The sequence below is a fragment of the Xenopus laevis genome, chromosome 4S (assembly GCF_017654675.1).
Source record: "Xenopus laevis strain J_2021 chromosome 4S, Xenopus_laevis_v10.1, whole genome shotgun sequence".
Classification (NCBI taxonomy): Eukaryota; Metazoa; Chordata; class Amphibia; order Anura; family Pipidae; genus Xenopus; species Xenopus laevis.
In genome coordinates, this window is record NC_054378.1 from 103,530,962 (window position 1) to 103,675,140 (window position 144,179).

At 39.6% G+C, this 144,179-nt stretch overlaps 1 protein-coding gene and 1 non-coding gene across 3 annotated transcripts; both read left to right on the plus strand.

Moving 5' to 3' along the window:
- The first annotated feature begins 42,708 nt into the window (after positions 1-42,708).
- iars1.S (isoleucyl-tRNA synthetase 1 S homeolog) lies at positions 42,709-105,607 on the plus strand. Of its 2 annotated transcripts, none has more exons than XM_041591272.1 (34): positions 42,709-42,727; positions 44,266-44,397; positions 51,941-52,097; positions 53,168-53,287; positions 53,587-53,669; positions 56,016-56,133; positions 58,035-58,182; positions 58,293-58,380; positions 61,144-61,204; positions 61,696-61,791; positions 66,432-66,554; positions 67,459-67,550; positions 68,244-68,342; positions 74,456-74,582; positions 76,258-76,331; positions 79,642-79,836; positions 81,371-81,457; positions 82,699-82,782; positions 86,561-86,705; positions 89,802-89,922; positions 90,441-90,532; positions 92,084-92,161; positions 92,269-92,390; positions 92,488-92,590; positions 92,701-92,784; positions 93,806-93,980; positions 94,150-94,262; positions 95,085-95,180; positions 96,682-96,858; positions 97,996-98,116; positions 99,121-99,243; positions 99,382-99,525; positions 99,608-99,739; positions 104,439-105,607. In XM_041591272.1, exons 2-34 carry the CDS (start codon positions 44,279-44,281, stop codon positions 104,519-104,521), a joined length of 3,780 nt encoding a protein of 1,259 aa, XP_041447206.1. In that variant the 5' UTR covers positions 42,709-42,727; positions 44,266-44,278; the 3' UTR covers positions 104,522-105,607.
- On the plus strand, positions 47,841-47,972 carry LOC121393465. Its single transcript, XR_005961085.1, has one exon. It is a non-coding gene; the product is annotated as a small nucleolar RNA SNORA84 (small nucleolar RNA).
- Positions 105,608-144,179: the final 38,572 nt, after the last annotated feature.

Genomic DNA, 144,179 nt, shown 5'->3' on the forward strand with positions numbered 1-144,179 from the left:
CCCTCATAGTTGTGGGATAGTCCAAAGAAGCTGCCTTATGAAAATAGATAGCTATATTTTACACATTATTTATTAAAGTCTGAATGCAAAAAAATTCAAAAAAAAAATAGAGGTTTTTTTGCTATAAAATCTGAATATTTAGTGGGAAAAAAACCTCGAATTTTTTGAGATTTATTATACCCCGAGGATGGAAAAAGTCTGAATCTGAAAATCTTCCATCTCAGACCTCCCGAGGTTGTACATAAGTGAATGCGAGAGGTCCCTTGATTATTTTGGGCTTTTCAGGCAAAAATCAGAAAAATTCTGACTTTTCAGGGGAAAGCCCAAAAAAATGTGGAGCGTTTCAGGAAAAAAAATCTGTAAAAATCTCAAATTGTATTTTCCACGATTTTATCAAGTTTATCCCGGATCCCATTAAATCTTGCTTTTTTTAATAATAAATAAGGTCCAATCATGGATTCTAGTTTGGTCAGACTTTTTTTTTTTAAATAGAGTATTTTGATAAATAAGGCCCTAAATGTACTTAATACGGTTGCCTAAAAGCTCTTCCAGGAGTTTGGCCAGCATGAACCCCTGGCACCTGTTCACCATTGCTGATCTCCATTTTTTTAATGCATAGCCCTACTTGCATTCCTATACAGGCACAGATAGACAGTATGATATATGTCATTACAGGTTATGAGATAATGTAGGGAAAGCTGAACAAAAAAAAACTGGATTTTTTTTACTTCCTTTTACAGGTATGAAACTCTTATAAAGAATGCTCAGGACCAGGGGTTTCCAGATAATGTAAAGGTATAAGTTTAAAACCAATTTAAATATTAAATAAACCCTATAGGTTTTCCAGGTGAGGTTAAAAAATAAGCTTAAGAATTTATGTGAATATTAAATAAACCCAATAGAATTGTTTTCCCTGTAATAGGAATTACAGTATATCTTAGTTAGGAGGCAGTACAAGGTACAGTTGTATTATTACAGAGAAAAAGGAAATATTTTTTTTAATTTGAGTTATTTGATTATAATGGAGTCTATGGGAGATGGTCTTCCAGTAAATCGATGCTTTCTGGATAACACGTTTCTGGATAATGGATCTCATACCTGCATTTACATAGCACCAACTAGTGATGGGCCAATTTATTTGCCAGGCATGGACTCGCTGTTTCACGAAACTGCAGCAAAAATTTGCCAGCAAAAAATTCACAGCGATAAAAATTGTTACGTGTCAAAATAGTCGCGCGTATAAAAATCTTCGCTCGTGTAAAAATTGTCATGCGTCAAAATAATTTTGATGCCCATTGACATGTGTTTTACGAATTTTTCTCCCATCACTAGCACCAACCTGTTTTCAAAGTCCTTTACAGAGATGATACATCAGTCACTGCCCCAGTGGTGCATTCAGTCTAAGGTTCCTATCACATATCGTAGGGCCACTTTTATCGAGGCAATTAACTCGCCTGTATATTTTTGTAGGAAACTGGAATACTCAGAGAAAACCCACACAGACACAGGGAGCGCATCTGAATCCTTGAAAATATTGGCCAGACTGCAAATTGAGCTCAGGACCCCAGGACTGCAAGACTACAGTACTACCCTTCTAGCCACCATGCTGCTACACATCACTACTGCAGCACCAAGTTGTCAGACCATTGCATATGTCATGCCACATAAATAAGCAGTTACAATGTACTGCATCAAAAAAGGACAGAAATAATGTTGAATGCAGAACTGGTAGGGGATGCCCAAAGCACAATGGCCACCACTCTAAAGGTGGCCATACATGGGCAGATCACCAAAGGAGTAGTTCTTCCCCCAATGTGCCCACCTTGAGTGGGCAATATTGGGCTGATTCAATTGTGGGCCCTAGGGCCAAACAATCAAATCACAACGCTGGTAATTCAGGTGGTCGAAGCAAGGACCACATTAACAAACCAATGCAACCCTCGTTCAGACTGAATTTTTAAACTTGCCCAAACATATCTGGTTGAGGCCTGTCAGAGGGCCCCATACACTGGCCAATAATCTGCCAACTGTTTATCAGCAGCTTTTATTGGTCCGTATGTCCACCTAATAAACCCAAGTATTTCAGTGTTTAAAACCAGATGTTAAGGTGGCCATAGACTCAAAGATCCGCTCGTTTGGCGACATCGCCAAACGAGCAGATCTTTCCCCGATATGCCACTAACGGCATGGCTATATCGGGGGTAATTCGAACGTTCGGCCGTATCGATCGATATCGTGGCCAGATATTGATCGGGAAGACCCGTCGGAAGACCCCATACACGGGCAGATAAGCTGTAAAATCGGTCCAAACTACCGATATTGGCAGCTTTATCTGCCCGTGTATGGCCACCTTTAGTGTAGGGATGATGATCATTTTCCAGTCAATATGTCTTTCGGGCAGTTAGGCTAGACCAATCCAATCACAAATATTAAACAATTAAAAAAAAGAAAGCCTAAGAATTAATAACATATAAATAGATATGTAGAAAAAATCCTCCTTTGTCCCATAAGACACAAATTCTTTACAGCAATTAAGGCAGGCATATTTAGCTGCAGGAGATTAAATAAATTGCCCAAGGTGACAAGGTGCTGACCCTGGGATTATACAGACATATAAACAAGTAGGCAACAAACCGAACTTTTAACGAGGAATCAGCCAGGTGATATTAACTGAGATTTGCAGGTCTGTAGTTGATTTTAGGCTTCCTCTGTGATTTCCCTTCTCCCAGCAATGGTTGGTCTTGCACAACCACATACAGCTAAATACAATAAAATAAATCTTTCCCCCTGCCAGGCTTTACCTTGCTATTGTATCACTTATATTCAGTGTCTGGGCAGTGGGCACTTTTTTGCTGGGTAAATGGGGGTTTCATTTTCTAAGAGACAGGACACAACCTCATATCAATTTAGGTATTTGTGAAAACAACCATTGTACATTATATTATGTTTCCATTAAGCTTTGTTTAATTTTCCACTATTTCTCCTGCAACACTGGTCCTGTGTGTTTCAGAACAGTGCATGCCACTAAAGAGTAAATTGTAGTTAATTTGAAATTAAAAAGAACAAAGAACATATATGACTTTATTACACATATACATTTTAGTCCTTGGCAGGTAAATATACTGTATGGCTGCTGAGCCAGTGGTCAACAAAGGGACTCAAAGCAGAAAGAAATGAATCAGTTGGATCACTGTGATAAGTGACTGCAAAACTTTTATTTGTACAATTAAGCTCACCACTACGTGTTCCAGGCAAATACGGCACACATAAAAGGTTGGCAGTCGCTTAGCACTGCAGTGACTCATTTCTTTCACCTTTGAATCTGTGTATATGTGTGGCCTAATACATAGTCAGACTACAACACACTATCTTATTAAGCTACTCAGTTGCCGGTGCCTGGACATTCTAGAATGCAAATGTGAAGTTCTTCAGGGGAACTTTAGCTCTAGTAACCGCACTAAGGGCTCATTTTTTCCAATGAGGCTGTACTCACACAGGCGCATGTAGGCGCCGAACGCAGGTTGAGACGCAACATGCTGCATTTTTCCTGCGTTCGGCGCCTACATGCGCCTGTGTGAGTACAGCCTCATTGGAAAAAATGTAATGCGTCTATTCCTGTGCTCCCCTGCGGCTGAACGCAGAAAAACGGAACGCAGGGGAGCGCAGGGAAAAACGCTCGTCTGTAAGAGCCCTAACTTACCTTGCTTTGTACAAGGCTTTCAGCAGCTATCTCTCCACTATCTACTTAAATGTATTTTTATATGATGTATAATGACTGAATCTTTTCACATCCACATTAAACTGCCCTCCCAGTTATTCAGCCTGAGTGTCCCTCTTCACAGATATAAACACCCAAACACAGGGCATTGTGTTCCTTCCCGTGCAAGCAATGTTAAAGGCAAGCACTAAACTATATTCAGTCGGATGAATCTTTGAGACCACCTCTTGGCCTTGACCATATAGGGGGCTTGTAATGTTTTTGTCAGTTTCTAAATTATACCAAATGAGGTACATGCTAAGCAATATTGTAACTGGTAAGAATTTAATTTCATGGTACCAGGCATGTTATGTTTTTCAGTTGAGTAGACGCGCCTGTTTTTGCCGACTATAAACACATTTTGCACTGTCATTTGTAATATGACCACAAAATGTATTGGACACTTACAGATCTCAGTATGTGCTCACAAGTGAGAGTAGCATTCCTCATGTGACCAGGCTTGCAATATACACCGGTGCCAGGACAGTTGAATTGGAGTGTAGTCAGTCACTAGGGTTCATTTGCCCCTTAATGCTCATTCTGGAAGCCCTCAATGCCTGCTTTGCTATGCACTGAACTTAACATTGTAAGTAGGAACCTGCCATCTTCTGATGCCATTAGGACATATTTCTCATATTTCGCTCTGGGCTGCTGTTAACAAGTTAAGCCTAGGAAATTACAGCACTGCGAAATATGCTGGTGCTATATAAATAAATGAATAAATGTTAATGGTATTAATAAATACAGTATATATTTAGAAGAGACCCAAAAACAGTGATGCAGTAGCCAAAATAATTATGAAAAGTAAAAAATCCTTTATTAGGACATATATAGCCTAACGCGTTTCGTGGCAACTGGGCATTTACTCACAGGCTAAGGTTCCACCCCTGTACAAACTCTTTGGGGGGGGGGGGTTGACCAATGCTTTATTTTCCCTTTATACATTTTTATTGGTTGCTGTTTACTCACTGAAATTGTAATTGGTCTAGGATTGGTTAGATGTGTTCTCTTTCCTGATTGGATAATGTTATGTGTGATGTACTCTGTGTTGATTGGCCAACCCCCCTTAGAAAGAGTTTGTACAGGGTTGGAACCGTAGCCTATGAGTACGTGCCCAGTTTGCACAAATCATGTTAGGCTATACTGTATATTTCCTAATAAAAGTTTTTTTACAATTACTTGAATTAATAGTAACGTTCCCCGCACTACCTCAGCTGTATAGTCGAATGCATCAAATCCTCCACGGGTACACCGCTATCCCGATATACACTTAGCAATTTCCAAGAATGAAGAGAGCACTCATAAGTAGCAATTTATGCTGTGATTATATTTATTCAAGGCTACTACACGACATGTTTCGGATCCATGTTGACCCTTTATCAAGTGTTGACACTGGGCTTTCTGAGTTCATCCAAGTGGCTCCTTTAGTTCAACTGAGTGATAAGCAGTTCCAGGCATTTAACAGCAAGAAATGAAAGCGTTTTAAATAATAAAAATATAATGCAGTGTTGCCCTGCACTGGTAAAACTGAGGTGTTTGCTTTATAAACACTACTATTGTTTATATAAATAAGATGCTGTGTAGCTATGGGGGCAGCCATTCAAAAGAGAAAAGGCTCTGGTTACACAGCAGATAACAGATAAGCTTTGTACAACATAATGATGTTATCTATTATCCACTATGTAACCTGTGCCATATAGCCTTATTTCAATTTCCACCATTGCTACACAGTAACTTATTTATATGAACTATAGTAGTGTTTCTGAAGCAAACACATCAGTTTTACCAGTGCAAGGTAACACTACATGATACTTTCATTACTTTAAAAATTTTTTTGGCGTCACTGTTCCTTTAAGGGTAATAGTCACCAACATCCAATCACAATTATTACATTCAGGGTCGGACTGAAGCATTGGGGGCCCACTGGGGCTACAACATGAAGGGCTCCCCTGGCAGTCACTGGGGGCCCCTCCCGACTTCCAAACTCCGAACCCAAACCCCGCTTCCCCCGCGCACATTTTAGGGGGCAGACAATTGGGGGGAGTGGGTCTGGGCCGGGTGTTGATTCTTATGTTGTGTAAACACTGGGGTAAGGATGTATGTATGTATGTTGCTGTGGGGATGGTTGTTTGGCATAAATTAACTCCTTCACTCTTTTTAAACCATCTGTCTTCTCTGTCCAAAATATGCATATCGTTGTCCTCAAAAAAAATTGTCAATTTTTCTTCAGATATAGATTGCTGAATGTTGTCCTGAGGAGTTAGCCCTCCTAGATGTTGCTATGTGTGTGTTCTTTAAGGCGTCAGATAAACGGTAATCTGTATTATGTTTACTTAAGGGAGCAGGACAATGGCAGGAGCGTTAATTTAGTAACAGGTATAAAGTTATTTAGTACAGGGGCAAGTTTTGCCCAGACCTGATAACCCATAGCATGCTGCCAGATGTTTTTTATTATTTTACCTGTTCCAGATCTGCTGATAAAATGAAATAGAGATAACGTATAGAATCACACATTGTGATCTACATCTTGTTACACTTTTAGAAGCATGTGTGATTAAACTGATTTTAAAGGGAAACAATCATTTGGCAAAGTGAATAAGTACCCCACTTACATGGAGCTGCTGTGCTAGCCCACCATATACAGCAGCCATATTGCTCTGCTATCTGATCAGCTTCTTTACTGGTGGGTAGTTGGAATTCTGCAGCGGCCAAGAAGATTCAACACATGAACTGTGCTTAATTGACATATAATTAGTATTATGTTTGTTTTAATTATGCAAAATGTTATATATGGGTTTACAATGTAATAATACAATTTAATAAGGGGCAGTGTCAGGACTTGGATGTATTGAGGTACTTGTGAGTACAATACAAAATTTTCCAGTCATTAAAGGACAAGGAAATTCATCCTGCATTTGAGGGTGCCAAATGTTAGGCACCTCCAAGTGATTGTATTGACTTACCTGAAACCCCGGGCCGGTGCTCCTATCAGCAGAAAACTGCACCGGCCTGGGGTTATACCAGTGAGCACCACGGAGCGATCCTCTTCCGGCTTTTTCTTGCTTCAAATTTCCCAGGCAAATGCATGCGTAGTTGAACAAAATAGCTGACTTTTTAGATAAAGTTCAACTTTTCTTTCTACTTCCACGTGAAGAAAACGGAAGAAGGAAGAGAAGCGTTCCGGGGAGCTCGCTGGAATAACCCCGGGTAGGGTTGCCACCTGGCCAGTATTTTACCGGCCTGGCCTGTAAAAATTATGGTTGATCCCAATGTTATCAACAGGGAAAAAAGATAAATAAAAAAGAAGGCCGGTATTTTTTTTCTGGAAAAGTTGGCAACCCTCACCCGGGGTCGGTGCAGTTTTCCACTGATAGGAGCACTGGCCTAGGGGTTCCAGGTACTATCATTTGGCACCCCCAAGCAGGCCCGGACTGGTAATCTGTGGGTTCTGGCAAATTCCAGGGGGGCTGCTATAAGGTGCCATAGATAGTCAGATTTTGTGGGCTGGTGTGGGCTGATTGGGCCTCTGTGCTTATTTTAATTCTCAGTCCTGACCTGCCCCAAGTGCAGGATGACTTTCCTTCTCCTTTAAAGGGGTTGTTCACCTTCCAAACACTTTTTTTCAATTCAGTTGTTTTCAGATTGTACCCTAGAAATAAAGATTTTTTCAATTATTTTCCATTATTTATTTTTTTACTGTTTTTCTTAAAATCTCAAAAGTTAAAAGTTGAATGTTGGTGTCTCTGGTGTTAGAGTCTGACAGCTCAGTAATTCAGGTGCAGACTCTGAACTGTTACAATTTTGCAACATTTAGTTGATACATTTCTCAGCAGCATCTCTGGAGTATTAGTAACTATTGTATCAAGTCTAACAGGTGCCTGTAATGAAACCCATAGATTCTGCTCAGCAGGGACAAAGATAAAAAATGGATCAACTAAGGTAAATGTATCCATTTAAAAGAGTTTACAGGGTCGGCAACTCCCCTCCCAGAGCTGCTTGAAACGGTGAAAAACGACACTTTGCACTTTAATATTAGAAAGAATGGTCACACATAAAAAATAGAAAGTCATTGGAAAAAGTCGTTATTTCTGGTGATCTATCTGAAAACAACTAGTTGTTTGAAGGTGAACCACCCCTTTAAATAGTAAAATCTTAAAGGAATTGTTCAGTGTAAAAATAAAAACTGGGTAAATACATTGGCTGTGAAAAATAAAAAATGTTTCTAATATAGTTAGGCAAAAATGTAATGTATAAAGGCTGGAATGATTTGATGTATAACAAGTCAGTCAGAACACTACTTCCTGCTTTTCAGCTCTCTTGGTTTACACTGACTGGTTACCCTGGTTACCAGGCAGTAACCAATCAGAGACTTGAGGGGGGGCACATGGGTCATAACTGTTGTGTTTGAATCTGAGCTGAATGCTGAGGATCAATTGCAAACTCACTGAATAGATATGTACCATGTGGCTCCCCTTCAAGTCACTGACTAGCTCAGAGTTATAGAGCTGAAAAGCAGGAAGTTACACATCCAGTCACTCCAGCCTTTATACATTACATTTTTGGCTAACTGACTATATTAGAAACGTATTTTTATTTTGCACAGCCTATCTATTTACCCAGTTTTTATCTTCACACTGAACTGTTCCTTTAAATGGCAGGTAATCAAGGGCAATGTCTTAACTTTTGAAGAATAGTGTTGTCAGGATAAAGTATGTTTACATTCACCAGAATTCATTGTGCAGTATTGTATAAAGTACTGTAGTATGAGGGGGTGTGGGGTAGAAAGTTTATTTCTTGATACTCACGTGACTGTACTTCCTTTCTGGCCAACAACGGCAGAGATTCTAGAAATACATGAGGAATCAGCCACTGCCCCACAAGACCAATGAATATCATTTATTCTGCGATTGATGAGCAAGATTAGCTGAGGCAAAGTGAGCGGAAGCATTCAGCATGTAAAACATATAAACATGTGAAAGGTGAACTGCAACTATGACAACAAATAAATATACTTTTACTTGTAGAAAAATCTGTTCAAATTTCTGACCCTTTCCCACACAAATTTGTGATACATTGCTATGTCTTATATCACAAATCTACAGGTGCTCTCCAAAGCCAAAACTGCTGCGATGATCTTAGATATCCCTTCTCCCTATTAACATCCCCACTTCTATTGGACTTAAAGGAATTGCTCGGTGTAAAAATAAAAACTAGGTTAACTGGCTGTGCAAAATCAAAAACATTTCTAATATAGTTAGTTAGGCAAAAATGTAATGTATAAAGGCTGGAGTGACTGGATTTGTAACATAATAGCCAGAACACTACTTTCTGTTTTGAAGCTCTCTTGCTTTCCACTGATTGGTTACCAGGCAGAAGCCAATCGGTAACTTGAGGAGGGGCCACATGGCTCATACCTGTTGCTTTTGAATCTGAGCTGCATCCTAAGGATGAATTGCAAACTCACTGAACAGTTATGTCCCATGTGGTCCCCCTTCAAGTTGCTGACTAAAGATGGCAATACATGGGCAGATTAAAGCTGCCGATATCGGTCATTTAGCAGGCCCGGATTTGTGGAAAGGCCACCTAGGCCCTGGCCTAGGGCAGCAGGATTTTAGGGGAGCGGCATGCTGCCCAACCACGCCCACATTGGTTCAAAAACACTAGGGATGCACTAATGCACAAATTTCATGTGCGCCAATCCCCATTGCTCCTGTCGCTCTGGAGGGGACAGGGGCGACGAACGGCAGTGGGCCTAGGGGCGACCACTATGTAAATCCGGCCCTGTCCTTTAGACTGATTCGTCAGCTTATCTGCTAGTGTATTGGGGCTTCCGATGGGTCTACCCAATATCAGGCCATTCACTTAGTTGTAATGTGATCATTCGGCCCTAGGGCAGAACGATTAGCATACCTCCCAACTGTCCCGTTTTAAGAGGGACAAGTCCCTCTTTTGACAGCTCAACCTGCAGTCCCTCATTTGTACTGGAAAGTCCTGTTTTTCTCTGCACTGAACAGCCAGAAAAAGAAACAAAGTTGTTAACTTAACTGGCTTTTGGCAGAGAGCCCAGAACAGCCACCAGGTGCACTTGGAAACTTTCATAACAATTTCAGATAAGCAAATATTGTAACAATATAAGATAACAGGTCCCTTGGGAAAAGTTAGACTCACAGCTTAAAGGGCAATTCACCTTCATTAGCAAAACTGTAATAACTGAAAAAATTCACAGAAATGTGTTCAAACTTTCATAACCTGCCACATTTTGTAAAATGAACATGGTAATTAGGGGGTGTGGCCACAAAAATGGGCATGGTCAAAAAATTGCCACGCTACGCATGCCAACTTCTTTGTCCCTCTTTTTTTGTTTCCAAAATGTTGGAAGGCATAGATTAACCTGATATCACCCTGCCATTGGTGGGCATAACAGGGAGAGATACTCCTTAGAGAGAGCAACCTTACCAAACGAGCGGATCTTATTGTGTTAGACCACCTGAGCTGCAAATCAGGAAGTTCTGTTCTGTTGTGTTAGACATCAGCTCACTCCAGCCTTTAAAGATGACATTTTTGGCTAACTAATTACATTTTTTATTTTGCAAAGCCTGTCTAATTACCCCGTTTTTATTTTTACACTGAACTGTTCCTTTAAGCAGAGCAGCTCCCTCCCTACCAGTACAATTCATTGTCACACAACCTCATCCATTTCCCTACCCTGCACAGTTTCAAATGTTCGCTCAGTAGAATTATATATATTCTGACACAAAACTTACCCAACATATATCCCAATAAATGGCCTATCAAAAAATCTTATCAGATATACATCAGTAGATATTGTCCTTTTACATTGACCTTGAACGCCATTTTGTGATTTTCTGTGTGTCACTCACTGATCACCTGACAGAAAAAACATACAGGTTCTTACTATAACAGGAAGAGGAGTTAAAGACACCGGTCTTCATGGGCTGATATAACCTAACATGTATATGTGTCCTTGCAACAAAAACACCTACATTTTGCCCCCTTTACACTGTACTCTGCTGTTGCAGAATGGTAGCAGGCCGTTTTGCTCTGTTTCAGAGCACAACCCCCTACCTGTCCTTTATGTGTCATTCAAGTTAAAGGAGAAGTAAACCCTAAAATTAATATTCCATATTTTCTGTATTGCACTTATTGCACCAGTCTAAAGCTTGAGCTTCTCAATAGCAGCAATGATCCAGGTCTTCAAACTTGTCACAGGGAGTCACTATCTTGGAAAGTGTCTGCAATACTTACATGCTCAGTGGGCTCATTGGGATACCCGTTGTCCAGAAAGCTCCAAATTACAGTAATGCCATCTCTCATAAAGTGCATTTTAATAAGAAATTACATTTCTAAAATTTCTCTGTAATAAGACAGTACCTTGTACTTCATCCCACTTAAGGTTTATTCATTAATAGGACGCAAACTGATACTATTGGATTTTATTAATGTTTAAATTATTTTTTAGCAGCCAAAGTATGGAGACCCAATTACAGAAAGACCCCCTTGTCCAAGTCCCAATCATTTTGGTTAACAGGTTCCATAACGGTTCTAAATTTAGCCATCATCATTTACAACCCCTCCTCCCCCTTCACCAGAGTTTACAGAACTAATGATACTGAATCATCATCCTTCATGAGTTCTACCTGAAGACATGGTCTCTGTTGCACAAGTGTCCCACACCAGGCCAAAAGGACAGCATGAGCGGGTGGGTCCACCTTCGCTGAAGCTAGTGTGAGCCCCACCATCCCCGCCCCACAAGGGGGTTTAGGGACGTTTGGACTCCCCTTCGCCTTGCGGCTAGGGGGAGTCCCGTCTACCCTGGGTTCTGCCGAAGCTTCCCAGAGCATAAGTCTTGGCCTGGTGTCAATCCCAGAGGACTTTGACACCCATCGAGTGAAGCAAGATTAAAGGAAATCTATACCCCCAAAATAATTACTTAAGCAACAGATAGTTTATATCATATTAAAGTGGACCTGTCACCCAGACACATAAATCTGTATAATAAAAGTCCTTTTCAAATTAAACATGAAATCCAATTTATATTTTTTAATAAAGCATTCATACCTGTTGTAAGCTCATTTAAAAATCTCAGCTGTCAATCAAATATTGTCTGCCCCTCCTCTATGCCCTGGGCATAGAGGCAGGGCAGACAATTACTTTCACTTTCCATTCAGCACTTCCTGGAAATCGCTGATCTCCCCACATTCACCCGTTCTCTTTACCATTTAATTGTGTAGCCAGGGCATGGGGATGGACATCAGGTCCCCCATTCTGGTGCACAAACAAGATTCTGAGATGATGCAAGGCTTGTCTTAATAACAGTGTCCACAAAATGGCTCTTGCCTGCTTGCTATAATTATGAATTCCCAGACTGAAGGAAACAAGATTCAAATAATTTTTATAGTGTAATTAAAGTTCATTTTGCTTGACTAACGTGATAAAGTAGGATTTTGAATAATTTTTTTGGGTTAAGTGGCATATTAAAGAATGTTACCAAACTGGAATATATATTTAAGTAAATATTGCCCTTTTACGTCTCTTGCCTTGAAACCCCATTTTTTGCTGGTCTGTGTGCTGCCTCAGAGATCACCTGACCAGAAATACTGCAACTGCAACTGGAACAGGAAGGAGTGTGGAAGCAAAAGACAGAACTCTGTCTGTTAATTGGCTCATGTGACCTAACATGTATCATAGTAACATAGTAAGTAAAGTTGAAAAAAGACACATGTCCATCGAGTTCAACCTTTTTTTTTTCTTTTTTTTCTTTTTTTTTTTTTTTTATTAACTACCTATCTGCCAGTTGATCCAGAGGAAGGCAAAAAACCCATCTGAAGCCTCTCCAATTTGCCTTAGAGGGGGAAAAATTCCTTCCTGACTCCAAAATGGCAATCGGACTAGTCCCTGGATCAACTTGGACTATGAGCTATTTCCTATAACCCTGTATTCCCTTACTTGCTAAAAAGCCATCCAACCCCTTCTTAAAGCTATCTAATGTATCAGCCTGTACAACTGATTCAGGGAGAGAATTCCACATCTTCACAGCTCTCACTGTAAAAAACCCCTTCCGAATATTTAGGCGGAACCTCTTTTCTTCTAATCGGAATGGGTGACCTCGTGTCAGCTGGAAAGACCTACTGGTAAATAAAGCATTAGAGAGATTGTTATATGATCCCCTTATATATTTATACATAGTCATCATATCACCCCTTAAGCGCCTCTTCTCCAGTGTGAACATCCCCAATTTGGCCAGTCTTTCCTTATAGCTAAGATTTTCAATACCTTTTACCAGCTTCGTTGCCCTTCTCTGTACCCTCTCTAATACAATAATGTCCTGTTTGAGTGATGGAGACCAAAACTGTACGGCATATTCTAGATGGGGCCTTACAAGTGCTCTATACAGTGGAAGAATGACCCCCACCTCCCTTGACTCTATGCCCCTTTTAATACAGCTCAAGACCTTATTTGCCCTTGATGCTGCTGACTGGCATTGCTTGCTACAGCCAAGTTTATCATCTACAAGGACTCCAAGGTCCTTTTCCATAATGGATTTGCCTAGTGCAGTCCCATTAAGGGTATAAGTGGCTTGGATATTTTTACATCCCAGGTGCATGACTTTACATTTATCAACATTGAATCTCATTTGCCACTTAGCTGCCCAGATTGCCAGTTTGTCAAGATCATGTTGCAAGGATGTCACATCCTGGATGGTATTAATTGGGCTGGATAATTTTGTGTCATCTGCAAACACTGATACATTACTTACAACACCCTCCCCTAAGTCATTAATGAACAAGTTAAATAAAAGTGGACCCAATACTGAGCCCTGGGGGACCCCACTAAGAACCTTACTCCAAGTAGAGAATGTCCCATTAACAACCACCCTCTGTACCCGATCCTGTAGCCAGTTTCCTATCCACTTGCAAACGACTTCATAAGGGCTATTCCACACCGGGAGATAGCGACGCGTTTGCGGTCGCGGCGACAAAGCGCCGCGACAGTCGCCGCGACCGGTGCAGGCGACAGTTTTGTATGGGCGCCTATGTAAAAACGCCTGTGCTAACCACACGAGGCGATGCGCTTTTCAACAGTCGCCTGAAAATGCCTCGCCAGGCTTTTTCAGGCGACTGTTGAAAAGCGCATCGCCTCGTGTGGTTAGCACAGGCGTTTTTACATAGGCGCCCATACAAAACTGTCGCCTGCACCGGTCGCGGCGACTGTCGCGGCGCTTTGTCGCCGCGACCGCAAACGCGTCGCTATCTCCCCGTGTGGACTAGCCCTTAAGCCCAACAGACCTTAGTTTAGAAAGCAGTCGTTTGTGGGGCACAGTATCAAACAGCTCATATGTATGGTTTGTTTGTTTGTGTGCACCGTGAATCATACAATCCCAGGGGGCGACCCTTATTTTTTAAAATGGCAATTTTCTATTTATGATTACCCAATGGCACATACTACTAGAAAAGTTTATTATTATGAAAATGGTTTGTTTACACAAAGCAGGGTTTTACATATGAGCTGTTTTATGCAATATCTTTTTAGAGACACCTACATTGTTTTGGGGGTATAGTTTTCCTTTAAGCAAGAAGTGCATGTGCATTTGCACTGACTGAAGCAAGTGCCACGTAACTCTGCAGTGTATATTGTTTTAGTGTTACAGAATCTAATCTCTTGCAGACCTTGAACAGTTCAGAGACTTGTAAGAATTCATCTTTTTGCATTCCCTCCTCCCCTTGTGTTTACACTGGGACACAGTAAATACATAACTAGTTTAAAGGGTGACTATAGCTTCATTATCAATGGTGCTGTATGTTTGCTAAGCTGCTGTAACCTCTGGCTAATGTATACTTCAAACTGGAAATATATCCAGCAAATGTCACACATTGTTGGTAAAATATGTATATTATGTATGATAAATATGCAGTTAACCGGTGCTTCAATTACTTTGAACTGGTTCAGTGGGAATAGTCTTTTTTGCACTAGTAACTTGATGATTTCTCAAAACAAAAACATATTATCTCTATCATTATCTTTACAATGCATGCAAAAAAGGTGGCTGATAAGTGTGTGTTCCCTGGACACATGCTTTACCACTTCTTAATTGTCTGTAAGTGCATACACTTGCACACAAAAGTGTTTTTAGTTTTGAGAACAAAATAACTGCCTTTTGCACAAATACTGCATGTAGAGAGACATGATGTCTGGTGATTTTAATAGAGTGATCTCTAATGCTGGCCTCCTGACTACTTACTACTGGGCTGGACCCTGCTGACTGCCACCCCCTGCTGGGCCCCTATGTACACCATTGCTACCCCTTTGCTGGGCCCCAACTAATTCTCATTTATCTCTGTGGAGCCCATTGAAAACAAAGGGCGATATTGTTTTCAGTTAAAGCAGCTATTTTGTTATTATCTTTGTTGAAAATGGTATCCCTCTAAAATGCATCAAAACTACATGTAACTGTCTGGTTTCAGTTGTACTTAAGGGCAATGTCACATGGGGAGATTTCTCAAATGCATTAAAAACTTTTCCAGAAAATGCCTTAAAAACTTTGTATTTATGTGACAATACTTGCTGAGATGTGGCTTAATTTTACATTTTACAGACAAGCATTTTTAGCTGCGCACCCCTGCGTTCCGGTTCATGCGTTCAGCAGCAGGGGAGCGCAGGAGTAGACACACTAAATACTTTTCAATGGGGCTGTACTGACACAGACGCATGTAAGCGCCGAACACAGGTTGGGACGCAGCATGTTGCATTTTTCTGTGTGAGTACAGCCCCATTGACAAGAATTCAGTGTGTCTACTCCTGCGCTCCCCTGAGGCTGAACACATGAAACCGGAACGCAGGGGAGCGCAGCTAAAAAACGTTCGTCTGTAAGAGCCCTTAAAAATGCAAAATTAAGTCACATCTCAGCAAGTATTGTCACATAGATACAGCGTTTTTAAGGCATTTTCGGGAAGATTTGTCACCCACAAAAAGTAAAAACGCTCGTCTGTAAGAGCCCTAATGTGGGCGGCAAAATCTCCCTGTGTGTCACCCTACAGCTGGGGCCACAACATATGCATCTTGGCCTGCGAAGAAAAACGAACTGAGAATCTGCTCCACCGCTGCTGCTTTACCTGCACCTGGAAACATTACCTTTGCTCGAGTGCAATTACCTCTGCTCGCTGAAATCCACCGCAAAATGTAAAACCTACTGACAGTTCCTGAGACACACACTCAGATAATGTCTGTAGTGTATAAGGTGGCCATAGACTGATCAGACAGATATTAACCTATTGGACAATTTTTTAAAATCCGGTCAGACAAGCACATCAGCATGTTAATGTAGTTCTTGTCCAAAGGGTTGTAACACCATGATTTGGCCCAACACATAGGTGCCAAATCCAAGATTTGCCTGTTTGAGAACCTTCTGACTGTGTATAACTACTTTTACAGCCAGTTGTTATTCTTCTACAATCTACATGCTTTAAAAGTCTCCAGTGGTTTCAGCAATCTCTTTATTAATGCAGAAATTATACCAGATCCCTTTCCCATGCTCAAAAGAACAAGGGCTTTCAACCAGGGTTTTTAATTTATTTTTGAAATAATAACAGGCCTGAGGCTGTATATAAGTTGATGTTTTGTGGAAAGGGCTTTCATTTGTTATTTGGTACGGGAAGGCCAAACTGTTACATTGTTACCCCCCTCACCGCCCTGTTAATTAAGGATAAGTAGTGATAGGTTATTGAGTAGTTAGTTTGTTCTAGCAAACAAAAAAGGGGCTGATTATTAGTTAGTACGCCTTTTACCTAGTATGCACCCTTAGGAGACTCCCTGCCAGGTCTTCTCTCTGGCCAAAGCAGAGGAGACAGGCAACAACAAATGAACCCTGAAAGTAAATGGGGGAGGGAGCTGTGAACTAAATATTTAACTGAATAGAGATGCTGGGCATGGTAAGCGCCTTTTATTGGGGCTTTTGTTTGCATTTATTGTGTCAATTGTTTGTATCACGGCAGGAAGCCTTTACAAAACTGGTCAACAGCTAACTAGATACATATAATAAGCCTGGTATATATACACAGATAAGCCTGGTCCATGACTAAGATAAGCAATACTTTGCATTTTTTTGCAGAACTACAAGTCCCAGCATCCCCTGCTCTGCTGAATGGGCTCTAGGGGATGCTGGAACTTGGGACAAGGAGCTGCAGTAACAGCAATAGCTCACAAGGTATACTTCACTATTAGTAACTGTCTGTGGTATTCATAACATTCTGTGATCCCATCATAATTAATTTCTAAGCTACCATGAGTTATTCCCATGCTTACCACTTGAGAATGCACCTCATAAACTTACCAATGGGACATGTATTATAGAGAACAGTACCTTTTTTCTCTAATAGGAAAAAGTCAGTACACAAAAAAGTTCATTACCAGTTAAATATGAAATAATGCCTTTAAATTAGCATTGCAGCAAAAGCTTTCTCCTTAACATAATAAAGCTGATTGTGTTAATTTCAGGGACAATGTGATGGAAACTGGCACCATGTTAAGGAAGACAGAGGCTCCTTGGAGCAAGATATAGGATGTCCTGTTCCTGTGTTGAGTTTTTCTCCATTGCCGTTTAAGTCAGCAATTCTAGCGGGGCGTCCTATACACTTCCATTGCCTAAGTTGCTGACAAAATGATAGCTGATTTCTCAAGCAGGCCAATGCCACCTGCCTATTACTTTGGGATTAAACATGACAATGTACTGCTCTGCTACATTGGTTCAAGGGGATTGTGGGAGTTGTAGTTCTGCAAACAGATGCAAACAAATGTCAGTCAAGGGCCAAGCTTATATAGATGTATGGCATTTACCTGTTTTTTTCATGGATGTACATTGAATGCATATATAAAGAGATTGGCCATTCCCTTCCTTACAGCAAGAATTTGTACATTTTAGGTATAACTGTGTTCCAGATCCATGCAGCCCAAAGATTGACCCATATAATATCTGAATGACTGGACACAGAGTCCACAAAGTATCTGACTGGCCAAAAGGCAAAGTGGAAGCAAACTGTCCAAAGTATATACATACGTGGCCATCTTTGCATTATTTCTTTCAGGCTGCCTCCTCCTTAATGATTGGAACAGCAGAAATTAAAGAGTATATGCTGCTGCTCCACAAACTTCAATATGCAAGATCCTACTGGCTTAGTGTTGGACTGGGGTGTCTGGGGCCCCCTTTTCCTACTTACTGGCACCACTGCGGTTAACTGCCCTCAATCCATTTTATACAGTGACCATGACCATGTCTGCTATTATCAGCACCACCAACAGACAGGACTGTGCTTAAAGGGGTTGTTCACCTTTGAGTTAACTTTTAGTATGATGTAGAGCAGGGATCCCCAACCTTTTTTACTGTGAGCCACATTCAAATGTAAGAACGGTTGGGGAGCAACATAAGCATGAAAATAGTTCCTGAGTATGCCAATAAAGGGCTGTGATTAGCTGTTTGGTAGCCCCTATGTGGACTGACAGCCTACGTAAAGCATATTTGGCAATATAACAGTTTTTTTATGCAACCAAAAGTTTCTTCCAAGCCAGGAATTAAAAAATAAGCAACTTTGAGGCCACTGGGAGCAACATCCAAGCAACATGTTGCTCACGAGCTACTGGTAGGGGATCACTGATGTAGAGAGTGATATTCTGAGACAATTTGGTTTTCATTTTTTATTATTTGTGGTTTTTGAGTTATTTAGCTGTTTATTCAGCAGTTCTCCAGTTTTCAGTTTCGGCAATCTGGTTGCTAGGGTCCAAATTACCCTAGCAACCGTGCACTGGAATAAGAGACTGGAATATGAATAGAAGAGGGACTGAAAAGAAAGGAGTAATACAAGGTAGCAATAACAAGGCATTTGTAGCTTTACAGAGCATTTGTTTTTAGATGGGGTCAGAAGAAGACGGTAAATAACTCAAAAACTATAAAAAATAAATGATCAATTAAAAGGTTGCTTAGAATTGGCGATTCTATAACATACTAAAATGTAACTAAAAGGTGAACCACCCCTTTAATGGTAGCAGGGCCCTCCCTGCTGATCTTGAAATACAAGTCCGGGCTGTGAATGGACACAGACAGCTATAGACCAGTAACAACTGGAACAGACAGGTTGGTCATTCCCATTCTGCATATTACTTCTGCTCTTGGGGCCCCATACAGACAGGGCCCCGTGGCAGTCACTCCTTCTTGCACAAAAGACAATGGCCAGTAGGAGGTTCTGAATCTTAAATATTAATAGCAAATGGAAGGTTGCAGACTAATCATTTGAAGACACAGAGATACTGGTTGTGTCTGCTGCCTACATATCACCCCCATGTGTCTGGACCTGCTTAGTAAAAGTATATTGGAATAGCTCAACAGCCAGGTCCTAACTAGGCTACTGGACTCTCAAGCAGCTGCAGTATCAGGTTCTTGTATCTGGATGCTTCTGGCTGGGGCTGTGTTTCTAAGTATAGAGAGAGACTGTAAGCTATATTGACTAGAATCTCTTCTCTTTAAATGTACCCTATTGCCAAATACTATACAGGTATGGGATCCGTTATTCAGAAACCCGTTATCCACAAAGCTCCAAATTACGGAAAGGCCATTTTATTAAAATAATCCACATTTTTAAAAATGATTTCCCTTTTCTCTGTAATAATAAAACAGTAGCATGTACTTGATCCCAACTAAGATATAATTCATACTTAGTGGAAGCAAAACCAGCCTATTGGGTTTATTTTGTGTTTAAATTATTTTCTAGTAGAATTAAGGTAAGAAGACCCAAATTACAGAAAGATCCATTATGCAGGAAAAACCCCCTGGTCCCGAGCAGTCTGGATAACAGGTCCCATACCTGTATATGGTAAAGAACGTAAAGGATTGTACATGCCGTCAAATGCCTTTTATTAGCGAACCACGTGAGCTTAATTGAAATCTATTGTATGTGAATAGAAGTGCTTGTTCATCAGCTTTGCTAACGAGCCTCCTGCTTCACACTCATGGGGGGGGAAATACTGCCTAGGTACAGTGGGGGAGTGAGACTGAGGGAAACCTACTTTATATATACTATTGCTACTGTATATATTTCTAGTCCAAAAGTAGCTTTCTGAGGAAAATATCTTAATATAATCTCCCTTGCATACTGATAAACATTCACTGTGGAAAGTTTATATTATATTATTATAAAATGTACATACATGTATCAAAACCAAGCAGCAAGAAGATATTTCCACGCATGCAGTCACTATGTAATACTGTGTATCAGCTTACAGTCCAACCTTGCCCTTACCCTGATCCACATAGAAGCTGTGGGCAGTAAAATAAGTGTCAGGTAACGCGCTTGTTGCTATAGAATGCAGCAGGCTGCTCTCTCAGAGTGTCACTCGCTAGCTGCCACAAAAGGTGGTGGGGGTGCTGAAGTCTATTGCTGGACCATATGAAGAACGAGGTGCTGCCGTGCATTCCTTTGTTGGGTTATTGGGCATCTACCGTGATCTTTGGGGATGGAGCAAACCTTACTGTGACAGCAACATCAGAGAGGCACGCCTACCAACATGACCCCTTCCCATGCCCTCCAGCCAAAATCTGAGCTTGTCCAATAGAGTAGCTACCTCCCTGCCAAAGCTAGCTACATTGGGTAGGAAGGGATACATAAAGTAATTGACAAGGTCATCGCTTAAATGAAAATGACAAATATATAGAATGTAAAATCCACTCAATAAACATTAAGGTGTAACTACATATCTTCTTCTAGCACAGGACATCCTTTGTATATTCATAAGACTTACCTCCATTAAAGGGCATCTGAAAATCCTTCCCACACTATACACTGCAATATATTTTTCACCACTAGGGTTGCAGATCTTCTGCTCATGAAAAAAGCCTGTGACAAGGCAATATGGCAGGCCTCACTCCTAACCAAATGCACTTAAATGTCATGCACTCTGTAAGCTTTTCTGCTTTGCAAGAAGGAATAGAACTCCTATTTGAATATATCTTCAGTTTAACTCTGTATATACTAAGAAATTCACCCCTGTCCCCAAGCTAGGTTCCACGTCCACACTGCAACTTAATCGATATGGCGGACAAGGCTAACAAGAAAACTACAAAGATATTAGTTTAAGGGTTGGGCAAAAGAGCAGAAATTTGCTCTAGGCCCTCAGCCTCTCTTTAGTAAAATATGTACATAAAGGATTATTGTTAGATTTTTCCTGAAAAAACATGAGAGATTTCCAACCAGCAGCCCTCCAGCTGCTGTTAACCTGCAACTCTAAGCATTTTGGATGTTGTAGTTCAACAACATTCAGTTGCACATTGCCCCTCCCCTAATAAATATAGCAATCCCCTCCGGGTTACCACTCTCACAGTAAACATTAATATTTCAGCTTTGTTCTTTGTGAAAAGCCAAGACACCAAAAGGTTAATATTATAATATACAAATTTATTTACAGAAATCTGTGGAAAAAGGACCGTAACAAACCCAGAAAACATGACAATAAAAAAAAGATTCGCTTTTGGCACCCCCCCAACCCCAGAGTAGTTTTTATACATTTTCTTTAAAAAAATCCACATTTTACAGTTAGGTTTAGAAAGCAAGGCAATAGACTTAGACAAAGAAAGAAAAAGAGTTTATATACAGAAAAAAAATTTCAGATACCACCCCCCTCCAAAATGGACTCCAACACCCCTATAAACATATTATGTCTTTCTGCTACTAGTGATAATGTTTAAATCAAGGATGGAAATGTGCCAGTGCTCTAGATGTCATAGATCTATACACTCCCAGCAACCCCAACAGCTGTTGGCTGTGAGATGCTGAGAGTTATAGATCTAGAACACCAAGAAGGCAACTGACTGCTTAACATATACTGAAGGCTTCTGAAAATAAGATATGTTAAGGTTCCTTTTGTCTGCCATGACAAAGGTACTTTGGTCTGCATTTTTTCCTCAGTCACCCTCCCTCTTTAAGAGAAAACACATCTTACATTTAGTCTGGTGCAAGGATCAACAACCTGAGGCTTGTCGGCTATTGCTGAACTACAACTGTAACAATCCTCCAAAAAAAGTGGGGGAAGTTGTAGTTGCAATTCAACTACAATAGAAGAATCCAGGTTTAGTAGCTGCGCTATTGTTCGCTACAAAATATGTAGCGGCTGTTTGACTTTCAGATACTGAGATTACATAACACTTTGCAGTTGGCCCTCTAGGTCAGTGATAAGGTCAAGAAAAATACAGTCAAGCAATCCTACTGCAGAATTCCTGAAAATCCTTTTCCATAAAGTTCTCACTCTCAATGACATCATCCTCGGATGGATAATATTGCTCGCTGCACTCCCCCCGCAGCTCCAGCAGGGGCCCCACTCCGCGGAAAGGGGAATGGGTGGGAGGAGTCAGCTTGCCACACCTCCGCGGAGCTCTGGTCTCCCCATCTTCTTGGAAAGGGTTCCAGCAGGAATTGGATGTGGAGGAAGAAGGAGAACAAAAGATCCCGATAACACCGGATTCTGGGTGCTCCAAAAGAGCCCCGTGGGCATTTTCCAACACGCCCATGTAGGAGTCCATGTCTAAAGGGTCCATTTCACTGTCTGATCCTCCACTGCACTCTGTGCCAACAGAGTCAGAGCGGAGCTTAAGCATCTGGTACTTCTCACTCATCAGGAACTGGTTGGTGTTGCGGGGAGCCCTCATCCCAGGGGCCCTGTTGCCCATCATATTCACTGGTCTCAGACTACGAGCTCTGGGGCGGGTGTAGGGTGGGTGCCCGTGCTTCCATCTGTGGCCCCTGCCAGCCCCCCTTCTCTGCCAGCGGGTTCTGCAACTCGACTTTCCTTCCTGTTCCCAGTCAAGCACTGGTGGCCCCCAAGGACACAGCACCCCCCTGCCACACATCATGAGCCCCCCTCTCCGTAACATGGGCTGGCTCAGGCTATCATTCTCCCCCTCACAATGGGGGACTGCTCCAGGTGACTGGGGGGGGGAGAAGCCTGCTTAGTGATATATATATCGATGTGATAATATATACACACACTGCTAGGTACTGTAGTGACTCTTCCCCTGTTGCACTCTGCTCTACCTTTTCACGATCCTCACCGACTTTTTCTTTACCAAGGCCCCTGGGCAGTTCATACCCCGGGGGGCCAGACTGGGGGACAGCAAGGACAGGTAGGTCGCCTTGTGGGGTTGAATCTTCCTGGCTGCTGGGATCAGATAAAGTGTAAGAGCTGTAGTAATATGCTGTGGGAGGTGTGTCAGGCAGCTTAGTGTCAGTGCACAGAACCTGATATGCGCCTCAAAGCTGCACACTGCTTGCGCTCCTCCTTTAAAGTGCCTCCCCTCTGTTAAACCCTCTTTATATATACACATTGGAACAGACCAAGTGCCTCGACTGGATGGGGGTGTGCATTCAATTTCCCAATTCAAATATTGGCGCATTACTGCCACGGTTGTACTTTAAAATAATCCTTTGTGATGAGAAAACATGTTAAAATTACTTTGCTGCATCAGAACGTGTATCCGACTGGTAAACCTTTTTGTTGAAGCCATTTGAAGGGCTCCGGCTTCCCCTTTCGCATCGGCAATCGAGATGACTTGTTGTGATTCTCTTTTCGGAAGCGCTGTATTCTCAGCCTGAGAAGCGACAATTGTGGAGCGGAATGCGTATAGTGTTTCATTCAGTTACGGAAACGGAGCAACCGCGTTCAATAACCAGCGCCAGACTGCTCCCATTATTTGCACTTGGAAACTTCGTTTCCTTTCCAGGATCCTAGGAAGGAGAGATCTGTTTTGGGGCTGCAAATATTGTGGTGTTTTCACTGTGTTTTGTGAAGCAGAAGGAAAGAATTCTGCAGCCATATGGCTATCTGTCTGTTTGGTTTCCCTCGGCCACTTTGTGATTAGTCAACAAATTGTCTACCCTCCCTCCCCCACGGGTGTGTGAGGCAGAACAGTCGGCAGAAAAGCTGATGAACAAGCACTTGTAAATATATACATTTCAGTTGACACCCACTTGATCTACTAATAAAATATATTACCTACACACAAAGCCTTACATTCTCTACTGTTTAATTCGTTTGGCGAAGGGGAACATTTAACTGGCCAGAAGAGCTTACAATCACTCTGCACCTCCCCAGCCCGTTGACAATGGTATCATACCCTGCGGCCTAACAGATGAGAAATCGTAATATTGATTTACTAAACAGTCATCTACTGCCCCAGAATGTTCTGTGTGTACCAGGTACTGGCCAGATACAAACAAATACAAGTTTCGGTGAATATTCAAATCCCACAAACTTGTTTGTCATTAATGTTCAACTACCAAAACCTCCGACTGACTATTTGCAGTTGTGCGGCAAAGTGTGCGTGCTCTGGGCCCAATCCTCAATGTTGCACAATTGGCTTGTGGGAGGTGTCGGTGTCTGGGTGTGTATAACAAGTAGCAATCGAAGAAGCGTCAAAGTGAAGTGCAGGCCGACCTGTTGCTTCCATCTGTCGTTCTACAATTATGTGCATTCACTCACAGCCAAAATCTCGAGGGGATATTGGAACTTGGGCTTAAAGGAATGGTTCACTGTTAACTTTTATTATATTATGCAATGGCCATTTCTAAGTAACTTTTCAACTGGCCCTCATTTTTCCTTTTTTATAGTTTTTTAATTATTTGCCTTCTTCTGACTCTTTACAGCTTTGAAATGGTGGTCGCTGACACCATGTAAAAGACAAATGCTCTGTAAGGCTACACATTTATTACATTTATTATTATTGTTACTTTTTATTACTCATATTTCTATTCAGTCCCTCTTCTATTCATATTCCAGTCTCTTATTCAAATCAATATATGGTTGCTAGGGAAATTGGAACTCTAACAACCAGATTGCTAAAAATTGCAGACTAGAGAGCTGGTGAATCAACAGCTAAATAACTCAATAACCATAAACAATAAAAAACGAAATGCAATTTGTCTCAGAATATCACTGTCTACAGCATAGTAAAAAATAACTGAAAGGTGAACAACTGGAGGGCTGTATGTCAGACATGCCTGCTTAATAATGGGCCACCGCCACCACTAAGGACTGTCTTGTTTGTTGATGGTGCTGAAAGTTGTAGTACAACAGCAGTTGGATTTCCAACATTTGGATACCCCTAGACATATTAACTCCAGGACTTTTCAGGAGTCTGCCAGTCTCCCACAATAGCAGACTAGTTCCCTGCTTCCCATAACTGCACCTGAATTAATTTGAACTCCACAGTAGAAAAGGTTATAAATACTTGTGCACCACTTAGTAAGCTAGCTAACGACCAGCATTGAGATACCAGTAGGCCCAGAATTGTGGGCAGACCACAAAGGCCTGGGCCTAGGGCAGCATAAATTGGGTTGCAGCAAGCCACCCGATGGCTGCATCACTACTCAGGACTAGATGTGAGATTTTGACAGAAGTTTGACTCTCCCACCCAGTCCCTAGTGGAAGAAATCTCAATGGACCAACCCCTCCCTATATTTCATCTCTAATCTCCAAATACACTCCTTCACGAAACCTACGCTCTGCTTCTGATCTTCGCCTCACTTCTCCTCTGGTCACTTCTGCCCATTCTCGTCTACAAGACTTCTCTCGGGCTTCTGCTTTTCTCTGGAACTCTCTGCCACAAGCTGTCAGACTTTCTCCTTCCTTCCAAACTTTCAAGCGCTCCTTAAAGACCCATCTGTTTAAAGAGGCCTATTCGATGTACCTTAATTAATCATTGCTGTATCAAAAATGACAAAGTGTTTATACAATCCTAATGTCTCAATTGTACCTGTTAAATATTGGGTATTGGAAAAATGGTTATATTCCAGTATTGATTAAGTTTGAATATGTTTCATTTGTGCACTCATGACTTGTCATTCACACATCCTTCACACATTGGTTACCATATTCTATTTATTCCCTAAGTCAAATGGATTAGGTTACAGGAAATGTATGGAATGTCTTATGGGTAGGCTGGGGGAGGTGTATCTCACAGATTTTGAATAAATTCCTGAACAAAGAGAAGTTCGCTCTGACACTGGACACAGACACACACACAGACACACACTGACTCTCACATAATACAGACATATACAAAACTTTTATACAACATATTGATACATACATATTATTTTGGTAGGCTGTCAATAGAGCATTTGACTGGCTAGGTATCTGTTAATTTGTATGTATTTTCTGTAACACATTTTCTACACATTAAATATATTTAAATATCACCTTGGTGAGTTGTGTTTATCGACCATAGAACTTATACAAATTATTAATAAGACAATAGTTTCTAACAGATGGCGAGCCTAGTCAGATTATAGACCTGGACATTAGACATATACACATTCTGTCAGCTTCAAAGGGGGACAGGAGGGTGTAGCTGAACTAAAGCTTCCAGATGTCTATATGAGTAAAAGAACCTAGAAGTATTTTGTGTAAGTATTACAGGCATTGACATAATTGCGGACGCAGTGAGAAAGATTCTGCTTTCCGGTGAGTATGGATTTTCTTGATAATTTGGCTAATAAGAGCAAATTCAAGTTTGATATCCCTCATAGTGTTATGTCTGATGCAGAGATATGGTCAGATCTGTATACTCAATGTATGAATGCTAATGTGTTGGTAGAGAGAAAAGATATTTCATTTTCCAGATTGAAACATAAAATCCAGAATGTAATGCTATTAGTGAAAACGTTTAATACTTTAATGTGCTCAGAGAGGAAGGAAAATGATGTAGAAAAAATTACTGCTCCAGATAAGAGAGAAGTAGAATGTGACAGAGTTAGCAATGACTGTCTGGCTAAGGAAATTTCTAAGCATGAACTTAGACTGTCAGAAATAGAGTCAGTTTTGCAAAGGAATAATCAGGTTTCGGTTATTACAAAGGAACAGAGATCCATGTTTGTTCCGGATCTCAATAATTCAGAATTAGACTATGACAGGGCGAAACTGCAATTAAAAATTAATAAACAGTTATTTAAAATTGTGAAAGAGATTCCACATTTCAACCCCAAGTTAAATGTCCTCATGATTTCTGACTTATTTGAGTCTCATATAGAGAAATATGATTTAAGTGAGGAACAGAAGAACAAAGTTTTTAAACTTTGGGTGCCAATACAGATTTGCCATAGGTTATCAATACCAGTGACTGAGCCAGGGATTGATATAGATGGATGAAATTCTGTGAGACTATGGAAGAGACAATTGACAATGGAAGAGGAGCACCATCGTTCAAGGAGAAATGCAAGTTCCAGAAGTAAAGTTGTTTGTAATACGGACTGTGATTCAGGATGACTTAACTGAAGGATATCAATAATTTCATGAAAAATTATTTTCATTCTGAACTATAAGAACTTTTTACAAAGTGTCTCAATCTTTTTAAATTTGCTTTTGTTTGGTTCCATTACTGAAAGTCTGCAGTTTTCCAAGAGCCTGCCAACGACTGTGGTGTTTATTGCTTATTCAAGTCACACCTACGTTTCACACTGTATGGACTAAAATATGATTGTTCTGTATCAGGGTAACTGCAAAGTGACCAGGGGCCTTAAAAAATGGCATTGATAATACATGTACTGGTGCAATTCCCTGATTCTATACAGATGATTCATGATTGATCAACTATGGAAGTCAAGGCTTACATCTGCCAGACCCAACTGGACCAAAGGGTCGTAGGAAGCCTCTGCATAGGCAAAGGACACACACATCTGTCATCAATCACAGGAGGAATGTTTGCCATATATTGTGTTGCAAAAGAAATGAAATGACTGTAACTTTGTGAAAGTGACTCCCAGAACAGAGTACTTGGCTCTTAATTTTCCATTTTTGATGTTTATGGATACATTTTATTGCAAGATCGTGAAAGGTGTGATAAAGAATTCAATGTCAACTGCAACTAAACACAGTGCTATGAGTAAAGGCTGTAATGAAAGATTTTTAAATCCACATCAGGAGGACATGATTGAATAACTAGAAGATGGAACCAACTTTAGAATATAGATAGGATATTTTTAATTCTGGTGAACTATCACTACTTACCATCTCATTACATGATATTAAATCAATTATATTATGTTATTTGCATCAGACTTTGGAAATATGAAAACATTTCTGGATGTCTTTTGGGATGTAGTTTGAAGGACTATGGGATAATATGTTCTTGGCAAGTCAAATGTGCAAAGGGGGATTTGTTAAATATTGGGTATTGGAAAAATGGTTATATTCCAGTATTGATTAAGTTTGAATATGTTTCATTTGTGCACTCATGACTTGTCATTCACACATCCTTCACACATTGGTTACCATATTCTATTTATTCCCTAAGTCAAATGGATTAGGTTACAGGAAATGTATGGAATGTCTTATGGGTAGGCTGGGGGAGGTGTATCTCACAGATTTTGAATAAATTCCTGAACAAAGAGAAGTTCGCTCTGACACTGGACACAGACACACACACAGACACACACTGACTCTCACATAATACAGACATATACAAAACTTTTATACAACATATTGCACCTGCGGATGGTCCATGGGCTACTCTCCAAATAGATTACATTGGACCACTGCAATCTGGAAGGTATGGGTTAAAATATGCATTGGTGGTGGTGGACATATTTTCTAAATGGGTGGAGGTTATCCCTGTAAAAAGAGATGATGCATTGTCAACTGCAAAAGTTCTGTGGGAACATATTTTTTCCAGATGGGGGTTTCCTCAGATTTTAGAATCCGATAGAGGCACACATTTTACAGGACAAGTGATGCAAGCAACATGTGCAATCCTGGGAATTCAACAAAGGTTCCATGTCCCTTATCATCCACAATCAGCTGGAATTGTGGAGAGAATGAACAGAACCATAAAATCCAGGATTACAAAAATGTTGCTTGACAGGGGGAATACTTGGGTGGAAGCACTCCCAGCAGTGTTAATGAGTATTCGAGGCACAACCTCCTCAGCTACCCAATATACACCTTTTGAGTTAATGACGGGTAGGAAAATGTCTTTAACATTCCCAGGTGAACCAAAATTAACCACCCCACAGAAGGATGCAATTGCAAAATCCCATTGGTTACAATTATTGCAAAATAATCTTGATTCTGTTTTATCATATGCTGCATCTAAAATGCAAAAAACCACTCCTCCTGAATTTTCAAAATTTAAAAAAGGAGGTATGGTTATGATAAAGTCATTTAGGAAAACAGGACCATGGGAAGCCAATTGGGAAGGCCCATATAATGTATTGAACACAATGGGTCAAGCTATGATTCAGGTACAAAGACCACCTGATTCAAAGCAAAACAGACGCAGACAGCAAATGTTCTGGGTTCATGCAGATCAATGCAAACTTTATATGCCAACTCAGTGATACTGCATATTTATTTTTTCAGGATAAAGAATTCATTAAATGGAATTCCAAGGAAACAGGAAAATGAAAGAACACCAAAGATGGGACAACCATGAAAGATCTTGCATCAAATCCATAATAATGATGACTTTTCTGATGATGGGATACCTATTGCCTTATGGTCAAGCCATTATTCAACAACAAGAGGAATCTATGTACTTAACTCAGGATCAGTTATCAAACTTTAATCTAACAAATGACATAAAGGGTCAAATATGTATAGGAAGTCAAACTGGGATAATATTAACATGTTGCATCAAAATTACATTCGATTCAGGTGACAGTGTGTATATTAATGCATCTATAGGACCAAAAAAAGGATACAAGTGGTTAAAGGGTTTATATACACAAAATAATCATACAGAGTTTTCGGAATGTAATCTTGGTGATTCTATCAAATGGATTTTAATGGTTAAAGGGGAAAGCTCCTTACAAATAACCAGCAATCCTGAAATAGGTGAACCAGGTGAAACCAAAATGGGTACAGTTATACCATTGGATATATATTATGCCAGGGTATGGTACAAATATCTCTTACCAGAGAATTCAACCAAACATGACTCTGAGGAGAATCGTAAAAAGGAGTGGCAAATTAAAATAAGTAGGGAAAGATCTCTTCCAGTAAATATTGAAGTGATATTGATTGATACAGATGTTGTAATTCCTAAAGTCAAGGTATGGCCTAAAAATGTAAAAGTACAAGAAGGCCAAGATTTACAATTGACTTGTGGTACGGAAATAAGCTTACCTCTGGGTTCGATCATATCATGGTTCAAGGAAGATGATTTTCGAGGAAGTATGAATTATGGTTCTGAGATAATTTTACATAAAAGTCCCATTGGGAAGATACAATGGTATAACCAAACCCTTACCTATAAGATGGAAAATCTAAGAATAGAAGACCAGGGAGCTTATCAATGTTGCCTATCGTTATCTAATAATATAACATGTGAAAAGATTAGTGTTGTAGTATATCCACATCCTGTAAATGTAACCTGTGCAAATAATCCTATTGTTCCATCAAGTCCATTTCAAATTAACCATTTTCATTCTAAACCACTTTTAAAAGATGGCCAATATATTACTATAATTTGGCATTTTAATATTTCTCAGTGGAAAATCTCTACTAGATTCCCACAATGTAAGAAATATCTTTTAAATATGGAACAAGGAATGGAACATTGGTTTGGTAAATTAGACAATTCGAGATCAAAAAGAGATGTAATAGATAAAATTCTTGGAGGTATTGGTACTATAGGCACAGTTGCCAATAGTATCGAGATTACTTCTCTACAGAAAGATTTAGAAGGTGCAGGATTATTGAACAGCAAGTCATTGCATGTTCAAAGAGGCTTAAATCAAATTCTGAATCAGATGGTTGTTAAGTCTGCTTCAGTATTTGGACCTTCCTTGCTACACCTCCAACATATTACATTAGGATTATTGGACAGTGAGAATGCTGCACAGGTATCAAGAGCTTGTATGGAGATTCAGACTGAATACTCCACAGATTTTAAAATAACAGCGCAAGCTCTACAGGGTGGGATAACTAGTTTGTAAACCCTATTGTACTCTGTAATCCTTGTCTGTTATCCACCATTTATTCCCTGTTTGCTATAACTGCAGTAAAGCACTGCGTATCTTGACAGCGCTATATAAATAAATGATGATGATGATAATGATGATGATGGACCAAAAGAAGGTGGTAATCTGCAAGCAGCAGGTTGGTGTGCAGATTGTGATTGATAGGAAAGGTTGGGTGCAAGGGGGGTGCAAACGGTGGAGGGTCTAGCGGCACAGTATCTTGACATCTGTTGCTGGATACCAGCATTCTTAGCAAAACAGCTTCAACATCTTAGATATTAGCTGAGATATCCCACCCACCAAACCAAGTTTCCCAAAAATGTTTCCCTATAAAGCATGTTATGTGAGCAGGTGTCATTTTTCAAAGCAAAAAATAAAAGTAAATCATGCCAAGCTGCTCTTATCTCACCCATGAGGAAATTCTACTGGGGAGAAGTAACCTATGGTCCACTCACATGATCTTCAGAAACTTAGCTCACCAACCATTTTGGTGGTGGAAAGTATATTTATTGATAGCTTGCAAGACAAATAGACTGGAACCACTAACCTCCACTCACTGCTCTCACTCACAATTTCAAAGAATTTAAAGTAAGCAAGGGAAAGCAGGAGGAGTATTTTGCAGTCTTTTTTTTGGGGGGGGGGGGGAGATTAGCTCCCCCCCATAGCTACTGTAGGTAGCTGCCTATCCTACCTACCCCTAGTTCCAGCCTTGTTTGATTGCTTGCTATGGGCCACTGTCCTGGAGCAATTTAAGAATTACTCACAAAGTTGGAGTTAAGTAATAAAGGTTAAAGCTGGCCAAAGATCCGATCATACGAATCCTCGATTCGTACGATTTTCGGACCGTGTGTGGAGAGTCTCAACATTTTTCGTCCCATGGAGATCGCTCGTTTGGTCGATCGGCCAGGTTAAAAGATTTCTGTTGGCTGCTGGTAATATCTCTGCATGCCGATCATACGATTTTCAGTGGGAGACTGTCACTAGCTTTGGTCGGACATAACTATCGTATGATTGCTGTCAGGGGCAGAACATCGGCTGATCTGTTCTTTTACTACTTTATTTGATCTGAAAGGTTAGTGGCAAGTCTGGAGATGGGGAAGTCCAATCGATCGAGGATTCAAATGATCGGATCTTTGCGTCTATGGCCAGCTTAATGCAGAAAAACAGCTTACTCCGGTTTCATAAAAGCAGCAGTTAAATAGATTTTCTAGACAGCATTTCTATGAATTTGGAATATACTTTTAGATTCGAACAAGTTTGTCTGAACTAATTTGCAAATGAATGATTTGGGATAACCTAATAACACTTTTTTATGCATGAAACGTAGTTGTTGACGTCCTCTTAGTTGAGGGGATAGCCCCTGAGATGTTTCATTGCATTCAGTCATATTAAACAGGAACAACAGCAAACAAAGCCACAAACCTTCATATTTATATTTAAGAACTGCTTTTATTTCCAATTCATAGCAAGCTGCCTTTTATGACTGCTGCGGCATTTGCATTTGTGTACCCAATTTATAAATGAGGAAAACAAAACCAACGCTCTGTCGGCGGTGACATCACATCCTGAGAATCATTTTGGATCTCTGGGGAATTCACTGCTGTTATTGCATTTGCAAATTGCTCTCATTGTCATTTTGCTTTCTCTTGTGCTCTTTGTTCTGCTTCTGGTTCCTACCCATCATTTTGACCTCTATCTACTTTGCTTTAGATGTTTTTAAAGAAAAAAAGTGTATTTCACCTTGCGTTATTAAAGGTGATTAAAGGTGTTCTTTAAAGGCTGTTGACTTTCAGTAGTTTTCATAGGACTCAGGGCAATGGCACATGGGGCTATTGCCAACATTTTGCCATCCTGTGCGTTTCGCACAAGTAGCAAAAAACCTGTGTGCAATTGTCCTGCGGCTATCACCACTAAAATTTTGGTTGTTTTAAATGCATTTACAGAGATATAACAATTCATTTTTAAAAATCGTATTACAGCCTCCTGGACACATGCACCATGCAGCAAGAGCTATTGTGAAGGGCAACATGTGACATGATTGTGTATGGAATTCATTGTGTGACCTATTGATAGTTAGTTAGTCTGATTTATATGTCCCTTTTATTCCAGATGAGTAATAAGGGGTGCAAGATACAGGGCTCTGCTGTGACCTGCACCCATCTTTGGTATAGGAGATACCTATATGCCCTTAATTAGATTTCATTCTGGAATTAACTCTAGGGACTGGTCTAATTGCGATCTTGGAATCTTGAAGGAATTTTCCCCCTCTGATGCAAATTAAAAGGCCAGTTGGGTTTTCTTTTACTTACCTGTGTATCAACTAACAGTTAGACAGGTTTTACTTAGGCAACTGGTTGAACATGATGTACGTTTGTTTTTTATAGGCTTAACTACTACATACATAGTAACATAGTAACTTAGGTTGAAAAAACCCACATTGTCCATTGACGTCAACCTTTTATGTCTATAAAAAACTTTCCTAATAAGTGTGTTGCCCCAGATGAAGGCAAAATCCCTTCAGAAGCCTTTCCAAGTTGCCTCAGAAGGGGACAAATTGTTCTTGACTCGAAGATGACAACTGGACCAGTCCCTGGTTCAACTTGTATTATTAGTAAATCTGTATTTTCTCACTTGCTAAAAAGTTATCCAACCCCTTTTTGAAGCTATCTAATGTATCTGCCAGGACAACTACTTCAGGGATAGAATTCCGCAACTGTAAAAAACACTTTCCTAATAGTAAGATGGAATCCATTTTCTTCTAATTGGAATAGGTGACAGTGGCGTAACTACCGGGGGAGCAGGGGGTGCGATTGGGCCAGGGCCCGCACCCCCTCAGGCCCCCCGGCAGCTCGCACGCCACTCGTAAATAGGAAATGCGGCCGTAAATGCGTAATCCATATGGAGGGGGGCGGACCCAGCTGCACGTCCCGCGCCAGGGCCCGCCCCCCTCTAGTTACGTCTCTGATAGGTGACCTTGTGTCTGCTGGAAGGAACTACTGATAAATAAAACATTAGTTATCTTATTAAGCACCTCTTCTCCAGCGTAGACAACCCTACCCTAACCAGTCTTTCCTTAATTTATAAATTAGGATAAAAACAGGTTTGATATGTAATTATAACTATCATTTTGTAACTATATAACATGAAATATGCAGAGACAGACTTTTGCATTTTATATAATGGCTCATCTAAGCAGCTTTTTAACTGGTCTTCATTTTTTTTTATCGTTTTTGAGTGATTTGCCTTCTGATTCTTTCCAGCTTTAAATGGGGGTCACTGACACTATCTAAATACAAATGCTCTGTAAGGCTACAAATGTAATGTTATTGCTACTTTTGATTGCTCATCTTTCTACTCAGGCCTCTCCTATACATACTCCAGTCTTTTATTAAAATCAATGTATGCTTGCCCAGATTGCTGAAATTGCAAACTGGAGAGCTCCTGAATAAAAAGCCAAATAACTAAAAAAACACAAATAATAAAAAATTAAAACCAATTGCAAATTGTATCACTCTCTACATCACACAAGTTAAAGGTTAAAGGTAAACAACCCCTTTGTTGGTGCCTTATGAATACTTGCTAAAAATGATGACATTATTATTATTGTAAAACAGGCCCAAAGTGTGAGTGCTTGTGCATTTAGCAATGAAGCTAGAAGGCCTGTGGTATAGAAGGCAGTGAACCCAGTAGCAATGGGAAGCATCACAGGAAGCCCTGTGGTTATTGCTCTAATTAGAATTTTACTTGCATATTTAAATGAAACTACTGCTTAAATACCAGTTGCTCTTATGTAGAATTTTCATAAACATTATTTCAATGTTTTCATGTTGTGTAGATTTTAAGTGGTTCAGTGAGAAGTTGGAATCAGTACTCTATAGTGTCCAGTGATTTAGGGCAGTAAAAGAAAAGTAGCAATTGGGGCATTTGTCTCCTGGCCAATGAATAACATCACAGGTGGGATGCAAACTATTTGTAATCATTCCCCATTGAGTTGACGTTCAATCACCTGCCCCTGAGGTCCCTTTGAAATACTGACTGCTGCATGTCTGAGATCAACCACCTGCTCTGCGAGTGCAGCCATGAGTCCAGATCGCTTTGCCCCGGGGCTGCACATAGGTGGTCAAACTGGTCTGCTCCTTTGGAAAACTCAGAAAATGATCTTAATGTGTATGGCCAGCTTAATTCCAAGCATTCTGCCACCTGCCCTGAGCTGTTACATCTGCAGGGCCTGATTTACATAGCGGGCGCCCCTAGGCCTGCTGCCGTTCGCCACCCCTGTCCCCTCCCCATAATTTGTGTTCATGCACAAATTTTCATCAGGAAGGTAGCACTGTGGATTTAAATCTAATCTAATGATCATCCCCAGAGCTTTTGAACCAATGTTGGTGTGGATGGCCTTCATGACACCCCATAAAATCCTGGTGCCCTAGTCCCGGACCTTGGTGACCTTTCCACAAATCTGGGCCTGTACATCTGCTAGTGCACACCCCCTTAACTGTGGGATACTATAAAATACTAACCTGCTAAACACCAAGTACATGTTCTTGAGCCTTTCCCAGAGTTTACTATGGAGAGTGTTGACAAGCAGAGAGGTCTGTTTGTGGTTTTCTGCCTGAAGGCAGCAGTGGTCAAAACAACCCTTTCAACATTGTGCTATGCAAATGAGGGCCCTGCAGCTCCTGGCAGTGCACATTACCAGTACATTATATTTAAATGAAAAAAAAACCCTTTATTTGTATGTATTTATTTAGTTTGCGTTGTTGTTTCATTTTGTCTCTCATTGGTCACTGTTGGATTTGTGGTGAGGATACTACAAAAAGGGGGAAATTTACCTTAGAAAAAAGTTAGAAGAAGAGTAATTTATAGTCCTATTTTGGACAATGAAATGCATTTAGCATAGTTATATTGGCAAGAGTGTGGTTTGAGCTGATGCATTGGGTCCCATTCCTCAAGTGCTATCCTTAAAGGAGTAGTTCAGTGTGAAAATAAAAACTAGGTAAATAGATAGGCTGTGCAAAATAAAAAATGTTTCTAATATAGTTAGTTATATAGTTAGTTAGCCAAAAATGTAATATATAAAGGCTGGAGTGAACAGATGTCTAATAAAACATCCAGAATCCAACTTCCTGCTTTTCAGCTCTATAACTCTGAGTTAAGGTGGCCATACACGGGCCGATAAAAGCTGCCGACAGACCGAGTCGGCAGCTTATTGGCCCGTGTATGGGGGCCCCCGACGGGCTTCCCCGATCGAGATCTGGCCGAAAGTCGGCCAGATCTCGATCGGATGGGATTAAAAATCCCGTCGGATCGCGGCCGCATCTGTTCGTTGATGCGGTCCCGCGATCCGACCGCCCGTTTGGCGAACGCTAGGATCCGATCGTTGGGCCCTAGGGCCCACGATCGGATCAGCCCGATATTGCCCACCTCAAGGTGGGCATATCGGAGGGAGATCCGCTCGTTTGGCGACATCGCCAAACGAGCGGATCTATCCGTGTATGGCCACCTTTAGTCAGTGACTTGAAGGGGGGCCACATGGTACATTTCTGTTCAGTGAGTTTGTAATTGATCCTCAGCATTCAGCTCAGATTCAAAAGCAACAGAAATGACCCATGTGGCCCCCCCTCAAGTCTCTGATTGGTTATTGCCTGGTAACCAGAGTAACCAGTCAGTGTAAACCAAGAGAGCTGAAAAGTAGTGTTCTGACTGACATGTTATACATCAAATCACTCCAGCCTTTATACATTACATTTTTGGCTAACTAACTATATTAGAAACATTTTTTATTTTTCACAGCCTATCTATTTACCCAGTTTTTATTTTTACACTGAACAATTCCTTTTACTATAAAACAATCTTTCACTGTCATTTCATTGTCTTTCATTGTCATTGTCACGTTGATCCCAAAAAGACATATCTAATAGGATTTATGGCAGTAAATGTTTAAACAGGATGTAAGTATGTTGCTATGTTACACTGCTTGGGGTATACAGTGTACACGCTTGCAATTTAGAATATTTCTATCACATATGTGTTCCAGAGTGCATTCCAGAGATACTTTACAGTAATAACCACCTTGCAATAACAGGGGAACATACCAGACATTATGGAACAGGCCATTACATTGGGCTTGATATTACTAATGTATTAGTGCTGCACGTAGCATTATGGCACACAGGGCATATTCTTCCACTGCTTTTTTTGGAACCTGTCATTAAATTCAATGTAATCTACCTTTGGTGACAAGTGGGATCAACCAGAAATCTCTCCTTCACACTGAAGTAAATAACAGGCTGAATGGCCTCAGTTGAACTATTCTTCACTGGCTGGAAAATACACAAGGAGATTATCTTAGGTCTTAAAGGGATCCTGTCATCAGAAAACATGTTTTTTTCAAAACGCATCAGTTAATAGTGCTACTCCAGCAGAATTCTGCACTGAATCCATTTCTCAAAAGAACAAAGATTTTTTTATATTCAATTTTGAAATCTGACATGGGGCTAGACATTCTGTCAATTTCCCAGCTGCCCCTGGTCATGTGACTTGTGCCTGCACTTTAGGAGAGAAATGCTTTCTGGCAGGCTGCTGTTTTTCCTTCTCAATGTAACTGAATGTGTCTCAGTGAGACATGGGTTTTTACTTTTGAGTGTTGTTCTTAGATCTACCAGGCAGCTGTTATCTTGTGTTAGGGAGCTGCTATCTGGTTACCTTCCCATTGTTCTTTTGTTTGGCTGCTGGGGGGGGGAAAAGGGAGGGGATGATATCACTCCAACTTGCAGTACAGCAGTAAAGAGTGATTGAAGTTTATCAGAGCACAAGTCACATGACTTGGGGCAGCTGGGAAATTGACAATATATCTAGCCCCATGTCAGATTTCAAAATTGAATATAAAAAAATCTGTTTGCTCTATTGAGAAATGGATTTCAGTGCAGAATTCTACTGGAGCAGCACTATTAACTGATTCATTTTGAAAATTTTTTTTTTCCCATGACAGTATCCTTTTAAGATACTTAGGCTAATGTCAAAAAGGTTCTATGCATGTGTGCATTTTTTTCAAACTATACTCCATGTGTGCAGTGACCATTTTAGTTAAGGGCAAAAAGCACTGGCAGATTTGGCACTACTCCACAAAGCCAACACATAAAATGCTACATGTGATATATTGACCCAACTTTTTTTTTTTTTTTTTTTATTATTTTCCCATTATCAGCTGGGTCACTGGTGAATTGTTTGCGTTCCTACTTTCCTAGGTTAGAGTTTAACCTAATGAGCCCTGTCAGGTTCACTTCTATTGACTTGTCTTAGAGCTCTTACTCATGGGCGTTTTCACCCTGCATTCAGTTTAAATGTGTTCATCATACCATTATTTATATGTGAAAATAATGTTTAGTTCAAGAAACGATGAAGATGATAATACAGTGAATGTACTGAAACACTAGACAATAAAGGTAACACATTTTTCCAGATGATTTTGATACAATTTGAATGTAAAAATTAGTGTGATGTATCAGTTTATTTAATATTTAAGCCACAAAGGGTGTTGGTGATAGGTATCTTAATAGTAAAGCATTCTATATTTAAAAGATGTTTATATCTTTGTGGGATAAATTTGTAGGATGGTTAAGATAAGAGGGAAACCAATTCAAAATATGTATGTATGCTATATGACAAACAATTGTATATGTTTTGTAAAATAGCAGGAAACTGTTTGGCGGACCAGTTAGATGTTTGTAAAGGTGAAAAAGAAATATTAAAAAAATATATATATATATTTATATATGGGATGATAATATTATTTTAATAGATTTAGGATCATGTTTGTAAACCAAGGGTTATTCTTTGTGCTTGCTATTGATCTCAGTGGGAAGAAACCTTCAGTGATATACTTTACCTGTAGTAAATAAGAAAGCACATTGAGCCCATGCCAGATCACCGACATGACCTGATGTGCTAACATATTTAACTTCGACCCAATATTAAAGGGGTAATCCAACTTAATATTAAGCATGGTGTTCAGAACAGTCTGAAACTAATATTCAATATTCCTTGTGGTTTTTGACATTTCCTTCTGAATATCTACAACTCCCAGGACTTTCAATTGCTACCTGCTAAGTAGGGCATAATTACCATAACAATCAAGCAGCAGTTTGGAAGATCAATGCCAGTGGGCCTTAGAAGAAAGATAAGCAATTAACCTAAACCTGATAATTGATTGTTGCGGTCAGTGACCTTGACAACCAAATTACACTTTCAGTTGCAAATAGCCAGAATGAAAATGCTAATAATAAAAAAAAACATAAAATAAATAAAGAAGATCAACTGAAAAATTGGTTTAGAAACTTATAAATAAAGATTAATATTAAGGTAAACAACCCCATTGCTGTTCCAGCAGCTATCATTGCAAAAAATAGCAGGAGAAACAATGAAAAATTTGAAGAATGTTTTCTCATTGTAAACACCACCTGACACTTTATTATAAAGAATGAAACAGTGGTATACAATAAATATGTGTTTACAATGAACATACAGATTACATACACAAATATAACCAATACAAGAGGTAAAGATGGCCCTGCCCAAAAGAGCAATTCTGCATAAATGTTCCCAGAACACAGAGTGGAATAGAGTGAAAATAAATCCTATTATGATTCCCTACTACAGGTGACAAAAGGGTAAAATTCACCTGCAATGCATAGCCTGAGCAGCCAAGTTGCTTGTCGATGATTAATACCTTCCCAATTCCCAAAGTGCTCTGCTCTATCAGCAGTATCTAAAACCAGTTTTTGTTTGTAGGCCTGTAGTATCTTGCCCTGTGAAATAAACCAAAACAAATCATGCTGGGATTTGTCTCGAGGCTGTAATTCTACAGTTACTGATCATTATGAAGTGGAACTACAGGTCAGAAGAAAGCCACCACAGCACAAGGCAGCTCCCTTTGCATGTTTATTTTAGCTTTGGCATCGATTACTGCTACTGCAATGCATACCTCTGAACTGTCCCGTTTTTCGCTGGGACAGTCCTGATTTTGACCGCTCAACACCCAGTCCTGGATTGTTAATGAAATGTCCCGACTTTCTCTTTGATCTCGTGCACTAAACAGCTAGGGTTGCCACCTTTTCTGGAAAAAAATACCGGCCTTCCTATATATTTATCTTTTTTCCCTATCAAAGGGGTGGTTCACCTTTAAGGTCACTTTCATTATGTTATAGAATGGCCAATTCTAAGCAACTTTTCAATTGGTTTTTATAGTTTTATAGTTATTTGTCTTTTTCTTCTGATTCTTTGCAGCTTTCAAATGGGCGTCGCTGTCCCCTTCTAAAAACAAAATGCTTTGTGAGGCTAGAAATGTAAAGTTATTTGCTTTTTAATACTGATCCTTCTATTCAGACTCTCTCCTATTCATATTCCAGTCTCTCTAATCAATGCATGGTTGCTAGGGTAATCAGGCCCTAGTTACTAGATTGCTTAAAATGCAAATTGTAGGGCGGCTGAATAAAAAGCCAAATAACTCAAAAACCTTCAATAATAAAAAATAAAAACAAATTGCAAAGTATCTCAGAATATCCCTCTTTACATCATATTAAAAGTTATCTCAACGGTGAACAGCCTCTTAAATAACACTGGGATCAGCCATAATTTTTACGGCTGAGAGCAAAGATCCCAAAATATATGTGGCATGTGCACTTAAAGGAAAACTATACCCCCCAAACAATGTAGGTCTCTATTAAAAGATACTGAGTAAAACAGCTCATGTGTAAAACCCTGCTTCATGTAAATGAACCATTATCATAATAATATACTTTTTTAGTAGTATGTGCCATTGGGTAATCATAAATAGAAAATTGCCATTTTAAGAAATAAGGGCCGCCCCCTGAGATTGTATGATTCACTGTGCACACATAAAAACCACATGTAAGGTCACATGAGCCAATTAACAGACAGAGTTCTGCCTTTTGCTTCCTCACTTCTTCCTGTTACAGTTAGTGTTGTAGTATTTCTGGTCAGCTGATCTCTGAGGCAGCACAGATAGAGTCACAAAATGGTGGTTCAAGGCAAGAGATGTAAAAGGACAATATTTATGTAAATATATATTCCAGTTTGGTAAGATTCTTTAATATGTCATTAAATTTGATATAAACTATCTGTTGCTTAAGTATTCATTTTGGGGGTATAGTTTTCCTTTAAGATGTGTTACAATTTAGATAAGCAAAGAGAGAAATGTAACAATTTAAGATAAGCAGGTCTCTTGGGGAAACTGTGAGTTGCAGCTTAAAGGGCATGCATCTTCTTTAGCAAAACTGTAATAACACATAAAAACAAACCCTAAAACCTCCAGAAATGTGTCCAAACTCTCCACTATTTTAAGGGCCAATAGTTGCCACCCACAACATACAATACGGGGTATTCCATATAGCCAATTTGTTAGATACAGGAGAAACTGCAGTAAGGATACCACCTTCAATGAACAGTCAAGGCTCTTGGGACACAGACTATTGAGGCGTGGATATACTAAAGAAATGATCGAAACATCATATGTCGAAGCGAGTAAGATTCAGATTAATAGAAAATCCCATACCTGGGCTAGTGCAAACCGGGAATTGAATACCAATGGGACTGATAAGGATATATTTTTTATCACAGAGTATAGCGAGGAGTTTAGGAAAATTTGTAACGTAGTCAGAAGATACCTTCCAGTATTGTATAATGATCAAAAACTGTCAGGTGTTCTATCTGCCACTAATGTCAAATGTGTTTCAAGGAAAGCACCCACTTTAGGGAAAATGCTGGCACCCAGCCTAGTGGTGACAGGAGGCGAGAGCCACAGGGGCAACTGGTTGTCCACTAAGGGTAGTTATAGATGTGGGGCCAACATTTGCAAAACTTGTAAAGTTATCTCCACGGGGGCGACTTTCAGATCTAGTACAACGGGTAGGGTGTTCCACAGTAATGGTTTCTTTAATTGCAACACTAAAAATGTGGTTTATTTATTGGAATGTTTAAGTTGCACTAAGCAATATGTGGGCCGCACTACCCGTTGTCTAAAAGAAAGAATACGTGAACACATCAGATCGATTGAGAATAAGGACGAGGGGACCCCCGTTGGTAAACATTTTGCATTATGCTCAAGAAAAGGAACCCGCGACTTGTCGGTCAAAGTAATTGAACAGGTGAAATTACCCCTTAGGGGTGGAGATGTTGAGCACTTATTAAATTTGAGGGAGGCGTTCTGGATCCTAAAGATGGAGACTAGGTTACCGAACGGCCTGAATACTAGACATGACCTGTTATATCTATATTAGAGTGCCGGGCCTCTAACCAGATTGGTATTCATTGATGGTTTCCATCCATATCTACCTATCACCTTCTTTGCATACCTCAATAAATTATGTTGTATATATATAGTTCGAAACCTTTTTTACTGAAAAGGTTTACTGCTCACACGTGGATTAGAAGGCTTTAAGCATTAATTATTGGTTATCGACTCTCCAGGGCTTTATAGTTAAAACTAAAATTAAAACTAAAATTAAAATTATAGTTAAAACTATACACACATTTTTACAAGGATTGTCTGTTTTTAATATGGAAAACGAGGTTTTGACCTTTAGGAGACTGGTTTTAATAGATAATAAAGCATATGTGTTTTTAAACTGTATTTCTACATTGAACCCAGTAGGGGTCGCTATTTATGTTTTGTATATAACCTGTCTGTTTGGTCCAAGATGTATGCCTATGATTAAGGGAGTGATTCCCAAAACGCGTAGGGCGTTGGATCCTTGTATGAATTTGGAATAAATGTATATTCCACATATCGGAGTGCCGTCCTTTTTCTCTGATGTCTAATCAAACTCTCCATAACCTACCAATTTTTGTAACATGGACATGGTAATTGAGGGGCGTGTCCATAAAATGGGCGTGGTCTGAACTTTCGCTTTATGTCCATTTTTCTATTTTCATATGTTGGGAGGTATGTATGACTTAAACCAAATGTATATGTATCACATAGTAACGCCATTTTCGCCGCCGTATTATGTCTTTTTATACAATTCACACCACCAGTGCACCCACTTCTAAGATACATTACTATTCTCTATACGTTTATTTTTAGTACACCATTCTTTAACAGAACTCTAGCACAGGCCCTAGTAATAAAGGAAACTGAGGCAAAGGGCCCTGATTCACAATATAAATATTACACGTTCCAAGCAACGTTCGACCAATCAACGCTTCCGTCTCATTTGTGGAAAGAGCTTAGCTCGCTGATTGGCTCGTTCTCGTCACACCTTCTCCCTGCTTCAGGTTCTACTTCCTTTTCCGCTCATGCTTTCTTCTAATTGCATCAGATTGTGACAGCCGGTGCGAATAACTGGGGATTTACCGTGCCGGAGAAGCGGAGATAGTAGAGAGATTGGGAGGTAGTGAAGTAGTGAAGTATTCCGTGAGGGCGGAAGGAACCAAACGTAAGAATGTTAGCTACTATGCTAGAACGACCAGTATACGTAGTTCATGTGTCCATGACCTATTTACATATGAAATATTAGTACAGTTACTGTAAAATGCCATATGTGAAATGATCAGCTTTGTAGCGGAAATATACTGTTCATGGCCACTGAGCAGCTTGTCTAAACTAGTTTAATCAAACTTCCTTGTTGTAAACATGTAAACAATGATTTTGTCTCTCACTTTGCTCTGTACCAATCACTGGTGCCTTATAACTTTGTGCTCCATGGCATAGTCTGCAGGCCAAGGGAACTTAAAATATAATGTAAATATACGTTTTACACATACAAAACACAAGGCTGTTAAAGGAGACATATAGGATAAATGAAAAACCCCTAATTCTGTAGGCAATTATAAGTAATATATGGTGTTACTTTTACATAGTGCTAAAAATTAATATTATCTTTAGGGGAGCTCCCTATAGATGTTCTCTGGTCCCTGTCTGTGTTTCAAGTGAGGGGTGGGCGTGTCCTAATGGTCCATGCCAGAAGCACAGTAGGAGGGGGACAGCCAATCACAGCCCTGCAGTCACACAAGCACAGATCGACTTCAGTTCCCTATCAGGTCCTGCTAGCTGCTGATTGGTTCCTTTGCTACAGTGCAGTGAACCGAGAGCAGCCAGTTCCCCTGCACAGCCTGGGAATTCAGGGAGCAGGAAATGGAAGAGAAGGGAGGGATCATTAGGGTTTTTGCAGAAATATTCAATAAATTCATCTGAACACGGTCAGACTGGGGGCTTGGGGCCCACCGGGGCTACTTGCCCCGGGCCCCCCTCCAGCACCCCCTGCCGCTCCGGTGCCCAGTATGTGTATGCGCGTCAGTGCGCACAGTGCCACATTAGTGCGCATGGGCGCTGCGCAAGAGCCTGGGGCCCACCGGCCCAGTGCAATTCTTCTATATCTAAATTACTATAATGCACTGGTACATTCTTATTTTTTACACAATATGTCTCCTTTAATATTGCTTTAGCGTGACATTTTACAATTGCTATGCTGTTATGCCCAGGTTCTTTGTACAAATGGCTCAGCAAGTACCTGAAACGATCAACTTCCCTGCGGAGGAAGAGAAAATTCTGGAGCTATGGAAATCACTTGACTGTTTCCAAGAATGTTTAAAGCAGTCCAAAAGCCGCCCGAGGTAAGAGCTGCCACAAGGCATTGTTGTGTATTCTTAATCACGTACCTTACAGGGGACATGTACCGTGGTTTTCAATAAGTTTAATATGATTATACATGTTAAAAAAAAAACCTGAAAGTAGTACAGTTTTTAGAATACCTTTCATATGCAATTTCTCAAGAAAACCCCAAAATCAACTCCAGCACCACCCCTTTCCTTCACTTCCTCTCCTAGATATCTAACAGAGTCAGAATATGCTGTGTTGGAATGGGTTCAGAATAGGAGAGGGCAGAGGCCACTAGGCCAAACATTAGTCCCATCGGCACTAGCTTTAGCCTTTAGATGGTTCCTCTGCTTACCCTGGTTAAACTCATAGTCTCTCTGCTCATGTCAGATAGAGAAGCTACAAATTTTACTGAAGCTAATGTTCTATTGTGTTTTATCTTCGGCTGTGAGATTTTATTCCCAACTCCCTTTCAACCTTAGATTGAGCAAACTGTGATTTTCATAGCTGGAGGGCCTGCTCCTGATGTACTGTTGTAACTTGGTGGTCTTCCAGCTGTCACAGGAGGTGAATTGTCTCCTGCCAGAAAAAGAACATATTAGAAGCTGTCCCTCTAGCTGTCTCTGAATAACTACCTACAGGCAACAGTGAAGGTAATTTATGTTCTGTAACAGCTGGGTGGCCACCTACCTACACGAAGGAACATGTAGTTAGCCAATAGCATATCAGGCGCGACCCTTTAGCTGTCAACCATCAGCTACCTAAAGGTTGTAGGCTATTCTTGAGGGCCATCAAATTCGAACTATACATCAGGAGGTGGCCCTCCAGCTGTGAGTAATCACATTCTAAGGTAGAAGGGAGATGTAACTGTCAGCTGGTGGGCCACACCATAGTATACAAGAGTTATAGCATTATATACAGTAGAAGATGTGCAGAAGGTCTGGAAATGAGATCTAACAGCTGATAATGGGACACAGCAAAGCTGAGGAAGGCTGCAGTACCTCTAACCCCATTGAGAATCTGACAGTTTGATAACTTGGAGCAGAGAGACAGGTGGGCATTGAACTACTAAAGTAGTGTTTTGGTTGTCACTTAGTTATTACCTTTTCCTGTTGGAGAATAAAAGGACACACCCAGCCCTCATTTCAGCTGAGACACTGAGCAGAAGGACTCTCTCTGTAATAACTTTTTTGGGCATTATACAGTTAAAGGAAGGAGAAAAATAATATTAAAAGCTGAGGCTGACAATATGTCTCATTTAAATTTATACTGCTCTTCTTTCGGGCATCAGCAAATTAAATTAATATTCCAATGTACTGAGCTGATTTTAGGGTTTAGCCTACTCCCAGTGCTTTTTATATTTCCTTAGCATTCACCAAAACAGAATCCAAAATCATATTGGCGTATCTGTAATGACATGTGACTTTTGTCAAGAAATTGTTATGCAGCCAAATCAAAAAATCATAGAGCCAAAGTATCTCTACATTAAAGAGAATGATTTGGAGATTCTTTGATAGCATTTAGGTAAAGTATATATGTAGGCACTCCAGGTATATGCATATAGTTACTTACAGGCATTTTGACGTTCTGATCCTCTTCATCCTTAACCTTTAGGCACTGAGTGACTTACATTCAGAGATACAGGACACCTGGGTAAATGGCTTCTGCTCAATACTGTAAACATGGCCTGCATCCTACGCACTGCACTGATCTGAATAGTTTGCATGGACTTTTCAGATCAGTGGTATGGTCACTAAATAGACAAGTTGTGTAGTTAAAGGAACATTAAAGGAACAGTTCATTGTAAAAATAAAAACTGGGTAAATCGATTGTATGCGCAATATAAAAAAGTTTCTAATATAGTTAGCCAGAAATGTAATGTATAAAGGCTAACTTCCTACTTTTCAGCTCTCTAAATCGGAGTTAGTCAGCAGCTTTATGGGACATAACTGTTCAGCGAGTTTGCTTCTGATCTTTAGCATGCAGGTCATTTTTAAAAGCAACACTTATGACCCATGTGCCCCCCCCCTCAAGTCACTGATTGGTTACTGCCTGGTAACCAATCAGTGGAAACCAAGAGAGCTGCAAAGCAGGAAGTAGTGTTCTGGCTATTATGTTAGACATCCAGTCACTCCAGCCTTTATAGATTAAAATTTTGTCTAACTATATTAGATATATTTTTTATTTTGCACAGCCTAGCTATCTACACTATACTGAACAAATCCTTTAATACATAAGTAAGATATATAATCATATTTTTATCCAGCAATCGTCTGAAGCCTGCTGATAGGACAATCTTACCAGTAATCTCCCAGAAAAAAATCTCCCAGTCCTACTGACTTCTAAAAAAGATTTTAGTATAGTGCACGAGGTGGGGGCCACAAGGGAAATAGTTGGCCAGAGAAAACAGAGATGATGCCATAAGTGGGTCTGGTTTTTCCCAGTGGTTATGCAATTGGAGAAGTTGGGATGGTTGCAAACATGGTCCACAAAGCACCCCTGTAGCTTGTTTGCTTCATGATTCATGCTGATTCATGCACCACTAGGATGTAACTCTTCCACTCCTCTTCTGTAGTCATTAGCAGGTGCGAATAATGAAATAAACATTCATTGTGTATTTTATTGATTTGTTAAAGGAATTGTTCAGTGTAAAAATAAAAACTGTGCAAAATAAAAAAACTTTTCTAATATAGTTAGTGAGGCAAAAATGTAATGTATAAAGGCTGGAGTGACTGGATGTCTAACATAATAGCCAGAACACTACTTCCTGCTTTTCAGCTCTCTTGATTTACACTGACTGGTTACTTTGGTTACCAGGCAGTAACCAATCAGAGACTTGAGAGGGGGGCACATGGGTCATATCTGTTGCTTTTGAATCTGAGCTTAATGCTGACAATCAAATGCAAACTCACTGAACAGATATGTCCAATGTGGCCCCCCTTCAAGTCGCTGACTAGCTATTTATCGAGCTGCAAAGCAGGAAGTAGTGTTCTGGCTATTATGTTGGACATCCAGTCACTCCAGCATTTATACATTACATTTTTGGCTAACTAATTATATTAGAAACATTTTTTATTTTACACAGCCTGTCTATTTACCCAGTTTTTATTTTCACACTGAACTGTTCCTTTAATGGCAGGCTAGGGCAGGTCTCCCCACCCACTGTTGTTATTCGCCATTTATATAGATATACATTAAAAAATGTAAATTCTCTTTTAAAGGTGAAGGAAAGTCATTTTATACCTGGGGTGCCAACTTTTAGGCACCCCAAGTGATTCTATAAAGTGATTTTGGCACCCCGGGTATAAAATTACTTACTTTCTCCTTTAAGCACTTCCTTTATATTCCTTTAGGCAGTTGGCAGTTTATATAAAACTGCATAGTTTATGTTCTGTGCAGATTGGTTTTCTTGGCTTTCAAAGTGAATATCCAGATTTTGATATAGAGTTTTGGTTGGTTTGCCCTGTGGTTACCAGACCTGGCATTTCCGTGCAGTACTCTGGTTTTATTAAAAGGGCAGAAAGAAAAGCTGTGAAATTATGCATGGGGCATGTACTGTATTTGTCCCCATAGCCCGGTCACAGTAACATTTTTATATTTGTATACATTCAGCAGGTGTCTCATGGAAATTGCTGTTGGACCTTTAAATGGCCATGGGGTGCAGGATAGTTACCATGGTAACCTCTTTATTTGGCCCCCAAAGCTGTCAATTTACATCTCCTCTAAGAACCTTTTTTGTGACTTTCCATTAATTTTAAGGGACAGAAGGATAATGCCCTGAATAGTGATTAGAATGAAATTAATCTTATTTTAATAATCTGAATTTTATTGTTTATTTGAAATCAAAATACAGAAAAAAATCGATACATTACAAATGAAAAATAAGTGGGCAAGCAAAACAGTGCCACATTATACAGTTTTTCCCATGTTAAAGTACATATAAGAATTATACCGTATACCATTATACCAGTGGGATAGCAGCTATAGTAGGGAGAGACGGTGCCTATAGTAGCAGTGGGATAATAGTCTCTGGGAAGGGAGTGTGACTGTGGGATAGCAGGTATAGTAGGGAGAGATGGTGCCTATAGTAACAGTGGATAATAGTCTCTGGGAAGGGAGTGTGACTGTGGGATAGCAGGTATAGTAGGGAGAGACGGTGCCTATAGTAACAGTGGGATAATAGTCTCTGGGAAGGGAGTGTGACTGTGGGATAGCAGGTATAGTAGGGAGAGATGGTGCCTATAGTAACAGTGGGATAATAGTCTCTGGGAAGGGAGTGTGACTGTGGGATAGCAGGTATAGTAGGGAGAGATGGTGTCTATAGTAACAGTGGGATAATAGCCTCTGGGAAGGGAGTGTGACTGTGGGATAGCAGGTATAGTAGGGAGAGATGGTGTCTATAGTAACAGTGAGGATAATAGTCTCTGGGAAGGGAGTGTGGCTGTGGGATAGCAGGTATAGTAGGGAGAGATGGTGTCTATAGTAACAGTGGGGATAATAGTCTCTAGGAAGGGGATGTGGCTGTGGGATAGCAGGTATAGTAGGGAGAGATGGTGCCTATAGTAACAGTGGGATAATAGTCTCTGGGAAGGGACTGTGGCTGTGGGATAGCAGGTATAGTAGGGAGAGATGGTGCCTATAGTAACAGTGGGGATAATAGTCTCTGGGAAGGGACTGTGGCTGTGGGATAGCAGGTATAGTAGGGAGAGATGGTGCCTATAGTAACAGTGGGATAATAGTCTCTGGGAAGGGACTGTGGCTGTGGGATAGCAGGTATAGTAGGGAGAGATGGTGTCTATAGTAACAGTGGGGATAGGGAGTGTGGCTGTGGGATAGCAGAGAGGTAGTGCCTATGAAACCAGGAATAATACTCTCAGGGAAGACACTGGGATAGCAACTGTTGTAGAGTGAGATTGTGGGAGCAACACAGGAAGCACAATCGTTAGCACTGCTGTGTCATTTCCAGTCAGGAAATACAGAAATTTGTACTCTAAAAACATGTAGACAGGTTAACTAACTCTTGATAAAACGGATCAAAATATGTGTAAATATGATAGGGACTGTAAGCTCTACTGGCATAGGGACTGATATGAATTGTCTATATTACAGTTTTCAGAATGTATATATTGGCAATTTCTATTACCCAATAAACCTCATTTTTAAACCTGATTTTTGAGAACCCACACTGATCATGTGCAGTCCTATTTATACTAAAATATGGCCTAACAAGATCCATGTCAGTGAGCTTCTGTGGAAAACTTGAATCTTTACTGTGTTATGGTTTCTGAACCTCTGCTGATGCAGTACGGTCTGCTTCAGTTCTCCTTTTTAACTAGGGTTTCTTGTGCTAGGTGATTCTGCGCTCTTGCTGCCTTCCTTGCTTTCTTCTGAATCCAGTAAAATACCTAGTCCTTCCACATGGAGTTTTATTGGTTGTTCCCTGCTTGTGTTTAGTATCAAATGTGACTGACTAGTCTGGAGTTTTTAAAGATGGAAAGAAAGAAGAGGCAGATTGTTCTGTGGTTTATAGTTTAAAAAATCGAATTAAAAGCAAACTTTGGGTCCCTGAAATGTCAACTTTGTTCTGTACTTGGAACACAAATAGATATGTCAATAACTATGGCCCTCAAACTTTACCTTTTATTATTTATTTTATATTTGACAACCTGTGTGACATCGGTACTTCAGTAATTCCAGTTTCCTGGTGCCTGTTCCATAGAGTTTATAGTCCATGTGGGTGGGGTTATATTTTAGGCATAAATGGGGATATTCATAGTGGGGTCAGCTATTAAGCAGTAGGTTTTCAGTCTAGTTTTGAAGATGCAATGTTAGAGTTCTTTAGCATTTCAGTAAATAGGCAGCAGAATTGCATTTTAAAGGAATACTGTCAAAATGAATCAGTTAATAGTGCTGCTCCAGCAGAATTCTGAACTGAAATCCATTTCTCAAAAGAGCAAACCGATTTTTTTTATATTAAATTTTGAAATCTGACATGGGGCTAGACATAATGTCAATTTCCCAGCTGCCCCAAGTCATGTGATTTGTGCTCTGATAAACTTCAATCACTCTTTACTGCTGTACTGCAAGTTGGAGTGATATCACCCCCTCCCTTTTCCCCCCCAGCAGCCAAACAAAAGAACAATGGGAAGGTAACCAGATAACCGCTCCCTAACACAAGATAACAGCTGCCTGGTAGATCTAAGAACAACACTCAATAGTAAAAACCCATGTCTCACTGAGACACATTCATTTACATTGAGAAGGAAAAACAGCAGCCTGCCAGAAAGCATTCTCTCCTAAAGTGCAGGCACAAGTCACCTGACATGGGGCAGCTGGGAAATTGACAAAATGTCTAGCTCCATGTCAGATTTTAAAATTGAATATAAATGAATCTGTTTGCTCTTTTGAGAAATGGATTTCAGTGCAGAATTCTGCTGGAGTAGCATTAATAACTGATGCGTTTTGAAAAAAACATGTTTTCCGATGACAGGATCCATTTAATACAGGAGATAGCAGAGGATGTAGGTAGTGGGGAAAAAAGGGGCTTTGCGAGGAACAGAGGACAGATTCAGCAACATATGAAGGCAGAAGGGATATAGTGAATTGTGGAGGAGTGAATTTTTTGTACGTTACAAAAAGAATATTGCAAGTTATTGTTGGCTTATATGACAAGGCTGTAATAACAATTTCTATCATGTTTAAACTGGTTCTCCTGTAAACAAAAGACAGATTCTAGCAGCAGGAGTAGGACGATCTCAACAAATTTATGGATTTCAGTCAGTTTGTAGCTTGGGCATATTTTAAAATGTCATTTTTTATGTAAATGAACAGGTCAGCCACTGCTTGATTAAATGGCAGATGATGAAGGAAAGAGGAGCTACAGCTGCCTGCAGAAACGGAACAAAATAAACATGGCCATATATTCAGTGTCCCTTGTACAGTATCCGTAGTGTTCATAAGCTGAAATGTCAGATACCATACATGCTTGGTCAGTGCATGGCCCTTTAAGATACATACAGAGCATGCATAAATGTTTTAGTAGTTGCTTAAGGGGGCAGTATACCTTTTTGTTCAGCATGAGTGTAGTAATAGGGCTTATACTGAACATGTTTTGCCTGTTTTAATCACAAATAATGTGTTTTGTTATTTCCTGAGCTAAACAGGGAAATTTAAACTACTCTGGTTGTTGCAAGTCAGATACAGTGTATAGAATAACCCCCTGCATAATTGACTTCTGCTAGCAAAACAGTCACAACAAATGGTAACGTAAGGGGGTTGTTTACTAGTTAATTATTTGCCTTTCATCACCAAAGAGTGTCCCTGTTTTCCGTATTTAGCTCAAGAAATAACAAAAACTACAGATGTTTCATGATTAAAACAATAGCCAAAAAGTATGCTCAGTGCAACCCATCGAGGGATGAAGAAATATATTGAACTTGGAAAACAAGTGGATTGGCTTTGTGTTTTTACTTCTTTCTGTTACCCTGTTCTAATTTTTTCTAATTGTTGGTTAAAGGACCCACATTTCTTAATCAATCCTGCTTCCCTTCTCTCCCACAGATACACTTTCTATGATGGACCTCCTTTTGCAACGGGTCTCCCTCATTATGGGCACATCTTGGCTGGCACTATTAAGGACATTGTTACTAGATTTGCTCACCAAAGTGGCTTTCATGTAGAGAGAAGATTTGGCTGGGACTGTCATGGATTGCCAGTGGTATGCTTACTTACTGTGTAGTTTCATCATTAAGGGGAAGTTCAAGGGGAAATCCCAGATACAAGAGTGACCTGAAAAAAAATGACAAAGGCACATAGCTTCTTCTTTTTCAGGCCTGCATATTTTATAAAAGGAACTGTAACATAGAAAAATGAAAAGCATAAAGTAGTGTATTGTGTTGGTAGAACATGCCAAACTGGAGCATTATTAAAGAGTAGAATAGCAAGCAAAGACAGACCAAGGTTCAGCTTTGATTGGATGGCCCTAAATAGCCTAGCCAATAAGACTGCTGGGATTGTAAACATATGTTGAGGAAGGCAGGTGATAAGCCAGTTCACCAGCAGCACTTTGGCTGCCAAAAAAGGAAAGGCATTAATTCACCTTTGAGTTAACTTTTAGTAGAGAGTGATATTCTGAGACAATTTGCAATTGGTTGGTTCAAGTTAGCCTAGCAATCATGCATTGATTTGAATAAGAGACTGTGATAGGAGTAGGCGAGGGCTTAAATAGAAATATGAGTAATACAAAGTTGCATTGACAATAAATTTAAAGCCTTACAGGGCATTTACTTTTAGATGAGGTCAGTGACCCCCATTCAAAAGCTGGAAAGAGTCGGAAGAAGAAGAAGGCAAATAATTAAAATACTATTAAAAAATTAATAATGAAGACCATAAAGTTGCTTAGAATTGGTCATTCTATAACATACTAAAAGTTAACTTAAAGGTAAACCAGCCCTTTAAGGAGGTAGGATTTCCCTGTTTCAAATCTTAGCACAGCCTGACAGCTACAGTATTCTTTTTTTCAGTCCGGATTGGGCATTATATTGTTTTTTGTATTTATTAATTGTTTTCTTTTAATGAAGAAGACAAAACATTGCTACAGGTTACTTGTGGCATTTCATTTGAAAGAAAATGGCACACTCTTACATTGCTATCCTTGTGACTTTTCTTTGCAGTTTTTAGCTGACTGGGTGAAACCATGCTCTCATTCTGGTTTAAGCCTGCAATGCCTCCAATGTGCAAAGAGTGCTTTGAGTCTCTGTGTGATTTCTTTTTTGTTTCTGCCTCTAGGAATATGAAATTGACAAGACCTTGGGAATAAAGGGACCAGAGGATGTGGCCAAAATGGGAATTGCAGAATATAACAAGCAGTGTCGTGCGATTGTGATGAGATATTCTCAGGAATGGGAGGTACAGAGAGTTGTTCTATGGGCTTGGCTATATGGCAGAAAATGGTCAGAAGTTTCTGTTGACATAGTGCCTGGCAGAATATTTATGGATATAAGAAGTCGGAAAAACCAGAGCTGTAACAGGAAATGAAACCTTTTATTATTATTGGCAGTTCTGCAATCTCTATACCTGAATTACTCTCTGCCAATGAATTTGTTAGCAAAAAGCCCAAATGTAAAATGGGCATGTCATTGGCAAAGCATGTGCTGGTTTCCAATGAAGAGAGCAGCTATGTGAGCTCATCCCTTATGTTTTCCTAGATCAGTGTGACAAGGTTGGGACGCTGGATTGACTTCAAGAATGACTACAAGACACTCTACCCATGGTTCATGGAGACTGTTTGGTAGGTTGGGTGCATCTGAATTGAATCTGCAAATATTTTCGTAACAAGGCAGAGTTCCACAATGCAAACATAGCTATCCAGTATATTAGAGGCCCTCGGTTTTGTACCTTCCTTCCATGACCCGGGCATTTATTGTGTGTCCTACTATGATTGAAGAATTGTGCCTGTATACTTGTAAATGTGTCACAGAGTACTGCAGTCTTTAAATGGCATGTAAAGGCAAAAAAAATAAAATCCCATTTTTACTTTCTTTAATTAAAAAGAAACCTATCTCCAATATACTTTAATTAAAAAATGTGTACCGTTTTTATAAGAAACCTGACTGTATGCACTGAAATTCTCCCATCATTTACTGCTGTGGATAGGAATTGTCAGACGGCAGGGAAACAATCATACTTATGAACAGCAAGGGGAGCCCCTGCCTTACTTCCCAGCCGAGCAGTTTTGTTTGTTTTCATGTAGAACAGTTGCCAGTTGTAGAGATTTGTATTGAATTTTATTTTTGCCTTTACATCTCCTTTACTGTTTCCAACTCCAGCTGGGACAAAGATCATGGAGCCAGATTAAAACAGATAAACTGGGATTCTATTTGGAGGATTATTTTGCTTCAGCCACTGGTTCTGCAGCGTTAGAGAAAGTTTCTATTAAACAATACAAAAACTGTAAAATCTACATTAGATGACATGACAACACAGGACCCAGTGCAGTCTGCATATTCTGATTATTAATCAGTCTTGCTGTATCGGCTTCTGGCAGATATTATTTGACTTGTGCTGTTTTGATAATTCATGACGATCCCTAAGCGGCCCAGACCACACTGAGCATGTGCATGGTCTTGGTCTTGCAAAGATGTTTCACAAAGTTACAAGATGGTGACCCCCTGTTGCCAACTTTGAAAGCATACACCATTTGTTTTATTAGGCTACTGGTGCTGTAAGTTTATGTTTAGTATACAAAATACAGCATTTCTAGCATTATTCTATTTTAGACTTTACTTCCCCTTTAAGTGTGTGGCTAGAAAATGCACTGCTGCACTGAAGTGGATACAGATGTCTATAAGCATGGGTGATAGTAAAGTGGAACATTCTGCTACAGTAATGAGCAACTAGCAATCCTGTTTTATCTCTCTGCAACTGTTTTGCTTTTTTTTAATGTATAGTAAATGGTAAGATAAAGCAAAGATTCTACCAATTCTGGAGGATGATATTTGAGAGCTTTCACTTTAGAGCAGTGTCAGTGGATAACCAGTCATATTGACTGTGCAGGAAGATGAACTAAAGCCTCAGGCCATAATAACTTTACCAGTATGAATAAAGCCTGCTTAGGAGATCTTTGCAGGCATGAAATACATACAGATATGGAAGCAGCTGGCAGATTTACACACATGCCCAGTTTATTCTAAGTTCAACCAGATAGTCTGTGCTGTAGACAATGGACTCCGTAAATGTCTTAAGCAGAGACCCTACTACAATCTTTCTGACAGCTCTATATAGTCCAAAATGTAGACATTACTTCCATAAAATGCATTCAGTGACATAATAATTGCCATTGCAGCCATTTATAGTATGATTTCATGGTGAATTTTGTTCAGATTTATCTAGTAGCACAATGTTTTTGCTGTTGGAATTTCTTCCCTGCTGTGTGGCTGGCAGGCCTTCCCAAAGGCTTTCACCCACTTCCAGATTTCCTTTGTGTGAAAGAAAAATGTCTCACCAAAGAGTAGTTCTGTACTTGTCTTTGTCAATATCGCCACCTGCTGCCCATCTGTGGATAAAGCAAAGCTAAGATAATCCATTTAGATATATGTTTGTAGTATACAATATACTATGGTTGCTGCCTTTTTAAGACGAGTAACCAGTCTATAGTTTACATAAAACAAACATACAGAAAAGTCAGTCCCTGGATTGGTTTGTTAATGAAGCATTGCTTTTACGGTCTCTTGCCTTGTCTCCTGCAAATGGTAATAGAAAGCATTGCTTTGATCAAAAAATGTGTGCCTCCCTGCTGCGTGACTCCTCTTAAGCTTCTTCATCAAAATCTTTGTTTTTTGTATTTCACAAGATCTGTGCCTAGATATCTTTAAATATGGCAACCACTCTTCCTTCATCATAACATCACAATCTGTTCAAAGACGAAACTGTAACATTTTGACTCTTGCAGGGCCTGTCCTCTTAAAAAAATAAATAAAATATATAGATATGTAGATGAGCTGTAGCCCCCTGTTCTTGTAAATTGTGTGCCTACATGAGCAACATCCAAAGGTGGTTTGATGTCCTATAGTAATTATGGCACCGAGTAGCTTGCCCTTTATATATTTATTTAGTTCTTTTTTTTTTTTACTTTTAGGTGGGTTTTTAAACAGCTCTATGACAAAGGACTGGTGTATCGAGGTGTCAAGGTCATGCCATTCTCTACTGCCTGCAACACTCCTCTCTCCAACTTTGAGTCCCACCAGAACTACAAGGTAACAGGACTTTATCTTAAAGGTGAACCAAACCCTAAAAAAATGTGGTGTGGAAATGATTTATTTTATATACAGGTATGGGATCCATTATCTGGAAACCTGTTATCAAGAAAGCTCTGAATTACGCAAAGTTTTTCTCCCATAGACTCTTATTTTATCAAAGTAATCCAAATCTTAAAAAATGATTTCGGGTTTATCTGCAATAATAAAGCAGTACCTTTTACATTATCCCAACTAAGATATAATTAATACTTACTGGAAGCAGAACCGGCCCACTGGGTTTATTTCATGTTTACATGATTTCCTAGTAGATCCATTATCCAGAAAGCCCCATGTCCCAGCCATTCTGGATAATGGGTCCCATTCCTGTATTTAATTTATCGCAACACCCTAAAGTTTCACAATCTCTATAATTGCAGTGATTTAGTCATTTACAATTTGCACTGAGGGTCATGTTCTTGGTTTTTAGGAGTGTCAGTGTACATGCTCGATGTGCTCTTGGCAGTTGTTGAGAAACTAAGCTAAGCTAAGGGACAGTAACGTCAAAAAATTTTGTTTAAAAAATCAATTATATACCCCCCAAATAAAAGGTGTACCCTAATCACTCAAAATCAAATACCTGTACAAATAATCAAATTTTGGAAAAAAAAAGTTAAAAATACCTATACTCCATTCAAAGTGAAAAAAGGCGACCTGGCGATAGGATCTCCACAGCCTACGCGTCCCCGCGACTTCCTCCTCACAGCACTTCCGGCTGTATCTCTGAGGAAACCACAGCTAGCGTTGCGGTAAGCTGTGCCGTAGGGGGTTGAGGCAGTTAGCGCTGACTGACTGCTGCTGGAGATAAGGTCTGCCAGCTGGGGAACTCTACAGCACGGTAGGGGAGGGAGGAAAGCTAAAGTGAAAGTGCGGGAGAGAGAGGAACGCTGCAGTACAGGAAAGGGAGAAAGCTAAATTGCTGGAGAGAGAAGGACGCTACAGTACTGGGAGCGGGAAAGCTAAAGTGCGGGGAAGAGCTGCTGTGGGGTGAATTGTGGGGAAACGCTGTGGTGGGGTGAAGGCTGTGAAATCATCAAGCAGAAAGTGAGGTTTGTCTGTTACAAAAGCCTATGCTAAAGAGCCTATTATTACATTCTGATGCAAAATACACTGGTTTCTGAGCTACCATGTAATCTGAATTTGTTGCTAATCAGCCTTCTATTGTGACTCGGGTAAATGACAGCAGCACAGAGCATGTTTTGTCATCAGAGCTACTGTGGGCAACTTTAGAGGTACACATTGTCATTGGTAAAGAGCTATGGTGTATTTACGGTGACACAGTGTTGCATTATTTGCATTAAAGGAGAAGGAAAGGTTAAAATTAAGTAAGCCTTATCAGAAAGGTCCATCTAAATATACCAGTAAACCCCCAAAGTAGTGCTGCTCTGAGTCCCCTGTCAAAAGAAACACTGCATTTCTTTCCTTCTATTGTGTACTCATGGGCTTCTGTATCAGACTTCCTGCCTTCAGCTTTAACCTCATTGCCCTGGGCAAGAGCATGCTCAGTTTGCTCCTCTTCCCCACCCCCTCCCTTCTCTACTGTAATCTGAGCCCAGAGCAGGGAGAGACTCAGGCAGGAAGTGATGTCACAGCATGTTAATACTGCAGCTCCTATCCTAAACAAACAGAGAGTTTCTAGAGCTTTTTACTCAGGTATGGTAAAACATTCTACAGAATAAATATAGCATTCTAGCTTGCACTATTGCAGCTAATCTATTGGCAATAAAATGCCTCCGTAGCTTTCCTTCTCCTTTAAGTCTTAAACAAATTAAAGTGACATTAAAGCACTAAACCTCAGAAAACATATAATGGTCATCCTCCAGTCTCCTAAATTGCATCTTTTCGGTTGTTATCTATTTTAGGATGTCCAGGATCCTTCTGTCATTGTCACCTTTCCATTGCTTGATGATCCAGGTATATCTCTGGTGGCATGGACAACAACTCCCTGGACCCTGCCCAGCAACTTGGCCCTGTGTGTTAACCCAGAGCTGATTTATGTCAAGTTGAAAGGTTAGTTTTGTCTTGAGGATGTGTTTGTACTCCTAGGCCTAATTTTGGCTTAAGTTGTCCGGTTGTAAGTTCTTTTTGGAAACCGAATATGTTGTTTGTTTGTCTCCTAGATAAGTCCAATGGAAATATGTATATACTTATGGAAGCCAGGTTGTCTGCTCTGTACAAAGCTGAAACTGAATATGACATTTTGGAAAGGTACTTAAATGTTTTTTTTATTATAAACCGCAGTGTAGGCTGCGTAGATTTAAACATTTGAAGATAATATTGGAAGGGGTTAGTGGAGTCCATTATTTATTGTAGGAAATGAGCTTATCTTCAAAGAAACATTTCCTATTGTTATTTTATATCGTCTACATAAAAGTGCTGCGATTCTATCATGCTATATGGAGATTATCTGAAGGATAATTAATGTTTTGTTTGGGTTTTAAAAACTATATTTTCATTTGTTTTTTACTAGGTGGCACTATGTCAGAAATGCTTAATTCATATGTTAGTTATATTTTAACAAAACCACATCCCTTTGCATAGTAACATTTTAGAAAAAAGAAAAGAAAGAGGTATAAAGTAGATTAATTGCCCAGGTGCTTGCTCTTTGAGTATAAAAAAATTGGTAATTTTTACTAAACAGAAAATCTCCCAGGAGCGGCCAGAATCCTCACAAACTCATTATATAGGAAACTCAGAAACAACTCATAAAAAACTCATCTTTATTGATGTATTAAAATTGACATTATTACAGATGGTATAAATAATGCCCTGATATTTCTTAAGGTTTTCAAACTTTTAGAAAGGACTCTGCTGAGACCAAAACATTCACTTTGCATTTCCTACATTCCACAACCCCCAAATTTTGTATATTCACTTTGCAAGACCTGGGAGTGCAGTTTTATATAGTGGTTTATAGTTATTCTGGCACGCAGGTAATTTCTCAACAATCGCTTATCCTGAAGGCAATTGCTTAACGGGCAGGTATGGGATCCCTTATCTAGAAAACCTGTTATCCAGAAAGCTCTGAATTATGGGAAGGCCATCTCCCATATAATCATTTTAATAAAATAATCTAAATGTTTTAAAATTGATTTCCTTTTTCTCTGTACAAATAAGTCAGTACCTTGGACATGGATATAATTATTCCTTTTTGGAGGCAAAACAATTCTGTACGGAAATCCAAAATATGGAAAAGATCCTTTATTAGGAAAACCACAGGTCCCATGCTTTCTGGATTACAGGTCCCATACCTGTACAAATGAAATACAAAGCACACACATACTTCTTATAAACACAGTGCCGAAGCCCAGCTGGTATGTCTAAAAGCAGAGGTGCAGTCGAAAACTCCTTTCATGAATCCAAGGCCCTGTGCGCTCACAGGGCTTATGATGAAAACCAAATATGGTTATTTGTAGAGACATTTTGACTAACACAATAGCCTTTGTCAAAGCGAAGACACAAAACAAACTTGTAACTAACCAATAATATAGTGTCGGGAATAGTGCTAATTATGGTGTTGTTACAAGTCACAATCGTGAGAATGTGGGAGCTAGTAGCTTTTGCATATTACTGATACACTGTTTGTTGCACTTAAATATTCAGACTCTTTAAAAATAAAAGTCACACATATAAACTGCTAAATGTAGCAAAAAAGTTGTAAAAGATACTTAAATTGGGGAATGGCAGCAGTGTTAACATTTTATACAAAACACCAAATTTGTTTCACACAATGAATGAACAAAAAAAAAATCTGTAGAATGGAACTCGAAAAAGGGGTATAGGAAAGAATTGCATACCCAACCCTATTAAAATCACAATTAATTACAAGTTAGTAGTTGTGCCTATTGGAATTGGATACACTTGACACTTAGGGGCAGATTTATTATGCAGTGTAAAAAATGGTGGTAAAACACACATCAGTGACTTCTGGCAGAACTTAAAGGTCTCGAGGTGTAAAATAATAGTGTAAAACATTGAATTTGTGCAGGGTAAAATAAAATGCCTTTATAAATTTGCCATTTATTTTACACCGATTTGTCGACAAATTAAATTTTACGCAGCAATAAATAGGCCCATAAACGTAGAGGCGATACCCGGCACATCAAAACTTATTTTGAAGGTCTCAATGAGTTAATTTGTCGGTATCAGCCCTGTCGTCACACCACTGTCTTGTGTCAAAGCCAATGCTGGAGACTTTAATATATATTTATTTATATATATATATATATATATATATATATATATATATATATATATATATATATATATATATATATATATATATATATATTAATATGAAATAATTACTTTAGTCTTGGTTAGATACTAGAACCAGTTGTTCGTCTTTTTGCACTCAACCCACACCCAGGATTGGAGTACGGAAGTTAGTCTGTTTACTGATCAGTGTATAACAGTGTCTGGGGATACAGACAACCATCCTGTCCAAGGAATGTCTGTGCTTTTGCTTTGCAGGGTTTGGTGGGTAAATAATAATAGATTGGTCTATTGTGCTAATTGCAATAAATGTAGAGTATCAAATTAATCTAAAGAGCTGAGAAGGAAAATTATTTATAAGCATATCCGTCATATGTTAAGAATAAGGCACACTAATCACTAAAAATTTATTTTTTTGGGGAATTGGCACCTTTTTGGAAATTGGCAACTTTCCCACCACTACACGTTTATTAGTCACAAGCGTCTTCAGTTTGACAAGGCTATTGTGTTCACTGACATGTTAAGGGCACCTGTCATCCTAAAGTACTTTCCCCCACCAGAGGTGCAAGCTTATTAGGCCTGCACTCTGATTGGAGGATATTTTTTGTTTTTTTAAATGATGTGTAGCACACATGCTCACAATGAGGTTCTGATATATATAAAACATTTCCAAAGGGTGCTCAGAAAACCTTCCTCATGGCATATGTATCTATGTTTGGTTAATTTACTTACTTCATATTTTTATACTCTCAACAGATTTCCTGGTAAAAACCTCAAAGGAAAAAAATACACACCACTGTTTCCTTACTTTGAGAAGGTACACCTCTTGGTTATGTTTGTATTTTTTTTTTTTCTTCTTCTTCTGCATATTATATTTATACTTTTACGTAGGGTTTATCTTCTATTGCTGTTTCCCTCAATCAAGTAATGCATGTTGAGGTCATAATTATGAGCATGCAGTGTCTTTTGTGTTTAGTATTTAAATGGAGCTAGGCAGAAGTGAAGCTTGGAAATGTGCTATGGCAGCAGTAGGAATTCCTGTAGCACTGCTGCTATGGTTTTGCTTTCATTATATATAGCAGCATTCTTTCCCTTTCCCATGCAAAAATACAGGGGCTCATCTTACTTCTCCACATATTCATTAATTGGGGAAATGCATGGCAGGCTAAATCTTACTATTAAATAGTATGTATGTATATAATATAGGAGGCTATCTAAAGCCACAATGGGATTATATAAATGTGTTTTTAACATGTATTGCTTCCACATCGTTGTGTAATTGTTGACTCGATTCCTGTGTGTTTTCAGGCAGCAGCAAGAGTGGCATTTACAGTTGTGACCGACAACTATGTGAAGTCTGAAGAAGGCACAGGGGTTGTACACCAGTCACCTTACTTTGGAGCTGTAAGTAACATTCTCTTTTTTCTATTTCCTTCCAAATTAAAGGGGTTGTTCACCTTCAAACACTTTTTTCAGTTCAATTGGTTTCAGATTATTCATCTGAAGTAAAGCCTTTCCCATTACTTTCTATCTGTTTTTGTAATATTGAGGTGTAAAATTTAATTTTTCTCTTTCCAAAGCAGCTCGGGGGGGGTCACCGACTCTTTAACTGTTTCAAATTCATACATTTAGTTGATACATTTATCTTTTTCCCTGCTGAGCATAAGCCTTGAATTTCATTAAAGGCAGCGGTGAGAATTGATACAACACTTGCTAATATTCCACAGATGCTGCTGAGAAATGTATCAACTCAATGTAGCAACTAAATGTAGCTACTAAACTAACAATTCAGAATGCACCTAGATAACAGCTGCCAGAATGAAACCCCAGAGACAGGAACTTAATTTTTGGGAAAACGGTAAAAAATAAAAGATAGAAAGCAATTGAAAAAAAGTCTTGTTTATGGTAAACATTCTTAAAACCAGTGAACTGAAAAAAAAAGTGTTTGGAAGGTGAACAACCTCTTTAAGTCTCCTTATACCACTGGTATCCACTAGGTGGCAGTAGAATGTCAGGAGATTGCAATGCCTATACGGTAATTTAAATTCAACTTCAGTAGGCAGATGTAATAGGACCAGAAATCTCTCACTCATCCTTTCTTTTTAAACCAACACATCCCTAGTTAGAGATTGTTTTGAGAATTTTACTTGAGAACTTTATTTACATTTTTTAATATTGCCCATATTGTAAGCATACTTTCTATATTATTGCCACAATAAATCAAACAATAATTTCTTTCTTTGTCCTCATTTTGTTTGCTATGGCACCCACTGAGTTGTGTGATAATATTACGAATCTAGGAAGGAGATAATCTGATGAAGGAAGACGAGACTTTCTCAAGAACAACTGACAATGGCAACCTGGCAGGGTTTAATGCATTATTTGCTTTAGCAAATCTAATCGGATAAATCTAAATGTCATGGAATGCTAAATCTGATGTCCCAGAGATTAATGCAAGAAACTGCTGGTTATAGCTGGCCCAAATTGCAGATTTAGCCTAAGCGTACTTGCTGGATGGATAAAACCACCTTTTCCTTACCTTCCATAGGCAACCAAAAGTAGCCAATAATAGCTTTCCATGGGTATAAATTTATTAACATGTATCCCTCTTATAGCTGGTGCATTTGTAATGCCAGTAGCCCCTTTCAAAGCTTCAGCACCCAGGGCAAAGGACCCACCAGGAATCTAATGTCTTCTGCGTGTAAATATTTTATATACTGCTCATATACAGTCATATGAAATTATGGGAACCTCCTCTGAATTCTTTGCAGTTTTGTTTATCATTGGTGGAGCTTTCAAAGTAGCAACTTCCTTTTAATATATAACATGCCTTATGGAAATGGTAGTTTTTCAGCAGTGACATAAAGTTTATTGGATTAACAGAAAATATGCAATATGCATCATGACTAAATTGGACAGGTGCATACATTTTGGCACCCCAACAGAGATATTACATCAATACTTAGTTGAGCCTCCTTTTGCAAATGTAACAGCCTCTAGACACCTCCTATAGCCTTTGATGAGTGTCTGGATTCTGGATGTTGGTATTTTTGACCATTTGTCCATACAAAATCTCTCCAGTTCAGTTAAATTTGAAGGCTGCCGAGCATGGACAGCCTGCTTCATATTCAACCCATAGATTTTCGATGATATTCAAGTCGGGGGACTGTGACGGCGATTCCAAAATATTGTACTTCTCCCTCTGCATAAATGCCTTTGTAGATTTCCAAATGTGTTTAGGGTCATTGTCTTGTTGGAATATCCAACCCCTGGGTAACTTCAACTTTGTGACTGATGCTTGAACATTATCCTGAAGGATTTGTTGATATTGGGTTGAATTCATCCGACCCTCGACTTTAACAAGGGCCCCAGTCCCTGAACTAGTCACACAGCCCCACAGCATGATGGAACCTCCACCAAATTTGACAGTAGATAGCAGGTGTTTTTCTTGGAATGTGGTTCTTCTTCCCCCAAGCAAAGGGCTTTTTGTTATGACCAAATAACTCAATTTTTATCTGACTAGTCCAAAGCACTTTGTTCCAAAATGACTTGTCTAAATGAGCTTTTGCATACAACAAGCGACTCTGTTTGTGTTTGCGTGAGTGTAGAAAGGGCTTCTTTCTCATCACCCTGCCATACAGATGTTCGTTGTGCAAATTGCTCTGAATTGTAGAACGATGCAGATACACTATCTGCAGCAAGGTGTTCTTGCAGGTCTTTGGAGGTGATCTTTGTGTTGTCTGTAACCATTCTCACAATCCTCCGCATATGCCGCTTCTATATTTCTCTTGGCCTGCCAGACCTGGGCCTGGGTTTTACAGCAACTGTGCCTGTGGCCTTTCATTTCCTGATCACATTCCTTACAGTTGAAACCGACAGTTTAAACCTCTGAGATAGCTTTTTGTAGCCTTCTCCTAAACCATGATACTGAATAACCTTTGTTTTCAGATATTTTGAGAGTTGCTTTGAGGATCCCATGCTGACACTCTTCAGAGGAGAGTCAAACAGAAGTACAACTTGCAATTGGCCACCCTAAATACCCTTTCTCATGATTGGACACACCTGCCTATGACATTCAAGGCTTAACAAGCTAATCCAACCAATTTGGTGTTGTCAGTAATCAGTATTGAGCAGTTACATGCATTCAAATGAGCAAAATTACAAATTTTTGCACAGCCAGTTTTTCACATTTGATATAATTTCATACAACTGAATACTGCTTCACTAAAAATCTTTGTTCAGAAAACAACACAGTACTCCGATGTTCCTGGGAAATGAAAGACATACCACTGTTATCTTTTTTGTTGAAAGTGGAGTAAATTATTATGCAGGCTGAGAGGGGTTCCCAAACTTTTTCATATGACTGTATGTGTTGGCATTTCCACCCTGACACTTTGCAGTCTGTTTCTAAAACGAATACAATTTGGGAACCTGTTTTATCAAAAGTATTGTATTGAGATAATACCAACATTAAAAGGGGTTGTTCACATTCAAGCACCTAGTTGTTTTCAGACTTTGTCCAATTACTTTCTATTTTCTATGTGTGATCGTTTTTCTAATATTCAAATGTAAAGTGTCATGTTTTACTTTCTAAAGCAGCTCTGAGAGGGGGGTCGCCGACCCTGTTCTAAATTTATACATTTAGTTGATAGATTTTTTAGTTTTGGCCCTGCTCAGCAGAATCCCTGAATTTCATTACAGGCAGCTGATGGAATTGATACAACAGTTGCCAATACTCCAGAGATGCCGCTGAGAAATGTATCAACTATGGGGGTTATATATCAAGGTCTGAATATCCGAACCTTGAATAATTCGTAGTTTTCAGAGCAAAAAAAAAAAACTAAATTTTTGGAGATTTATTAAAGTCCGATGGTCTAAAAACTCTGAACCTGAAACCTCGGCATCTAAGAGCTCTTGAGGTCCTGTATAAGTCAATGGGGAAGGTCCCAATGTCTGCGCTGATGTCCGTACAAATATCCAATAGTTTTGGGGTTTCGGCGCTGAAAACTCTGAAGAAATCTTAGTTTTAGCGGAAAATTCCAAACAATTTGGAATTTTCGTGGAAAGCTCCAAAGTTTGCCCAACCTTTTTTTTTTTCTGGCTTTTTTCTTCATATATAAGGTCCATTCAGGAATTCGGAGTTGCTCGAAGTTTGATATTCGAAATACTGAGATAAATTCGGAACTTGATAAAAAAAAACCCTAAATGTTGCAAAATTGTAACAGTTTAGAGTCTGCACCTGAATAACTGAGCTGCCAGACTGAAACACCAGAGACAGGAACGCTAAACTTTGAACTTAGATTTTGGAAAAAACGGTAAAAAATAAATAATTGAAAGTAATTGGAAAAAGTCTTTATTTCTGGGGAACAACCTGAAAACAATTGAACTGAAAAAAAGTGTTTGGAAGGTGAACAATCCCTTTAAATATATGTGTCCCTTTTCAGTAGTCGGGGTCTGCACACAAGACCTCTGAAATCTTGCATGTTGTCCCTTTGTTTTTATGCTTTTAATAGTTTTACCCTGCTATATATCATTGATTTGTAAAAGGGACACCACCTGCTGCTCCTTTTATTGCTATACATGCTTAGACACCCAGGGGCAGATTTACCTAGGGTCGAATATCGAGGGTTAATTAACCCTCGATATTCGACTGTCGAATGTAAATCCTTCGACTTCGAATATCGAAGTCGAAGGATTTACTGCAAATAGTTGAATCAAACGAAAAATCCTTCGAACGATTTTTCTTCGACCAAAAAAAAAAAAAAATGCAAAGCCTATGGGGACCTTCCCCATAGGCTAACATTGACTTCGGTAGGTTTTAGGTGGCGAACTAGGGGGTCGAAGTTTTTTTTTTAAAATGACAGTACTTCGACTATCGAATGGTCGAATATTCAAACGATTTTTAGTTAGAATCGTTTGATTCAAAGTCGTAGTTGAAGGTCGAAGTAGCCGAAAAAATCATTCGAAATTCGAAGTATTTTTTATTCTATTCCTTCACTCTATTCAGCCCAGTGTGGCTTAAATAATGTTCATTTCTCTCTTAGGATGATTACAGGGTCTGTATGGACTTCAATATCATTCAGAAAGATTCCGTTCCTGTGTGCCCAGTTGATGCATCTGGCTGTTTTACCAAGGAAGTGACTGACTTTGCAGGACAGTATGTCAAGGTTGCAAAATTAATCTGAACCTATGCATGCCTCTCTCTCTCTCTCTCTCTTCTCTCTTCTCTCTTCTCTCTTCTCTCTTCTCTCTTCTCTCTTCTCTCTTCTCTCTTCTCTTCACCTTTTTCCTCAATCTCCTAACAATCCATATCAGGATGATGCTTCTCTAAAATCGGATATTGCTTGACTAGAGAAAACAGCCTATCATGTATTGTCTAGCCTTTAATATGCTAGCTCTGTGGCTGCACTGACGTAAGATAACACTTGTAACATGCATAATGCTGGCTTGAGAAAATTAAAATGTTAGAATGAATATTAAAATGTTAGAACGCAGATAAAGAATCGGCTTCTCTGCTTTATCTTTACAGTAGTACTGATTAAACCTGCTCTTAGTTGAAACACTTTTCACCGATTTCATTTTGGAACATCCTTTGGCACAAGAAAACTAGAGGAAATGCTGCTTCCTAGTAGAAAATCGGTTGCTTTAACCTAGAGTCCCATATGTAAATTGTTGATAAAAGAGCAGATTTTGAGCAGCTGATCACAAGGCCACAGCTTTAACTATAAACAGCTAACCTGTTATTAATTTCTAATAAATGAATATATTTCTACAGATAAAAGTGCATATCCCCTGAAATGATTGTGCATCTGATAGTGTTCTTGCCCTAGTTTTTGAAGAGAATAATAATGGTAGGCAATTATTCTCTTAGAATTCTAACTGATTCAATTATTAGGATATTCCTGTGTGAACAAAGCATTGTTTTTATGAAACATATTTGGTTGATGATGTATTCTCCTTTTCTCCGGTTGCTGCCAATTCCACTTCTGCACTTTAAGACCTTTATTCTTCCCAAAGGGGCTATACTTTTTGCATCTTTCTTACACCTTATTCACATATTGATATTTGCAGGATGCTGATAAAAACATCATAAAGCTGCTGAAGGAGCAGGGTCGACTGGTGCACAGCAGCTCGTACAAACACAACTACCCTTTCTGTTGGAGGTAAGCTCACAATCTCTGTTCAGGAATATAAGGGAAAATACAAAACCACATGAGCAGGGTTATTGTTAGTAGTCTGCAACTTACAGCAATACAGGAGCTTAATTGATTGGTGTAATGGTAAATAGGCATTGGTTATTTTGTGCTCCCTCGGAATATGGAAAGCATCTTATGGGCAGATTGGGTGTTCGCCTTTACCCAAACAGAGTATATTTTGTAATGCTGTAGTTATTTACTATGCCATTTTTCATTTTGGTGCTGGAGCTTGTAGCATGTGGTAAAATCATGCGCAGGTCCATTTTTTTTGAAACCTGCAATTTGAGCCGCATGTTCCCACTACCTGACCCAACCCGCAATAGACCAACTAATCTTCCAACCCGGGGGATAAGTGGAACCAGAAGTGACATCACATTTGACCAGTCACTCCGGTGCCGAATCTTCACAAAAAAATTAAAAACCTGGAAGAACCACAAGGAAGGGTGGTATGGATCAAAATCCACACCTTTGTTGCTTACCCAGCCTGGTTATCCGCAGACTGCCCGAATGGCTAAGCAATCTTTTTTGCCTGAAACTGAACATTCTGTGGATATTCTGCGGGTACCCAACCCGATGCAGGACTCTAGGATGTGGGATTGATGAGAGTTGCCGTTTTCACTACTGACATCCCTCATGCTTTCAACTTTTCTCTCTTCCCAGGTCGGATACACCTCTCATTTACAAGGCTGTTCCCAGCTGGTTTGTAAGAGTTGAACACATGGTTGACAAACTTCTTCAGAACAACAGTCAGTGTTACTGGTAAGAATGCTGCAAAGTAGTTTTAATGTAGACTTAACGTATGGCTGCAGCTTGTGCAAATGGGCTGAGTGGGGCTATTGCATATATAAAACAGTGCAACAGGAGAATTGAAGATATTGTCTGTGTTCTACTGAATCTCTAAATTCCTGCTCGGGAGGAAGGTTCAAATATTTGGGTGCAGACCCCATTTCCCCCCCATTTGATTCAGTGAAATGGCATAGCATGGCCTATTGCAGTTCAATCGTTCAGCTTCTTTAGTCGCACCATATGAGTGATATCAGGGCGCAGGCTTTGTGTTACACTTTAGAAGGACACTGCAGCATTTATTCCTGGGGAAAGTTGTTTACTGTGCAGGCTGCAGATTTGTGCCTGGCTTGGCACGCTATCAGGCTCCAGTATGGGAGATTGAGTGTCTGTGTGGGCAGACAAACCTAGCTTACTAAATACAGTGCCAACTTGTTTTGTGTGAATAAAGGACAAACAACTCTGAAAAATTACAGAATTTGACACAAGATACCAACTGTTTCTGTCGTATTTATTATTGTTGGGGTTCAAGCAGCATTTAAGCTGTTAGTGCTTAACAAGGATATATTCAAATAAAATAAAGTTCAGTGTTCCAAAAGTATCCATATGAGAAAATGCCCATTCATTCATTCATTCATTCATTCATTCATTCGATTTAACTTTGAAGCATTTTAAGCCAGGTCCTCTTTCCACTGCTCTTGGCCCAACTCAGGAGACCAACCCCATCCTATGTGGTACATGTATGGGACCTGTTATCCAGAATGCCCAGGACCTGGGTTTTTTTTTTCGGATAACTTGTTGTAATCTGGATCTTCATATCTTAAGTTTACTACAAAATCATATAAACATTAAATAAACCCAATAGCCTGGTTTGCTTCCAATACAGATTAATTATATACTTAGTTTGGATCAAGTACAAGGTACACTTTTATTATTAAGGAGAAAAAAGGAAATCATTTTAAAAAATTTGGATTATTTTGATAAAATGGAGTCTATGGGAGACGGCCTTTCAGTAATTTGGAACTTTCTGGATAACGGGTTTCCGGATAAGCTGCAGTGCCGCTGTCATCTCTCATGCGGGCTGAAAATCATTAAACCCTTATATAATACTTATAAGTAAGCATTAAGTCGCTGTTTTATCAACCCATCTGTCATTTAATCATAGTTACTGCACAATAAAATATTACCAGGGGTTTTTGTAGTTAAATTTAGTATGTTAAAGAATGATGTTTCTAGTTTTTTTTAGTTTTTGAATTATGTTCCTATTCTGCCTTTTTCCAGTTTTCACGAGCAGCCCAGTATTTGAGATTACAATTTTATTGTTCCTTTTTGTCATTTATATTTAAGCCAGTCCTGTTCATATTCCAGAATCATTGTTTAATTGCTAGGGTAAATTAAATACAAGCAGCTAGATAGATGTTAAAATTCCAAACTGGAGAGCTGCTGAGTAAAAAGCTAAATTATTTAAAAACCACAAAAATATTGTCTCTCACGGTGCTCCGATTTGGTCGATTTGGTCTGGTACTGCCTTTTGTAACCGAAATATCGGTTGAGCATCATTTATACCTCTTGTTAAAAGAGAAGGAAAAGGGTCTGAAGAGTTGCTAGGCACCCCCCACCTCAGTGGTTCTAGTCACTCACCTGTTACCTGAGCTTGTTCTTCTTCCTGGTGTCTCCTCCACCAGTTCTAGAAAGGTGCATGTGCACTGCAGAAATCTTTGAAGAACTTCTGTACTGATCATGCGCTGTCCCACCCCAACGTGGGATGCCTTGAAGTTAAGAAATAGACGGCGAGATGACACCCAAGTCTCATTTTTTTTTTTGCAGAAGTTGAAACTCAAGCTTTCAGGGATCTGAGGAAGGGGTTGGTCCCTGAAAGCTTGTGCTTCAACTTCTGCAATAAAATGAGATGAAGTAGTTGGTGTGCTTCCCTACACATAATCTGGAAGCTATGATTGCCCTGGAAGCAGTCTGGTATATGAAAGTACCCTGCAGGGATAAGTAAGTGGTGTGCTGCAAAAAAGAACTGTGGCATGGCACCCAACGCACACACACTACTCCAAGCTGGTGTCGGTTTTCATGAAGAAGGACTTCAGCCAGAGTCAGCAGTTAAGTGTGAGTGGCTCCCACTCCTGATTTTACTTTTGTCTCTGTTTCAACTACTATTGTCTCTGGTTATTTTGATAAGGGACCAGGGACACTGACCCTACAACTAGGTGGCCCGATTGTGGTTTCTTTGCATCAAATTGAGAATGCAAGTTATTTAAGTAACAAGTATTCTCATAATTTATATCAGGAATGGTCAGCTTGCTACACTTACCCAAACATTTCATGGCACCCCCTGTCATTCTGCAGCTAGTACAGGCATGACATCCATTATTATGTACTTGATCCAAACCAAAATATAATTAATCCTTATTGGTAACAAAAGCAGGCTTTATTTAAGTTTACATGATTTTCTAGTAGACTTAAGGTATGAAGATCAAAATTATGGAAAGATCCATTATCCGGAATACCCCAGGTCCCAAGCATTCTAGATTGCAGGTCCCATACCTGTAGTTGTCCAAACTGAATATCCTCAGGTTGCCTATCCTAATTGGTGTTCTAGTCCTTTTATAGTTTCTTTACTTTCCCTTGAAGGTCTGATATATTGGAATTGTTACACATTTCCCTTCTGAAAATGTTCCTGCTTAGATTGTGAGCCTTATTGGGAAGGTAATCTTGTGATAGGAGAAAACTCTGTGCAGAACAAACAGTGCTCTGAGAAATAAAGATGCAAAGAAAACGCTATTAGTGTGGGTATTGGGCATGATATTGTTGTAAGATCTGCCATAATTTAATCTCATTAGTGCGGTGTGAAGATGCCGCTGCACCATGCTACCCCTGTAATGTTTTACATGCCATTGGACAATTTGTCCTCTAAATTCCTTCAAGGCAGAGAGAGAATTGAATTAATGAACCTAATTAGGGACCCCTGTTTAGCTTCCCAGGAGTACCTGCTTCAGCACCCGAAATAGAGGCCACTGCCTTTCATCTCTGATTAACCTGAGGGAATAAGAGTAATAATAGGGCTGCAGGAGGAGGAGGAGGAGGAAGGTCCGCTTTGCTTCCTGGCAGCTCATGTAATAACCCATTTCTTTCTCTAGCTAGGGGGACATTCAGCACACGAGAAATAAGGTGCCTCTGCCAAGAAAACGATATCTCTGTGTAATTGGTTTCCTAATTAGTTTTGTAACTAGTCCATCAATCTGACATTAAAAGCAAGAAGGGAAACTTTGAATGAACTTGGCAAAGCTGTGAGTCGTTGTGCTGCTTGGGAGGCTGACCTAAATAAACTATAAGGAGTTGGTGGGCTAACAATCCTCTTATGTGGCCCTAACTGATATAAAGGCACACTATATTTATTACCCTTTATATAGCGTCATCATGTTATGCAGCTCCTTGCGGAGATTGCTCATCGTTCATGTCAGTCTCTTCCCCAGTGAAACATACGTATGCCCACATTTGAACACATATCTGTTTCATAAGTGATTGTGCTCTTCTAAACATATGCTGTGCACCAATGAGAATGGGGTCAAGGCACAGCACATCCTGGAGCAAGGGTATCCTGTGTTTTACAGCTGTCCTGGGCAGGTGATAATTCCAAGGTTCTCTTTGCAATGTATTCCCAGTGCTTCATTCTGCACAGTTTGGTTTGTCTTAAAAGCCATCATTCATACCAGACACCTAATGATTTGTGCCCATTTATATAGTGCTTGACTCCTCCAGACAGTGTCGCCAAGGAGCTCTAAATGTGCACCATCTCTGCAAAATGTAACCCAATAAGAAATACTGAATAATTTATTTTTGGCGAGATAAAGAAAAATATAATTTGCTTGTTAATTATATTTTGAAGGAGAACAAAAAAAAAACTACAAAAAAGCTAAAAGCACTCAACCATAAGTTTTTAGCTTTTTTTTTACCAGCCCAAGGCCATTACAGCCCTTTAGCAGTGAAGATTTGTCACCCAAGATGCCCCCATTTGTAGTCCCACTACCTTCTTTTCTGCTTAGAAGTTTTTCGTGTTTTATTGTTATAGAACATTGAATCACAGCAGATCATTTTTTTACACTGATGAAGAGACTCTTTCATATCAAAGAAGAAACAGAACTGTGATCTAAATTAATTACAATGGAAAAACACAAAATAAATAAATGAGAAATGATACACCAGCTCTAGTCAGTTTTAATGCATCTACTCTGTGTTTAATTAACAGTAAGAGGCAAATAGGCTAGCGTTGGGGAATGTGGATGCTGCTGTTCAGACCCAGTTGCTGCTAGGCAGAGCACAACATTAAGCCATTAAATGATTTTAGTATCAAAGTATACTTTGGCTCGGGGCACATAGAGTGTTTCAATTTGCCTGGTCCTTTGAGGGAGAGATGTGGTCGAAATCCGGTTGCCCTCCAGAGTCTGCTTGCCCAGTCATTCATTCGTTCATTCAAAACACTGCAGTATCAGTCATTCAGACAAAGTAACATGAGTATCTAGAGCAGTGCATAAATGTTTACCCTGACTCTTCCTCCAAATGACATTCAGGCTGAGCTTCCTAGATAATTTAAAGGGACCCTGTCATTGGAAAACATGTTTTTTTCAAAAAGCATCAGTTAATAGTGCTACTTCAGCAGAATTCTGCACTGAAATCCATTTCTCAAAAGAGCAAACAGATTTTTTTTATATTCAGTTTTGAAATCTGACATGGGGCTAGACATTTTGTCAATTTCCCAGCTGCCCCTGGTCCTGTGACTTGTGCCTGCACTTTAGGAGACAAATGCTTTCTGGCAGGCTGGTGTTTTTCCTTCTCAATGTAACTGAATGTGTCTCAGTGAGACATGGGTTTTTACTATTGAGTGTTGTTCTTAGATCTACCAGGCAGCTGTTATCTTGTGTTAGGGAGCGGTTATCTGGTTACCTTCTGATTGTTCTTTTGTTGCTGCTGGGGGGGGGGAATAGGGAGGGGGTGATATAACTAAAACTTGCAGTACAGCATTAAAGAGTGATTGAAGTTTATCAGAGCACAAGTCACATGACTTGGGGCAGCTGGGAAATTGACAATATGTCTAGACCCATGTCAGATTTCAAAATTGAATATAAAAACATCTGTTTTCTCTTTTGAGAAATTCTGCTGGAGCAGCACTATTAACGGATTCATTTTGAAATTTTTTTTTTTTCCCATGACAGTATCCCTTTAAGAGACCAAATGGGCATTGTCCAAAATCTCTTAAAATCGTCTTTGGACTTGGCCGAACAAACAATTGCTCTTATAACTGTTAAATATTTTTGTTTTAATATTTTTTTTTTTAACCATTTAAGGGTCATGCCACATTTGTTTTAGGGTGGGCTAATGTCTAGGTCATTAGAGGATCTCTTTTGTCGTTATTTTGCTTCCTTGGACATTATTCATAAGTGGCAACTTCAAGCGTTTGCACCAAAATCTTCAATAAAGCAGTCTATATGACATATATGTACCCTTCCTGTACAAATTGACCTAAGTGTAAGAGTACTAATGAAGTTTCGCTAGGTAGAAATGAACGTCAGCGAAAGTTCGCTATGAAGTCCTTGCGCTGACAAATTTACGCTAGTGAAACTTTGCCAGTGTTCAGCTACAGATACACAACTTTGCATTTTGATGAATTAGCGTATGCTCTGAGAATTAACATCTGACAAAGTGGTGTGAAGCCTTCCGAGGTGAAAATTCACCATTTATTGAATTTGCCGCATTGATGGTTAGAATATATGGTTAGTATGTAGAAGAACACAAGAAATGTAAAGGTAAGCGAGAGGTTAGGTATTCAAGAAAGAAAAAATGGGCATAGCTTTGATATCTTAATATGGAGTGATGGATTAATGACCAAGTAATGTCAGCTTATAAAATGTAGCAAAGGGATCTCCAGGCACAGTATTACACTTCTAGAGAAGCCTAGTAAGAAAGATGTAACTGAGATTAAAAAATGAGCCGTGTTTGTACTAAAAACAATAGTTATGGTTCCTATCACATGAGTAATTATTGTTTACATTTTATGTATATTTTTTATTTTTAAATTTCTCCAGGGTTCCTGAGTTTGTGAGGGAGAAGCGTTTTGGAAACTGGCTGAAGGATGCACGTGACTGGGCCATCTCCAGGAACCGTTACTGGGGTACCCCCATACCTCTGTGGGTCAGTGAGGACTTTGAAGAGGTAAGCTAGTCTATTTATTGCATAACTGAATCTTTCTCTGAAATAAGGGGTTACCTTACTGATTCACTTGTGGGCCCATGAGGCAATTATAAGAACATAATTAAGTAATTAGGGCAGACACACTATTTATACTACATGCTATTTGCCAGCCACAAGCCTGCACATTTGTACTTAGGAAATGATCAGCTTAGAGTGTATATGCTTGATCTCCACCAGAGAAAAACCTAGTTTTCCCTCAATTTTTTTATTTACTGCTGGTTGGAAAAGGTCTCTGCAGAAGAAATGAAAAGTATTACTGCAAGTAATATTCAGCTGCAATACGTTTTAAATGGAACTTCTCTCAGAACAGTTGCCTCCCTTCTTTAATTAGTTGATATCATCATCATCTGTTCCTTCGACTCCCAGTGGAATATAGGGCATCGGTGAAGACTCTCCATTCAGATCTATTTGTTGCTATTCTCTTGATCTCATTCCATGTTTTCCCATCTTTATAATTTTTTCTTCTCCATGTTATTCAATGCTGTCCCCTTCTTCTTGATCCCTGTGGATTCCATTCTAGGGCTCTTCTTTCTATAGATTCCTCTCCCTTCCTGTGTGTGTGGCCTATCTAACCCCACTTTGTTTTCCTTAACTGAATTTCTATTGGTAGCTGGTTAGTGTTTTTCCACAGTTCTTCATTTGTCACTTTTTCCAGCCATTTTATATTCATAAGGCTCTGTAGGCACCTGTTTCCAAAGATCTGGATTTTTGTGCTGATAGGTTGTGTGACCTTCCAAGTTTCACTTGCGTATAAAAGGACTGCTTTCACATTAGTATTAAAAATGTGAACTTTGGTTCTTTTGGTAATTAGTTGATAGAGATCTACAAGATGCCCAGGCAAATTCTTTAAGGCTTATTTACAATCAGAGCCACCAGCGGGGGTCACAAATAAAATAGATGCTATTCATTAATTCATTGGCTTGCCAACACACTCCTCACATTTACTTGTGCTAAGTACTTTGTATCCCTCTAGTCAGTTCTGATTAATTGCAAACAAGTGGGTCTCTTGATACAGGGGAAATGTGGACTGGGAACATCTTGAATGTGGCAGTAATTCCAGTGGGGCAGCCTTGCATCATATGCAAATTTCATATAAATGCAGAGCACCAGAAATGTTGCAGCTGCCCCGGCGCAAATCTGCATTTGCTTTGAAATTATGGGGAAAAAATAAATGTAATAAAAACCACGTGGTTGTCCACTTTTTTAAGGCCAGTGAATTGTGGCTTTGTTGGGCCTTTTTTTCATGGCAAAATACGTAAGCAGAAATAAAAATCAAGGATGGTAATATTAAAGTAAATGCCCATTAGTAATTTGCTAATCACACTCACTTGCTACCCCTGACTGGTTTGCTCAAGTTACACGTGTCATTTCTTCTTGTTCTCCCAGATTTTATCTTTATTACCCACCGTCCTTTAATGTTTAACTTTTTACATGTATATTATCACTAAAATATTGTTTGTATAAAATGCGCTTTTGCCTTTTTCTGTCTGGATCCATGGTTACCTCTCCCCTGTGCTCTGAAGCTTTAGTCTCTTCTATCATCCCTGTTTTGGTTTTCTCTGTCTCCACACTGAAATGACTCCCCCTTCTACTGTCTGATTCAGACATTTATATAAAATGCATTCTCTTTGTGCAGGTTGTATGCGTGGGATCTCTGGCTGAACTAGAGGAGTTAACTGGTATAAAAGTGACAGATCTGCACAGGGAGAGGTCAGTATTCTATCAATTTGGCCAGTTCATTTATCAACATACCTAGCATCTTGGTCTTGAATATGTTGATTGTTACATGTTGCATTTGGGTAGTTGCATAGGCAGACAATGTAAACTAAGTTCTTAAAGGGATACTGTCATGGGAAAAAAAATGTTTTCAAAATGAATCAGTTAATAGTGCTGCTCCAGCAGAATTCTGCACTGAAATCCATTTCTCAAAAGAGCAAACAGATTTTTTTATATTCAATTTTGAAATCTGACATGGGGCTAGACATTTTGTCAATTTCCCAGCTGCCCCATGTCATGTGACTTGTCCTCTGATAAACTTCAATCACTCTTTACTGCTGTACTGCAAGTTGGAGTGATATCACCCCCCTCTCTTTCCCCGCCAGCAGCCAAACAAAACAACAATGGGAAGGTAACCAGATAGCAGCTCCCTAACACAAGATAACAGCTGCCTTGTAGATCTAAGAACAGCACTCAATAGTAAAAACCCATGTCTCACTGAGACACATTCAGTTACATTGAGAAGGAAAAACAGCAGCCTGCCAGAAAGCATTTCTCTCCTGAAGTGCAGGCACAAGTCACATGACATGGGGCAGCTGGGAAATTGACAAAATGTCTAGCCCCATGTCAGATTTCAAAATTGAATATAAAAAATCTGTTTGCTCTTTTGAGAAATGGATTTCAGCGCAGCATTCTGCTGGAGCAGCACTATTAACTGATTCATTTTGAAAAAATTTTTTTTTCCCATGACAGTATCCCTTTAAGGAAGAACAAAGAATTCAGTAAGTAAATGCTCCATATTTATGGTTTGGGATTCTGTATCAGAAGGCCACCACAATATGAAGATTCAAAGCACATGTTTTGGGCCTCTGTTATTTGAGCTTTGGTATGGACTCACAATACAAGTATTAGATCGATCCGGAAACCCATTATCCAGAAAACTCTGAATTATGGGAAGGTCATCTCCCATGGCTTCGCTCACACCGCAACACTTTGCCAGGTGTAGATTCTCCAGGACAACGCTAATTCACTGCGTCCAGGGCTCAACGCTGGCGAAGTTGCGCTAGCGTTCCTGCACCAAGCGAAGTGAAGCGAAGTTGCGCTAGCGTTGGCTAATTTGCATATGGCGGGAAGTTAAAGTTCAATGGACATATATGTTGCACCAAATACATTACACTACAAAAGCCCGGGAAACCTTGATAAAATAAAGTTGTTATATTGCCCTACACATGAGCCCAGTGTATAGTTTATGTGATATATGTTAGGAAACGTAGAGGGGAAGCCGGTTACCCCAAAAAAATTTGATGCTATTTTTCAGCCTATCACCCTGAAAAGACGCTAGCGTTTTTTGGGAATTTTCCACTATTTTTTGAGGAACTCCTATCTACTCTATTGCACTTCACATAAGCGCAAATTCGCCATACGTTAGGGCGCAAAGTACCTCTGAAGTCTCTCCTTCTAGCTAGCTTTTGCCCACATTAGTCACTTCGCCCTTTAGTAAATTTGCCCCATAGACTCCATTTGTATCCAAATCACATTTTACTGTGATATAGACCTCAGTATATTGAGACAATTAGTGGGGTTTGTGTACAAATAAATATTTGTTTTGCATCTCTTCAACTTGAAATTTTAACCGCTATCTGGGTGCTAGAGCTTAAATATTTACGCTTGCAGACAAACAACAACAAAAAGTATGAAGAACAATTACAAAGTTGCATATAAATTGTTCATCTATAACTAAAATATGTGTTCTGCCAGTAATAATCTATTGTAAGTAAAGATGAACTGCAGCTCACCGTTTATATGTTTGATTGGTTATCCTGCGGGGTATCCTGTGTTGATGCCCCAATCGAGTCAATCAGTGAAAATCCAAATGCAGGACAAATCCACAGCAGTATTCTTAGACTGCAAAATCTTTTATTGGGAATGTAACCAGACACAACATGTTTCGGGCTGATTTTTTTGATTTTTTTGATTTTTTTCTTAACATATAGAAAAATGTTTGATTTTTTTCTTAACATATAGCATGCAAATGCTTGATAAAGTATAGATTTTAAATATCATGGATTCAGCAGAAAAATAAGAAGAATTGCTGTGAATATCTCATCCACCAGGCATTTGTACAGAAACAATTGCCTTACCTTGTACTTTATTGGGTAATAAATAGAAGTGCTAGCTGAGACTCATTAATTGGAGATGACATGGCATCAAGGTCAGCCTTAGAACCAAGCTGAAAGAGAAAAATTGTGAGGGCACTGTTTGCCTTAAAAAATAATTATTCCAAAAAAGGAGGTGTTGGTACATACCACACTGGCAAAAATATGTAATCTCATGTGCCACATCAAGGCCCCTCGTTGTCCGTGAGTCCTACACTGTTTGTGAGCATTAGAAGTTTGTAGTGCATTTATAATTAAGTCCCCCAGCAACCAATGTGACTGAGTAGTAAGACAATTGTGCACTTACCCTTAGCTCAGGAGCTCTAGTGAGAAAGCAGAGAGCTTTTAAGCCCCAGCCAACTAACCTCCACCTGTGAATAATTAATTTACTCCAGTATATATTAGTATTCTAAGTTTGTAGTGCATTTATAATCAAGTCCCCCAGCAGCCCATTTGACGAAGTAATAAGACCAGGAAGCAGCTATAGTGAAAGAGCAAGGAGCTTTTTAGCCCCAGCCAATTAACAACCATCTATAAATTCCCTGTTTGCTGGTGGACTTGATTTTAAATGCACTAAAAACTTACAATGAGGGACCTTGACATGGCACGTGAGCTTACATATTTTGGCCAAAGTGGTATGAACACCTCATTTTTTGTAATAATAATTTTTAAAGGCAAACCATGCACCAAAATTTTTCTCTGTGTGTACAAATATTGGCTTTTTATCATTTACAGCAGCTGGTCAACTCCAGATTGTGGGTTAGACCAAGCGCTGGTACAAGGGAATTTCTAGCAGCTGGTCAACGCCACAGCGCAGGTTAGACTGAGCACATGTTAGACTGAGCACTATGTTTCTTAGAACCAAGTTGGTATCACACAGTGGTTCAGGTATTATGCTTTGTCACTCTTGGCCAAGGGAAGCCCCCTGCTTTATTATTAGAATGATCAGTTTATGGATGCATATGAATTGATGGCTTAGAATAAAGTTATCTGTTGCAAACCCAGAAGTGCATGGGGTTACATTCCACAAGTAATCAGAATTCTATGGCCATAAGATTGTCCATTGGGCCTTCTCGCCAGTTTCTCTCAACAAATGTATGTCTGCAAGAGACCCATCTGCTGATATTGCCTTTTACGCTTTCATTTAGTGTGGATCACCTCACTATTCCCTCACGCCGCGGGAAAGGTGCCCTGAAACGGGTGACAGAGGTGTTTGATTGCTGGTTTGAGAGCGGTAGCATGCCTTATGCCCAGGTGCACTACCCATTTGAGAACAGAAGAGAGTTTGAAGATTGTTTCCCTGCTGACTTCATTGCAGAGGGTATTGATCAAACCAGGGGGTGGTAAGTACAACCAATACTGAGCTCTTCATGTATGAATATATGCCATCTTCCCTTTTACGCACAGCTGGATTGTAATGGATCTAATCAATTATGAAGCTTAACTACAATATAGTCCTTGTTATGTCTGGAAATGCATGTGACAGCTACTTTTAATCAGCCCAATTCCTAGCCAGCTATAAAATGCCGAGTGTCGCAGTGTAGGAAACCTGTACTCTAGCTGCACTTAAATTTAATTTCTTTGACTGTACCTGCAGTTTCATTCCATGCATTTCAGGTTTAATTATTATTATTGAATTTCTTTTATTTAACCTCTGGCTCAATTTTGGAATTTCTGATCATGGCACTCCAATAAAATGGAAAATCGAACATTGTAGGGTTTGAGTTCTATAGCACTAATATGCATCATTTATCACTAAAGCGAACAATAGTAAGGAATGATGGTCCAGCAAATGCATGCAGAGAACAAAGCAGTACAGGTATAGGATCCATAATTTGTAAACCCAGTATCCAGAAAGGGAAGGCCTTCTCCTATTATATACAGAGCCCATTTTAAGCAAAAAATTCTAACTTTGAAATTCCGTTTTCTCTGTAATAAAACAGTATCTTTGTCCTTGATGGTAAACAAGGCTGCATACATCCATATTGTTGCCAAAGTAATGCTATCAGGTTTATTTAATGTTCAAATGATTTTTAGCAGACTTGAAGTATCCATATTATGGAAATATTACTTATTAAAGGGGACCCGTCACCCAAAAAAAATTATTCAAGATCTGATTTTATCACATTAGTCAAGCACAATGAACTTAAGTTACACTATATAAATTATTTGAATCTTGTTTCCTTCAGTCTGGGAATTCAGCAAGCAGGCAGGAGCCATTTTGTGGACAAGACAAGCCTTGTATCATCTCAAAATCTTGTTTGTGCACCAGAATGGGGGACCTGATGTCCATCCCCATACATTGGTTACACAGTTAAACGGTGAAGAGAATGTGGGGAGAGCAGTGACATCTAGAAAGTGCTGAATGGAAAGTGAAAGTAATGGTCTGCCCCACCTCTATGCCTAAGGCATAGAGGAGGGGCAGACGCTATTTCATTGACAGCTGAGATTTTTTAAACGAGCTTAAAACAGATATGAACACTTAAATGAAAAATAGAAATTGGATTTCATGTATAATTTGAAAAGGACTTTTATTATACAGCTTTTTGTGTCTTGGTGACGGGTCCTCTTTAAGAAAACCCCAGGTCCAAAGCATTCCGGATTATAGATCCTATACCTGTATTTAAAAATTAGACGCTAACACATAGTAAACATTGCTGCATTTGTTGTAAACACGTGATTTCAAGGATAATCTTTGTGTGAATTGTCATGTATAATGCTGATGTAATTGTAGCACTAATGTTTAATGGACATGCAAGGAATATTTTATGCTATGTCTATTTCTGCAAATACTAATATAGTATAATACGCCGATTTTTTGTCATCTGCTCTCCATCTTATTTTATTCTCTTCTTTTCCCTACCACCATTTCTTTAGGTTCTACACCCTGTTAGTGCTTTCCAGTGCTCTCTTTGGACAGCCTCCGTTCAAGAATGTTATAGTGAATGGGCTGGTGCTGGCCAGGTTAGTAGATCAATAGGTTTGTTTTGGGGAAGGTTCCTGGCTAAAGCTGGCCATAGATGCAAAGATCCGATCGTACGAATCATCGTATGACCGGACTTCTCCCGACCTGCCACTAACCATTCAGATCAAAGTCTTACCAGTCAGATCAAATAGAGTCGTTAAAGAACAGATCAGCCGATGTTCTGCCCCTGACAGCAATCGTACGATAGTTATGTCAGACAAAGCTAGTGACAGTCTCCCACTGAAAATCGTACGATCAGCAATACACGCAGAGATATTATCGGCAGCCGGCAGAAATTTTCTAACCTGTCCGATTGACCAAACGACCGATCTCCGCCGGACGAAGAATGTCGGGACTCTCCACACGGTCCGAAAATCGTATGAATCCTCGATTCGTACCATCGGATCTTTGCGTCTATGGTCAGCTTAATACATAACTTGGTTGTTGGTTTTGGTTGCTGTAATTACCCCTAATTACTAGCCATAAGGAAAGAAAACACTTACCTGATTGACACGGATAAATAAAGCTAATGCAGTTATTATACTTAAGTGAAACCTCTCTCTAAAAAATCTTTGATTCCAAGAACTACATTCTGTATTTAATAATTAATAACAGTCTAAGAATATTCTGAGATCAAATTAACACACATGAAAAGAAGCAGCTCCAAGTACAATAACGCTAATCTAATAAAAGCCATGAATGTCAATTGGATTGGATAGAGGTGACGAATCGTTATATTGACACTTTAGCTACAGTCGCAACAAAACACTGTCAAAATATTGACATTAATGTAAAAAGGAGAACTAAAATATGGATCTTAAACTGTAAAGTGAATTGGCAAGGGTTACTAAACATGGGTAAATCTCATGTGACCTGTCTGTTTGGCCTGCACATAAAGGTTGCCAAATTAGTGAGGACATGCCCATGGCTACTTGCTCTGTGTTTGATGAAAAGACCAAACAGAAGAGCCATTAATCCATGCATGGCCTATAATTACATGGAACAATATGTCCCACTGGAATCTGCACAGTTCTAAGTATTTTCAAGCTGTTGATTGCAATGGGAGATTTGCAGTTCTCCTAAGACAGAATTAAATATTGGAAACCTAAAGTATATCTCCGCATTTTAGAAAACAATCACTGGTTGCCTCCGGGTCCATATTTTAGCCGTAAGATGCTGGCAGTTCCACTGATGTTTTGCAGTATGTATTAATGTGCTAGTTTGCTTTGTTTTGTTTCAGTGATGGGCAAAAAATGAGCAAAAGTAAGAAGAATTACCCTGACCCAATGCAAGTGATAAACGTTTATGGATCGGATGCACTCAGGTCAGAATTTAAAAAAAAAAAAAAAAAAATTAAAAAATCATATTTTTGCTTTATAAATTTTCTATTTAAAATGTTCCAGGTTTTTTATTTTAGAGTGCAGACACTTTATATAAAAAAAAAATTATTATATATATATATATATATATATATATATATACATACATACATACATACATACACACACACACACACACACACACACACACACACACACACACACACACACACACACACACACACACACACACACACACACACACACACACACACACACACACACACACACACACACACACACACACACACCACACACACACCACACACATACATATATGTATATATATACATATACACATTTTAGTTCTATTACATTCTAAACTTGCTCCAAACCTCACCTTTGCTCCGTGTATGTCCGTCATGAAAATGATATGCAGTTGCTAGCTGACATATATGGATCTGCATGACACGGATTGTAATAGTACAGGTATGAGACCTGTTATCCAGAATTCTCGGGATATGGGGTTTTCCGGATAACATCTTTCTGGAATTTGGATTCTTTATACCTTAAATCTCCTAGAAATTCATGTAAACGTTAAATAAACCCAATAAGCTGGTTTTGCCTCAAATAAGGATTAATTATATTTTAGTTGGGATCAACTTATAGTAGTACAGGGAAAAAGGAAATCATTTTTAAAAATTTGGATTATTTGACTATAATGGAGTCATGGGAGCCTTTCTGTTAATTCTGAGCTTTCTGGATAACGGGTTTCTGGATAAATGATCTGTACCAAAAATGCAGATGGGCCTCTACTACCTTATTGACATCTAAAATTCAGCTAATATTAGAGTTTGTGTAAGGAACATGCTGCCTCGACAGTGAATACACATAATTTAGTGCTTACAAAAGTAAGTGATGCTAACACAGCAAGTTGCGGATGTATAGTCCAGTACAGGAGCTCAATACAATTGAACAAATGGAGCTGTTACAATAAGTAAAAGGCGCCCATGGGCACCCCTCATCTTTTTTTTTAATGCAGGCTGATCAGTATTTCCCATAATTCATTAGATGTTTTGTTCTCAAGTAAAAGATGCAAGACAAACTTTCTTGTTTCTCTTAAAACAAGTATTCCTGTTGGGAGCAATTAAAGCACATTATCGCTGAGATTTCTTCAGGTATAGAGATGTCCTTATCTGACACCAGCTGCCTGCCAATAAAATATTCGTGTGGTTTGGATCGTACCAACTTAAACGCTGTGCATCCTTTTCTTACAGCAACAATATCCCAATGCTCTCTTGCCCTAAAGTTCATCATTCCTTACCTCCAGTTTTTACATTCTATCAGTTATACCTGGAAATAAGGCTATTTATAATAACCCAGGTGTTGAAAGGATAAGCTGCATAGTGTAAATACCTTGCACTGCTCTTCATATGGAAGTGTAGTGCTGCAGCAATATTTTACTTCTTAGGCAAACCGTTACAGAGATATGTCCATTTTTACCTCTCCCAATGCCATTTATTTAATATGGATTTTCTAATTTAGTAAAAGCAGTATATCTGGAGTTTTATGTTCACGCCATTTGGAGGTGCAGAGGTTTAGACATGTCCATACAAGATTCTTCTATTCCAAAATCCTGCATTTAGCCTGACTTTTTATAACTAAATCACCTGCTTGTAATTACCTTTTTCTCTAACTAGTTATGTGATTTGCTTTGACTTTACAATTACAGCTTATTTTATTATAGTCTTCTTTAGAAGTGCTTAAAAGGTTATGATGAGGAAACCACACCAGTAATCCAATTCAAACATCTTGATATTTCCCCGAGTTGTTTCTGTCAGTGCTACCTTACTTGCCCCCTTTATAGATTTCGTTTATTATGTTTTACTTTTGAAAAGTGATGCCTTGTATGTTCTCTTGTTGCTTTTGTTTCCCTTGCGTGCTGCCAAAAAACGACTCACTAACATTATAGAGTCAAGCACTGTTTATAAAGATGGGTGGAAGAACTGATGTTCCAGGCTACAACAGGGCTTTCCTTGCCATTAGAGGGAAGAATACATTCACAGTGATCTCTTATTTGGCTCCTTACCCCATGGGAAAGCGCACATCTGTCTAATCTCATCCTTAAAGGAAAGAATGGCAGTTAGTTCTCTGTTTGACATCTGGGTCGGATTTGGGCTACTGATAAAAAAGGATATGCAGAAGGAAGGTGCAGATTGTAATTTTGCTAAAATATGTATAAAGTGATACCACCTTTATAAGGCAAAAAGGAATTGTTACAAGACAAGTCTTAGGGCAAACCCAGATGTGGGGTTTTTACGCTGCATTTTTAAAAAAGCTCTGTCGGACGTAAATACGCCACTGAAACCTCACGTGACCGTCAACATGCGTTTTTCAGCACGTAATTTTCTTTTCCCAACATGCACTTCTCATTGCTCTCGTTCCCCATAATTCCGCTGGCTGGAAATAGAAAATAAAAAAGCAATAGAAAAGCTATTAACATGCAAAAGGGAACAGGAATGATCGTCAATACTCAACGTAATTACGTCACCGGCCTAATTTGCCATATAAACGTATGTACATCATTTATCTCGCGAGAATTTGAACGCCATAATTAAAATACGCTGCGTGTTTACGTAAAGTATTGTTTCAAACTTGTAGATCCCATAGAGTCTATTGACTTGGTAGTTTCTTGACGTTTTGGCGTTTCTGCTGAAAAACGGCAATACTGGCGTCCTGTGGCGGATTTCGGCTTGTAAGCGCACTGTGAGAATTGGCATAGTGCGTTTTTCATTGGTTTCAGTGACAGTATTTACACCCGACGGACCTTTTTTAAAAACGCAACGTAAAAATGCCTTGTCTGCCTTGTCTGATAACCTGGATTTGCCAATTCCAGGTTGACTTCTGGATTTTAGAGATATAAAGAGACTAATTTCAAATTTCTTTACCCCAGCAGACATTCTCTAGATTCTATAATAGTATTCATTGTTGATTCTGTAATACACCAATTTACCACCTGTGGCGCTCCTGGAGATGAGGTTACTGGGAATCACTGTTTGTTTCAATAATGTTAGTTTCCCCACTCTGCAGCTTTTAGTGTTGGAGTACTCCCACTCCAAGTATATAGAAATCTGTAGTTAAAGAAATAAAAGCGCAAAGAGACAAAGGATCTTTTCTAAGTGCAGTATTTAGTTGTAGTTCAACATATCCCTGCATAAAAAGTTACACTCGCAGGATAAAAAAATTCCAATATCGCATATAAATTTCTTATCTGTCCGTATGTGTCCTTCTCAGTCCCACTCTGTGTGTGTCCAGTGCTCGGAATCAGTCCTGTGCCGGCAAATAAGATTTTTTGCCGGCATAGTCTGCACTTAGTTTACATTATGTAATATACAGGTATCCGAAAACCGAGAGTTCAGAATTACAGCACTCCATTTTAATTAAGTACTTAAAAATGTTTAAATGTATTCTCTTTTTCTCTGTAATAAAACATTACCTTGTATTTGATCCAACTTAAGAAATAATTAAACCTTATCGGAGGTAAAACAACCCTATTGGGTTTATTTAATGTTTGAGTCACTTTTAGCAACCTTAAGGTATGGAGATCCAAATTATGGAAAACCCCTTATTTTGAAAACCCCAGGTTCCAAGCATTTTGGATAACAGGTCCCATACCTGCAATATTTTAGAGACCTGCAAGGTTCTGGGGTACAATTTTCCTTCAAATCTATTGGTTTGATTTAATTCCCTTCCCAATGACTGATTTCTCGTGCATTTTTAAAGGCTGTACCTGATAAACTCCCCAGTGGTTAGAGCTGAAAACCTGCGCTTTAAAGAGGAGGGTGTCCGGGATGTGCTCAAAGATGTCTTCCTCCCCTGGTACAACGCCTACCGCTTCTTAATGCAGAACATCTACAGGCTGCACAAGGTAACCCTTAATTGCTTTTGCTTCCAAATAGTTTTGTCATACACTGAATTGTAGGGGCAGATTTATCAAGGGTCGAATTTCGAGGGTTAAAAAACCCTTGAATTCGACCCTCGAAGTAAAATAATTAAAGGATTTTAGCGCAAAAGGTTCGTTCGAACGATCGAATGAAAATAGTTTGATTGAACGATAAAATCCTACGATTCGAACGATTTTAAGCGATTGATCGAATGATTTTTATTCGATCAAAAAAAACTTAGAAAAGTGCTCTGGAAGGTCCCCATAGGCTAACATTGAACTTCGGTAGCTTTAATGTGGCGAAGTATGAAGTCAAAGTTTTTTTTTAAAGAGACAGTACTTTGATTATTGAATAGTCAAACGATTTTTACTGCGAATCGTTCGATTCGATTGAATTTGACCAATTCGATGGTACCCAAAAAAATACTTTGAAATTCGAATATTTTTGCATTCGAACTATTCACTCGAGCTTAGTAAATCTGCCCCGTAGTGTAGATTTCAGTGTTTCTGCCTTTCTAGAATCTCCATTACTCGGTGTACATACAGTGAGCGTCCTTGGCATTACTATCATAGGGATAAAGAATTTGCTAGTGCGGTTCCTAATACCAGTAAATCAGACACTGATGCGGAAACAAAATCAAAATGACGACGTGTTTATAGGAATCAGGGCACATACAGACTGGCATTTGTACCCACAGTGGACATGTGGTTCGTTCTGGTAGTCTTAACCACCTGTCATCTGGCTGGTCAATTCTGAGGGTATATTGCTCCTAGAATGTTGCCACAATCAATCATTGATTCCGACGGGAGATGCCCAAAATATATCATAATGAGGCTGCATGCCATTTCCATGCATACCTACAGCTGTTTCTGACCACATTGAACTCTATTTACTGCTTACCACATGTACTATGCCAATGCAGTTTCAGTAAAGTATCCTGTTCTAATAATTGTGCTGTTTCAATCATGTTTTATTTTTCACAATTTGTACACTTTCCCAGTGGTCCTTTTCAGTATAGAATAACTGTTGTATGGAAGTGTGATAGCAAAATGCATGGAGAACCTATTTGAAAAACAAATAGGAAAGTTCAAAGACAGACAGTTAGTTCTTATCTGTTCCCAATGAACCTACTGCTATTTCAGAGAATTATACACGATTAAAAACCCGACAACCTAGTTAAAAGTAGGGATGCACCGAATCCACTTTTTTGGATTCGGCCGTACCCACAAATCTTTTGGGAAAGATTCGGCCGAATACCGAACCCTAATTTGCATATGCAAATTAGGGATGGGAAGGGGGAAACATTTTTTTACTTCCTTGTTTTCTGACAAAAAGTCACGCAATTTCCCTCTCCGACCCTAATTTGCATATGTAAATTAGGATTCTGATATGGTTCGGTCAGGCAGAAGGATTCGGCCGAATCCTGCTGAAAATGGACGAATCCTGGCCGAATCCCGAACCGAATCCTGGATTCGGTGCATCCATATTTAAAAGAACTGCTTCTGACGGCTGCTTTCTCTGTAAGTTAATAGCTATAGTAAGATCATTTGCAACAACCCACTAGTTCAAAAAGCTGCCCGGCCTCCTCTTAACTGCCTGAAAGTATGTCACATTTATATAAAGGTATGGGATCCGTTATCCAGAAACCCATTATGCTGAAAGCTCCGAATTACAGAAAGCCTGATTCCCATAGACTCCATTATAATCAAATGCTTCACATTTTTAAAATTGATTTCCCTTGTCTCTGTAATAATAAAACAGTAGCTTGTACTTGATCCCAACTACAACATAATAAATCCTTATTGGAAGCAGAACCAGCCTTTTGGGTTTGTTTAATGTTTATATGATTTTCAAGTAGACAAATTATGGAAAGATCTGTTATCCGGAAAACCCCAGGCCCTGAGCATTCTGGATAACAGGTCCCATACCTGCATCTATCTAGCGTAGGTTAATAAAACATTTATGGACTTGGTGTTTAAATAGCTTTTGTACAGATATGAGATCCGTTACCCAGAAACCAATTATGCCCCATAGACTCCATTTTATCCAAATAATCCAAATTTTAAAAAATGATTTCCTTTTTCTCTATAATAATAAAACAGTAGCTTGTACTTGATCACAGCTAAGATGTAATTAATCCTTATTGGAAGCAAAACAGCCTGTTGGGTTTATTTAATGTTTACATGATTTTCTAGTAGACTTACGGCATGAGAAAATTAGATCCCTAATCCAGAAAACGCTAGGTCCACAGAATTCTGGATAACCGGTCCCATACCTGTATAATCTAATAGTTTATCTGCTGTCTGCTGTGCCAGTTTGGCCCTACAGGATCTGACATACCCCCCCACTCTGCTAGAAAGGAAATTCTTGCTACAAATGGTACAAACGCTATTGGGAAAAGAATTCTGCAAGTGCAACGGGGGAGGAAAAGTATATTTTATTTAAATGTTTATTAAGATGTTTACATTTTTTTGTGGAACATGTACAGAGGAATAGAAAAAACACAGGTTGATGGCAGTTAATGTAGATAAGGTGTGCTTCAAAAGCGGATTAAGCTCTTTGCAGGCCCGGGTGCAAGCCGTACCCCCTGCCAGGGCAAAGTATACATGTAGTAAATAAAGCAGCAGCACTCCGGTATTTTTGAAAATTTGTAAACCTTTACTTAGATGCCATAGGCAACGTTTCGGGCTACGCAGGCCCTTTGTCAAGCCATTGGCTTGACAAAGGGCCTGTGTAGCCCGAAACGTTGCCTATGACATTTAAGTAAAGGTTTACAAATTTTCAAAAATACCGGAGTGCTGCTGCTTTATTTACTACAGGTTGATGGCAGTTAGCTCAAACACCGTAGGTTTGAATAAGCAATCTCAGATGCACTGATACAGTATATACAGCAGTATTTTTTTATTAATGGGCTAAGCATACTTTTATCAAATAAGGGCAGTGCCGTGTATCTCTTGTTTGCCTGACTTTGTACCAAATAAATGGTCGCGGTTAATAAAACACAGTAGAATGATCTGTGATTAGTCTAAGGAAAAAACTGCACAGCCCATTACATGGATGTCTCCTGCATACTTTCATAGGAAGAAGACATCCACTTCCTATTTAATGAGAGCATCAAACAGCAAAGCAGCAACATCATGGACAAGTGGATCATCTCCTTTACTCAGTCTCTAGGGCAGTTCTTTAAGGCTGAAATGTCTGGTAGGCAACTCTCAATTTCTTCTTCTCTCTCGCTCTACTTTTTCATCTATATATTTATATAAATTCTCTGTTGGGTTTTAAATCTATTTCCCTCAGACTGTACTCCTATGTATCCTTTCTCTCTCTCTAGCAATGAATGAAAAGTCGATGACTCTTTATGCTGCAAACGGGGTGATCCCAAAGTTTATTTCATGGTGCTCTTGACACAGTTCACAAGATCAAACACCCTTCATGACCCATGCGGTCCCGAAACGTTTGGTCTTGTGAACTGTGTCAAGAGCACCATGGAATAAACTTTGGGATCACCCCGTTTGATGCATAAAGAGGTATCGGCTTTTCATTCATTGCTGGCGTGTGGCTAGGCCAGTGCCAATACCTGCATCCCCTCCTGTCTAACTTTAATCCTTTCTCTCTCTAGCCATATTATCCTCTTGCTTCCAACTATGGATCTTAATTTTACAAACTGATTTAGACAGAAAGGAAGGGTGTTGCTTACTCTGTAATTTTTTCCCATACAGCCTACAGATTATACACAGTGGTCCCACGGCTTGTTAAATTTGTTGATATGCTCACAAACTGGTATGTGCGCATGAACCGAAGACGGTTAAAGGTAAGTTGACCTGGATGTGCCCATCCCATTATTACTCTGTTGTGTTATGTGCTGTCCTTCCATATTGAGACATATTGAGTGAAAAACCAGAATGTGCCACTACACTCTCTTAAATATAGAAGGAATCTGCTTAAACAGTAGTGTCACGGTTGATTTATGAACATTTTTGCCAAAACCCTATTAGTCCTGCCCATCTGTTCCAGTTCCTGCTGCCTCCTTTCCCAGGCTGTGCAATGGAGCTGATGGCACTCCACACTTTTGGATAAAAACCAATCAGCAGCTAGGCTGACCTAACAGCAGTGCTGTCCAACTTCTGTGGTAACGAGGGTCTGAATTTTTCTGGCCTACGTGGTGGAGGGCCGATAATGGAAGCCAGGCAGAGCACAGGCAGAGTGTGGCACAATTGGGGAGAGTAGGGCAGGCAGAGTATGGCACACACAGGGAGCATAGGGCAGGCAGAGTATGGTACACACAGGGAGCATAGGGCAGGCAGAGTATGGTACACACAGGGAGCATAGGGCAGGCAGAGTATGGCAAACAAGGGGAAGTTGTGCTCACCACTAGTTTTTAAAATCATTAGGCGGGGGTGCAATGAGGGTGTGACCACAAAATACAAATAGACAAATACAAGATTCCTCTGCACTCAACCCATTATCAATATATCTCTCTGTCTTAAATATATTGATAATGGGTTGAGTGCAGAGGAATCTTGTATTTGTCTACAGGCAGAGTATGGCACGCAGGGAGCATAGGGCAGGCAGAGTATGGCACACACAATGAGAATAGGGCAGGCAGAGTATGGCATGCACGGACCATAGGGCAAGCACAGTATGGCACACACGGAGTATAGGGCAGGCAGAGTATGGCACACACAACAAGCATAGGGAAGGCAGAGTATGGCAAACACGGAGCATAGGGCAGGCAGAGTATGGCACACACGGAGCATAGGGCAGGCAGAGTATGGCACACACAATGCGCATAGGGAAGGCAGAATATGGCACACACAGGTTCCATAGGGAAGGCAGAGTATGACACACACATATAGGGCATAGGGAAGGCAGAATAGAGCAGGAGACAGGGAAACCTATCAGGACTGTATGATGAACAGTTCATACTGTGCTCCAGTGACACAATGCTGGTGACCTTCCAGCATTTTGTCTGATGTGAGAACAATGTGGGCAGTCTGGGTCTGAGATGTGAACAGTACAGGGATTTAGGATGTGAACAGTAGAGGTGTTACAGGTGGTTCAGGGGTTATTACAGGTGTGAACAATGGCTCAGCCCCTCCAGACTGAGTTGGTATTTCACCTTTCCATGACCTGTCAAATATCTATAGGGCATAGGTGAAAATCCCATTGGGCAAGGGCTACATCGATGTGTTGATGCGATCTTCACCTAATTGATCTCTGTAGGCCTGCAGTATAATCAGATTGTTGCCTCCTGGGCAACCTTGCCAAACAAGCAGATTTTATGGTGGGCTTAAACCATTGTGTGCATTGAATTGTTTATTTATCCTACTCCTTTATCGTTACTTTCTCTATTTTGCGTTAGGGTGAGAGTGGTACAGAAGATTGCCAAATGGCTCTGGAAACCTTGTTCAGTGTCCTTTTCTCCATGTGCAGATTAATGGTGAGTAATACTGTTTGCTGCATTAATGTGGCATTGTGGTTTGGACCGTGATGGTACAAACAACAGGGACTAAAGATGAGTGGCGATGTCTTTTCTCATTAACACAGGCTCCATTCACACCATTCATCACAGAGATGATGTACCAAAAGCTGAGACTGTTAATAGATCCAACTTCCATGCAAGATAAGGACACAAAAAGCATCCACTATCTAATGCTGCCCATTGCCAGGTAATATCTTAGCAAGGAAATGGCAGAATATCTCTTGTAAAGTAAATATTTCCGTCTTCATATGCCGTGCTTATTGTCTTTGTGAAATCTTAACCAGGGAGGACTTGATTGACAAAAAGATTGAGGGTGCAGTGTCACGCATGCAGTCTGTCATTGAGCTAGGAAGAGTCATCCGTGACCGTAAGACCCTTCCAGTTAAGGTGAGTGATAAACATGGCTGTATTCACTATCTAATGATTTCTGTTGTGTCAGCAGATGCACTGACATGTTGCCTGCACTGATGTTAATTTGGCACTTTGTTCTCCTATAGTACCCACTGAAGGAAGTGATAGTCATCCACCAAGACTCTGAAGCCCTAGCAGATATCAAATCCCTGGAAAAATACATTAAAGAGGTGAGCAGTTCTATTAATGCATGTATCCCATGTAGCCATCCGGCTGATATTGAACAAAACCTCAAAAATTCTCCATCGGGCAGAGTTTGAGAGTTGTAGTTCGTTAGCATTTGGAGTACCGCATGGGTTGCCATAAATTGTTTCATGTGCTTGCAGAATTCCCAGCATCCACCCCTTCTAATAGAAACTTGCTTTAGTAGGGGCAGAGTATGTTACTCCATAGAAATTACCAATGCAAATTGGTCTCTTTGATGTTCCACTGGATTATCTACATTTCAGATTATTAATTAACAATGACATTTTGCTTTTAATTGCTGGAGGGAGTTCTATTTAGACTGTTCCCGATATCCATTATTCTTTGCATTTTTATCAAAGGCTTTGCTTTCCAATTGACGTTTGATTTGTATGTCAAGACTTCCCTTTAAAAGAAGCTGCTTGCAGATATTAAGCTTTTGGTCATACGGCAACTGCATTTTGATGGCAAGTATGACAAAGAATTTATGATTTTGGTGAACAGGTATAAAAGAAACGCACTTTTTGGCACCCATAGGCATCCTTTAGACCAGTGATCCCCAACCAGTAGCTCGCGAGCAACATGTTGCTCTCCAACCCCTTGGATGTTGCTCTCAGTGTCCTCAAAGGAGGTGCTTCTTTTTGAATTCCTGGCTTGGAGGAAAGTTTTGGCTGTATAAAAACCAGGTTTACTGCCAAACAGAGCCTCAATGTAGGTTGACAATCCACATAGGGGCTACTAAATGGCCAATCACAGCCCTTATTTGGCACCCCAAGAACATTTTTTATGCTAGCGTTGCTCCCCAACTCCTTTTACTTCTGAATGTTGCTCACGGGTTCAAAAGGTTGGGGATCCCTGCTTTAGACCCTCCGCTCACCCACGGGCCTAAGCACGCACACACGTGACCACATATGCAATTCTCAACCTGTCTTTGTAAAGTATGTATATGCTGGTGGTTTTCCAGTAAATGTATATGATCTAATGCCTGTAATGTTCCTAATTGTGCAGGAACTTAATGTGAAACAAGTTACAGTTTCCACAAACAAAGACAAATATGGGATCCGGCTAAGGGCAGAGCCAGATCACATGGTACTTGGGAAACGGTTAAAGGGGGCTTTCAAATCAGTTATGGCTGCCATTAAGGAACTGAAGAGCAATCAGTTGGAAGAATTCCAGAAGACTGGTAAGGATATCATCATTTTCCTTTTTCTTTTTTTTTTAACAGAGCTTTGTTGAACAATTAGACCTCTATTAGATGGCTGCCTTAATGCTTTTGTGTGTTGGTGTGTGTGTGTATGGTAATAATTAGGCACATCTCTAAGTTTTTTTTTGTATGGTTTTGTGCCTTGCAGGTTCCATAGTTGTGGAAGGCCATGAGCTACATGAGGAGGATATTAGGCTTCTTTACACTTTTGATCAAGTATCTGGAGCAGATGCTCATTTTGAAGCTCATTCAGATGCCCAGGTAAGAATCTTCCCACAACTCTTATTCCACCAGTATAAGTTTCTTGGCATTACAGGTATGTGTTCATGGTTTCCTTAGTAAGACCACTTTTAATTATTGGGTGGCAAAAGGTCTTTGAGGAACAGCCCTAAATGCATTTATAGAAAGGATAATTAAAGGGGTTGTTCACCTTTAGATTACCTTTTAGTATGGTTTAGAGAGTGATATACTGAGACAATTTGCAATTGGTTTTCATTTTTTATGCTGTTTGAGTTATTTAGCTTTTTATTCAGCAGCTCTCCAGTTTGAAATGTCTGCAATCTAATTGCAAGGGTCCAAATTATCCCAGCAACCATGCATTGATTGAATAAGAGACTGGAATAAAAATAGGACAGGGCCTGTATAGAAAGATGAGTAATACAAACTAGCAATAGCAATAAATGTGTAGCCTTATCGAGTAAATGTGTAGCCTTATCGAGTAAATGTGTAGCCTTATCGAGTATTTGAATTTAGATGGGGTCATTGACCCCAAATTGAAAGCTGAAAAGTGTCAGAAGAAGAAGGCAAATAATTAAAAAACTAAAAAATAAATAATGAAGACCAATTGAAAAGTTGCTTGGAATCAGCCATTCTATAACATACTAAAAGTGAATTTAAAGTTGAGCCACCCATTTAAATATGACTGACTGTTTCTATCTATTGTTACAACTTTGTCTCTCAACGTACATAGCAGGCAGAGAATTTCATTCATTAATACTTGTGTTTCTTCCCTAAAAGTTTTGTTGCTTCTGGACATTGACACCAGTCTTCCTTACCTCATCTTTTTTTTACTTTTCTCTGCAGGTATTAGTCTTGTTAGACGTTACACCAGACCAGTCCATGTTGGATGAAGGTGTTGCTAGAGAAGTGATTAACCGCATCCAAAAGCTGAGGAAAAAGGTCTGTTTCTGCTTTTTTTTTTTTTTTCAAGCATTACTAATTCTAATTTCTTGCCGTTGGAAGCGTCTTTTTTAATAGTATCTCATTTTTAGCTTGTGCACACCTAAAGTCTACTCAGATAAACCCAATCCGTTGTGTTCTTCTTTCTGGTGTAATAACTAAACATAGCATTTCCACATAATAAATGTATTTTTGGCGACAGATAATTGCATTCATTGTAGTTATATTATCAGATAATTGCTCTTCGCCTTTTAATACCGTTTCCTTGACCCTTGAAAAGATTAGAAAGAGCATTGCAGCTGATGAAAAATATCCTTAATACTCTTAAAACATTGCCAGCAGACACGCAGCCTTTAAAACTTGGAAATGCTCCTTTTGGGGGGGGTGGGAGAGAATCGTTTTGTAAAAGGCCCATTATTGGAGAGTCTCATCATAATTAGCATCCGTTTTCATTTCTAGTACCTTATTGCTGCAACTTTAAATGACCTTTGATGTCTATAAAACCAACTATTTGATGGTATAATATTGTCTAAAGGAATGGCAAACATAATCTTTAATGGGATCATTATAAAAATGAGTTTCCTTAAGCAGGAGACAGTGACCATGTGCCTAAAGTCCTGATGATGTTTTTGTTGCTGTAAACTCCATTTAGACAATTTCTTGAACTTCTTGAAATTAACACGCTGGGGCATTTTTAACAAATCCAGTCATAGGTTTCAGTGGACATAAGAGTTTGGACGCAAGACCCAAGGATTTTGTTTTTATTAATGGCTGTTTTGCACTTGTTACAATATTTTCTGTAGACTAATACATTGGCCTATACATGATATGAAAGAAATGCAGCCTTTAGGGTAAAAATAACATTTCACTGTAAAGATTTTCAAGCCTAATTTCATTAATAATCTCATTGACGGCCAATTAGTTGTCTAATAATAGCTACACGCAAGAAGAAGATGTCCTTAAAGAGATACTGACATCAGAAAATAACCTTTTTTATTATCTATTATAACGTTGTCTTTGAATGCTATTTATAATTTTGCCATAAAACTATTTGCCTGATGCTTTTACATTACCTTTCTTACTACCCTGTTCCTCTATGAGGAGGCTGCCATAGTTGTGCAGCAGGAGTTAGCATTAGAAACTCTTGACAGGTTAAGAAGAGACAGTCAGGTTGGCAAAACAGTCAGGTTTAGGACCTTCAAGTGACAATTACTTACAAAAGTAGAACTATCTACTTTTGATGTAGATTAATATTTTGAAAAGATTGACTTGCCTAAATGAATTATCACTGCATGCTTTCTGTTTATTACATTTTTATTTGGCAATTTGTTTTTAAGAGATCCGCTGTCTGTTGCATCTCTGCCCTGCTTTGAATCAGCGACTGCAGATCTACTCAATGGGCATTTTAATATGTTTTCAAATTAGAAATATTCTACACTAGACCATAATTAAAGTTTACAGTCTGTGCATCTGTGGCATTTGACCTTGTACTGTTCTCCAGGGAAATTTGGTTCCTACTGATGAGATCACCATTTACTACCAATCACTCCCAGAGGGAAATTACCTACAGTCTGTTATTGAGAGGCACACTGACTTCATTCTAGCCACTGTAAAGTCTCCTCTGAAACCTTACCCAGTGCCACCATCTAGCAGTGTTGTTATAAAGGAGAAGACACAGGTATGTGAACTGAGTTGATTTGGATGGTGAGCTGACCTGTACCACTTTCCAGCAGTGACCTGTATTACTTCCTCAACAAAGATTCATAACCATGTGATGTAAAACCTTATTCTAAAGATTTTATTTAAAGGGAGAATGTCTGTCTCTAAACCCTTAGAATATTGATATTTTGTATTTCCCTGCTAAAATTGCCACTCTTGGCTTGCTGCAGTTAAAATCATAACACATCTGCCCTGCAGCCTGCAAAATCCCTTTGTCAGATATCATGGTAAATGTGTAGTAGGATGGTTCACCGGTTATTGACTCACCTGTGTGTGCCTTTCCAAGTATGGAGCTTCCTTAAGTATCGTAAAGCAGAGTTTAGCAATTATTGGTCCAGATACATAAGAAATTAAAGGAAAACCACCTAATGCAGAGAGAGGAGCATGTAGAGATGAGAATGGGAGATCAGAATGAAGGTGGGTTGGGTAGATAACTGAAAAAACCAATGAGCAACGGGTAAGGGAGCCCTGTATAAGGACTGAGAAATAGAAGAGCTTAAGCTTAAGGTTAAGGTAGTGAGTAGAATACAGGGGCAGAATACAGAAAACTATCACAGAAGAAAGGGAAGAGGGCAAGTGGCAGTAGGGGGAAGAAGAAAAAAAAATGGGAGGATCATATAATGGAAAGGCATAAGGGAACGTAGAGTAAAAAGCAGAGGGCAAGAGTAAGTAAGAGAGAAAACCAGTCTGGAGAGAAAGGGAGGATAGAAAGGGAATAAGGAGTTCAGAATTTAGTATCAAGTAGAATAAAAGGGAGAGTTGGTGAAATGGGGGGAAATAAGAATTGTGGATGAGGAAAGAATATTATAAATATATAAAATAAGTTTTTCAGATGAAAGGATTCAGATGATCTATATAGCTACATAGATATGGATTTAGCAAGGACAAAAAACTCTCATGTTCCAGTTGGCCTTCCAACATTTAAGTCTGTCAGTTTGTGGCCCACCCTTTAGCAGAAACTGAAACACATTAAACATTGGGCAAAATTAGGTCCATCTTCACTGTTCCAACTCAACTTGCTGTTTTTGCATGTAAACATAACTGAAATATACTCTTAAATTCCATTGTATCTAACTGTAATGTTTGCTCTATCTAGCTGAAAGGATCTGATTTAGAGATTACGCTGGTCAGAGGGTCACAACAGTCTGCAGCTGGAGATTCTGGTCCTGCCTGCGCCTACGTCAATCTAAAAATATCTGTTAATGGCACAGAACAAAGTAAGCCCTGAAATATTGGTTTCTTTTGCATACATAGTGTTTTTCAGGTTACGTAGTAGATATGTTTGGTAGAAGGAACACTACTGATAAATTAACTGTGTTTTCCAATTTGGTACCAAATTAAACAAGTTAGTCCATATGAGGGACTCCTAAAAAAGCCCGTTATAATATATGGGTTTGTCCACACAGAGTTGATCACCCAAAACAGCTTGAATGGCCCCATTGTCACCTGTGTGGGGTCATTTGCCAATGCAAATATGTTTTAGCTGCACTTAAAGGGATACTGTCATGATTTTTCTGGTGTAGTTTTAATTTCTAAATTACGTTGTTTACATTGCAAATAATTCACTCTACCATATAAAATATTATTCCTGAACCAACAATTGTTTTTTTAGTTGTTTTGGCAGCCATTTGGGGTCATTTTGCCTGGTCATGTGCTTTCAGAAAAACTGTTTTTAGTGCAGAAGTCTGCTGGAGCAGCACTATTAACTGATGCATTTTGAAAAAAACATGGTTTCCCGTGGCAGAATCCCTTTAAATTGATGCAGTCAGTGCAGTTTGGCCATCTGTATGTGGCCAAATCGTTCAACATGTGACACTTAAGAGGGAGAGTAATTATAATCAACATCGTTGATTGAAATGTTGCTTTTGTGAATGTTTAGTGCTGCTCGCAATGTAAAATCATTCGCTGGTGATTATTATAATGCTCATTATTGCTAAGCTAAGGTAAGCGTTGGCATCTGCTCTGTAGTTTCGATTGTGAAATTTGATTACATCGCACGTATGCAAAAACCATTTGTTCACAAACTTTGCGAGGAAGTCGTTGAGGTCTCAAATCGGTTCTAAAGGACACAAACAATGGAAATCAAAGGTGTTTGCAAACGTTTTTTTGCTTTAATGAAACCTATTACATTCCCCCGATAGACTCACAGTTACGTTTAAATTGAAAACAAATAAATGATTACCTTATGCTATACAGCTTCTCTTCATTTGCTCTGTTTTAGGTGGTTGCCTGCTGCTAGAGAATCCTAAAGGAGATGCATTATCTAAGCTGGCTGAGCTCAAATCTGCTGTCTGCAACATATTCCATCTGAGCCCCCAACTTAACATGTACTGCGGCAAAACAGGTTAGATCTGAAGAGGTGTTTGTCTCCTTTATGTCACACTAGATAAGGAAAGTGTATGTAATATATGCTTCAGTCATAATTCTTTTAAAGCTGTTCACCATGGGAATACTTCTACTTGTGCTTTTGTCTCACCTCTAGAACTTCGGAATGACTGCAACCTTTTAAGTCTTAGTGGGAAAACCCTGCAAGTATGTTCTGCCTCACCCGCAGAGGTATCTGCTGATGGGAGTCAACTGCTGTGTCAGTATATCAATCTTAGGCTTCTAAACGAAGAGAGACAAGGTAATGCATAGTCCTGTTTTAGAATCGTTACTTAAAGCCTGGTGTGCATGAGTGTGATCAATATGCGTGTTCATCCGTTTAGGAACACTGCTATTGGAAAACCCTCTTGGCCAGAATGGTCTGACTTGCTCTGGTTTATTCCATGAAGTGGCTAAAGTTTTCGGCCTTCGAAGCAGACGGTTTCGATTGTTTTTGGACTGTGCGCTTAATGAAGGTGAGTAACAAAAGCAATTTAACGCTTTGGAGCCAGTTAACATCTCAGTTGGTTATGGCAAATCATGCCTACCTGTTTTGCGCACTTAGAGAGAATTGGTTTCATGAGAACTTCAGCTCTTCCTAATTACAAGAACAAAGGCTCCTCGCTGGAGACCTATTTTGCAGAAAAGACAGCTTCTAGCACAATTTATAGCTTACCAAGGAGGAATCGAGCCTTCCTTTGTGTGTCAGAATGTAGGACAGCTCCCGCTGGTGTGCACGCAAGGAGCAAATCCTCACAATTATATAAACTGCAGAGCCTTGGTACAGGGTTTTATTCTGTTTGGAATGTGTTCTAATATTAAGCACATTGGTGTTCAAACAATACTCCTACATTACACTAAATTGGTGAAGCTCAGCTGACTATTGTCATTAAAGGAACAGTTCAGTGTGAAAATAAAAACTAGCTAAATAGGCTGTGCAAAATAAAAAATGTTTCTAATATAGTTAGTTAGCCAAAAATGTAATGTATAAAGGCTGGAGTGACTGGATGTGTAACATAATAGCCAGAACACTACTTCCTGATTTTCAGCTCTATAACGCTGAGTTAGTCAGCGACTTTAAGGGGGGCCACATGGGACATAGCTGTTCGGTGAGTTTGCAATTGATCCTCAGCATTCAGCTCAGATTTAAAAGCAACAGTTATGATTCATGTGCCCCCCCCCCTTAAGTCACTGAATGTTTACTGCCTGGTAACAAATCAGTGGCAACCAAGAGAGCTGAAAAGAAGGAAGTAGTGTTGTGGCTATTATATTACACATCCAGTCACTCCAGCCTTTATACATTGCATTTTTGTCTAACTAATTATATTAGAGACATTTTTTATAAGATCCCTTATTCTAGATAATGGCCCCTAAGCCCGAATGCGTATATTTATATAATCTACAGTCTGGTCATTTCCCTATGGGACCAGACTGTAAATTATATCCTTATAAACGGCGCGTTCTGGCATCCGAACGCGCCGTTTATAGCTTAATGCGTCAGCAGTTGTCACTGCCGCACTCTCCCTACAGCTTTTCCTCCTGCCTGTCTACCTCACTTCCGCCTTCACTCAGCACGCTCTCTCGCGCCTCCTATTAAGGTCGTGCTGCCTTTCCTACCTCTCCGTTCTCCTTTTGTCTCCCACCCTCTGCTGCTTGCTCCCTCAGTGTCTCTCTTCCTCTTCTGTTCCCCCTCCATTACTGATCTTGCTTCGTCTGCCTCAGTCTTCCTCTTCCGCTCCTCCCTCTGCCCCTCCCACACCCTGTCACCATTCTCTCCTGTTTCTTCAGCGCTCCAATCCTCCAGGCTACTTCAATATTGCTCCATCTGCCTCTCTCTCTACTCCCCCTACTTCTTCAGTCACACTCTATCTGCCCCTCCCACACCCTGTTACTCTTCATCTCGATCTGTTTGCTGCTCCCACCCTCCAGCTTCAAACTTCAGTCTCACTGCGTCTTTCCCTCCCACCCACGGCCCTCTTGTGCCATCAATCTTCTCTCTGTTTATCTCACTCAGTTCATCTCTGGTGTTGCCCACCCCCCTGCATTTTACACCCTTTGTGCCTTTCCCCTTCTGCCACTTTTTAGCTTAAAACAAAATAACTGCAACCATGTGGTCAGGATGCCACAGAACTTAGGTTAAAGGAGAAGAATCATACAAGGGGAGACAGTAAAAAAATTAAAAACAATGTAGATTATAATGGATAATGTACCCCCTACAGGAATTTATAAAGATATTAATAGTCACCTCAGAGTTATGTGACCTGTATAAAAGCCTACGGCCTCGTAGTTTTATATGGTCACGTAACTCCTCGGTGACATAATATCTTTATAAATTACAGCAGGGTTTACATTATCCACTATATAATACACATGAACCATGAATATACTGTAAATTATATAGTGAATAAAGTACCCCCTCTTGTAATTATAAGGATATTATAAGTTACCGAGGAGTTTCATGACCCAATTAAAAGACGAGGCCGAGGTAACTTCTAATATCCTCATATTTTGCAACTGGGGGTACTTTATTATAATACACAAATTTCAGTGAGTCATGTGACAGAAATTACATCACTACTCACTGCTAACCACTGACATCAGAACTCACCGTTTATTAGGATATAATTTACAAGATATTCATGGCTTTTGTGTATTATATCCTTATAAACGGTTCTTAGTGATGTCATCCTTTATAAGCAGAGCTTGATGTCATTTCTGTCACATGACTCACCGAAACTTGTGTATTATAATAAAGTACCCCCTGTTGCAAAATATGATATTAGAAGTTACCTTGGAGTTCCATGACCTGTATAAAAGCACTCTACCTTCGGCCTTGTGTTTTTATATGCTCATGGAACTCATCGGTAACTTATAATATCCTTATATTTTACAAGAGGGGGTATTTTATTCACTATATTATTGCTCTTAACATTCTGGAGTCACTGACCTAAACAACCAGCAGGTCCTACTGGCAGTTAGGCAGGTTAAAAAAAAAAAGTTAAAAGGTTGAACTTGATGGACGTGTGTCTTTTTTTTTTCAACCTAACGTACTATGTTATTATTTAGGCACTTTCCCATTGATTCATCTTGTTAGTTGTTGGCAAACTGACCAACTATCATGGTACCACATACTTCTCTTATCCAGTGCCTCTCTTATCCAGGTCAAATAGGTTGAAACTGCAGCTAGTCGGCTTTGACTTCACCTTTAAAAACATTACTTACTCTGTAAAGTGATTTCTCCTTTAAGACTAGGCAGGGCAGAGAGGATATTTACTTGCCTAAGCCTCCTCTCTTCTATTACCTGTCCTGTGTCAGGGCTCTAGTTTGTTCCAAACACTTGCTGAAGAGGAGAATGACAGGGATGCAGAATCTGTGCCAGTGGAGTTAAAATAAACTCCCTTGTCACTTGTGATAAGTATATTGCTTTTCAATTTTAGAGACAAAATTCAATTACTGGTATCTGATTTCCAATCCAAAGCACAGTCTCTAAAATAAAATCAATCCCCCAAACAATTTTACCAACCAAAGCAAACATCATCTGTATTCTAGTAAATACATGCCAACAATGTTTTTGCCTTTTATTGGAGACTTCAGAAGTATTCCATAATCTTTATGGGTTCCTCAAGTCAAAGCTTTATCCTGTTCTTGTATGATTTAGGCTTCACACTTCCCTTACAGCAGGGCTGCCATTAATCCTGGTTTTGTTATGTTCTTCAAACAAAGTAAAAGTATAATATGCAGTAGGTCCTCCAGAAAATGTGAAATGTATCTTCCAGTGTGTATCATTAAAGGATTCTATACAAAATCGGGAGTCCATATTAATCAAACCAAGCCCACGGGACTTGCCCCAGTTCAAAAGGGCCATCAACTATAGAAAAATTTATATCAAAAAATGATATAAGTCCCAAAGCTTTCTTCAAGTAAAAAATATTAATTTATTGAAGTACATTTTAAAAGAATTAAAGCTGGTACATACTACCCCCCATATCCCACCTTACGCGTTTCGCACCCTCCGGCGCTTAGTCATAGGTGTGTCAAATGTACTTCAATAAATTAATATTTTTTACTTGAAGAAAGCTTTGGGACTTATATCATTTTTTGATATAAATTTTTCTATCATTAAAGGATGGCAACTTGGCCAGGGCACAGCTTTGGTAAGGACATAGGTTTTGGCTAGTAGTCTTCACTGGTCTTGAATATCAAGGCTTAACAGTAATGATCATTGTCTTTTGTCTTACCTGTTATACAAAGGTGCACATGAAGGCGCAAATTCACTAACCTCCGAAAATTCGCCAGCGACGGCTTCACTCACATCGCCACACTTCGCCAGGTGTAGATTTGCCAGGACAACACTAATTCACTAAAATCCGAAGTTGCGCACAGGGCGCCAAACGCTGGCAAAGTTGTACTAGCGTTACTGCCCCAATCGACGCGAAGTTGCGCTAGCGTTAGCTAATTTGAATACGGCAGGAAGTTAAAGTTGAATGGACGTATATGTTGCAGCCAATACATTACATTACACAAGCCCGGGAAACGGGGAACCTTAATAAAATAAAATAGTTATATTGCCCTACACATGAGCCCAGTGTATAGTTTAGGTGCCATATGTTAGGCTGCAAAAGATCGTACATTTTTTCTGGGGTACCCAGCTTCCCCCTATATTTCCGAAAAATGAAAAGACGCCAGCATTTTTTGGGACTTAGAAAAATATTCAACTATTTTTTGAGGAACTTCTATCTACTCTGTTGCACTTCGCCTGGTCTGAGGTGGTGAAGTCAAGTCTGGCGCAAGAGTGCGAAGTAGCGCTAGAGTCTATCTCCTTCGCTTGTGAAGTTACGCCAGCGTTAGTCACTTCCCCCTTTAGTAAATTTGCCCCGTAATCTCCAGGGTGGAAATAGAAAGAAGGCAGATCCAACAGCTGCCGGAGGCCCACTAGTATAGAGGGTCTAAAGGGGCCTTGACTAATGAACTATTTAAATATCTATAGTGGAATCCAGTACATCTTACACCACTTCCCTGGGATATGTTGATGTTATAATATGCATATAACTGAAGGCTAGCCGTTAACTTAGCAATTGTAAAATTCTTATTGTCAATGTTTACAGTATCTGTGCCTATGCTGTCTTTATCCATAACACAAGATTACTTTTGTGTCTTCCCTTTTCCTTCATATAGAGTTGAAGCCTGGTACAGCACTGTCAAGCCTTAATGAGAAGACCCTGTATGTCCAGGTCCTTCCAACTACAGCTGAGTGTTAGCTGATCCTTTCCCTGTTTGAACATCTGTGCTTTTACCACTGAGCTGCTCCTAAGGGATTCAATATGCAAATGCCCTGTATCCTTGCAGGAGAACAGACATTGTGCTGTCCAGACATTGAAGAATTTTACATTGTAACAATGAAATAGTAGTGCCTATGCTGACAACCTGTCTCTGATGTTGGTGCCTATTGTTTTGAGTTAGTGGGATTGTGGTTCTCCTTATACACTCAAGAGAAACAGCAGCTCAGACAATGACACAATGATTACATGTTATGTTGTACTACTATCCACTGAGACCTATAAGGGTCTGTCCACACAAGCAGATTCGGGGGGCGACAATCTCCCCAAACTGCCTTCCCCCTGCCCTCCTCCGGCTAAAATGTGCGAAGGCACATGCAACACTTCGTTTTCCTCGTGAGGCGACTTCGGAAAACGAAGCGCCGTGTGTGCCTTCCCCCAGGTGATTTTCATTTAGCCGGCGGAGGACAGGGGGAAGGCCGTTTGGGGAGATTGTCGCCCCGAAGAAGAAGAGGCGACTAATCTCCCCGAATCTGCACGTGTGGCCATACCCTAAAAAAAAATATATGTCCAGTCTTGTATTTTACACTAAATAGCCAGTACAGTATAAGTAGCTTATTGTATGCATATTGTGTAACTTTTATGCATAAATTGCATTGATCTAGGCGAATGGCAGCTTTCGTGTTTCTTGTCAAAGCTCTCAAGCATTCTTTCTAGATCTTAAATTAACAGCTCAAGTGATTGAAAAATATAGTGATTTTCCTGTTGACGTTCCTGTTGACTACTGCTGTTCTATGCATACAACAAGCTTTGTCTTTGTACTTTACATTTAATGTAAAATAAGCAAAACAATAACTGTCACAGTGTACATTTCCCTATAAATATCAGATAGGCGTGCATCCTGCAGAAGCTGTTTATACCCCTAACTTCCAGCTCAGGTCTGGGACAGTTTTATTTATTACCAAAGTTTTAACCATTTGACTGCAAAATTCTCTCTGATCTATCTGTATTTTGGAATTGGATTCTACATAGTACTCCTAGGCAATTAAAAATCTCTTTCAAATCTAATCTGTCTCAATCTGGTGTATGGATTATTCAAAATGGAGCGAGCAGAATGGTGGGCACTGCTTTACAAGTTCCTATGTATAGAAGCGATGTTATGGACCCATACGCTATTTCCATCTATCCCAAACATGTTTATTGCTGCTACTGAGCTGTAGCCTTACAGCTTTCCGATGGTTCCATCTGAATGACTACAGTACTTCGAAAAATATAATGGTTTTCCCATTCCAGAGCTCTTTCATTGTTTCATATAAATGGAAGTGCAATGGATTGAGTGTAATTTTATTAGTAGGTAAATGAGTAAAGAGGCAGCAATGACATTAAGATCAGTGGGAAGAAAGGAGTTTAGCAGTTACAGAATCTAAAACACACTTAATACAAAGGGGCAAATTCACTAACCAGCGGAAATTGGCCGGCGCCAGCTTCGCTCACATCGCAATACTTTGTCAGGCGTAGATTCGCCAGGACAACGCTAATTCGATAAAAAATCCAAGTTGCGTCCAGGGCGCCAAACTCTGTTAGGAAATGTAGGGGGAGCCTGAGTACCCAAAAATTTTTTTACAGACTTTTGCACCCTGAAAAAGTAACGCTAGGGTTTTTTGGGACTTTTTTTTTTTTTTTGGGGGAATTTTCAACTAAAAATTGAAGAAGCCTTAGCCATTGCACTTCGTCTGGTCTTCGTCTGGCGGAGGCAAGTCTGGCGGAACAGGTGACGTTGCGTAAAAGGCGCATCTTAGTGAATTCGCGAAGTAATGCTTTTCCACCAGAGCGAAACTTCGCCTGGCATAAGAGTGCGAAGAATCGCTAGAGTCTATCTCCTTCGCTAGCGAAGTTACGCCAGCGACCGTTAGTAAATCGTGAGCCTTACAGATGCTTCCATAAGCCTACAGCACACAGGAGCAAAGGTAAAGAATGTTAAAGGTTTAGAGTGGCTTAGCCTCCACAAAAAGAAATCAATCACAATATATAAGTATATGATTATAATCCTACTACTGGGTGCTGCCTATTGGTAGTTGCCTAAACAAATGCAAATACATGTCTTTGATGTCCCTCGTACTAAAGGAGAGCTGTTCTTGCACAGTCCTCAGTCTGCCATAGGTCTCAAACTTTTGGTATCCATCCTCCTGTTTCAAGATTTTTATGGCTGTCATGGCGCCAACGTTCCATAATCTAGAAAAGAGAACTGCATTTTTTTCCTTTAGCTAACAGTGAGAGAAAGAAACAAAAAGTTCTAGATTAAAGGAGAAGAAAATGTTAAAAGTAAGTAAGCTTTATCAGAAAGGTCTGTATAAATACACCAGTAAACCCTCAAAGTAATGCTGCGCTGAGTCCTCTGTCAAAAGAAACCGCATTTCTGTCCTATTGTGTACTCATGGGCTTCTGTATCAGACTTCCTTCTTTCAGCTTAAACCTCCAGGGCTTGGGCTTGAGCATGCTCAGTTTGCTCCTCTCTGCTTTTGCCCCTCCCTCCTTCCCTCTCTTCTGTAATCTGACCCCAGAGCTAGAAGTGAGCAGGGATAGACTCAGGCAGGAAGTGATGTCACACCAGGCTAATATGGCAGCTGCTATCCTAAACATGAAAGTATATCCATCGACAGCACTCCAATTTTTCATTAAGACCGCCTTTATTGTTTGCAAAGCATTGCATAGCAGCATAGCAACATAGTGCAACGTTTCGAGTGGCACTCCACTCTTTGTCAAGCATAAAATTCAATAACCACATGGCTTTAAATAGCCTAAAATACACCGCCACCTAGTGTCAGACCATATTATAACATAGTATCATTAAAACATATAACAATGTTTCATTCTGCACATATTATTTTAATACAAATGTATCCATCATAGACCTTTACTTTATATTTCTTACATACAGAGTCTGTATAGTATAGACAATTGGCTTATCTGTCATATGGTACTGTCCATTCAAGGTAATAGCCCACTCCCGAGTAGACAGATGATTTGAATGAAACCTGCAAAAGATAAAATATTTTCTTTACAATTATTATTTAAATAAAAATGGACTCAGATCGTACTCCTGATTTAAACCCTGTGGGGACATGGTACCCAGTTTCTTTATCCAATGGGCCTCCTTACGTAGCAACTCCTTGCCACGATCTCCCCCACGTCTCCTCTTTGATACTGAGTCCAAAATTTGAAAACGCAGTTGACTAATTGTGTGGCCATTTTCGTTGAAGTGTTTGGCTACCGGCTGGTTCAATTTATTTCTAATGGCTGACTTATGCTCTGTTAATCTATCCCTAATGCAACGTATGGTTTTCCCAACATATAATTTTCCACAGGGGCATTTTAAACTATACACTACATAGGTAGAAGCACATGTATAGAAACCTTTAATTGGGATACGGGTCCCTTTTAGGGGATGATGTATCCATTCACCTTTTACCACACTGCTGCAATGGTTACATCCACAGCATGGGAAGGTTCCATTTTTTTGTTTTTTCAAAAAGGTTTGTTTATACCCTGCAGAGGGCCCCAAATCAGCCTTCACCAATTTTGCCCCAATTGTCTCTGCCTTTGTATATAACATGACTGGTAAAGATTTAAAGATATCCTTATCTGGGATGTTATTAGCTAGTAAGCTCCAATCTTTTTTTATTATTTTCGAGATTTCACCACTTAAAATATTGAACTGGTTAACAAACGGGATTCTCCGTATCTTTTGGTGTACCACCCTATCACTGATCTGTCCCAGCTGTCTATTCTCACTCTCCATCCTGTCTAACACCCTATCAGGGTACCCTCTTAATTTGAATTTTTCTTTCATTTCAGATATCCTTACATCCCGTTGTTGCTGATGTTTTACTATACGCTTTACTCGAAGGAGTTGCGACTTGGGGAGAGATTTATTAATGTGGGGAGGGTGAAAAGAATCATATCTGAGCAGTGTATTTCTATCTGTATTTTTAACAAAAAATCTGTATCCAAACAACCTTCTGTGGTATTTTTAACCATTACATCCAAAAATGGGATACTTACTGCATCACAATGTATGGTAAATTTGATATATGTAGTGCAACTATTTAATCTTTCAACAAACTCCATGAGCTCCGAATGTTGCCCCGTCCAAACTGCAAAGATATCGTCTATGTAGCGAAACCAGCATCTACAATGACGTCTGAATCCATCATCTTTATATACAAATTTTTGTTCAAATAAATCCATAAACAAATTTGCATACGACGGGGCAACATTCGATCCCATGGCGGTACCCCTGATTTGTAAATAGTAATCATCCTGAAAAAGGAAGTAATTTTTGCATAATACAATTTGCAATAAGGTCACTAGAAATCTTCTTTGAGCTCCATCCAGGGTGTCATCCTGGTTTAAGTGATAGGTGATAGCCTCAACACCCCCATCGTGTGGGATGGAGGTGTAGAGGCTCTCAACATCCAATGTTACCAAGATGGCATGTACTGGTAAGTCTCTCATCCTATTGATTCTATCAATAAAATCACTGGTATTCCTAATATAGGATTTAGTATTAAATACATATTCCCGAAGTATTCTATCCAAGAATTTTGCCAAAGGGCAGAACACTGAGTTCACACCCGCCACAATAGGCCTCCCTGGTGGTTTATCCACATTTTTATGAATCTTCGGGAGTATGTATAGAACCGGTGTAATAGGATTGGATTGTATCAAGTAGGTTGCCATTTTATTATCTATCACCTCCAAATGTAATGCATGATCGACACATTCCTTAATGGTTCTCTGTATAGAAAAGAGGGGATTAGTGGTTAGTCGTTGATATGTGCTTGTATCATTTAGCATTTCTCTAATTGTATCAACATAGAATTTCTTATCCATGACTACCACTGCTCCCCCCTTGTCTGCAGGTTTAATAACCAACTCCTTGCGATTTTGTAAAGACAGAAGGGCTTGTCTTTTGTCGTTAGAGATATTTTCTCTGGGTAATCTAATTTCGTTTCTTTTAAAACACCAGGCTTATATGGCAGCTGCTATCCTAAACAAACAGAGATTCTAGAGCTGTTTACTCCAGTATGGTAAAGCATTCTGCAGAATAAATATAGTGTTATAGCTTGGACTATTGTGGCTAATCTATTGGCATTAAACTGCCTCAATAACTTTCCTCCTCCTTTAAAGGAGAGCTAAAGCTTAACTAAAGAATTAGCTAGATATTGTATAGGTAAATCCCTTTTATTTCACTTGTTTGACTGCTTATATGGCCTTGATGCAGGTCACAGGGACATGTGACAGAATGTTGGATTTGTATTGTACTTGTCGTGTTAATAAGCTTGTACACATTTTCCAATATCTGTAGGTGGCAGATTCTTTTCCAGTTTATTATTTCTCTCTTGCACCCAGGCATTCTTCTCCTTAAACGTATATGTATATATCCATTTCTATGCATTTATATTACCAGGAACATAAGCAAACAGATGGGAGCACCAGATTATAAAGAGTTCCAGAGTGCAGAAGGTGGGAGCTTCTGGAACTTGAATCACAAGCGAGAATAAAAAAAAAGATGGAGATAAAGGTGACTCATATAATATTGTGCTTAACTTATGTGGCCTGACAGAAAAAGTCCCTCCAGTGCTTCTGCAGCGTTTCAGATCAGGCCACTTAATATTTTAATAACTAGTTATGCATAAAGATTTTGGCTATCTATAGCCTGTGGCTTTAAATCCAGTGCCTTCAAACACATAAGGGATTTATGGGCTTTATTGACAATGTGCTGCTGCAGAGAGCTTGTCTTGAATTAGTTAAAAGCCATAGTGCATTAGCAGAGTGGTGCAGATGCTGAAAATAGATCCACCTAAGAATGCGCCATTAAGTCACGCTCCAATGGATTTTCATAATTCACACTGACAATGCAATTGAAAAATGTTTGCATTAGAAAGTGCTCTGATATTTACACCTCCTCTTTTTTTTTTTTTTAGCAATGCTGACTGCAAATTATTGCATTGATGCATTTTAGTGGAACCCTTTTCCAGCTCAGAAAGTGCCTTTCACAAGTTCAGCCTGTGCTCCTCTTATGTTCCTTGAGCTAAGTTCTTTGCCAAAGTCTGCCAAATGTAGTCCAGTAGCAGGAGCACCTCAGGCCTGTCATACCTGGTTTATACAATGAGCATGTACTTATATCTATATGTATATTTGCTTGGATTCTAGAACAGTCTAGAGGGGAAGCTGTTAGAACAGCAATATCATTGTGACCAATTAATTTGCATTACTGGTAATAGTACAAACTGCATATGAGTCTGATATAATCTATTGCTTCCAAACACACTGCTGGAAGTTCCCTCAACTCTTAAGGCGGCCATAGATGCACAGATAATATCGTTCAAATCGAATTCTCGTACAATAATCGATGCGTGTATGGTGGGAAAAGATCCGATCGATATCGGCAGAAGACTTGGATAATGGTCGGCTCGTCGATCGGGCTGGATGGAAAATTTTGAAGGCACCCAAACATCGACCATTGTTAGTTCTGAATCGTTGATGCAGATATATTGTTTCTACATGTATATCTGACGATTCAGCTCTACACGTGTGTATTGAAACGAACGATCTTTCTTGGAAACATCTTTTACAAAGACTGTAATTGTTACGTCTATGGCCACCTTTAGATGTTCAACAGAAACTGAAGACACTGCAGGGAATGAAGTAGAATAATTATGCAATTTATCCAATTGAATGCAGTGTTGGACTGGTCCACCGGGATACCAGGAAAACTCCCAGGGTCCTCTTGCTTCTAACCTTGTAGCCTATTTCATAGTCCTTCCCTATTTATGGGAAAAAATGCTTAATAATGGAAGAAAATAGTAAGTAGATATAAAAGACTAGGAGAATAAAGAGGTTGAGTGAGGAGAGGAGGAATAAGAGTTTGGAAAGTGAGCCCACAGTCTGTTTTCTGGTGGGCTCCTGGCATCCCAGTCCGACACTGATTGAATGCTTATCTCGCAAACCATGAGGGATCCTAAGCACATCATTACTAACACCCAACACGCTCCCTTATCTCTTACATGGGGCTCTTAGAATCACTTCCTACTAGGGATGCACCGAATCCACTATTTTGGATTGGGCAGAACCCCCGGAATCCTTCGCAAAAGATTCGGCAGAATACCCAATCCTAATTTTCATATGCAAATTAGGGGTGGGAAAGGGAAATTTTCTTTTTACTTCCTTGTTTTGTAACAAAAAGTCACAGGCTTTCCCTCCCCACCCCTAATTTGCATATGCAAATTAGGATTCAGCCAGGCAGAAGGATTTGGCTGAATCCGAATCCTGCTAAAAAACTGAATCCCGAACCGAATCCTGGATTCAGTGCATCCCTACTTCCTACAGACCACCCTGAAACTGTACATCTCTTGATTTGATCACAGACGTGACCAATGGCATTTGTATGGTACAGCATTAAAGCTAAAATACTAACTCCTTCCAGTGCTCTGGCTGGATTCAAACATAAGGACCCCAGCAGTGTAATGTATTTTCCTTATCACTAAATTCTTCTTTGATATGCTCTCTGCTAAAACAAAACCATGTAAAGTAAAACCTAATCCATGCCACTCAACACTAATGAGGTATTTGGTTTAAATCCATTGTACACTGCACATCAAATATAAAGAATAAATAGAAGACCAAAATAGGGAGCAAATTGCCTCAAGGAAGTACACATGAGTGGAAGAAACAGCTGCCGTCTAAAGGAAAGGAAAAGGTAACCTATATAACTAAAAAGAAAATGTATTTATCCATATAGAAATTAATATTTACTCGTATAAAGGTCAATGGAGTAACCAGGTCAATCCCTGGATTTTAACAGCCCACACTATGGCTGCTAGTCTGTGTGCTAGTTCATTCTGTTGAGAGATGATGATGATAACAGGGTGGCTTTGGGAGTCGATATGAAGAATAACGGGACTAGGATGCAGTTATGGCTGCTCAAGAATTTTTATGAACTCTGCCTCTTCAACAGCTGCACAGAGGTGTCTGTCTGCAAGTCCTCACTGTAATAATATCCAAATGGGAAAACAGGATTATGAAAGGTAAATGGGTGCTATATGGAACATAGGGACCTTCTGTAAAAGAAATATCATGTAGCCATTTCTTTTTTATAGATAACTGCAAACTAAATTAATATGAATGAAGGGTTGATATGGGTTTGGTTTGCTCTAAGTTAGGGTCTCTCATGCTGCAATAATTCAATAACAATTTCAGCAGTAAACGACAGGGGAGAAGCTTTAGTGTGATGCCTAGAGGCAAGGAAATTGTTTATTCAAGCACACAGTGGGATTAAACATGACATAAAATTACTTACCCTTATCATTTAGCCAATTCCAGTTCATACAATGTCAGCTCATTATACTCAACTTCTGAACAATTGTCACGAGTATAATGGAATACCTCTGGTGGCATGGTTTATAGAATCTCCTCTACCATGGTGGGTTACAGTTAGGCTTGGCCTCGTATAGTTCAAGAAATAATAGAATCCATAGATATTTCACCATTAACAGATTAAGCTAACTGTATGTTTAGCACAGGCCCTATTAACTCATGTTGTAAAGGGGTTGATACGGGGCCTTATAGAGGCCCATTTATCAAAATTTGACTATGGGAGTTTTCTTTTTCAAGTCGAAAAACACGAAAACTTGCCAAACTCAAACATGAACTTATTTATCGCCATAAAATGGTGAAAAATAACTTGAATCCAGCCAATTCGAGCAACTTTTTCATGAATTGAAAAATTTCAATTGGAAAAAATTCCCTTAAATTTTGTCTAGGGAAACTCCTATTGACTTCTACATGAAATGCCAATATTTTGAATTTAAAAGTTTATCACAGTTTCAAGGAATGGTTCACCTTTACATTAACTTTTAGAATGTTATAGAATGGCTAGTTCTAGGCAACTTTTCAACTTATTTTATCTTTCTTATACTTTTTAAATTGTTTGCCGCCTTCTGCTGATTCTTTCAAATGGGGGCCATTGACCCCATCTACAAACAAATGCTCTAAAATGCTACACATTTATTTACCATTGTTATTTCCTACTTTTTATTACTCATCTATCTTTTCAGGCCTCTCCTATTTATATTCCAGTCTCTTATTCAAACCAATGCATGGTTGCTAGGGTAACATGGACCCTACCAACCAGACTGCTGAAATTGCAAACTGGAGAGCTGAATAAAAAGCTAAATAACTCAAAAATCACAAATAGTAATAGGCGAATAAATTTCGCCTGGCACGAATTTGCGGCGAATTTCAACGTTTCACCGCTGGTAAATAAATTCTCGAAACTCCAGTGAAAATTCACCGGTGTAAAAAAAATTTGGAAGTGTATTGGAAAAGTTGATTGCATCAAAACCGTCGCACGTTAACACTATTCCGACACCCATTGACTTTAACGCCAGCGTCAAATTTGATGCGAGCTTCAGAATTGATGCGAATTGACGCAGGCGTCAAAATTCAGGTTTCGCTAATTTTTCTGCGAAGCAAAATGGGAGAAATTCGCCCATCACTACTCACAAATAATAAAAAGTTAAAACCAATTGCAAATTGTCTCAGAATATAACTCAACATCATACTAAAAGTTAACTCAAAGGTGAACAAGCTAACAACCCCTTTAATAAATCTCCAAAATTCAAGTTTTGATAAATCTAATTGGAGTTTGTTCATTTTACCTCTAGGAAACTGGAGTTACGGTAGAAACTTCCAAAAAAAATGGAATTTTAATAAATGTGTTCCTTAATGTTTCAAATAAATAAAAAATAAACCAATGTTGCTTTTGTTAAACCAAAGACAGTGATAGAAACAAGTTACCGTAGGTAAATTCAGCTGGTTATCAGATAAAAGGAGCAGTGACATTTCTCAGGCCATCATTCCATGTGTGCAGCTTGTGATGTTGTAATACATAACATTATTTGACACACTCAAGTGGCAATGACATACTTTGCATCGGGAGGCTGCATATTCACATAATTGTTTGTCTGTACAACATTTGTATTATCAGCTTCAATGACCCCGTTTCCTTATGATCTTTTCATTTTTAGAGTTATAATTAGCTTGTAATGTATAGAAGCAAGGAGCCAACTATGGGAAATGTAATTCCAACTGTCAAGGAAGAGATCAAATCCATTCTTCATGAAGGAGAAGAGTCATTTGCAATGGCTATTGTCATAGTAGGCTGTTCCTCTAACTAAGGCGTCTTTTTAATATTTTTATATTTTTCCATTTCTATGCAAAACATACCTATAATCTACAGGTATTTCACCATAAAACACCCTAGATAGAAAAAGTATATACTGGGGTGCTGAACACCCTGCAGTACCTCCATTCTGCATTCATGCCACCATGCTGGTTGTCAGTTGTGTAATACCATCTCCAAGGCCTCAGAGCAGTCAGAGTAAGATGAAGAAGTGGATTAAAGACCTGGAGGGCCGACTTGGTGCCTGAAGTTGGTAGATGGGAAGCTGCAGGAGTCAAAACACAAGGAGACTTCACAACTGGCAGGGAATGTAAATCATTTAATGAGCTTCAAGTTGAATTTCAACTCCCAGCAAATATGTTATTTAGATATCTGCAGCTTATACATTTCAGTCACAAGTCCCCTTAGCCATTAATGATTAATGAGACTACCCTTGAGCTGTACCTTCGTAGACCAGACCTGGTCAAAGTTATAACCTATATGTACATTATGCAGTCGAATACAACTCAATTCAACAAAGTCTGACAACAATGGTGTGGAGATATTCCAGATCTAGAGGAGGAGATGTGGAAGGAGGCTTTAGCCCTGGTACCCCAATTACTATTTCTAGTAGAGACCAATATATACAGATTAAACTCCTTATATATCTCACCCTGCAGATATTAGCAAGGATATACCCTGGGCTTCTGACCTATGCCCCAAGTGTCTTAAAACTGTGGGTACCTTCTTACTTGTCTTTTGGGAATGCCAAATGATACAGGGGGATTTTGGAGAGCTGAACCTGGTGCTCCCTAATATATTGTCATCCAGCCTATGTCTCCTTGGCATTACAGAAACTCTACTGTGTTACTTATAATTATTTTATTAAGCCAAAAAGGTGATACTGTTAAAATAGAAGTCCACTGGGCCACCAGAGCTGAACTTGAATCTTATCCTGACATCTTCAAACTGCTTTCAGGCAGAATGTCTCCATGACCAAAGCAGACAATAAGAGCTGAATGTTTTAGGCTTCTTATCAATATAGTATTAGGCTAATTTCACATCACAGGTGTTGTGTATTTGCATAAACTGTGTTAAGTTTTATAAAGTTAATTACCTTTGAAGGATGTTAGAATGTTGCAGCCTGGGGAATAGTGGGAGGAGACTGGGAAGCTAGTCTCTGTGTGTGTGAAATAAAGATGGTGAACTGATAACAGCCTGTCTGCACTACTGAGATATAACAACAGGTTTGAAAATACAAGGACATGCCAATAAAGAAGTGTCGGGTGGACATCATTCTCTTTAATAGAAGTCATGAACCTATAGCGTCTCCTTCCCCAACAGTTCCCAGTCATATACTGATACACAAATGCATGTTAATCCTCTATTAACATCTATTATTTTCAAAATACTTGGTATTTCCATATGCACCCTATGTCATCACATGCACGCCATCTGTACTGATAAACACTACAGCAGTCAGCAGACAAAGCTATTTTAGAATAAAAGCCAATCCTCCACAAATAGTGCTGTGTGGTTGTACAATTATGTACATAATGAATATAAAACAGATAACAGCTCTACAGAACAAAAATAACGAAAGGTATCAACTACAATAGCCGATAGTACCCCAGAAACAGGTAGGCACCAGGTTCACTCCTGCCATGCAACAAGATTAGAAACTTGCCTCAGGCAGCAGTGAGTGGGCAGTTACCAGGGGCTGCAAAAAGTCACCTCCTCTAACTTTAAAAAAAAAAAATATTTTGATTTTTTTCTGATCCGGCCCTAGGCAGAAACCTCACTGGTTCATGAAGTAGAGATTATCCTAGCTCCTGATACCCATTCCATAGTTTTAAAATGTTGTACTGTGTTAGCCATTGAAAAAAATTAGAAAATGTAAAGTTTGGTGAGACCTTTTATTGGCTAACTGACTAAGTAAAAATTGCAAGCTTTTGGAGCAACCAAACGTTACATTTTCTAAAACTATGTAAAGAGTAGATACCGTAATGTACCGCACTTATATGGAACTAAAGAACCGATGGAAGACGTGGGGGCCTAGGTGCTCCGAAAGCTTGCAATTTTTACTTATTCAGTTAAAAGGTCTCACCAAACTTTAAATGTTCTACATTTTTTCAATGGCTAACACGGTACAACATCCTAAAACCATGGAAAGAGAAGATACCACAATGTACCTCACCTATATGGAACTAAAGAACTGATGGAAGACAAAGGGGCCTGCATACCCATTCCCTCTTTCTTTTTTCCGTATTTACCTTCCCTTTCTTCTTCTATTTGAATAGTTCTAGTTTTCTTCTTATAGAGATCCTTTTAATGCTTTTAAAGTGGTAATTTATTTATTCTTCTCCTTCTTTAGCTACTGTAATACAATAAATGCTGCTAGCTGTGTTAAGGATGCAACCTCTTCATTCCAGTTTGACATGGCTAATTTTAATAATACCGTACTGTTGTTTGCCTGTTGGTCCATAACATTCTTACCTGTGAGCCACATTCAAAGGTAAAAAGTGTTGGGGAGCCACACAAGCCTAGAAAACATTACCGGAGCAGTTACCAATTAAGGGGTGTAATTGATTACTTTGTAGCCTCATGTGGACTGCCTGTATGCAGGAGGTCTTGTTTGGCAGTATACCTTCTCATTATGCCTCCAAAATGTGTCTAAAAGAGAGGAATTCAAAATTGTGAATCTGCTTAAATCTGCTTAAACATGTGATGAGCAACTTTGCTCACAAGCCACTGGTTGGGCATCACTGTCCTTGACTGTATGGTGTGTATTCTTGAAAATAATATCATCTAGGATGAGACACCAAGGTAAAATGAATTTTATATTTGAAGAATTTCTGCAAAGCTGTATACTGTTGAGATAAATATTTTACAGCACATCTATTAAGCCTGAAGTCACTTTTGCAGAACTTCTTTGAGATGGAAATCTACAAGTTCCCCATATGGCCATTACATTAGGTATTGAATAAACCTCACCAGAAAGTAACTTACCTTATTAAAAAACTACTGTTACTCCCAACCAGAGCGCAAGCTCTATCAGCCCGCATCTTTGGTTGGGGATAATATTTTTGCCTAAGGGTGACATTTGAGCCCTCTGGGTCTTCCTATTAGCGTTCATGTGCACGTGCTTGCTCACGGGAGCCAAGGCACCTTGACCCGGCATTGGATGGAACCCGAGCCTTCTCTCTTATCTATCTTCTGCCTTAAGCAAATGTTGTATAGCAAGTGAGTTCCTATTGTGTTTTTGCATTAAAAAATAGAATAATTGGAGATGAAGGTGAAAATAATGAGTAAAAAGAAAAGGTGAAAAGAGAGTAAAAATGAAATGGTCCTAAGTGAGTTTTGTGACTCTGATGGGGACCTTAAAGTGGACCTGTCACCCAGACACAAAAAGTTGTATAATAAAGATCCTTTTCAAATTAAACATGAAATCCAATTTCTATTTTTTATTAAAGAATTCATAGCTGTAAACTCATTTAGAAATCTCAGCTGTCAATCAAATATGGTCTGCCCCTCCTTTATGCCCTGGGCATAGAGGCGGGGCAGACAATTACTTTCACTTTCCATTCAGCACTTCCTAGAGGTCACTGCTCTCCCCACATTCCCCCATTCTCTTCACCATTTAATTGTGTAGCCAGGACATGGGGATGGACATCAGGTCCCCCATTCTGGTGCACAAACAAGATTCTGAGATGATACAAGGCTTGTCTTAATAGCAGTGTCTACAAAATGGCTCCTGCCTGCTTGCTATCATTATGATTAGCTTTTCTTTCATCATCATCATCATCTCTTATTACGCCTACTGGTGTGTAAGGCAACAACAAAGGATTTCCATGCTGCCTATCTTTGGACAATTTTGTGACTGTGCCTATGTTGCAAAGTTCTGTCTCACCTTGGTACACATAGGTACCGATGACAAAGTTAGAGGAGGTGGTGAAGTCCTCAAGAACGAATTTAAAAAACTAGGTGTTAAGTTGAGGGCGAGGACTTCCAAGGTAATTTTATTACATGAGCCACGAGCAACGCTAAGGAGCGGGAGCATAGGGAGATTAATGCGTGGCTGAGAGATTGGTGAAGAGAGGAGGGTTTTGGGTTTTTGGAGAACTGGGCTGATTTCTCAGTCAGCTAAAGGCTCTTTCCTAGGGATGGGCTGCACCTCAATGATGATGGTGCAGCTGTTTTGGGGGAGAAGATGGCTAGACGGTTGGAGGATTTTAAACTGGGTGTGGGGGGGGGAGGGCTCAGTAAAAGATTCAGTGGAAGACAGGTTAGATGAGATAGTGGGCAAAAAAAGGGAAAATGGGGGAGAAGATTTGGCGGGGGGGACTATTTAGGATAGGGAGGACCACATGTCATATGTTCAATATGGTACCAGTATTAAATGTATGTTTACAAATGCAAGGAGTCTGACTGGTAAAATGGGAGAGCTGGAGGTGCTGGTGATGGAAGGAAAATATGATGTGATTGGTGTGGCCGAAACATGGCTGAATGAGTCACATGACTGGGCAGTAAATATCAGCGGCTATACTTTGTTTCGAAGGGGCAGAGGCAATAGAAAATGAGGAGGGGTATGTCTGTTTGTTATGTAGGATTTAAAAGCTTATATAAAGGAGGAGGTTATGTTAGAAAATGAGGGCGCAGAAGTCGTATGGGTGGAGCTCTTCACCAATTGTAAAGAATCCAGCAAATGAATTGTAGGCATATGCTATAGACTCCCTAATGTAAGTGACGAGGAGGAGGCTAAGCTCCTGATGCAAATAGAAAAGGCTGCTAGTTTGGGTAAAGTAATGATAATGGGGAATTGTAATTACCCAGATATTGACTGGAGCAACGGTACTGCCAGAACAAGTTTATAAACTTGTTGCATGATAATTTTATGGCACAGGTTGAGGAGCCTACCAGAAAAAATGTTATTCTGGATCTAGTGATCTCAAATGACCCAGAATTTATAGCAAATGTGCAAGTCATTGACCCCCTGAGTAATAGTGACCATAATGTTTTATCTTTTAATGTCTGGTGCAAAAAACAAATATATACTGGGGCAACAAAAATTTTGGAAAAACTAATTTTAGTGCCTTGAGGGCTGCTCTACAGAGTATTGATTGGGGCATTAGGTTTTCAGCTAAAAGCACAGAACAGAAATGGTTTTCATTTAAAATGATATTAAATCATTACTGTTCTCAATTTATTCCCTTAAGGACTAAATGTAGAAGCTCTAAGAATCATCCTGTGTGGCTTAATACAGAAGTAAAGAAGTTAATAGGAAAGAAGAGAAAGGCATTTAAAAACTACAAATCAGTTGGGACAGAAGCTGCATTTAATGAATATAAACACTGTAATAAATGTTGTAAATCAGCAATCCGGAAGGCTAAGAAAATAAATGAAGAGTTAATTCCAGTGGAGGTGAAAACTAACCCTAAAACGTTTTTAAAATATATTAATAGTAAAAAGATGCAGGTTGAGAGTGTTGCTCCATTAAATAATGGTACCAGTATGGTTGTAACAGATACAGAAAAGGCAAATGTGCTAAATCAGTTCTTTTCTTCAGTGTATACAATAGAGGAGTCTGAGTTCCCAGGCTCACTTAATAACTGCACTAATGGCTCAGCTCAATCTAGTCAGTGGCTGACTCAGGATATGATTCCTAAAGCTTTAAATAAAAATTAATGTAAACAAGGCTCCAGGGCCTGATGGCATACACCCCCGGGTTCTAAGAGAGCTTAGTTCAGTTTTAGACCAGCCCCTATTTCTGATTTTCTCAGATTCACTTTCATCTGGTATGGTGCCTATGGATTGGAGAAAAGATGATGTTATTCCAATATTTAAAAAGGGATTACGATCTCAGTTTGGTAATTATAGGCCAGTAAACTTGACATCTGTGGTGGGCAAATTATTTGAAGGCTTGTTAAGGGATCACATTCAAAATTTTGTCCTAATGAATGGCATTATGAGCAACAATCAGCATGGCTTTATGAAGGATAGGTCATGTCAGATGAATTTGATTGCATTTTATGATGAGGTAAGTAAGATTCTGGACAGTGGGGGGGGGCGTAGATGTGATCTATTTGGATTTTGCCAAAGCGTTTGATACTGTGCCCCACAAACGACTGCTTTCTAAACTAACGTCTGTTGGGCTTAATGAAGTCGTTTGCACGTGGATAGGAAACTGGCTACAGGATCGGGTACAGAGGGTGGTTGTTAATGGGACATTCTCTACTTGGAGTAAGGTTCTTAGTGGGGTCCCCCAGGGCTCAGTATTGTCCACTTTTATTTAACTTGTTCATTAATGACTTAGGGGAGGGTGTTTTAAGTAATGTATCAGTGTTTGCAGATGACACAAAACTATCCAGCCCACACTGAAATATAATTTTCTTAAAAAATGTCCATCCTTCAGTTCTACTTGCCATAGGCCACCCAGGAGATAGATGGTCTGCTTTCATTGTTTTATGTTCCAAAATAAACAAAAAGGCTAAGGGAAAGACTACATGGACGTTTTTGACGCGATCCGACGCGCTGCAACAAAACGCCTGCATCAGATCGCATGCAACGGAAATAAGGTAAGTAATGGAAATGTCGCATGGTGTCGCAGCGGTGATCCGACGCGACACGACTGCTGGATGCAGACGCTGCACGCTAGCATATTACCCTAGTAACCATGTATTGATATGAATAAGAGACTGGAATATGAGTAGGAGAGGTCCGAATAGAAGGATGAGTAATAAACAGTAGCAATAACAATAAATGTGTAGCCTTACAGAGCATTTGTTTTTTAGATGGGGTCAGTGACCCCCCATTTGAACGCTGGAAAGAGTCAGAAGAAGAAGGCAAATAATTCAAAAACTATAAAAAATAAATAACGAAGACCAAATGACAAGTTGCTTCAAATTGGCCATTCTATAACATTCTAAAAGTTAACCACCCCTTTAAATACAGGCATGGGATCCATTATCCGGAAACTCGTTATCCAGAAAGCTCAGAATTGCGGAAAGGCCATTTCCTATAGACTCTATATAATACAAATAATCCAGATTTTTACAAATGATTTTCTTTTTCCCTGTATTACAGTTCCCTGTACTTGATCCAAACTAAGATATATAAATAAATCCTTACTGGAAGCAAAACCAGCCTATTGGGTTTATTTAACGTTTACATGATTTTCTAGTAGATTTAAGGTATGATCCAAATAACGGAAAGATCTGTTATTCTGGATAACAGGTCTATGGTCAGAGGCAGGTTTTGCCTGAATGATTCCCCTGAGTAAAGGCTTCAGAAATGTTGACATTTTAGGGAAATGCTGGTGCAGCAGCTTCCGACAACTGAGCCATTTTACCCCAGATAGGGAGCATTCTGGCAATACACACCCTTTTCCTTTATCTAATATATCAACTGGATTACAGATGGGATGTTTTCCCAATTAACCAAATTTGTCATCCTCATTAATGTAATGTTTTTGTGAATTTTAACGAGCGACAGACTGGGGATGCAATTACAGAGTAGAACTATGTGTGAATAGGGGAGCCTTCCTAGCACTGCTTACTCCCCTAGTACAATTAGTAGAACAAAACATCTATTTACTGTTGATAAACTTTTGTCACACAGCCAGCTTTGTAATTTGTTTTTTACTGAGCTCCAAAGTGCCCAATTGGATTTTGTGCTGTAAAAACAGTGGTACATTCTGTCCTTCGGTCCTTCTGTCTGGCTGCCCACGCATGGCTATTGTCATAAGAGGGAAATAAACATTGTTCCTATTCTGTTATTATGAAGTGGGAAGAGAAAGGGAGACTTAACTAAAAAGCTCGACCCATAGCAGCTTTATATCACTTAACCTCAGCAGGCTGCCATTTCTAGGTATCCTGCCACTAGAACATTCAAATAGAGCACTTTTATAAAGTGAATACTTTTATACACAATGGAGCTGAAGTATTTAAAAAACTCCCAGAATTCACAGCATACAAAATAAAACTGAAAATGTATTCGTACTGAAACATAGCAGTCGGTCATCCCCCCCTGCCCACACCATGTAAAGTATTAGGGACATATTTATCAGTGAGCTCACTATATCTAATCAGAGGGAAATATCCCTTTCTATAATAAAATAACATATTCTTCCATTCATTCACCAATTTGCATCCTGCCCTGTTGCTGAGGCTCTTACAATCTGTAGAATTGAGGTAGGCACATACTTTACAGTGCTGCATCATTTCGATTCCCATCACAGTATAAATCAGCAGATTGATTGAGATAAGACAGTTCAGCAAAGCAAACCAAACCACTCCACGGCTATTTTAATTATGGGATGTATAAACATTGGAAATGTTAATAAGGCTGGTGGCACACCTGAGGAGGGAGATTAGTCGCCCAGAGACAACCCTTCTTCGGGCAATTAATCTCCCCGAAATGCCTTCCTGCTGGCAAGAATGTAAATCACTGGTTTGATAGCACTTAGATCGATTTGTTTTTTCCGAAGATGTCCGAAGTTGCCTCACGAGGAAATTTTGGGTGGCTTCAGAAAACCGAAGCGATCGACCGAAGAGTGCCATCTCGCCGGCAATTTAAATTCTAGCCAGCTGGAAGGCATTATCGGGGAGAGTAGTTGCCTGAAGAAGAGGAGATTTGTAGCTGGGTGACTAATCTCCACAGAATCACAATGTGTCATCACCCTTAAGAAAAAAATGTCCAATTTGAAGTGCCTAAAACAAGCTGAACAAAATGCAGCAATAATAACAACTTTGAAAATGAATAACTTTGGCATTATGGTCATCTTCTTACCCATGGCAACAGAGATGGATGTTAGACTCCACCCCCCAAACTGCAAAGGAATAAAGAAAAAATAAAAGAAAAAGAAAAGGAAGCGACAAACTGCAAGAAGTCCCAAGCAAAGAAGAGGCTGCTGCTAATAGCGCTCCCAATACCTTCGGGCGGTCACGAATCAGCGTGAATCAAGTTTACGCTCAGTTTAAGAAATCAAGAGGCCACTTAGCCCAGCCAAGAGGTATTCCTGTGCAGTTTGGCGGTGGGGGTGGAGTCTGACATCCATCTCTGTTGCCATGGGAAAGAAGATGCCCATATTGCCATCTCTTCCCCATCTCTGTTGCCATGGGGAAGCAGAACAGTATCCCCAGAAGAGCTACTGGAATCCTGGTTATCCAAACATAGATACCATTTTAAAGCCTGTGAACCATTTAAATGTTCTTAAGTACCCACCTTTAAACCCCGGTCTGAAGCTTGGCCAAAAGATACACAAACCCAAAAAGTGCAAGAAAAAAAGAGCACTTTCCCCATTTAGAGTGTGAGTTCACTAAAAGGTGTACCATTGAGGGTTAAAAATACTGCACTATATTTGGCATTTACCCTTTTTGTCTACCTTAAAGCTATTTGAGCGCTTGTCCATTTCTATAAGCTATATTGACTATTACATCCGGAAGAGATGGATTTTAGGAACCGGATAAGGAGGTGAACTACAGGACTCCTAGACATTTGCACCACTGTTTTATGCAATAGCATGAACCATAATATAATTAGTTGCAAAGACTACCAGAAATTATTTAAGTCAATTCTGACACACACTATTTTTGTTTTAAGAGGTAGTTTGCCTTTAAATGAACTTTTAGTAATATTCTGAGGCAATTTGCAATTAGTCTTAAGATAAAATTTTTGTTTTATTTAGCTCTCTTTCAGAAGCTATATCGTTGCTTCCACTTTACACTAGCAACGGGTAGTAATTTGAATGAGAGACTGGAGTGTGAACAGATGAGTCCTGAATAGAAAGTAACAGTAAGATTGTGGCCTCACAGATCATTAGCGTTTTGGCATTTGAATGATGGAATGAGACAGAATAAGAAGGCAACTAATGAAAAAACTATTAAAAATTTCAGATTTGTAAAATTATTTCAAATTTAGAAGTTGCTAAGGGTAGGGCATTCAATACCATACTAAATGATGAACTGGCCCTTTCAACCTCATGCACAATGTACCTAGGGTGTCCAGTACAAGCCAGATCCAGTTGACATTACAGTGTACTTTATAGTGTTTATAGCTGCAGCATATACACAGGTTTGGTAGGGATGTGCTTGAAGAAGATATTAGGTGCAATCAAGGTGCAATCAGGGAAGGATTGGGCTGCAAGGACTCCAGAAAAAAACTTGTGGGCCCATCAACTCAGTCCTGCTCTCTGCTGGAAACTCTAAACTCAAAAAAAAATGTAAAAGATTTTGAAGAAGTTTGAATATTGATAGTCAATAAAACTTTACCAAGCATTTTAGATTTAACAATTTTCCATACTACAACAGTTTGTAACAATTGTCCTGCTAGTTGTAATTCAGAAATCTGGATAGGTGGTAGTGCTTAGGGCTGCTGCTGAATTGCAGAATGGAATTTGGACACATTGATGAAAGAGGTATTAGGTGTGTACTAGTGGGATCTAATCCTGTGACTCCACACCTTTGGGGTCTGTTTATCCTTTTGGAGGTCTGGATAAGAAGGACAACTTGGTGGCATGGAATATGTGGATGGGGACAACTGAGTATCCAAGTGAAATCTGGCAAAGGATTTGCCATATCTCATAAGAAGAGACAGACTAACAGAATAACCTCAGTTAAAATTTATCTGAACTACAAAGTGAATTTTTTTTAAACCTGGGCTCCAATTGTACCACTATTAATTGTATTTACCAGGTTTGTATATATATATGAGTCGATTCATTTACCACCTTCCTGGCAGTCAGGTAAAATATTGAACTGCTGGGAGTCCCTGCAAACAAGAAGAGAAACATTTCTGCCAGGCAACCAAAGCAGCTACATGTACTTTATAATTGAAATGTAGGGACCATAGGGTTACCCTTCCCCTATGGCTTTAAATGCCTACAATTCTTTGATTGCTGTGTAAAAGCCCATGGGAGAAATTTACTAACATCCGAAAATTCGCCAGCGACGGCTTCACTCACAGCGCAAAACTTCACCAGGCGTAAATTCGTCAGGACAGCGCTAATTCACTAAAATCCGAAGTTGCGTCCAGGGCGCTGAACGATGGCGAAGTTGTGCTATCGTTCCTGCGCCAAGCAAAGCAAAGTTGAGCTAGCGTTGCCTTATTTGCATACGGCGGGAAGTTAAAGTGGAATAGACGTATATGTTGCAACAAATACATTACACTACACAAGCCTGGGAAACCTTAATAAAATAAAATAGAGTTGTTATTTTGTCCTACACATGTGCCCACTGTATAGTTTATGTGCCATATGTTAGGAAATGTAGGGGAGAAGCTTGTTTCCCCAAAAAAATGTTACGCTCTTTTGCAGCCTATCAGCCTGAAAGAAGGAAAAGACACCAGCAGTTTTTGGAACTTAGAAGATTTTTCAACTAAATTTTGAGGAAGTCTTATCTACTCTATTGCACTTCGCCTGGTCTGATGTGGCGTAGGCTAGTCTGGTTCAGTAACTTCACTGTCTCCTTCGCTAGTGAAGTTACGCCAGTGACCGTAAATCGTGGAAGTACCATAATGACTTCACGCTGGAGAATTTTTACCAGCGTTAGTATCAGTATCTACTTTAACTTATTAGCATAATGAGTACAGTGTATCATTGGCCAGAGGCTGATGACAAGTTCCTGTAACACTTCAGCATAGTTCTGGGCAGGGGGTGGAGCTTCTTTTTTCTCCTGACACTCCAGGAGGGAGTGGCTGCACTGGGAGCCTGAAGCTTAGGCCCCAATAGAGGGAAGGCCCCATGGGTGGTGAGGACCTTGGTGAAGTCGGGGATACAGGGACCCCATGAATGAGGAGTAGTCAGGACAGGGTAGATTCTGTAAATCGCTTTCTATTAAAGTCTGTTATTTAGTCACGCAGCACAAGTGAGTCGTAGTTGCACACAGGGTTGCCACCTTTTGAAATGGTGGAGACTGGTCAGGGGGCAGGGCTGTGATGTCAGGGGGTGGGGTCATGACATAGATGGCAGTGTCTGTGATGTCAGGGAGTGGGGCTATGATGCGGCGATCGGCGATTGCCCGATCTCCATGTCAATCAAGGGAATCCTTTGATTGAAGCTTTGACCTGGGCAGCCCTTCGAAATACCGGGCTGTCCGGGTCAAAACCAGACAGATGGCAACCCTAGTTGCACAACACCATTCCTTTACCCATTTAAGTAACAAAGGCCCATCCTGTTGAGAGAGGGTCATGGACATGGTCTAGCCAAGCCTAGATGGGGTTACAGAAACCAGTGATGAATTCATTCAATATAAAAATGTCAGGTCTGCTGCAAGCACCAAGCTGATTCAGTGCAGCGATGCCATTTCAGTTCAGTGGTGACCCCTTGGCATTATAATTCCCTACACATTCTAACAAATAGAAAGCTAAATGTTCCATCTGCATTTTTGTGCTACTTACACTTACTCTACTTTGTAAGATTCAAGGGCAGAGCTGAAATAACAGAGAGTGATTTGCAAGTTTTTGGTATAAGCTCTCTTAATTCTGTCCTGCCATCAATTCTACTGCTGACATTGTGGATTCAATGATTACAGCCTGACCTGGCTATTACTCTTTTGAATACATATAATACTTACCGTATCTTTTTAGTTCAAATTTTCAAACATATACATGCAGGTTAATTAACTTCCGATAAACGTAACCATTGTGTGTAGATGTGATCAATTGTAATCAGGGTCAGATGTGAATGATAAACACTCTTTGTTGACAGGGCCGCTTCTGCCATGAGGCAAGGTGAAACCTCTTGTAACTTTAAGAGCCGAACTTCCGGGTTTTAACCCAGAAATTCGGATCCGCTAGTGCAAAGAGCGCTCTAGCGCTCAATGCACTAGCGATACTGCCCCCTGAAACCCGCTCCGACGCTAATTTTTAAGTGCGGAGCGGGAGAGGAGGGGGCAGCATCTGGGCTGCTGCCTCAGGCGGAAGCAGCCCCAGAATCGGAGCTGTTTGTTGAGCATGTGTTTAGCACTCATTTCTAAGTGCCACTTTAACAGAATTTACAATTTCAAATCAGCTGAAGCTCATTAGCCTGTGTGGGGTCCTATTTAGTGATGGGCGAATTTATTCACCAGGCGCATATTCACGGCGAATTCCCGTGTTTCTCTGCCGGTGAATAAATTCACAAAACTGCCGCAAAAATTCACCAGTGTCCAAAAAAACAAGATGCTGGTGCCATTTCGCAAATTTTTCGCCGTTTCGCGAATTTCCCGCTAAATTTTTCTGCAAAACGGCACACCATCACTAGTCCTATTATTTATATGATACAAAGCAAATATAAGGATTTCACACTCAGTCTATGCTACCCTTTTTATCCTTTTTTGTATTTGATGTTTATTCTGCCCCTGATGAAGGCCACCAATGAGGTTGAAATGCATAGGGCTGTTTGCTAATATGTAAGTTTTTGATGCAATAATTTTTTTTACTCTTTACATAGACTGAGTGTGCAGTCCTTATATTTGCTTTGTATTACATTTATTGGGAGGCTTTATTTGGGCAGACTACATAGGTTTGGAACCTCAGCATTTATTCAATTGGGTGTGCGCTTTCCAAATTATAGTCTTATTTATTATTTATATAAAGAATAAGAAGTGGGCTGGGGGCCACATATAGACATGCCTTTCTTTAGCCTCCTATTTTTTATATAAATTACATGTGATCCAGACACAGGGGGCGCATTTACTAAGGATTGATTTTCGAAGTGCAAAAAACGGCGAAATTCGACCATCGAATAGGGTAGTTTGACATTCGAAGTCAAAGCATTTTTAAAATCTTACGATGAAATCCTTTTAATTGAGCGATTCAAGCGATTTAATCGTACGATCATACGATTTTACCAAAAATTCCCCCGATTTCTCAAATAGCTTATAGGAGGTCCCCCATAGGCTAAACAGCAATTCGGCTGGTTTCAGATGGCGAAGTGTCGAACTTTTTTAAAGAGACAATACTTCCATTTTCGAAGACAAAGTTTTTCACTTTGAATCGAAGTCGAAGTATCCAAAAATTACTTCGAAATTCTACGTTTTTGAAATTCGAAAATTCACTTCGAGCCTTAGTAAATGTGCCCCTAGTAGAACTTTTAATTGACTGCGATGTTCAGAGTGCTGCAATTCCCTTCACCAAAGTGCTTTGTAAATGAGCACTAAGGGTGCACCCCATTTTGGACTTGCACATGCGTCTGGGGCAAAAGTAAATGACGCGGGCACCCGAGCAGCTGTGGGGAGGTTGAATTGCATTGACTGTGGCAAGGAAAAGGAAATACATGGCGCGAGAAGTAGGTACATGTTGAGGATGGGGATACAGTGTTCAGGTTTGCAGTGGTGTGGAGATCCTCCTTGGCTGGGCTGGTGGACCATCAAGGTTGCAGCCCTTATAGGCCTTGGACACCCCAGTCTGACTCTGGTTTCCAGGGGGGGCAGTGACTAGGAGAGTAGGTAGGGCAGGGGGCACAGCTCAGGAAGGTTTATGGTGTATCAGGAGCCAAAACTGGAGGGGAATGGTTACTACCCAGGGCCTCCATATAATTTAATCCTCTCTGGCTCAGGATTTAGATTTATTATGTCTTCAGTCTACAAAAGGGCATGCCTTCAAAATGTCCCAGTTTAAGAAGGACAATGCCCCAATCAAAGATTCCATAAAAAGAGGGTCTATACAAAAGATGTGGTAAAAAAGTGCCACAGTACAGTTCACGGTGGGTTTTGTTGCCACAATATTCGTGGCTTTAATTCAGAGTTGGATTATTATTTGAGTAAATCTGTATAAAAAGTGCCTTTGGAGTCTCGGATGCTGTCTTTACGTCGGAAATAAATTGGTTAGCAAGACATTTCTTTAGGACAAAGCAATTTTGTCTGCTAATGGATGTGATGGAAGCAAAGCCCACGGCGGTAATGTTTCTCTGTGCTTCCAATTTGATTTCTCTGCAATGGAAGACTTTCTCCACAGCCCACATCATTTTCTTTTTCATACACGGGTCCAGTATAATATGCAAGATTGTATTTATCATTTATAAATATGGATAGACAAGCCCACAGCCAAGTTACCCAAAGAACAAACACACAAATAAACCATTTGAAACAGAATAAACAGAAAAAAGTCGATATTTCTTTGATTTTTGACTTCCGCAGAAACTGAACAAAGGTTTTCCGATCCATGTAAAATAATAGGATGAGCAGAGTACTCAGAAGTCACAGTCCATCAATGCAATGGGATGATGTGCCCAGAGGCGGCACCAAGGCATAAAAGAAAGAGAAGTCTGTAGTCTTTATGCTTTGCGTTTTCTATAAACATATGTTACATTTTCTGCAGAGATGATCTGCAATTAAAGTATCTCTTTCATCTCATTACCATTGACTTAACCTCTTAGAGTTGTTAAGCTGTTTTATTTGGAAACATCATTTAGCGGAGCTCTTCTAAAGGCAAAGTGTTACTCATTAAAGTCAAAACTGCTTGCATTTCATTAAAGAAGAGCTGTTAATGCCGTCATCATAGGCAAATACCATTCTAAACATATGGAATATGCTTTTCCAGTATTGTCCCAACTTCTTCCTCGTAGTAATTTAGGCTGAAAAAAAGATACACGCATCCTTTAAGTTCCTCCTTTTTGTCTAAATGAATCCTACCTAACCGCTAGTTTCTCCTATTCAGACAAAGTAGTCTAAAGAGGGGAAATGGGGCCGGCCTACCTTTATATAATTACTGAGCAAACTGTGGCTAAGGTTGAAAAGCACCAGCCCATGAAGGTCAGTCTAAAGAAATAACGTGTTCTATGTTATCTGATCCAGAAGGAGGCATTCCCCTTCCACTGAAACATAAGCCAGTCAAGTCAATAGGGTTGAGGGATTCCTTTCTGAACCCAGGGAAGCAATCAGATATCTTACTGAATCAATAGTACCACCTTGATCCTGGTAACAATATTATTATCCTTTATTTATATAGCCATACTTACTTTACAAAGTAAGATTGTTCATCATTCACATCCATTCTTGCCCCAGTGGAGCTTACAGTCTGAGGCCCCATCACATTCAGACACAGTAGGGTCAGATTCATCAGAAGCCAATTAACCTGCCTGTATGTATTTTTGGACGGTGTAGGAGGAAACTTGAGTATCTAGCGGAAACCCACACAGATATGGAAAGAACATACAAACCCCCCTAAGGATCAGACCTAGAGTCTCAGAACTGTAGAGCAGCAGTCTTACTTGTATCTATATTATTTGCCATAACAACCAATATAGACAAAGAAATATCTTGCTTTAATTATTTTATCATAAAGATGCCTCGTCTGCTAGTTCTTATACATTATCTTCATGGGAAATCCCTGTTCTAGCACTGAAGGTATTAATCCTATTAAAGGAGAACTAAACCCTAAAAATGAATGTGGCTAAAAATGCAATATTTTATATACTGAACTTATTGCACCAGCCTAAAGTTTCAGCTTGTCAATAGCAGCAATGATCCAGGACTTCAAACTTGTCACAGGGGGTCACCATCTTGGAAAGTGTCTGTGACACTCTCATGCTCAGTGGGCTCTGAGCAGCTGTTGAGAAGCTAAGTTAGGGGTCGTCACTAATTATCCAACAGAAAATGAGGTTTGTCTAATTGCACGGGTTTCTGTGCTGCCATGTACTAATTATCTGTATTCATTACTAATCAGCCTTACAGTATATTGTGACATTTCTAGTCTATGGGTACTGTATATTGAGTGGATCCCTAAACTCAGTAAGTGACAGCAGTACAGAGCATGTGCAGTGAATCAGCAGAAAAGAAGATGGGGAGCCACTGGGGCATCTTTGGAGACACAGATCTTTACTGCTAAAGGGCTGTGTTTACCTTGGGCTAGTACAGAAGCACAACACATAATGAACAACATTTCTAGCTACTTCTTTAGTTACGCTTTAGTTCTCCTTTAAAGCACATTTTCTATAGTAACAACTTCTCAGGTTTGACAGCCAGCCATCATAATTTAATTTCTTCTCCCCCATGATTTGTATAACTATCCTTTATTAGTGAGCCATTTCAGGTTCAGTTATACTGGTTTGTATACTTGTGCCCAAGGTAGATTTCCTTATTTTAGGGTCAGTTCTTAACATACAGTAGATATATAAAGATGCAAAATTATGTTCTCCATTTCTACACTTATAATAATCATTTTTTGAAAAATGTTTACATTAGCAGACGTGCCTGATTGCTAAAAACAAAGCTTATACAGGGAAGGGAGCCGTTGTCTGCAAACCTGTTATCCAGAAAGTTCCAAATTAGAGGAATGCCATGTGCCTTTGACTCTTTTTTAATCAAATAATTCAATTAAAAATTAATTATTTTTACTTTGTTTAAAAAAAACAGTACATTGTTCTTGATCCCAACTAAGATATATTTCATCCTTATTGGTTGTAAAACAATCATATTGAGTTTAATGAATGTTTACATAGTTGTTTTGTATCCTTAAAGGGATACTGTCATGGGAAGAAAATTTGAATCAGTTAATAGTGCTGCTCCAGCAGAATTCTGCACTGAAATCCATTTCTCAAAAGAGCAAACAGATTTTTTTATAAATCAATTTTGAAATCTGACATGGGGCTAGACATTTTGTCAATTTCCCAGCTGCCCCAAGTCATGTGACTTGTGCCTGCACTTTAGGAGAGAAATGCTTTCTGGCAGGCTGCTGTTTTTCCTTGGAATTACATTATTCCACTATATAGATAAAAAATAGCAGGAGCAGTGACAAGAAATACATTAAAGAGGGGGAGAAAGAAATATATTATATGATAGTGTATGATACGGGTGGGGGGACACTGGTAACATTTCATTATTCGTATATAAAAAAGATTTCCTTGATGTTACTATAAATCTTGGAAATATATGTTGGAATCTGTATCTGATCCATGGGTCCAAGACAATCTAGAATTGATTTGTTTGTCTACAATGTTAGTGAGTTTTTCCATGTTATTAGTTCTAGATGTCACTTCTGAGCAAGGCAGAAGAGTTGTGATCCATATTTTCCCTACAAATTACGAAAAATTGGTTATAAAAACACTGTAATTCGGTAATTTGTTTTACATTTTGTCGGGCCTCTTTATGTTCAGTACTATGTGTATTTTATTGACGTACCCTGATCTATAGATGCTGGATTTGGTCACGTTGCTAAATATATGTGCCTTTGTGCCTAATGCATTACGTTCTCTGTAACAGTTGGGATTTCCTACTGGGAGCCATCAGCTTTGCGGTAGGGAACCAAATACCATCTGCTTAATACTCTATATGTGATGCTTATGCTGCCTTTCTTTAATGACGCCTGTTTTATCCATTGTTAGTATCCAGGGAGGGTTTAACATGGTATTTATGGATATATGCTAAAATCCTGCCTATTTTTATTCTTAATACTTGGCGTTGCAGACATTATATTTTAATTATTAGTAGCAAGGATGTTCATATTGGCTCATACTCCTCTGAATGATGAAAGGATGTATACGTGTTGGTTAGAGAGGTCACTAGGCAGGAATTCCTCCATGGGAACCACATTTCACATCTCTATATGATAAACAGCTTCATACAGAGCTGATATTTTTGTATCACATGTCTTAGGGCCCAATGACAATACTAACCTCTACCCACTGTAATCCTTACCTTCCATATTTAAGTGCAATACCAAAGATTCAAACAATAATCATACATGTAGGGGTTGAGGAAGAATAGAATTCGTTTCCACGTGATGCTTGGGGCACCAAAGTCTATAGGCCACTATTAAAAGATGACGGGGGAACACCACTTTATTGAATTGGAGTCACTTGGATTTAATTAGGTTTTTTTTAGTTTTATAACGCGTCATGATATAATGAAGTGAGGTTGTTAGCCATTAAATAGCTGATCCTACTTTATAGTGCCCAATGCCGGTAATGGCTGTATTACAGGATTGATTTATTTTATTGATATCTGAAGATGGTAATGGAGCTAACTCTAAACAGTGACATCATGTTCTTGGCTCCCCCAATTTAGCAGGAGCAGGGAACATCTTATGTTTAATTGATTCTACACAGATAGAGCCCAGTTAAAAAAGCCAAGTCTATCTGCCAGGAAATAATAACCCAACAAGCCCCTGGAATGTGGGCGTTTGATGTTCTAGCTATTAATTTGCAAAATAAATAAAATAAGCAGAAAGCACAAACACAAAACTCATTTTTTTTTTATGGATCTTTCAAGATTCTGTCAGTGTCCTCATAAAACAACTATAAAAATGTAATAAAAGCCTATTCAATTTGGATCTCCCCCACAAGAAACCGTGTAATTCCGCTGCCTCAGGGTTTACAATCAAAGATATATTTATCTGCTACTTCTGTTCTCCTATAAATTATTTTTAGTGCATCTCACTCGTTCCACCCTTCAATCTGACAGCAAAACTTCTGCTCGGAGAATAAGCATTATATTCATGAAATGATTGGATTTTAGCGGTTTCCAGATAGATGTGCAAGGATTTATTTATAGTTTACAGGTAAATAAAATAACTTTAATAATACACTGAAGTTTGCTTAAAGTTCTAAGAGAAATGTTTCTTCTGTTCAGCTCAGCTTTTATGATTCATGTAATTCCTTGAGGATGATGCAACTTCAACGAGAGAAACTGGCTGACTAAAGGAGAACTTAATCGTAAAAAAAGAATATATTTTATATACAGAACTTTCAGTAGGAACCCAGAGGTACAACACACCGGTGATAGCATTATCCCTGCCTTCAAAGTTGAAACGGTTGGTCTGCAGATTCCAGCTTCTTGGGTAAGTCTGTAAACATGGACAGTCTTGTGGGTGCCTGGAATTATGGTTTCAAAGAGTCATCCGTCTCAGAATCTGAAATACAGGTGTAGAGGATGGGAAGACAATATAAATCTCTACTGTAAAGAAGGTTTACTTATACTTTGTGGCAGAAAGTGTTCCCATTTGGATCAGGGTAGTATGGAAAGTTCCGGCTTTGCAGTCTACACGGAGGGAGGGAGCACATGATTCTCTCTCTCCAGGGATTCCTCTCTGTGCAGGTGAAAATTTACTGAAGAGCCAGATGCAGATGCCTCCGTAAGAAGAATCTAGGGGGGGGTTGTAATTAAAGTCGAAAAGAGAAAAACAATTTGCTCCAAAAAGAATAAAAATGTAATATTGTTCCTTAAACTGTTATTGCATTATGAATTTTAATTGCGCACTCTTAAGAAGTGCTTGAAGCTGTCGTAATCTTTTAGAGCAAACGTAATTTTTCAGTAAGAAATATTATTACATTTACTGTGCATTGGCGCAAACTATAAAATTCGCAAATGGTCTTCCGCTGTCGGAAGTGGTCGCTAAACAGTTTCCGGGTTCGCAAAAGCTATATTAAATTCACGCAAAGCAAAAATTGTTTGCACAAAGGCATAAGTTTTCGCATCGCAAATAGTTTTTCCGTTAATGACTTTTATTACATTCCCCCGCAAGAGCCTTAGTGGGTGAATGAGGGTTTCTAGATAATGACAGGTAGCTTTTGTTTTAGCACATTGTAGAAGCTGTGAGATAGAAAGTTTGAGCAAGTAAGCACAGTTTTGTGTTCCACCAAGTAGATTTATCACTTAAAGAAAAAAGCTAACCTTTGATTTTTAGGGTAATAAAAAAAAACTAAAAAGACACACCTTGTATGGGTAGCTTGAGGTAGTTCCACTGGGACACCTGTTAGACTGCAGAGACACAAGTGAGGGAAATCCCTTGGATCAAACTGTGAGATCTTGTTATGTTGGGGCAGATGTGGCATGAAGAGATACCTACTGTACAGGGCAGCCATCAGGGGGGGACAGGGCGGAGAGTTGTAGGGGGCCCCGAGGGTAAGGGGGGCCCTGGCCAAACTTACTTGATTAGCCGGGCCCCCCATCTTTCTCAGAGCTGCTGACTTCGGGAAGGCATGGACGTTTAAGGGGTCCTGGCCACCAATTTTGTTATAATGTGGGGGGGGCCTGGCCTCCAATTTTTTTTTTCTCATGTGGGGTCCTAGCCACCAATATTTCTTAATGGGGGGGGCCCGGCCACAAATGTTTTTTTATGGGGGGCCCTGACCACAAATATATTTTTATTTTTTTATTAACATGTGGGAACCCTAGCCACCAATTTTTTTTGTTTTTTTACTGTGTGGTGGGGGGAGGTCCTGTGGGGTGGGGGCGGAACTGTAGGTGGGACTTGCGGTGGGTGCAGCCCAGGGGGCCCAGGAAATTTTGTTGTATGGGGCCCTGCGATTTCTGATGTCGGTCCTGCTACTGTATATAGTGTGTAAGCCCATATGATGTTTTTAGCTATTTCCAAGCAAATTCCAAAGCATTCACAGGGTCCCTGCTACCAGAATTCATCCAGGGTTTGGTTCCCTTAGGGCACAGTTTCTTTACCAGGCTTCCCAGTAGCATCCACCCTTGGTAACAGATGGCATCCAGCCATTTACCCCATTATATTAAATATGGACAACACCCCTGAGCCAAAAGATGAAAATTCCCTCCCAAAAGACATGGGTAACAGTAACCTGGACTTCCTGGGTCAGTAACGGATGGTTGCCCCTTGGGTTAAAATGATGTCTACATGTTTAAATGATGTTGTGTGATGATTCTGCCATGAATATTCTTTGTACAATGGTGGCGTAAGAACTATTGTTGCCCAATATTCTTTGTGAAAGTATATGCGCTCTATTTATAAGGGCAGCCATGAAGTAATAACCACTGTGCCTGTACAGTTATGAAGGTACATATTATACCATATATGTCAAATTGTGGCCACCACCTCCATGATTCCTCTTCTGAACTTAAATTGCAGCCTCCTTCCATTAGCCAAAGATCATTGCGAGCAATGAATCTCCAGGTACTAATCCTGTTAAAAATTGGTCTGACAGAAGGACAAATACCTTTTGTAGGGTTATTTCCATACGCAAGGCGTGGGCACGTGTTCACAGAAATCCGTGCATTAATTACTTAGTAAGTCTTACTAATGTTTAGACAAGTGTTATTCGGTTCGCCTGAACAGCAATGAGGTGGAAGGTTTCCTTTTCTCTAGTGTTGAATGCATAGTTTAAATATAGCACTTTCAAACGTCAATGGCAGGTAATCCTTGCAACATGAACGCAGGTGATACCCGAGACACCGGTCGCTGTCAGTGGGATTGATTATCAGGAAGTACTTTGAGGTTCTTTTCTGTTATTGAAAATAATTAAAAATTCACAGGGTTAAGGAGATAGCTTCTAAATATTTCAGTACACCCTCTGTTTTTTTCCCCTGAAATTCTGATGGTTGACCACAGAATGTTCTATATCTGTACAGATGAAGTCAGAAGCAGTCAGAGTTTTGTCTCTGTTTTGAGACAATATATATCCACATATAAACCCCTGCCCAGTGGAAGGTACAGTCTAAGACCACGGTCACATTAACATACAGTAGGTTTGGTAACTTTAAGCAGAATTCTTTATGAGGTGAGGTTTGAGGTCATGTGGGTATGTATGGTTCCTTCATGGGGCATTTTCCTTGCTTAAACGAGTTGTTCACCTTCCAAACACTTTTTCAGTTGAGTTGCTTTCCGATTGTTAAACAGACATTTTTCAGTTGGTTTGCATCTTATTTTTTATTTTTGTGTCTAGTGTTTCAGTCAATTCAACAGCTGCCTTTAATGAAACTCAGGGATTCTGTTTAGCAGGGCTAAAGAAAACAAATCTATAAAGTAAATGTATCAATTTTAAACAGTTAAAGAATCAGCGAACCCCCCCCCCCCGCTCCGAGAGCTGCTTTAGAATGTGAATAATGAAACTGTACACTTCAATTAGAGTCCTGCAGCTGGTCGATTACCCGCGGGTTACCCGCAAAAAAAACGGGTACCCTGCTGAATGAGGGTAGGCTTTTTAGGTGTGGGTATAGATGCGGGTCTGCAGGGTCGCGGATCTGCAGGGTCGCGGGTCTCTTCCTGCTGCAGCTCTCTCCCTGGGACGTCTGTCCCTCTCCCTCTCGGCTATCGGACACTTTTGATGATGTCACTTCCAGGTTGCAGCAACATCACTTTCGGTTTGATGGTGGTCAGCGGGTTGCGGGTTGGGTTGCGGATAAGGCAGTTGTGGGTCCGGGTCAGGTAGCGGATCAAAGTGGGTAAATATTTGGGTCGCGGTTCGGGTTGCGGGCTTCAGGTCGGGGTCTTGGAAATTGGTTCCGCGCAGGACTCTGACTTCAATATTAGAAGACGGTCACAAAAAGAAAATATAAAGTAATTGGGAAAAGTCTTTATTTCAGGTGAATTATCTCAAACCAATTGAACTAAAAAAAAAGTGTTTGAAGGTGAACAACCCCTTTAAGACAGCAGCTGCACTCTGGTTTTAAGGTAAAACAGAGAGGGCAATTGTCTGGGGCTCAAGAGCCAGGGGCCCCAGGCATATGCCAGTGTATTCCTGTATATTCATGCAGCTGTTCTGCAACTCCCAGAACCCACTGACATATAACTACTGCCTGGGGGATGCAGACAACCTAATCTAACAACAGCTCATGGAGACACAGGTTGGTTTTATTAATGCCAATTTTAAACCATCCTTCTTTGTTAAGTCTGGTTGTGATTAAATGAACAAGGGCAGTGCATGAATTATCTAAAGGGGTGTTCCAAAATAAGGTAATGTCCCAACAACCATACACACAACAACACCTAGCATAATGTTGCATAGAAGGAGCATTATTTGTCTAATGGTTGCCAGGCTTTTCAGAAACACTACTATAGTTCATATAAACAAGCTGCTGTGTAGCAATGGTGGAAATTGAAAAAAGTCTATATGGCACAGGTTAAATAGTGGATAACGGATAACACCATTATGTTCTACAGAGCTTATCTGCTGTGTAACCTGAGCCCTTTCTTCTTTGAATAGCTGCCCCGTTGCTACACAGCAGCTTATTTATAAAAACTATAGTAGTGTTTCTGAAGCAAACACATCAGTTTTACCAGTGCAAGGCAACACTGCATTATATTTTATTCCTTTCAAACACTTTTATTTTTTGATGTTACTGTTCCTCTAGAGGTCAAATATTATGAAAAGACCCCTCTACACGTATAACAAAATATTGGAAATTATTGGTGTATAAGTCATAGATCCAAGAATGTGCAGGGCAGGAAATACATTTTCACCATAAATATCAAGCTTAATTGACCTTCAGGCTGGGTTTTTAGGGGTATCTAGAAGGTCAATAGGCTCCCTTGCCACAGTTCCAGGCCACCAGCCTATAGTTTGGAATGCACTGCTCTAATGCAATAGACAACACATCTTTGTGCATATTTAATACTGTTCAGAATAAAATAAATTAAAAGGGGTCTGCCAGAACCCAGTTATTGGTCGAGATGCTGATTAACCTGTCTGTATCTCCAGGGTATAATGCACACAACTATTAATTGCACTCCTTACAGGCAACAGCAGTGACTGTCTAGCAGAATCTGTTGAGTTAAAGTGTCAGCAGTGTAGTGTAGGGAAGAGCCGGTCCTCACCAAACTCACATGAGATGAAATGGTCCTTCAGGTTTACTGAGTGGCAGTTTCATTAGTGTGCCAGCAATGCTGCTGCATAAAGGGAAAATATGCCTTGCGTGCTCCCAATTATTTTCTATAAAAAGACATTCGATATGAAGCTATAACTTGTTGTGCTAACAGCAAGCAACCCTGTAACAGTGTCAGTTTATGGCCAGAAATACTGTGTGCTAATCCCTCGGTATGTTTGCTTGCTTATTGCTGCCTAGGTCATTAACTCTTGTCAGTATTTTCCGGATCTTTCCATATTTTAGATCTTTATACATGGAGGCTTATTTATTGAAGGTAGAATTTTAGAGGTTTTTGAAACCACGACTAAACTCACGAACTTTAAAACCATGATTGTTGTTGAATTTATTTAAAGATATGCAGTAGCGTAACTAGAGGAGGGCCCCCCTCCGTACCGCCCGCATTTTCAGTGGCGCGCGGGCTGCCCTGAGGGGGTGCGGGCCCTGGCCCGCTCGCACCCCCTGCTCCCCCGGTAGTTCCGCCACTGAAGATATGAATATAAAAAAGTTTGAATGAAAAAAATGCTGAGCAAGGTGCTAAAAAAATATGAATACCTTGAAAACATCCAAAAATATTGTTTTTTCAGACAAATCCTAGCGAAAACAAAAACCTCTAAATGTCCGATTTGATTTAAAGCAGTCCAATAAGATTTGACTTCTATAGCACCGCGACAACTTTTACTTGGTGACGTTTGGCGATTTTTTTTTTCATTTAAATTTTGCATTTTTAGAGCTTTTTAGAAATTTTGGAAAAGCACACATTTTTTCGAGATTTGTGGGGAAAAAAATGACAATTCAATTTTAGTAAGTGGGTCCCTAAGCCTGCTTAAACAATTTAAACAATAAATAAACCCAACAGGATTGTGTTGCCACCAATACAAACGACTTTGAATCAAGTAAAAGGTATTATTACAGAGAAAAAGGAACTCATTAATATTAATTAAAACATTTTTTTTTTTCTAATGGAGTCTATGGGGCTGGCCTAATTGGGAGCTTTCTGGAAGGGGTTTCCAGATAAAGGATTCTATACTTGTAGTACATCCAGTTCATCAATATAAAAGCCCTGTGCATATTTGTATTTGATCTTTGGACATGCACAGACCTTTTTATATTGATGAACAAGTGTAATACTTTTATTGAATAAATGGTGCCATTGATTTTACATTGTAAGAATGCACCCTCATCTTCTTTTCTGTATTTAGCCAGATGACCCCGTAACTGGCAGGACCCATTCCCTGCTCCAAGCACTTGTGGAACAGATTCATGAAATCTTTACACTGACCTTTGCAAGGAGTCTCCCTTCTTAGTCTAAAATGAGGGTATGAGAAAGAGGGCAGGGACAAGAGGTAGAGGCTTATTGTTGACTAATGTTATTTTGCCATTCTCGCCCCGCTCTGAATCGGGGTAGAATACTGAGTACAAAGAATTCATAGACGGCAGATGTATGAGCAGAGGGAGTCGAGTCATGTCCAGCCTGAAACCATCAATCATTTCACTACAACTCCCAGCATCCTCCGAAAGTCCCCAGTGTGAGTGTCTGAAAGGATTTGATGGTGATTTTCCCAGACTACTACTGTACTTAGCAAAGAGCTTGGCATAGGGTTGCCACCTGTCCGGTTTTTACCCAGACAGCCCAGTTTTTGGAAGGGCTGTCCAGATGAAAACTGCCTGTCCGGATTTCCAAATTAGGAAATCCGGGCAGGAAATGAATGTAAATGGCATGGCAATCAGCCAATCGCTGATCGTTACGTCACAAGTCCTGCCCATGCCATCACCAGCCCCGCCCCTATGGCAATGATCCGTCTCTTACGATGCTTGGGCTGCCCCTTATGTCATCCGCACCCAACATCACCCGCCCCGCTCCCTGCCTGGGGTTGGCTAGACAGAAAGGTGGCAACCCTAGCTTGGCATAATATTGTATGTAGGGGATCAAACAAGTCTTTCCCCTGTTTTTCTGTATGTGACATTATCCAGCCTAGTAACAGGCAGGGGAGCAGTCCAATGGGCTGGGCAGAGTCTGAGAGAGACAGCAGAGAGGGTGCAAGCGCTGCCTGGTAAGAGTGCCCAAGGAAAGCTGAGAGGGCTGCAGTGTGCGCTGCTTTGAATAAGCATTTGAGCTTCAGACATAAAGAGAGCCCGTTTTTTGTCTCCTGGGTGTGGATACTTTGGCCACGTGTGAGTCCCCAGGGCGAGGATAAGTCAAAAGGGAGAGGTACTTTGAGCAGGTAGTGTTGCTTGGAGATATATAAGCTCTTGGGGAAGGGTACAAATTGCCAATGACTGAACTGTGCTAATTGGAATGTTCCAGTGGATTGTGGGACTGTGGCATTGAAAGACTGTGCCAGGGGTTGGGTAGTGCACACAGGTTCCCCAGGGCAGTGTTTATATTGTTACTGCTTGCATTACCATGCATTATTTCTTTTCTATATAAAGTTATAGTTGGTTTATTTTCCTAGTGGAAATCCCCTGAGGCGTGCTCCTCAGAGCCCACTAGGTGGAAGCACTGATCACAGTGCTTCCACCTAGTTCCACAGGTGGAAGCACTATAAATCCCAGTTCCACAGGTGGAAGCACTATAAATCCCAGTTTACAGTGTCTTTCATTTGCAAAGAGAATTCAGGGTCCTGGATTGCAAAGGGTTAATTGCTATTAAAGAGAGAGTACCAAACGAGGCAATATGCAATAGTCCTCATAGCACTGAGAATAGTCATTTTAAAGCCTGTGAAAAATTGGCCCTACCTGCTATGGAAATAACACTTATGTCGCCAACCCCCTCCGTGTCAGAGATCAAGACCCAACATCTCTTTTGAGTTAACTAATGCATTCTTTGCTATAGGAACAGCCAATCAACACTAATGCAGCTCACATCTATCCAGTAGCTTTAATGTTTGATATTAGTCCATGGGGGCATCCATCTTCTTGCTCATTTATAGCATTTCTAATAGTGATGGGCAAATCTGTCCCGTTTCGCCACAAATTTGCGAAACTGTGGAAAAATTTGGGAAACCGCGGAAAATTTTGCAAAACGCATTGAAGTCAATGGGCGTCGAAATTATTTTGACGAGCGTCTATTTTGATGCAAGCGACAATTTTTATACGCGTCCAAATGCATTAAAGTCAATAGGCGTCCGAATAATTTTGACGCGCATCATTTTTATGCACGCAACAATTTTGACATGTGCAGTGGATTTTACGCCACGAATCCATGCCTGGCAATTTTATTTGCCCATCACTAGTTTCTAATAATTAGTTTTATACATTTCTATTAAGGGTATTTGTACCTTGTTCCTTCCAAACTCTATTCTTCACTGTACAAAACCTGCCATTACCCCATTATCCTACTGTATTTGTATTACAATTTATTTCCAAGAAGCCAGTATTTATTTCAGTTATTCCATTCAGTGCAATGGTCGCTACAATGCTGACACTGAGCAGCTGTCAACCATTTAGTACCAAAAGCCAAGACAAACACTTTGAAATTAGCATTCGCTTGACAAATCCAATGATTAAAGTTATTATCATGAAATCCTGTTGTAAAGTTAAAACTATAACTGGTTATTCAGTTAAAGTTGAATGATACCTAGATTTTTTCTTTCTAACTCTTCTTCAGTTAGAAAAACATTTAAATATAAAATTCTAAACAGTTGCAATTGTAATTACATGATTTTTTTGATTGAAATAAAAAAATCACTTTTTAAATTAGATTAGATTTTTAAATGAGACCACACAGATTGTGATAGAATGCAGATTTTACAACATTATTACGCAGATGCAGGTGCACAGGATTCAGAACAAAAATGTGTATATAAGTATTTCATGCTAGATAAATTAATCAAAAGCACAGTTCATAGTGTGAGACAGTTTTTAGCACTGGCAGGGTGAGAGCAAAACAGATACAGGAGCATATTTTTCAAAAAAACAGGACTATATTACCTACAGTATGTCCCTTAAACTGGCATTGCACTGTTTCTATCTAGCTTTAAATTTGTTATGCGAACCACAGTCCGTAGTAATCCCTCTGCTACCATAGGCACCATCTCTCCCTACTATACCTGCTATCCCACAGCCACAGTCCCTCCCCAGAGACTATTATCCACTGTTACTATAGACACCATATCTCCCTACTATACTTGCTATTCCACAGTCACACTCCCTTCCCAGAGACTATTATCCACTGTTACTATAGGCACCATCTCTCCCTACTATACCTGCTATCCCACAGTCACACTCCCTTCCCAGAGACTATGATCCCACTGTTACTATAGACACCATCTCTCCCTACTATACCTGCTATCCCACAGCCACATCCCCTTCCTAGAGACTATTATCCCCACTGTTACTATAGACACCATCTCTCCCTACTATACCTGCTATCCCACAGCCACATCCCCTTCCTAGAGACTATTATCCCCACTGTTACTATAGACACCATCTCTCCCTACTATACCTGCTATCCCACAGCCACACTCCCTTCCCAGAGACTATTATCCCCACTGTTACTATAGGCACCATCTCTCCCTACTATACCTGCTATCCCACAGTCACACTCCCTTCCCAGAAACTATTATCCACTGTTACTATAGGCACCATCTCTCCCTACTATACCTGCTATGTCACAGTCCTTTCCCAGAAATTAGTATCCCCACTGTTACTATAGGCACCTTCATTAATATATTCCACAATCCTCAAACCTGCAAAATGCTACTATGTGAGGTCCGACAACGCTCAAAGTGACCACCTCTGCTTAGACCGCTGTCCTCCAAAGACAGATATGCCATCAATAATAAATACAATGTGATTAGTCAAGTTGTTGAGAAGAGCAGCTACAGTTAAGTTTTGGAGAGCAATGAACAGAGGGAGAGGATGAACTACATACAGTAACATGATTAAGGATGAG

Excerpts from the sequence above, each read along its gene's own strand:
- iars1.S (XM_041591272.1), top strand. The coding sequence starts at position 44,279 with ATGGCTCAGCAAGTACCTGAAACGATCAACTTCCCTGCGGAGGAAGAG. Across the intron at positions 82,783-86,560 it reads TATGGATCGGATGCACTCAG|GCTGTACCTGATAAACTCCC; the intron begins GTCAGAATTTAA and ends GCATTTTTAAAG. Across the intron at positions 92,162-92,268 it reads TCTCCATGTGCAGATTAATG|GCTCCATTCACACCATTCAT; the intron begins GTGAGTAATACT and ends TCATTAACACAG.